Below are 110,419 nucleotides of genomic sequence, written 5' to 3' on the forward strand. Positions count from 1 at the left end.
GTTATGAATAATTTCTCAGTGACGAACATCACGGCATCCCTCTTGGGTCTTAGTTGTTGCTTCAACATGTGACCCATTTTGCCTTTTAAACATACCAAAAACGTTGTTAATTTTGACAGCTCAATTCACGAGTACCCAACCCTTAACAAGTCTGCCACCTTCTGCAGCAATATTAAAAATGGTGACAGACAAAGATGGATATTGGCATGTTGGTGCCCTGATGGTGCCCAGGTGGTGCTCATAATAATGCATGTTGCCACATGCCCATAATGGATGGAGGCATCTTGCCTCGTGTGGTAGTTTTGCAAACTGTCTCTGGCTTTCATATGAACTTTCATAAGAAATATTCAGATCCTTCACTTTAGTAAAAGTAGCAGTACCACACTGTAGAAATACTTCAGTATAAGTAAAAGACCTGCATCTAAAATGTTACTCAAGTAAAAGTACTGTACGTAAGTATTATCAACAAAATGTGCTTAAAAGTTCTCATTTGGCAGGAGAATAGCTCCTGTCAGTGTTATACTGCTGTATCATATATTATATTAGTAGATTATCATTGCTGGTAACACATAAGCAGCATTTTAATGTGGTAGCCAGTCAAGGTGGGGCTAGTTTTAACCGCTACATATACTGTTAGGTGGTTTAATCCTTAACAATGTATCATTTTACAAAGCCATCATAGATTGCCTGAGTGTATGTATAATATCTTAATCTGAAAAGTAACTAGCAACAACGGCTATCAGAAAAAATTAGTGGGGTAAAAAGAACCATATTTTCCTGTGTAATATAGAGGAGTAGAAGTATAAAGTACGAGTGCTTCAAAATTGTACTTAAGTAGTGTACTGACATTATCGCTAATCTTTCATGTATGTGTGTGGCAATATCATATAACTCATTAATTAATTTCACAGTATCCTATGTCTTCTATCATCACAGACTAACCTAAACCAAGTCCAGATTAACATAACATGTTGAAGATTTGCTGAATTGTTTTTATATATTTTCTATACTTTTATTCTATGACATGTGTGCTGTCACAGAGTTCACCATACAGTAATCTTAATTTTTGTTACAGCGGAGTGGTATTTTGTGTGTGAAGTAATTCGTCATAAAATGTAATTTAAGACAGTGGAGTCTTTGGTCTCTTTCCTTATATTATTATATAAGTGGAAATATTCCTGCACCAGGATTTTGAGCTCTAAAACCTGCTCAGTTGGTTTGACTTCATCTTTATGAAGGTCAAAGTATTCTGTTGAATTACTTTACGTCGGTTTGTTTAAATCAGCAGGTCTGCAGTATAATAGAATAGACTAACCTAAGTACACTCGGGACGTATCATTGAGCTGTATGAATTCAAACTGCTGAGTGAGGCAGTATTTGCAACCTGAGGCCACATTAAGAACCAAATCAACGTGGCTGCTGGGCTTGAAAGAATAATAATAATCTGAAGAAAAAATTACTTATCACCAAAATGAAATTGGCAAAGAATGCAGGCTGTGCACGTGGCAGTGGACTGCTCTATAAAGACATCTGCTGATTACACAGTTTGGGGAGGCCTGGTATAGAGGAGCCTGGCAGTGAAACGTGTAAAGAGATTGAGACCACGCGACGACTGCTGAAAGAACACAGCACTCAGGCCCTCACAGCCAGTCACTCTGAGCAGAAGCCATAAAGACATGAAGCGGAAAGTTGCCTTCACTCTGTTTTACACAACAAGAGAACCTGGGCTGCCCATGGTGGCAGAATAGTATTAGGCCCCTGAAATCCAGTCAAGGGCTTTCTCATTTTCTCCAGGCCCTCTACTCAGCAGGCACACAAAATACCCAACATAGGCTGTATTGAATTTTTCACTGCTATTGTGAAGTGTTAGCAGACAAGAAAAAAAATCCTCTGTTTTGATGGTGCAGTTCTGAACATGCTTTCTGCATACATCAGCTGTGCTGTGTTCACCTCCCCAAGACGGTGGCAAATTGGTGTCTGTCTCAGCTGACAGTGACATGCCTGTAGACAGGTCTGCCTACATGCATCCCTGCATGACGTTGTTTCAGCACTCCATGTGGCAGGTGGAGACAGGGACCTGCCTCAGGTGGCCCATGTGCTGCAGTGTGGCTGCACGCCATGGTGCTGTACTGCAGATGTCTTCCTACATATGGCAGCAGGACCGGCCCTGAGAGCCACAGCATAGCACCCAGAGCCGTCCACCTAACAGGGCCAGATCACTGCACATAGACAACGCCCACACCCTTCTGCCACACTCATTTTAGATTCGATGTTGAATCAGTACTGCAACTGCCACCTATGTGATTGTGCTCGTCAACCCTGTCATGCCGTCATAGATCTACAGATATAACTTCTACAAAATAAACAGGAAAACATTTTAGTTCAGAGCATGTTGACGAAAATGTGGTGGAAATGGTTCATAATAAAACATAAGACTGTAGCTTTTTACATACAGTAGAAGCATGTAGATTTGACTCATGTTTAGGGAAGAAATGTGGGTTAGGTTGAAATTATTTTCAACTATGTGATATTATTTTGTCTGTCATGTTAATGCTGCAACTGGATGTGAGCAAAAGTTTTATAAGAGATTTATTGGATCTGTCTCTCTACTTAGTTACACACAGGCTCTACAACTGCAGTTTCAGAAGAAACAGACGGACTGGAGAGAGTCAACAACTATCTGTTCTTTTATCTTTTTTTCTTTTATCACATGTCTATAAATATTGGCTGGAACAACCTTTCCTCAGTGGGCTTCAGGTACTTTTGTTCAGTGAAACTGCTCATTACGACTGAGCTCAGTGTTATTTTGAGAGATGGCAATCTGAAACAGTTGCTTAATTTGTAGCTGTGCAAATGTAAGTATTTTTTATCTTGAGATAACTAGATAAACAGAGTGTTATTCACTCTTAATTGAAGCTTATCACTAAATTTCGAATAACACAAGCACAATCCGCACTGTGGCGATGTGTTTACATTGAGCTTATGTTTCATCGGGACATCTGAGGGCATCTGGTTCTACCTCAGCTGAGCCATATGTGTCCCTCTGATCATGTTTAGCCAATGCGTCCTATGTGTGTTTTCCCTAAGCCTCCCCTCTCTTCCTGACCTCTCACCCAGGCTCTCTCTTTCCCTTTGTTGTGCAGGTCAGAGTCCACGCACTTGCACCCACATAGCTGCATGGCCACATTTTGGTATGCAGATATACAGACACAGGTAAGTCTGGTCCAGGTGCACCCCACAGTGATCCTGACCCACTCTGGTTCACCCCGCAGCTCTCAGGTCAGGCCTAGGGCCCAGCAGGCTCCAAGCACAGGTCACAGAGGGCCTCAACATCCCAGAGATGAGACTCCAGACTGGCATGAGGAGGAGTGTTTGATGTGGCCCTGAGCTGGGCTATGTTACCATGTTTCTATGCCTTTAATTAGCTCCAGCAGCTGCTACTTCCTGGTTGACAGGCCCTGGCAAACTCCACTGTCTCTGTAATCTCTTACAGGTGACAGTCAGATGCATGTCAGCTCGCTGTATAGCACCAAGCTCTGTGTTCTTCTTTAAGTCAGGTGTTACAGCTTTAGAAACGTGAAAGCAACATTGCTGTTTACCAAGCTAATTAACTGTGAAGTGACTGTATCCGAGATCTGACTGGAGAAAACAAAAGCTTGCAGTGCTATAATGTCCACAGCGTGTTTCCAAATATGTTATGCAAATATGTCTCCAAGCGCCAATACCCTGCCCATTACTCTTCTTTTTTTTACAAGTTTCGTGTCTGTTTCCTAGGGAAGCAATCATGATAAGGAGACAGCAAAGTTCTCTTGGTGACAGTAAATGTGCCACTCTGCATTCTTTATCTGGATTTCCAGCTCGCACAAAGACATCCTAACCACTGGAAATTGCCCTCTGAGGACTGACAGCTAGAAATTGATCTCAGATTAGATGAGCGCACCTCGTTCCCTGCTCTCCTTTGTCACTCCCAAGTTGGTGGATCTTTCCTTAAAACTCCACCAGAGATGAAAAAAGGGAGACTTCACAGCTGGCTATGGCATACTAATACCCTGGACTCATTAAATTAATGGGGGCCAGATTCCTCTTACTGAATGTGCACTGATGCCCTTTGAGTTTGCCGGGGCTAGAGGGTGTGCAGCACTTTGAAAGCCCTGACCGGCATATTGAACATGTTTTAATAGAACCCTTTTGAGACTCCTGGTAGGATGCACAGTAACTCTTTGCCTTTAAGTTCCCGCACCTCTCTGTGTGATCTCGTCAGATAGCCACTCTATCCTCAGATTCAGGCCTGGAGAGGGGGAGGGGACCATGCACAGTAAATGAGGCCAGAGGTGTCCATATCTCAGCAGAGGCCATTCTTTCCTGGAGATGTGAATCTTTGAGACATGGTGCTGAGCAAGCTTTGATGTAGAAAGGTGCTCGGCGTAAGACTCTGAAACAGGAGGCTTATAGGCCAACATTCAGTGGGATTCCCTTCAGGGAAGAGAGTCTGGACTCTCATTGGACAGTCGTCCATACAGTGTTGATTTAATTACTCCATTCTGCCATTTGCTCAACCACTGAGGCTGCACTACAAAATAAAGTCAGTCCCTCACACGGCCATTATAAATGTCATTGCCCATTCAATGTGAAGACGCCATTGCGAATCATTCCATAATATAGGCAAGCCGCAGGAATGCGGGGAATCCAATGAAGAGGCTTTCATTGCCAAAAGGTAGCAATAGCAGAATTTCAAGGTGTAGAGGGCAAAGAAAAAGATAGTGTTTTAATGGCATTATATTACAATGAATACTTCTTAATATAATGGAAGGAATAAAATATTAATATATGAATTTTGCATATTTGCCCAACAGCAAAAAGATGAATTGATAAGAAAAGAAAGCTGGTGAACTCTCATTTGCATGACAAAAAAGTCCCTTTAGAGAACTAATACATCACCCTTATGGTTATCAGAACCACAAGTACCAGATATGACGATAAGCAGAATTTATCCTCAAATTAAAATATTAAGCCAAGAATCTTTTCAACGTTTAGTGATTTTCATATTGATATAGTAGTTCAGTAGCAGCGAGCCAAAAACATATTGTATCTTTTTCTTGCCCTGAACTGAGAGGACATTATGATATAATGATAATCCTTCTCTCAGTCATCTTGACTTTTTGCTTTGAAAACACCATTAAACAGAAAAACATCACTGAAAATGATGAGATTACACACAGTAAGGTATGAGGTAGCAGGACTCATCCTGGCGGGCTGAAATACCCTTTAAACTGAATAAGACAAGTGGCTGGAATCTACAGTAGGATACTGACAGGAAGATGTAGCGTCTGAGCCAGACAATGAGGCTCTAGCTGTTGAATGTAGTGAATAAACAGAAATCCAGTCGAGCAAAAAATGGCTGACTCAGGTGCACAGCAGAGGAAGCATCAAATCATGCGACTACAACTCTCTCTCCCTCTCCCTCTCTATCTTAGCCTTTGCACGTGACAAAACAGCACCATATACCTCTTACAGAAATCCATGTTGGGCAATCATTTGATTTTCATAGCTAGCTTTGACAGTAATGATTTCATAAAGCCTTTGATTTTAGCCATGGCTGCAACATCGCTGGATATCGCTCCTCATTAGTGATTCCATAAGCAGAGTGCAATGCACTGCTGTAGCGGCTGATACTTACATGCCTCCCACTCTAGAGTGTGGCGGTAATTTATTCTCTCCCTGGTGCTCATCATCCTGATGCAACTCACACAGTGAGAATCCATCTCTGTGGTACCTGGCAACAAAGTGGGAGGAGGGGTAAAGGAAAGGGGGGGGGGGTCACACATTTTGTGATCACAATCAGAAGGGAGAGGACAGTTACTAGGCATGTTTAGAAGATCCTAATGCCATATTATTTCTCACTAGTGCATTCAGTGAACATTGAAACTGAGGTGGTTTTATCAGGCATACTTGCAAATAATCCAAGCATTCAGCAACTCTATTTGAGTTTGAATAATTTCAAAACGGAAGGTAAAAACAATTCACGGGCTGAGATTTGATCCTATATAAGCCAACTTCTCCTTCCAAAAGTTTTTCTCAGAGTATGGCTTAAGCACTTCAAAGTTAAGTACTATATAGAGAGTATGATTCATTTGGCAGCTCATATTGTCCAGCTTCAAAAAACCTAAAGCTAGCCAGAGACACACTGTGGGCTGTTTTCAGCTTCAGAGAAGAGAAAGAATTTGGCTTGAGATTAGGCCGCCCATCCCCATCCAGAGATGGACTCTTTTTCATCTTATCGTAGTCTTAGCGCATTGGTGTGGTGACTATGTGCTTCACAGGTGGGAGTCTGCCTCTGTCAAATAAGCCAGTTCACTAAGGACGGGATTTGCCGCTGTTATTTTTCTATTAGGGAAGAATTATGCTAAGCCTTCAGAGGCCATCTTTGTGTTGCTATGGCAGCCCATATTTCCTACCGGGTTGCGACCTTGAATGACTACAGTGCAAAGCCAAGTAGCCCCAAAATCCTTTGAGGATTAGAAGCAGGGTCTCATAGTTATGCAAAACACCTCTGATATGATTGAACCTTGAATGGTTGAATGACAAAGTTTATTGAGATTGCCTCTCTTTTCATCTGATTATTGTCATTTGATTATTTCCAATCACTTGGCATGGCTTCAAAGGCCACTTTTCAAATGGCTGTTGTTTAGGACAACACTAAGCTTTTCTTTCTAACATGTCCACAAACCTCATATCTTCAGCTATTATATCAGTGAAAACAACAAGGCAGGATTCTTGGTGGTAGGAATCTGAGGCACTCATCTCAAACAGAAATACAGTGTCATACTTTACTATTGAGGGTATGAGCTGCAAATAATCATTATCTTTATTTTACTTGTTGATAGTTTTTTTTTGGAAGAATTGATTGTTGAATCCACAGAAGGTCAGAAAATTGTAAAAAATATCCATTTCAAGTTTGTAGAGCCAAGGTTCATATCTTTATATTGCTTGTTTTGTCTGACAAACAGTCCAAATCGTAAAGGCATTTGATTTTAAATGACACAAACAAAGAAAAGCATCAAAATACTCACATCATATAAGCAACAGGACTCAGTGAATGCCTGGTGTTTTTGCTCAATTAAACATTTGGTTCTTTATCAGAATTGTTAATTGACTACATTATGAATCTTATCAGCACAAATTGAGGCAAATCAGTAGGATGATTACAAACATACTGCATACTCTGAGTGGCTTAATGTGCGGGTTGGGCCAAAATGTAATGTTGCTATTCATGGATTTAGAGCTTCCCTTTTGCAGTCACCTTATATTACAGATGTTCTGGGGTCTGGTTATGATGTGTAATTATACAGCCGATTGGGAATTTCCCTTCTATATCTCCCACAATGCTTTTCAGCCTTCTAACTAATGTTTTCGTGTTGTTGCAACCTTCAAACACATTTTTTGCTTATGAAAGCTATTTCACGAATCACAGGTCAACTTTCCATGTGCAGCCAAATCAATAGGAATTGTTTTTCCTCTTTAGATTTTTGTCATAATCTTTCCAACTGTTTTCAGACCAGCCATCAAAGCCTCAACTCTATTCGGAGACATGTATAGACAGCTACTCAAAGCTGACATAGAGATGAAGCTTTGAAAGTATGAGATTGACACTATTGTGGTCACAAAGCACAACAGGAGACTACTTTGAAGAGGAAAATGCTTTCAGTATTGTATTTCACTTTAGAAATAGTGGCCGAAGACGAGCTCAAGTATTAGACATGTTGAATTGGTGTACATTAAACAACAAAACCAGACATGAGCGCTGTATGCCACTTCCGCGAGGAAGAAATGTGGGAAGGTCAAAACTCCGCTGTTTAAGTTTTGAAACCCCGGATAAACATGACACTCTGCTTTTGCTGCGCACTCTCTCTCACTTCTGCATCTTGGGATGGCGCTGGCTTGTGATGCAAATAGAGTTGACAATATATCCAAGCAAACAGCACTTTTTTTACTTCAGAAAATAAAGTGCCGCTATCAGAGCGATGTCTTGTTGGCAGTTTGGGAATTGATCATGCTCAATCCCAAGCTGCATCCTTGTCAACTGGCAGGTCTGCGGAAGATGACACATTTTCTGACAGTGCCTTGTCAATGACTGTGCTTGAGTGAAATCCCCAGCCGTGTTTGCTCACTGCCAAAGTGATATCTATCATCTTATTTTTGACAAATTCGTCACACCCATCTCTCAATCTAATTGGTCTTTGAGGTTCCTGCAAGACAAAGACTGCTAATCTTCGTGTGTGTGTGTGTATGTGCACGTGTGTGTGTGTAAGGTGTGTGTGTTTGAACAGTGCTTACCATTGAGCAGTTCTCAAGTCTTTGAGCCTGTGTTCAGCTAAGTTTGGAAAACATGACAGTCACATTTTAGGTGCTCTGATGTCACACAGTCTTTCTGGCTTAAAAGTTCACTCAATATGAGGTTTGGTCTTCTTTGATGTGGGGTCCCTAGTGATGCGATTTTAGCATGCTATCTGCCTCTGCTGTTCTCTGTCACCTACTCCTGCAAAGACTGACATGGGAGCTGCCAGAGCTGAGACTCAGCCTTTTATTCCTGGTGACTACAAATTAAAGATACAGGGAAGGTAAAAAAAATCAGGCAGCACCTTGACAAGCAAAATGCACAAACTTCTGCCAGCATCTACCACTCATGCAGGAGATACTATATTTACATACGTGGAATCTGGACCCCAGTTGTGATGAGTCATATACATTTTTTGTTTATAAGAAGAAAAATATGTTATTAATGTCTGGTAAATGTTAGAAGCCTCCACGTCTTCAAACAGCATGTCCTGAACTCTGCAAAACAAACAAATCAAGCACAGGATTGCTAATGCATGCTCCTGATTCATTTACATAAAGAAACTGCTTTTTTTTTTTTGTTAAAGGAATGAAACCCCTGGAAAACATGCAGGGACGTTTTATTTATGACTTAATCATTTAACTTTTAAATACCCCCCCCCCCCCCCCCCCGCCCCCCCCCCCCCCCCCCCAAAACAACTTGCAATTGAATTTCTGCTCATTATGCAACATTTCAAACCTGAGATTGTGAAGTTGTATTTCTGTGAGGGGGGAAAACGCTGGGTGATAAAGATCTACTAATCTTGTTTTATGCTTATGACGGCGAGAGGAGACCCCCCCCCCCCACCCCTACCCCCCACCCCCCCGCGATGCGAAGCTCACCTGAAGAAGCAACCGCAGCTCCACATGACTCCTCCGCTGCTCACATCTCCGTGTCCTGAGAATTGGGATTTAGGGAGGATTAAAGCAGAATATTTCAATTTACCGCCGGAATTTACCTGGCTGTGCCAAAGTAATTACCTACCCCTTCTGGAAAAATGCAATTACGGGAACAAAACACACCTACAGCCGGGGAAGATATAAAGGGCTCTAAGTCGAATAAACAGGAAATCTAGGACTGTAATGAAAGTAATTAAAAAAAACCGCCGCAGCTGCCAGAAGTCTTAAATTATTGCCTAAATTGTCAGTGGTGATTGAGCCGAAAAGACATAAAATGAGACAATACTCCTTTCAATATTACTCCTTGATCGCTAAACTGTCCTGTTAACCCTTTAGTGTCTAGATTTCGGTATGTTAAATAGGTTGACGAACTCATTTTGTTTGATTTTTCGGAATTAAGTCGTTGAAGATGATTAATCCAAAACGGAAAGGAGAGAAACTTATATTTGGAAACATTTGGCATTTTTTAGTACATATTTTGGCTAAACAGATTGTAATTCGTCTGTGTTCAAGGAAAACAAAAAGGAATCTTAATCAAAAATATCCATCTGGAGTATGGAATTATAATCGTGGAAAAATTATGTCCATGTCCAACACAATATATTGATATCATAAAATCCTCTATAATCTCATAAGGTCGGCCCACACACATTGATACGCGACGCCCTCACAGAAAAAAATAGACAATGTATTTTAATATATTTTTTCCTCGTGTCAAATCCTGTAGAATACATTATGGACACGTGCAGAATTATTGCGGCCTGACCTGGTTGTATTGTGGGAATCAATGACAGAGATGAAGAAAAAAGTGTCTATAGCACGAAAAAAACAAAACAAAAAAAACCCCCTGTCAAAAACAATCATTTTAATATCACATCAACACCCTGCAACTAACATCTGAACAGGCTGGTTATGGTTGGGGTTAAAATTGATTACTGATGTATTTAAAGTCCAGAATAGGTCCACTGTAGATGAAATTTGCTTTCTGTAATTTCAATTCATTTTGACTTGTAAAACAGCTTTGATTGAATCTGCGTACGTAAACAATAAGTGTACCTTATATGCTGGTTATGTCATAATCCTTTCGGTTAAATCTGATTTTGTTCGTCTGTGTGGTGCGTTCAATTGTTTTATCGAGAGTTGTGTTTTTGTAAAAGGAAAAAAAAATGCCTGAACACAATAATTTGGTGGTCCTGCTTTTGACATTCGTTACAATCCGGTCTTGTTCTCATAATAAGTATAAATAAATGGACAGAACATAGACATAGACATGAACAGTCTAATAAATGTATTGAGGTAAACTTTACACGTTCAGCGGAGTTCCAATCTGACAAATAAAATTGTAATTATTCATCTTAGAAAGTAAAAGCTTTATAAAAGGTATGTAAACAGATGTAAATAAGTAAAATAAATCATAATTATAAGAAATAATGTTTGTGTACTTTTTGTATATGGCCACATTACTTGTTTTGGTTTTGTTGCAGATTGCACTAATGATCATTCACGTGGCCCTTCATTCGCACGTGAGAGGGAAACAAAAATGAGTACCTCTGTCTGGTCTGACGTGCAGGGATGAGATGAGACAGAGGCCCTCTGTGGGTATATCCCATGTAAACAGGGCCCTGTGCATTGTGTAAATTAGGTGGATTAGCCCCTGCTTTTGTTGGACATGGTGTGTACACACGGACACTGATTCAGCTCTCTTAAAGCCATTTTGGCCCTCACAACTTTAAGGAAGTCTTACATTCCCAAAACCTTCAGCCGGAGATGATCTAAAGGGGGACTCCTTTTGAAGCATCACGGCATTCAATCTTTGTGTTAGTTCAGGGTTTGTTTGACGAAATGCAAAAACTGTTAATTCAGTCGGAACCTCCATTGAAGGAGAAGAAGAAAAACATCCTGTTGATGACTTAAACGTAACACATGAAGCCTTGAATATAATAAACTACTGAACCACAGTGACTATAGTCTATTATCGAATCAAAAATCATTTAAAGACGCCTGAACGATTGATTTGAGTGATACGTAATTTGTGTGGAAACGTGACGACGAGTTGAACACACCCCAATAAACACACACACACACACACTCACACACAGACTTCCAGTCTTATTGGCCCACCCGCTGCGTATGCACACGAGTGCACGCATGCAGGTGTAAACATAAACACTTCCACATATTTCTTAATAATTCCAGTATTTGGACCAATTAAGCCAAATAACTTTAAAAGCTGGTTTATTGGCTCCTGCTAATTAAAGCGTCCCCAGACAGTATTATATGTGTCTATCATTCATTCTAACAGATTCATCCAAATAATTGAAATAAATAAATAAATATACGTGTGACTCAATTGTCTGTGATACCCTTCAGGTGGTTTTGAGAGTATTGTCTTTTGAAGTTATCACGTATTTTGTATTTTCAATTTGTGCAAACTTTGCGGATGGGAGAGAAATGCACTTCCATCTTTTTTATCTACCTGTTTCTTCCCCCCACTTCCCCCAGATAACCCTTTTATTTACTCTCTACAGCCTTTTTTGAGAATATGAAATGCAGCAGCAGACCTCTGAGAAGAAAGAGGTAACTTTATTTCATCTGACACCAATTAATGTCGAATAGGCTCATATCTAATATCGCGACGCTTTTTATTATTAGTGGCTAAAATAAAGCTGATTGGAAACTAGTTTCAATGCGGATATTTTTAATGAGAAGCTAAATAAGCGGAGTATACATCAGAAGGCCTACAGGCCCGCACTCTGCTCATGTCTTCATCGTTATTCATCCACCTGTGGCATCGGAGCTGCTGTGGACTTTACACCCGCTGAAAGTTTTTTTCATAATATCAAAGTGGTTTTGTAAAAAAAAAAAAAGAAAATAAATGAAAATAAAAAATAAAAAAGCAATTTCGTTTGAGTTTATTGATTGTTTTGATATTAGTTTACTGTTTATTAGTAAAACTGGGCTGTTCTTCTCCCGTCATGACTGACGCCATTCTTCAAAGTATATTAAGACTGTCAATTTTGACATGAAATCCCGTCACATATCTGCCTGTAATGTGCCTTATGGTTTGGCAGATGACTCATTGTAACACACAAGAAAAAGCTCATTTATGTGATTAAATGATTCTCTCATCATTCAAACTGTAATTTTCAAATTACAGTTGGCAAATAATAGTCCAGCTGACCGAGCTGAGTAACTATATTATATTATAAATATGATAAAACAAACTTTTATTATCACTGGCGCTTGGATGGGTCTTGATTTTCTATCATTGAAATATTGTCGTATTAAAAAAAAAAAAAAAAAAAAAACTTTTTAAAATTAGATTTCAGATCGTCTAGCAGCCCGCAGTGACTGACTTTGATTCTGCTGAATATGAAATGAATTTGCGTCTTTGTGTCTGTTTGTGAGTAAGCGGATTAGACTTGGAAAGAGTCGTTGCAACATGTGGTGATAACCTCTTCAAAGAAAGAGAACATTTCAAGGGGTCATCACGATTTCTTATATTCCATTAAAATGATTTTTTTAAAAAAACAAAACAGACACATAAAAATATAAAGTCACGCTCCTTATCACCTCAGTGAGGTCTGAACTGAATGGAGGGCTAATTGTCTCCAACATAGAAATTAGTTTTTCAGAAGAAATAAAGCATCACAGTGGAGTTCGTCTTTCTCAAAAGAAAAAAAAGCAACACAATGGTTTTTATTTTATAAAAACTTTAAAAATGTATTTGTATATGTCTATTGTCCATGCTTATTAAAAGTAAATCTGCCCTCTGCCTTTGCATGCAGTAGAAAGTTTTAATAACACATTTCCTCTGTTTTGTAAAAGGGTGAATGTCTCACTATCTAATCCTCTGAGATATAGACACACTCCTGTCCAACAATCAGGGGAAATCATAGAATTTCAGTAACTACTTCAAAGTAGTATGAGTCACTGGTGCAAAAAAAAAAAAAGAATAATCTGCTTAAATAGTCTAAATCTCACATGTGATTCACAAAGGTAACATCAGTGTGGGAATATTTTTGTTTTTATCTCATCAGGGTCCAGTTAAGATGTCTATGTCCATCTATCTGTGAACACATCTGACAAGAAGAAGACCAGCAATATGAAGCAGAACTGAAAGACGAAACTCTGCCTGTCCCCTCAAAAATGACAGTAAGAGTGGAACAGATTTAACATTTTTAACTCCTCAGCTACATCTGGGAAATTGGATGAACGCTTTACATTAGATTGATGAGGAGGGATGACAAGAAATAACATTGAAAAAGTTTGATAAATAAAGGTGAGTTTCCTGGAATACATATTGTTCCAAAATCATTTTTATCACTGAGCCGAGAGAAAGCTCATTTCCTGTTTCTTTATTTAAAGACTGCAGGGTCATTTAATTAGCTAGTGTGGGGAGTAATTATGTTACATGTCTAATTTTACAGTATACAGTATGTCTATGGACTTAATTGCGCCTAATTGTGTGTGTCCTGGAATGTGCATGTGCTCCTCATAGTTGTCTTTTTGTCTGTGCCTCCATGTACCCTATGTGCCAATGCAAGTGTGTGCCCATATGTGGGTGTATGAGAGCTCCACTGTTACTCTGTGCCTGCGTGTGTGCCCATGTGTGTTGTATGCAGCCTATTAGTGGAGTTTAACCCCTGTGTTCAGGGAGTCACATCCCCTCAACACACCAGGCTCCATTCTTACTGCAGCACGTTAACATTTTACTCTCTTCCCTCCCCACCCACCCCCTTCACTTTTGTCCTAAGAGGGCAATTAAGGAAACAAACGTTTTCCCCAAGATAAGCTGGCTGCCAGCTTTGCATACTAATGCAATGCCAAGTGGTTACAAATAGTGAGTGCTCTAATTACCGGCACTGTTTTCAATCAGAAATTGCTCAATTTCCCAGGATGAGGTCTCCATGGCTTGAGAAAAAAACACAACCTGACACAGGCAAGAGACAATCATCTCTATGTGGAGTGTAGTGTATGTGGATTTTGTCTATGTGTGTGTATTTCACGTGCTCACATGTGTGCACGCGTGTTGGTGAAAATAAGCTGATCTGCCTCTCTGTGTATAGACCCCGGTGCGACCCTCTCTATCACTGCTGCCCTTGACAAGTCCAGAAATGGATCCTGTCAGCCTCTACAGCATTTAGCACCACAATTATCCCCTTTCACAGCCTGGCTGCATTAATGTAAACCACACCAGGCAGTAGTTGCCACTCAGTGATGTGCACGATGTGGTGCACCATCTCTGGGTGAGCAATTTGGCGCAATTGTGTTGCTGTGTGATCATCAGTGCAAATCAGGGCCTGCTCATTTATTAAACAATTTCCTTTGGAGAAAATTAGAAGGAAGGCTCTTTTAATTTGGCAGGGGATAGTAATATCTCTAAAAGCAACAATAATGCATAATATGACTGACATAAAAAAAAAAGGGGGAAATTCAACATTTGAAAGAGTTCAGCCCACAGGATGCATCAACCCATCAGTGAGGGGGTAACTATTATGAGAGGAATGGCCATCCTCATGTGGCCACCAGGAGTAGGGGGCGGCACAGACCAAAAGTGACAAGGACTCACTCCCTGGGTGTGAGAACGAGTCACTCCATAGGATGCGCACACAGGACGCATCCGTTGGCCTTAGCTGACCTTTAGCTCTAATGGCGGCTAATGGAGGGCTGGCCCTCGATCAATGCACTGAGAGACTGGGCTCCCCATCCCTGCCCTTTCACCGGGCCAGGAAGGGAGGGATGCTGCCAGAAGCCACGCCGCGGAGCCATCGACCCTGCCACTCTCCCATCCTGTGGGTGACAGCTGCAGTGCCAATGAGCCTGGGGACGCCACGCTGCCCTGCCACGTTGGAAGGACAGCCAGCAACTCTATCTCTGCGGTGGTGGGAGGAAAAGTCACTGATGATCTGCTTGTGAATGTCAGATCCATGTAAACAACCCCAGCAAACACTTTGGTGTTGAGTAGATGTTGATATGACAACCCATACTTATGTTTGTGTAGCAAAATGAAACAAAATTAATAACCAAGTGCATTATTTTGTGGAAAAAGGATTAAATGTCTACCTAATGTCACTTTAAAACTTATTCTAAAGCTGTTTCAATATGAATTTTTTTTTACATAGACATTATATCAGGCTTGTTAGGGTTGTTGTTGAACCTACACGTCATGTAAACATAAGAACAATTATCATCCAACAAATGCGTTCTTTGACTGCAAATGGATCCCACTCAGTTGCTTCAATATAAGTTGAATACAATTTGTCCAAACTCCTGCAACCTATTTTCTGTGCAAAGTTGAAGCCACATCAATAAAGCACAACTCCTGCATAACCCATGTCAATTGTTAGGAGTTGCGTTTGCTTTTTGAGTGTTCTTGGCATTTGTTGTGCACTTAAAATGTTACCATAGGGAATATATTTTCTTGTGCAGCACCATGTTGTTAAGATGTGCCTGATGTTGTGCTTGGTGGTGTACTTTGTAACCCAGATGGCACACCACTGTAAACCTTTCATCACAGCAGCCTTTTTTGTCAATAGGCAATGTTTGCAAAAAAAAAAAGGAAAAAAAAATACTAAAACAGCATAATATTTATTGTGCATTTTAATTGCATAGACTTCAATTCAAACATGTAAAGATATTCAGAACAATAGCAGATAAAACATTCATTCCATATGGGGAGAGAAGGAAAAACATCCAAGAGGTTTAGCACAGATTGTTCTTTTTATTATCATTAACAGTAATGTGATTCTGAAGCCCCCTGTGACCTCCTCACAGCAGCACCTCATCTCAGAAGTCATTCATTAGAACAAACAGAAGGCAGGCAGAAAGACGGCGAGGAAGAGACATGGGGAGAGAGCATAGTATAAAACAAATTAGATTGTTCTTATGAGATGAACCACTTTGAGATTGTAAAAGAGAGAATGTTCCAAAAATTCAAAGGATAGCCAGTAGTGCAACGTTTCAGAGATGAAGATGTCATGTGCAGCCCGTGATCCAGTTGTTGGGTCTTGTGCTATGTGTGTAATCACAGTTACACTTACTGTCCACTTTGGATTTGAAGGCCCAAAGGGAGACTTGGAATATGGGTCTGAGCGGTGTATGTTAGGATTGAGATTGGGCTGCAGTGTCTCTGTTCAAGACCATGGGCTGATGCAGGCTGTGGTGAAACTAATCAAAAAGCTTCTTATGTCTTCCTCGTCTGATATAAATGGATTGTACAGTCTTTCCCCCATGATTTTGCCCAGTGTTTACTGAATGAGATTTTTTACACTAGAGTCACAGTAAAGGCCACCTCTCTCAATTAAGCCCCCCTGGTTCCTTTTCCATAAGAGCAGTCAGACATATCTGCACCCCCCTGGTGCGTCTTATCTTACCAGCGTTGTAAAGGTCCAAATGACCCACCACTATACATGTTAATGTGTGAATGTATACATATGTAAGGATAAAATAGAAGGAAAGCAATGCAGAGTGGTCAGAGGCTCGGCTGGAGGGGGGGGAGGACAGAGGAGAAGGGGGAGAGGGGAGGGTGAAGCGAGCCGTGTGGATCCTTGGAGTGGTGTGACAGACTCCCCAGCCTCCTGGTAGGATTTGTTGGAATGTGAGAGAGGAGGATTTTAGCACCAGACGAGCCACGCCAGAGTGCTGCAGACTTCATGCCATCTGTCTCAGCCTCCATCCTCTCTTTGCCAAACTCATCAGACCTTTATTTCCTCTCCCTCTATCTCCTTCTCATCCCTGTTCACAAGAGTAGCAGACATACTGAGATCTGCTAATGTATTGGAGGGAAGAAAAAAAATGGCTGGGCTTAATAAACAGATTCAAAAATCTCGATTGATTAATATGTATTCTTGGAGCTAATTGTCCAACAGCCCTCATGGAGATAAAATGTGTGTTCGATAGCCCTGCCATTTGTTACTTGACCAACAGGGAAAGAGAGAGATTCATACCATAGATCTGTTGATCAGTTAATAATGAAACATGTTTCAAGTGAGAGCCAAAAAGTGGAATTGAATTTAAACCATTATAAACAAGCTATTACCTTAATTAACTTCATTTGTGAAGCTGTGAGAAAGATGTAGATCCTTTGCATCATACTATGTTATGATATATATATATATATATATATATATATATATATATATATATATATATATATATATATATATATATATATATATATATATATAAGTAGATGTCTTGATTAAAGATTTAAGTCTTCTTGACACCTGTCCATGAAAACCAAAACTGATCAAATTACTCTCATGTTGAGTAATATGCATTCTAAGTTCGTAGTTCAATCAAGAGAAGATTTTCACATCAAATGGGTTTGTGACTGTGCAGCGTTTGGATGGGACTGATCTCTCACCCTCTCTCCCCGTGTGGGCGACTGGGGAGGAGGCTGAAGGAGATCACAGGGAGGAGCTGTACTCACTCCATGTCCTTAACCTGTTTGCAGAAGGGCAATGGAGGGTGGAGGGAATGGAAAGCAAGTATACCCCTCATCCAAAATGGAACACCAGGTGGCAGGAAGTGGGCAGGAGGCCTTTGAAGCTGACCCCTGGTCTCAGCACTGGGATGGCCCCGGCTATCGATCCAGCCAGAGATGGCAGGGAGGGGAGCCAGGTGCCCCCAGAGGGCCTGCAGACCACGCAGATCTATTATGGGTGAGGAGGAGAGTGGAGTCGGCCCCACTGCTCCCAGTCATATCACTGTTCAGACAGCCAGAATCAACTGGCTGCATCCTAACAAGCAGGCAAATACTGACAACAGTCTGGTGCACAACAAGCTCAACAGGCACATTCTTCATATGAAAACTTTAGGAAGGGCCTCAACTGCAGAATGCTGTCATATCTGTGTATAAAACATTGTATAACACTGAATAATTAGTGTTAGCGTGCGTACATGCTGGTTTTTCTATGTTTGTGACAAATGGAATAGCTACAGGTCAATGAGCAGCTTTTGGAAACTGACAGCACGGAGCAGATTTTCAAATCAAACAGAAATGAGTTACTTTAGTTCTTTAATTTATTTTTTCACAAAATACAACCGCAGTTGCAGTTGAATGACTTGTGAAACTGTGCTGCAGAAGTTGAAATTATAAGATTCAATAACGCTACATAACAGAAAAAAATGGGGGAAAAAACATCAAAAAGGAACACAAACAAAAAGAAAACACAAAAGCAGAAAATTAAATCAGCAGATGTTGTGTGTGTGTGTGTGTGTCTGTGCGTGCATGCGTGCGTGCACATGTATGTGTTTTTATGCACATGCACACACGTGAATGTCGGAAGCCGCTAAGTGATCCAGTAAATTGCCAACATCGCTCTGGAATTGTCAGAAAGAAAACATCAGAGCAAATACTAAGCAGCCATTATGTGTTTTGGGATACTTTTGTATGTAATACTAATGCAAAATATCTGGTGATACAGCTGAAATAATGAGAGAAATCTGTATTCTAAGTAGGTTTTACGTGTCTGTGAATCAGGCGTTCCAACTAGAACGACAGTGGAAATCTGTAGACTGCTCCAGCATTAGTATTTTGGGCAGCTTTTGGAGGAAATGAGTGCTACCAGTGTCTCATCCTTCTGTATCTCTAAGATGTTTACTGCACACAATGTGCAAGCAAACACACATGTGCACACACACTTAAATGCACAAACAGAAACTCAAATCCTGACCCGCCCCCCCCAAACACACACACCTCTCCTCTCCTGCTTCTCTCCTCGGGTGTGGAAATGAAAGCCGGGCACTCAGAGAAGATGGCTGGAAGAAATGAAGACATGTCTGATTTCCACAGCAACCAATGGCGATGCAGCGCTCCGTACAATCTTCTCTCTGATAGGTCTTTGTCACCCCTCTTCATCTCGAGGCCCATGTCATTCCCTCTAATCCCCCTCCCAAACACAAACAGGCCAATCCCAAGACAAGGCTCAGGGGCTGGGGAGGCATGCAGGGACTGAGACATGGAAGGAGTGAGGGATGTAGTTCAGGGAGAAGAGAAAGGAGCACCAGAAGCTGATGTGGTGTGAGAAGAAGTCAGTGTGTTATTATTAATAAAGCATTAAAAAAAAGTGAGCACATCAAAGCATACAGGGGCTATGCTATCATACATGAAAGTAACGCACTATGGCTTAATGTTTCCTAAGGCGTGTTATGGTGACGCTGCTTTGATTTGAAATGCATTGTGTGGAAAATGGATTTACAGGAGTGAGGAGAGAAAGCCTGGTGTGGGTGCAGACCATAATTTAAAACCTGACCTCATATGCTCTTCAAAGTCTCCGTGAGTGTGGATATTTAGGACTTATTTACAGTATGTGTGAGGGACCTAAACCCCAGCTACATAAACAACAAATAAATACATACATACATGCAGGCAAGGGACGTGGAGGACACCTGCAAAAACAGAGGATACGCAATCAATGTCACAACATAATCAAGAATTAATAATTCAACATTTTGATCATTAGAGATGATTGGAACTAATTTTTTTCATTTTTCTTTATTCCTCCATGAACAAAGGGTGTCGCACCTGATTATATTGCACTTGCTCCTTCGCCGATTGAGGCCTGGAGGAAGTGAGACATCTTTCACGTCGAGCCCCCACAGCCAGGTAATTATCCTAATCTACCTTCCTCCTGTGCTCCAGCTCGATGCGCCACACCACTTGGCCACACTGGCTCAGACCACCTCTGTGGCTTCATTATCAGTGCCGGGACTCAGTAATGGCTTGACGGCATCACTGTGCAAGCTGCTGGCAAAGAGAGACCAGGGGAAATGGAAAAGGAAAAGAAGAAGAAGAAGAAGCAGGGAGGAGGAGAATGGGGAGGAAGAGGGGAGAAAAAAATGACACTAAAGAGCAAGGGCTGCCCTGAAGGTTAACATCTCAATCATGAGGGACAATACTCTCAATGCGATGGCTTTGGCTCCTTAAAAAGTTGTCGTTCGCTGATGGAGGATGAGGCTATAGGGCATCACAGTGTCAAAGAGGCAGTCATGAGATTGGCCAAAGTGCTCTCTGCAGGGTGAGATGACCATGGGGATGAGTGTGTTTGAGGTGACAGGTCACCGTGTTGCTGTGTGCTTCCCATACACACCCCCCACCTTGTGTGTTTGAAACAGCTATAACCTCACAACATACAGAAGGACTGGGGGTGGGAATTCAGTTTCACTTTTTTTTTTCTGACAAATGACACCCTGACAGTTGGAAAAAATGTTGGGGTCCCTGAACAGATTTCTCAGTTACAAAAATAAAAGGTGTTGGATTAGACAAAGACAGACATTTTACATTCTACTTTTGAACCCCAATGAGAGCACTGACAAATGCCACCCCACCCCCACTCCGTCTGTGCCATGATTGTTTTTTCTCTCCAGAAATGTCATATAGTTAAGAGGTGATAATTCTATATGGCACAAACAGACACCAACTTCTTCCAAGTGTACATAGCATATAGGCTGACACAGATTGAGATGGTGCAATGTGTCTTTGCTTCACTCTAAATAGCCACGCAAGCTTTACACATTCTTTATATACTCAGAGATTCCAGTGGAAACCTTTTGAAATGGATGAGGAGCTAAAACACGGTGCCCTAGAAGTGAAAAAACAAATATTTTTAGGTTAAAAATACTGCAGACCTTAGTGATGTGTGAAAATCTATAGTTTCTGTGTGTAGCAGTCCACATTCCTGAAAACTCCAGAAATGCAGAAAACTGCATCAATAAACAGCATACTAAATCCCCTGAGAGTTAACATATTCAGTTTGGTAAGAGCAACAGCCAACAGATCATATGTTAAATGCATATTTAAAAAATGCTGATTGATGTCAGTTTCAGTGAATCCACTGATACATTTTTTCTGCTTTCAACAGTTAGAAGAGAAGTTCTTTTCAGATTTATATATATTCCCAACTTAAATTTAGCACATTTGAGTGTTCTTGTAGGCTTTAAGTGTAAAACAAACCATCTGAAAGGCTAAATCTGAGATACAGAACTTAACTAGAGCTGCCACTACAAAGGTGTACACTTCTATCATAATGAATGGTATGTGTCGGTGCACTGGTAAAATGAGAAAAATTCTTTTTTTTAAACACTTCCAGATTAAAACATCTTCTTTCACAGACAAAAATTTAATTGTGCTCTTTTGCAGTCTGGTGGTAGTACGACTGGGACCAAATCATCATCAGAAACATTAAAGTAACTCAGCAGACTGCAGGAAGCCAACAAAATGGTCATTCAAAGTTGGATTAAAATTAATAAATTTGCTCAGGGGACAATTAAATTCATTGTACCTTCCCAGGAGAAAGTAAGCTTAATTGGAGCTATAAACAGAATACAACAAGTTACAGTGCGAGTGGCTTTTGTGTTAAAGTTGGATTGGTTTATCCAGATAAACAAAAACACATTTTCTCCCCTACCTCTAGATAGTTTTGAGATATTGATCTCTGCAACTTCTGCCTCTTCCTTTTACTGGACTATTTCTCTGGTATAAAGTAGTTGAAAGTGTTCACAGAGAGGTCTGTGGATGATCCAGGATAACGGACACTGTTCCTGGAAAGACACATTGCTGCTTAAAAATATGATTCAATTAATTCATTTCACCTCCATTATATTGGCATGGAAACACAAATTTCAGTGATTGATATCTAAAAACCTGGGCAACTAAAACCAAACCCCACTGTATGGCCACATACCACTAGAGGAAAGTAAGGGCAAAAAACAAGGGTCAAATGACCTTTTGAGACTGTCATTCTGTCATTATGGGGGGATGTTAATGCCACCAGAGCTCAAGAGGTGTCTTATCCTAAAACAGAAAAAATCTTAAGTAATGGCAATGCAACTTTAAAAGATGGCGTGACAGTGTATTTAATGGAATTATAGCAAAATCTGAGATTTTAAAACATCTTTGCTCACTGCCAGAGTGCTGTTCTGCAGAATTTTCCTTAATGCTGCCACAGGTGGCTGAAGGTTATCCTGAGACAGAAGAGTTTAAAATATGAGGATGTAGTGAGAGGAAAATATGTTACAGATGATGATTTATTTCAAAATAGCACATGCAAATAACATGCTCTTGTACAGCACCCTTACATGATTGTGTTCTTTCATAATTGTGTTCTTATGTAGCACTTGCTCACAATGGCAGCAGTAAGGGAAATGTTACGCTCTTACACTCTTAATAATAACTATGTGCTAGTAACTATCTCACATCTCAGACATCAAGGACCCCCTTTTTTATTTTTCTGTTACATAGGTACACCACACATCACCACCACTCACCTTACAGTGTCATAACAGAGTTCTAGTTTTATGAAAAGCCTTTGTATTTTTTAAGATTTGTCAGATAAGGAAGTTCTGAGCTCTGGTAACATTTACATCCTCCTAAAGGTAGGACTTGAATGGAAGCCCACTATGAATAAGCTCTGCTTTTAAGAAATGTATGAAAGCAAATTAGCAAAAAATTAAATCATTTTCATTTGCATAACAATGTTGAAACAATACTTTCAGCAAAAAACACCAAACACCATTTTCACTATAGCAAGACTAAATATCAAAATGGTACCAGTATGAACTACTTTGTTGGACACCTATATTTGGTGAGCATGTAAGTGGAAGAATTAGGGTGACAGTAAATGTGTATGCTTAGGGCTCAGGAGGATATTAATGTATTCTCCACCTGAATATTGTTGTCAGAGTCAGATGGCACACACAGTGATCAGGAGGGCACAGCTCTGTGTGGGGTTTGGTGCAGACAAGCATGAAGTAATGTCTTATTTTTTTGTCAAGGGTAATGAGATGATACTTGATGCTATAACAGTCTTTTTATGCAGGATTCTTAATCAGAAACATGCTATAAATAAATATGCTAAAATGAGTTCTGATGGGTTTTTTTTGGGGAAAAAATGGCTTCAAATGTTTCTTTTTTCTTCCCAGAAAAACCCGTTTAGTGAGAAAAGAGTTCTTGAAGGTGAGAGGTACAAGCAAAACCTTTTTCTGGCCTTTCCAGGTCAGAAGACTGCTTGAAAGGTAAGGGTCTGCTTATCTAGGTTGCTTCAATTTCTCTGGAGGAGATCGGAACCTTTTGTTTATCATCCTGTGTCATGCGGGTAACAGTGTTGGTTTCTGCTTCAGATCTAGCGCTGAGCAATGTGACCACATACCATGAAACACTGCGGGGTAATGAATCTAGGAAAGATTTTGCAGTGTGTAAAGTGTATGCGAGGGAGGATACAAGCAGTTGAAGGCAGAGGTGGGGCAGTTTTTTCACAGTTCTTTTACATATAACAACCAAAACCTTAGTCGCTTACATAAAAGGATGATGAAGGAATGTAAAACCTGCTCTTCTGCAGCTCTGCTTTGACAAACCAAAATAGGATCCGGCTAGGACGAGCATTCCTCACAAACAAGCATTACTACAACAGATGAAATATGGGTTTTCTGCTCTTTAAAGGAGTGCTGGAAACACATAAATAGCACTGATACAGAATACAGTGAACAAAACACTGTCATATAAAATGTTTTGCAGTATTTTGATTAATTGTAGTGTGTGTTTTCACATGCAGCTTTACAAAAATGTGATTTACCGGCAGTTGCTGAAATATGGAGCAATAAAGCCATCTAGCTCTGAGCAACCCCATCGCCTCAAAATGGATATGTTAAGGTAATTTTAAGGAGATAAGGTTGCTCTGAGAGAGCACAGTATGTAGAAAAATATAATATGTTTATCACTAACATATTTTGAAAGTGAAAGTTTGTTCTTGAACAATAGTTTTGCAAAGTAATCTTAACTTAAGGTCCACTTACTGGCTTTTCCCTGAGCTTTTAAAGGCATCTGAGCTTCCACCTGCAATATTTCACCACATGCAATATTCAATTATAATTTCTCATGATTTCTCTTATGTTGCATGAGATTCCCTTAAAGGATAGGTTCAATTTTTCAAGTCTGTCCTAAGGTACCCAAATGAACATTGAAAGAGGTTTTGCCTGCTGTAATCATTCCTCCTGTTCATACTGACAGTCAGAAGATCCCCTGAAATCCACACAGTCCTCGTTTTGAGCAAAAATGTATTTAAAAGTTCAACATTTTTGTATGGAAGGAGGACTGTGGATTTTGTCCCCCATCACTTACATTGGAAGTGCATTATGAAAGGATTTCTTAATGGTCAGTATGAACAGGAGGAATGATTACAGCAAGAAAAACACATTCCAATGTTGAATTGGGCACCTGACTATTGTTCTAGGACAGACTTGAAAAAGTTTGAACCTATCCTCTTTCCTAAAAGGTAACATGTGGTGAAGGAAACTTGTCTTTTTCTGTTACTATATGACCACTGATTTAAATGTCTCACATGTTGTATATACACCTGTCACCATCCTTACAGCAGAACCTTTTCATACACTAATCTCGTGTATGAATCCCATATATGATACAAAATCAATTTACGCAGGAACATTCATATCACGCTACTCTCAAAAGGTAAATATTGGGTCGTTGACACAGGAACTGGGTCTGTCACCGCAGCTCTGTATGTTGACAAAGTTTTTGACAATGTTCTTTTCTAATGAAAAGTACAATCATCACCGAGATCTAGATTAGGTGTGTAAAGCCCATACCATGAACAGGATTAGAGCACCGGTTTAGACAATCCATGTTGACCCAAGGAAAACTTGTTTATGTCTGAGTCGTTCAGTGTGGAAAAAAGTATAAAACATACTCTGATCCCCATCTTCCACAGTGTGCTGAAGGTGCGCATTTAACTGTACAGAGGAGTCTGTTAGTCAAACAATGGGAGAGCATTAAAACATGCCAATAGAGCAGTATTAGTCAACAGCCTGAGTCAATACACCCCACTGGGCTGCATGTCTTCCTACAAACACAAGCAATTGCTTTAGAAGGCCTCGGCACTAGATAGAAACATCAATTACAGTAAATTACACCAAAACAGTGTGTAACACTTCAATTTGTTTAATCTCCTGAGCTGTCTGAGCTGTTTTGGATGAAAGCAGAGCAGAGCACTGGAGTAAGATAACATTCAATAGCCCTAAGATACATAGCCCTATCTATCCTTGGTCGTGTTTATGCATGGAATGGGGGGTTTATTTATATTTTGATTCCTGAGACTTACTTCGAAAGCATTATTAAACACTGAGAATGGAATATTCTTTTCCTGTGTTCAGCCAACTTTTTTCTTATTAATGTAGACTATTATGAGCACTCTGTGGCAGCCTCATGACTTTTAAAATCCAAATCAGCTCCACTGTGTGCCTAGTGTGCTCTTGGCATTGGAGCCATTATAGAATACAAGTAGTACTCTCAGTTCGGTCCAAGTTTATAAAGCTGAAAACACTTGCAAAGGCAGGGTTAAAGACGTTTTATGTGTTTATTAAAAGGCTTTCATGTCAGCATCCTGAGACACAGGTTGATAAATTCTGCAGTAAGGCAACTCTGAGGATGAAAACAAATGATATAACACCATCTTGGTTTTTCCTGAACAGAGCAACCACAAATGATGGCCTAGTAAAGGTAGCGACTATGCACCAAAACAAAAACCTCTAGTTTCAGCTAAACTTTGTAGTTCTTCAATGACTTCTCTTGCTATGGTTGATTATCCAGGAGGGGTATTGGTTGCTGGGGACAGATGAAGATTTGGCTGTTTCAGGGAACATTTTGGAGGGGGGCGGGGGGGACTGGAGTAAATGAAAGACAAATGCGAGTAGTGCCCACTCAGCTATTTTCCCAGTCAAGATCAAAGGCACGCCGGACTGGCCGCTCCACGGGAAACTTGAGATGGGTCCTGCCTTTGTTTGCTGTTGCTAGGAGACCTGCAGAAGGCTGAAAGTGTTTGCAGTGGGGTACAACATCAAAACCATTTCCAATATAAATTTTTAAGACAGCCATGTATTTGTGTCCTAGGCTTTCAATTTACTGAGTACACTGAACAACACTAACATAATTATGATTCATCTGTCTGTGTTAGTCATGGAATTATTTTCTTGGTGTTTGTTTAAAAATGAAAAGTAGTTACAGACTATCCTACATGTGCAGGCTTTTCAAGGGCGGTCGTCAGTAGTGTGCATACTATATATAGCATCTGTGCTCTGATAGTATGTAAGCATCGCCAAGTTGATGTACACTCTAAATTCGCCAAAGAATCGTAAAACAAGATTAACACACTTTTTTTTGGCCCAACGCAGTAGCACGCAGCATGTGAAACTGCACACCGTGTACAAACACAACTTAAATATAGTTAGATATATTTGTAAGCTTAGGTTTGGCTTCCCAGTGAAGCTAATTACGATGCTTTTATCTATTAATGGGCCCCATGATAGTAAGGGTGGCTAGACATGTGTCACACAGAGCTCATTACATATCATTAGTTTAACACTCCAATAATGTCCACACCTGCTGAGCAGAAGATAATGACTTGGCCCCTGATATTTGCAGAACTATTGTCTACCAAGAAAAGCACCACCAAGAGGATAGGTCCACAGGATGGAGAGCTGCATGAAAACTGATAAAGCTATACAATAACTTAAGGTACAGTGGGTTTTATTGGTTGTAAGATGCTACAGTGAAGGCAGCAGGGCAAAGAAGCAGACAGTTTTTGTCTGGGTTTTAACAATAAAAGAATAGTTCTTACTCACTAAACAATCATGATGAGCCTCCTATGAGCCAGCTTTCCATGTGTACATGTGGTTCTGTTATATAAGTCTTAACAACTGAGAAATGTACAAGAAAAATATGACAAATAAGATATGTGATTTGATGGTGGCTTACATCCTAATAAATGGCTTGATCACTGTGGTTATACAGTAACTCACCCAGTGTTACATAACCTCATCTAAAGAATTTGACCTCAATCTATTTTCTCTTAATTTCAGAGGAAAATCAACACAGGCACAATGGCAAAATATTGTCTTCAACTCGGTTAAATATGGACGTTATGAAGATCAACGAGTTATGGCCTGCTGTAGGTTATGTGTAGATGCATACATAGTATATGGAAAATGTCTCGTAGCTAATGGAACACATGAAAACTGCAATCGCCACAAAAGTGACCTTCGTGTCTGGAACGATGAAGATTAGAATCGTGCTGTGTCTGCCTTGTGTTTTCACTACTCGAGCCAATTGGCACAGCGCTGGCGTCCTCTCCCCGGCTACCAGTCTGCCATGATGACAATGGCAACCAGATACCGCATGGCATGTAAAAATGACAAAAAAAATACAACCAAGCCAAGGGATTTTTGGAAGATCTGAAGATAATACAGCACAACTGGTCAATAGCTCTGTGAAGAAAATGTATTCCTGTATTCCATTGGCATTACCTTGAAGTCCATGTTTAGAATACAGTGTGTTTTTAATGGCTTACAAAAAAAGCTGCAATTTCTAGCTGGAAATAAGGAATTAGGTTCCTTAAGGATTCTAAGTTTGTATCCTCTAAAGAGTTGTATTTCCTCTAACTAGCAAGAATTAAAAATGGCCTATATTCAAGAACGCCACAAGCTTATCTGTTGTGTCCTGCTTTAACCTGCTTGATTTGGTAATAGCATGTGAGCTAGTGAAGCTTCAACAGAGAACAGGCAGCATACAGCAGGCACACACTGACAAGACAAAACAGATTCAAGATAAAAAAAAAAAAAACATCAAGGCTAATCCCAGGCTTCTATTGTCTTCAGCTGAGGAAGACAGAGTTGTCTTCTCCTGTCACTGCAACGAGGCATCCACCCCTGGGTGACATCACTGTGTACACACTGCTGCCAAATCCCGCATCCCACACCAATTAAATACACTTTAATTGGTGTGTAAAAAGCTGCTGCATTAACTGAACATCATGTAGATTTATGAATGCTGAGTACAAGTCTGCACTGTGCTTGAATTAGTTTTTGACTGAGAACGACTTTGTTCATTTGGCTGCCAACTGCCCCTCAGTAAAACAAATACGTCACTATGGTTAACAACACAGACTCGTAGCGGGTAGAATATATTTGCCAAAAACTCTGGATACATTCATGATTTCACCACCAGCAGGCTGCTATTCTGAAGTTGTTTTTTTTTTCTGTTTTAAAACATAATAAAAATTTGAAACCTCTTGTTCTTTGGGTGTTCTTCTCCGCAAAGTGCAATATCATAATCAATAAGTCATCTAGAACAGATTTTATTAATAATGTAGACTTATAGCCATCAGATGTTTGCATATATAATAACCATGAAAACACAATAAGCGAGCTTTGAGTAGAGTCATAAAAAAAGTATGAATAGCAAAAATATGGCTCATAAGTTCTTAATTTATGGTTCAATTAGATTTGATTGATAATTGATGATAACATTTCCATTCCAATGATCATCTTAACTCTGGTTGGTGTTTCAAGTTGCAGAATATTTCTTTCCAGTTTGAGATAAAGAGGTTGTTTATTGTGCACTAAAAGCAAGAACTAGTTCACAATGACAAATCCACTTTGTGTTTGTTGAGCGTCTTCCTCTCAAAGCCTCGACAGGTCTAAATGATAAGTTAGCACAGTAGCCATGACGCTTTTCTAAACAGTTCACCTCTGTTTTGGGGATGACTGCTGCCTGAACTCTGTACCCCCACTGAGACAATAAAACGGTTGGATGACTATAGGACTAGCAGAAAGGCCGACAGTTTACAACTCAGAGAGGCAAAGCTATACAGCCTGTGTGAAGATAAAGATTTAGTAACGGTAAGAGATTGGAATTCTCTCAGTCTGAGGTCAGGCAGCCAAAGTTACCTTTTTCAATTCCCTGAGGGCGTATGAGGAGACAAGCTGGAGCACACAGTAACATCCCTTCAGCTTTAGACAAAAGAAGTCGTCGCAGTGAATCAGAGGCCTCATCATTCCAGCAAATAATTGCTAACTTGGTATGTAAATGACATGCACTATCTTTAGTTGGACACAAAAAGGAACATTATAGTCAGTCTCATGTATTCACTTTGCTGCAACTTTTTACAACCTAATAGAACTAGTAATATATAGTATATACGAATGAGTACAGATGATGTTTTCTTTAAAAAGGAGCAGCTCACCTTATTCATCGTAAATGACTCACAATGAGTTGATTCATTTTTTTTCTCCACAGATGTTATTTAGACCTATATCATTTAGTTGACGCTCAGTGTACAAAGCATGCAAATGTGAAGAGGTGATTAATTTTCTTCTCTTTTAGGTCATTTTTTGATTTAATCTTAATTGAAAGAGGTAAATCACACCAAGATAAGAATGAGCGTCCTTTACACTATCAACCATTTCAAGTCCATTAATGTCAGAAAAAAATAGAAACAACACAAGAATTCAGATCCTCATTTGCATGAAGTAAGTAACTGATACAACTACAAGAACGTTTAAAAATACAGAGAGATTCACTAGTTCTTATTTTCAGTAGATAAACGTGAATAAACAGACATGCTCTCTGTACATTCATATATAGACAACTAATGGTAGCATTAATTGTGCCATTTCAAGATTTTCCAATTAAAAAAAGAAACAGACTATTTGACTATTTAGACTGTTATCCTATAACATAATGTTCACAATAAAAAACAAATTAGCGTATTCTAAAATGTGAAATGTTTTGGCACTGTTTTAATTTGACTATTGTTTAAGTGCTGCTTTAGTTTTCAAGTTAACAGAAATATGTACATTGTACATACATAAAACCTAATTTTGTTCAAATCAATCAAAACATTAAACATTAGACCAGTATTATCTTAAGAGTGACTGGTACATTATGATATAGGACTAGTTTAAAAGTCTTGATCTTTTCACACTCTTAGAAAGAACTGTTATTGGAGAGGATTTGCTGTGAGATTCTCTTTTCATTCTAACGGTATTAAAAAGCGTAAAGACCGGGAGACAGAGGAGTGAGGCTGACGTCACAGTCCAAGAGTCACCCGCCGTGTGTTCGGCGTCTCCAAGTAAAGACTTATCTGCAAAGAAGTTTGGACGGACAATATGGGTGGACAGGGCGTGAAACTACTATCATCATCAGTTCTGAATGAAAAAAAGAAAACATATCTTCCACAAAAAAGAAGGCTCATTCCAATTCAGCTGCGTTGTTAGGACAACGAGAACCATCCCTCAGATGATTAGTTCCACTTCAAAAGAATTTACTTTCCGCAGTGGAAATGTCCCCCTTTTGTGTCCTTACACAGGGTTTTCTCAGCCCAAAAGAAGAATCGTCTGTCTAGTCAGCCTGTTTATTATTCCTTCTGTTCACACTACAATTGTATTAAATAAATAGAGTACTACCAACAAAGGCCTATTAGCCCATAAACATGTCCTAGTACACACAAAAAAGGCTAAATCACAGCCTCTGCAAAAGAATTAAGATACCCTAAATGCTGGTAAAGACAAAAACTACATTGCTTGGGACATGGCGCCAACTCAGAATATCTTGTCATTGACATTATGAAACATGCATGTTATGTGGCACATATTTTGTCTAACTGGGGATTTGTTATGTGGCTCCATCTCAATTTTGACAGACGCCGCCCCTTGGAAAACAGCGCTAGTCACTGGTGATGCTGTGAAGCAGCAGTATGCACTGCAGAACGTTTTCAAAAGGATGAATGGATTTTGCTTGTTCACTTCTGATAAGCCTTGATAGGTAGCCTCATTGTAAGAGCTAAAAGTAGATAAGTTTGAAAAAAAAATTTACTGAACATGCCATGCACACTTTAAATTTGCAAAATATTTAATTAAGTGTTACAGTGTGTTAAACATTTTTACATCGAATACTTTAACTTACTCCAGAATTGACTAAAATTACAAATATTGAAGAACCCCTCAAAAGTCTGCAAAAAGGTTATTTGCAGGTAAAATATTCTAATGTTTGGTGCAAATTACATTCAACTTAATGTGATTATTAATGTTTGGTTAAAACAGCAGATCAAAGAGAGCTTCGGCAGTTAGCTTGATTATTAACTCTGACTTGCTTGAGATTTTAAAAAGACACAATTTGAATGCAAAAAGGCAGAGTTGAAGCTCTGCTGGTTGCTCAGATAAATAGACATCTTGCCTGAGTCAAAATCCCAAAAGGGGCGGAGAAAAACATGTAGAACACACCTAAATGCAGATAAGTGGAATCAGGATGAAAAATAAAAATTTACACAGCCTGTGACTGGCAGCTGTGACATCTTGGTTACTTTTATTGGATTTGTCATTTTTTGAACATTTATTTTTTTTCTCTGAAGCTGAAAGCCCAATTCAGCCTGGAATAAAAATATGTCTACGGGCCTTTAGGCAACATGCACACAGTAGCAACAATAAGTAAACCTTTACTTTTGAAACACCAAACCTGTGTGTACCAAGGTTTCCCATATGGGCAGTCCAAAGGGAACTTAACAACAACAAATATAATTATATATTTATCTTTTTAATTGGATGAATCTCACAATTTAGGGTTATACCATCTACTTTTTCCTATCCATGTCTTGTTTTCATAAAATTCTACAACTGGAAATTCCCAGTTGATTTTTTTTTTTTTTTTAAGTGTCTTACTAATTCAGTCATGTCAGTGGTTGACTGCAGCACTGTCTTTGATGACTGTATATTCCAGTATGAATATTGACTGGAACTGTGCCTGGTGTGGCTCAGGAGTATCCATCCTTCCCTTCATGATCAGGCGATGAGCCTCTTTGTGACCTACAGTATATTAATATGCTCAGCAGAAAGAGGCCTCTTGGCATAAGACACACCAGCAGCAGCCCTTTAATGTTGGCAACTGTCAAAGCTTTGATTTCTGATTGATGAGTAAGGTCGGTGCAATAACAGAATGACACAACCGGTCATCTCACCCACGTCCCACAACAGGAAACATATCTTTTGACACAGCAATGCTGCCTTACCCCATTCAGACTGTAACAACTGCCATATCACCCGTTTTAAACTGTATATATACATGAGTGCCTCACAGCTACAAATGCACAGAATAAACAGGGTATATCTAACACAGGTAGGGATGCTGTGACCGAGCAAATATGGCCAACAAATAGAAATAAGGTTTCTTTTTCTATATGCCAGCCACGATGAAAGAGAGATTGAAAAGTGGTAGCCAGTCTATCTATTAACATGGCACAAGCCCTCCTGAGAGCTAAGGACTTCTTACTAAACCCATATTTTTTGTTATTTCAAAAGACCATTAACGGAGCAAAGTATGTAGTAAATTTATTATATCAGGAAGTATATACTCAGTTGTCAGTGTATTATGTCCGCCTAGCTAAAATGAATGCAGTCCAATACATCAGCCTTGCAATAAATTCTACCTTCATGAAGGTTATAATGTTCAGCTTTAAAGAGGTGTTGATTCAACTTTATAGTCATTTTTGAGGCTAGTTTGTGGTGCTGTTGAGTTATATTGCATGATACTGAGAAGTGTATAATAGTAATATTCTGCCCACTACATATATATCAAGGTAAACTAAATATTTGAAACACCTCTTATTATACCACAACATGATTCAACAGCACCACAAACAAAAGCCTCCAACATGACCATAAAGTTGTATTAAACTGCATTAGTGCTAGCTAGATGTACCTAATAAACTGGTAACTGAGTGGTGTGTGTATGTCACTTTAAAATGTAAAAAAGTGCGCCTACATATTATTGCCCATACAGCACTCTACACTACATGTACTAGCATAAACCACAGGGAGAACCATCACCAGAATATGTAGAAATAAATAAAGTCTTTTAACCCAAAATATGCTAAAACTGAAGAAGGAAACTGAAATATGGTTAAAATGCTTTTTTTTTTCCTTTTTTCGAATAAATGAGGACGAGCTGACTTGAAAAAAGGACTTTAACTCAACTGCAACTAATTGCTTCTTTCATCTATCCAATTAAAAGCAGAATTTTAATCCGAGTAGTTTATTTCTTGTTTTGATAGCTCATCGTGTGCCACAGCCTTTTAATCAGCACAAAAAATGTGAGTATTGCATATTAATTCAGCACTGTGGGATGAGGCGTTATTTACACTACTGATTTCCATCATTCTCTCCAAGCGCAGGACTCCTCTGGGCAGATCCCACGATGACTGGGCCTAATTGACAACTACACTAAAGGATGTGCTGGCATAGCTAGCCGCTAACTGCTAACATTTTCAATCCATACCCACTCAGGTGTGTATGTGTGAGAGGGTGTGAGGAGGTTGTTAAAATGGTGCTGAGGATCAATAGGATGTTGTTGTTAGTGAGAGACCTTTCAAGGGAAACATCAGTAAGGTGGCATCACAAGTTGTCATGTGTGATGTTTGTGAAATGTATCTGGAATGTCTCCACCTCCAGCTGCCTGTATAAACAGTCAGTACCGACAAGCTCAGCTCCCCTGCATTTTCTGTGATGAAACAGCTCGGCTGCATGAGGTAATCTCACCCTTACCCAAATGAGATGGTAATGCCTTCACTCAGGGAATTCAGCAACACACAGCAGCACCTAGAAGGAGGGTATGCACCTCAAATGGGACTAATAATAGAGCCTCCATTCTCTTAACTTGGAATCTATATTATATGCTTCAAAAATGAGATCAACTATATGGGTCAGTGGGATTTCTGTGAGAAGAAAAAAAATTAGAAAGGAGCAACCAAAAGAAAATATGCTCTGCTGACAACAGATCTAAGGAACGCAGTAACTAATAAGAAAATTATTTGGGCAGAGTAACAGCTCAGAACTTTAATTAACAGAGCTGGTTTTAACTGATTGAAAGGGAATACATGTCCACGCTCGTGTGCATGGGAGCCTAATTATTTTCAACTCCTTGATTGTCTAAATAGGCTTTATAAATAAAAGCACAAGTGACTTGAAATGTTCAAAGGAAATTATTTTAGAAATGGAAATGATCAAAGAGCAGTCTTTCATAACTTCTGTGGTCTGTGGAGCTAGAATACACGGGGACTTCAGACCTCCATGCTGCAGCCTTGGTTTCATTTTAACTTTGGAGAAACACACACACACACACACACACACACACACACACACACACACACACACACACACACACACACACACACACACACACACACACACACACACACACACACACACACACACACACACACACACACACACACACACACACACACACACACACCAATACTCCACCCCCAACATCTGGCTTCCTCAGGGGACAATAAAAGACATTTATTAGCCTCCATCTTTGCTCAGGCTGTCCACAAATTAATCTGAACTAATAGAAAAAACAGGAGTAATTAATATCAGATGATATGATGTATGATATGATATGAGATATACTGTATGATATGTGATATATGATATGATATGATTTCATCACCTCTATGCTTCTTAAGCATCATGGGTGATGGATTTACAGCATGCAACAACAGTGAAGCCTGTTTTATTATGGAGATGAATAATAAAACGTGTTTAGATAATTATGTCAGTGACTTCACGTTGCCTCTGGCATCTTGTTCACATGTGTGTATTAGCAACAGCCCACGCTGGGTCCTGATCCGTTTACTCAGTTTTTTATGTAACTGGCTCTTTACTCTATGTGCTGATAAAAGGAACTAAATGTACAACATTAAAAAAACAAAACAAAAAAAAGCACAGTTTGGGACTTACAGCTCTGTGGTAACAAGCCGGAGAGGGAGTGGCATCTTCTGTTTTCTCTTTGGGTTCCTTGGCATTATTCATGGCCCTTCTGACGCGGTATATTCTGAATTAAATCAATGTACAGAGCATAGTTAATGATGTGTTTGATCAAGTGGTAATAATACCAGTCAAATACAGTTCATGCACAGTTTTTAGTGATTAATTTATATCTGGGCTAGCTATGTTGATGCTCTTAAAAGTTTCAAATATTTTAAAATTTCAAACAAGAATGTCACTGTTTCTACAGTAAACACAACTTTCTTTTCCTTTGTTTTTTTTTAAGTCAGACTTTGTTTTAGTATTGACCTGATATCTGTCAAAGCAAGTTGGGGATTTTTAATGTTTTATATTTCATTGTGTTTTCATGAGAATATCTTCTTCTTTTGCAGATTAATATCTCTGAGATACACTCCTACTACACAAAAAGATTGCATAATTCTGTAAATTGCACAACTGAAGGAATATTATGACAGTACAGATAATGTAACAGATACTGGAGTGGAGCTGAGGACAAGTGCTAATTACCTCAGCTATATCCCCCTTTAATAATGGACCTGAAGGAACTATATGAAACACTCTGTTGTTGCATAGGAGATGGATTTTTGATCCCCTGCCTCTTCCAGATACACAGAACACAGGATTATTCCCTGTGGACTGAAATAGATGCAGTCAGTTCTGCCTTGTTCTTTTTGAAAGTCATCTGTAGAAGGGTGCAAACTTCACAGGTTTAAGTCAGCAGTGATACTGACATAATACTGATCCTGGGACAAAATCACTGCAGCTGTTTTTGATGGTAAATGTGCACACCTACGCAGAGCACACGTACACACGCTCACACATCGCATATCCCATTAGCATATCATAGTATGTGTCCAATACAAGGTTAGGCTGCCTCATTGATCATCAAAAAGATGAAGGGACAGTCCATCACTTTCCCTTTGCCACTCTTAAATCCGTTACCTGGGCTCCTCAAAGCTGCACTAGTGGCTAATTACTCTCTCTCATGCCCCTTGTGCTCCCTTTAGCCTGTGGCTAATGATAAACTATTTCCATCAATACTTCTTAAACTTCAGAAGGATCTAGATGTCACAGTGGTCTGTCTGGATTATTCATTCGATGACTGTAAATAATAAAGCAACAATAGGATACCTTGCATTTCTTACTATTGCTTTCGTGCCATTAGTGTGTCTGTCTGTGTCTGTGTCATGCTCTTTAGGGTCAACAACACACCAAATCACATTTGTCCCTTCCATTAATGTCACAGCCCTAAAGCAACATATCATCACAGCGCAAAGCTTGGTCTAACTGTAATTGAAAAGGCCCAAGGGGAATTCCTGAGTTCTGTGTGGGGGCCCCCTAACCCCCGCCACCCTACATCCATCATTGTAGAGTTAGGCCCTGGGGTGTTCTTGTAACGCTGAAGGTTAACAGCGAGATCGCCATGAGTTCCTCACTTACAGCCTCCTAAAATGTGGCCCCGTGGGGCCACAGTACTGCTATAAACACTAGACATCAGCTGAAAACCACATACAGAATCATGTCAAGTACACATTAATCTGGCGGCCACATACCAAGGAGTGCAAGCCTGAGCACATCAACACATCTATGTTCAGCGAATGGATGGACTTCAGTGGGGATGTGATCAGAAACAGAATCCTTCCTTCAGATGTCGAGTTCACAGGCTTGATTACACAGCCGCCTTGCAATGCATACTGCAACAGATAAAATTAAACACTTGCGATTACTCACTGCTTTGAAACAGCCTGGACCGTGATCAATGTGATCCTTTTTTTTTTTAAGTTCAACCTCAAACAGCAGAGATTTGAGAAATCATACAACATGTATTCAAATGCTGTATCTCACAACACAACCAAATTGTTGCTAATGAAATGTGATAGTTTTGAGAGACAGCAAAGACAACAGGCACTTAGGATCTCTTTGCGATATTTTTGTCAAATCTAAGGCATTGTGCTCTTTAGGCGTGATGATCAAAGCCTTTTTAATATTTTCTAACAAACACTTCAAATCCATTCTGTAAAATGCGAATAATTAAGCAGAGACATTAAAATGTAACTGATAATTTCTCAAAGATCATATACTGTTGAACAGTTAAGAGGCACAGATGAAGATAAAGGCATCAATTTTTGCTCCAATGTGCAGATTTAAGCATATTCATCTGGCTCTTCACATACATGAAAGCAACCAGCTGCCCTTGCCAGAGAGTGGAGGACATTAAGGCTCAACCTGGTTGATCTCTGATGACAAGGGTCTACAGGAGGGATTAGAAGCAAGGGGACCAAAGTTATGGTCATTCCCTTAAAAGGATGGCATTGCATCTCATAGGCCTGGAGCTTGCAGGAGCTGAAAGATCTTCAAAGGTCTGTTCACCTCATACAACCTACTCCCAACTCAGAAAAAACCTTGGAAGTATCAATTTTGAAAGATGAAGAACTTTTAAAATATTATCTATTTTTCTTTTGCCTTGCGACAGGCCACAACAAATATCGCCATATCTAAAAACTTTTGCTTTCAGTTTGTTGTTTATTCTATATATGAAATAATCATTGCCAGTCATATGGACACCTCCTGCGCAGATGAGCTCCATTAAAGTCTTTATGATTTCTCAGGAACTGGCTCATCAGAAACTGTCAAAATATCCGTTATGTAAGGCATGGATAATAAATGAAAAAAAGGGGAAAAAAGACATCTTTTAAGAACCATCCACAAGGGTAAATTGCAATGCATCAAAAGACAAATATGCATTAGATATGAGGATAGGCGGGGCCTATGTCCTTGTCCCACTGCATATCGGCTGTTCTGCAATACTTAGTTTTTGGAGAATTCTGCAACAATAGTCGGAGATCTGAGTGTTCGAGGGGTTTCAGCTTAAGTTGACAGTGGAGTGACCGTTGGAAAGAGTGAATAGGAGCCTAGTTTAATAAGCCCTGGTACAGGCTGGACTACACAGGGGGCTGGCACCGCTGAAATCAGAAAACTGCAGTGCAGATGAAAATGAGAAAGAAATCTGAAGGATCAGTCTGGTTAAATCATAAGAGCACAGCGCTGGGACTCACCATTACTACTCACCATTTTATGGTTTGTAAACACACTTTACACGTGCATATAGCTGTAATAATTACATTGTAATGATTGCACAAGAGCCCCGCTTCTGACGGTGCGTTTTTAAAAGCGTATTAATTGTCAAACTGTCATATTAAGACAGATGAAACAGATTACCGTACTAATGTTGTCAGAAAAGAACAAGTGAGCTATATATTCATTTCCCTTCACTGTTTCATCTTATTGATTGAGCTGTATTATATACTATTCAATATTTTATTTACCTTAGAATCAATCCTTTGTTACAGTTGTTACAATTGCCCTCATTATGCATTGTTAGCATCAGAGTTGCCTGGATGCAAAACCCTTCAGAAACCACCATGCTCCAAATTAAAGCAGTGGTGCAGCTGCATCCAGTTTGCCATGCGGGGTTGCAATTTTCCATGGAGAGAGGGACAGTATACTGAGAAAAGCAGATATATGAGTCAAGTTCCATGCATGTTTGGGGGAGAATCTGGCGGAGGACACCTACTTACCATGGAACCACAATGGCAGAGATTAGGGGGCCATCATAAAGGAGCCATAGAGGGTGAAGATAGCCAGGAGCTGCAGGGATAGAGATAGATGAGACAGAGGAACAAGAGGACCTGGCAAAGAAGGGGAGGGAGCACAGAGGGGTGGATGAAAAGAAAGCAAGTTGGGGAGCAACAGCACCGCTGGCTTGACCTGGGGAGGATGGGGGGAAAAGCCAGAGATCCAATTAAAATAACACTTGGTCAGTCTCGTCACTAATGCCAGTCAGAGTCAATGCTGACGCAGCCTCTCCAGCCCGAGCCGAGTGCTTAAACCATACTTGGAAAAGGTAAGGAACTCGCACAGTGTAAGTTATGCAAGATGTCATGGTTATGATGATGCATAAAACCAAAGACCTGGAGTGACAAAGCAGCCCTCCTCCTGGTACGCAGCTGGGGCTCAACCCAAGTATGGCATAACAGCAACCCAGGGGTGCAAAATGGCAATTCAATGGATCCCCAGGTGAAATGGATTTATTTACATTAAATTGATGTATACCCTGTACACCCTGTCCAAAATGGCGCCTGCCGCTTGTTGCTAGGCAGAGAGCGCAAGAGTAAAGATGGCGGTCGACAAGTGGCAAACTGGGAAGCGAAGGTCTAATCAGTTGTGATTACTGGGGGGAAGGGTGTGGCAGGGTTCAATGATTATGGAATATTACCACAGCTTGATCAAAAGGCTACATACTGTAGTCAGAGAAAATCACGGTTTCGTTTTCTGCCTTTCGGCTTTACACGTCCTCACAAAACAAACAACAGTTTTCCTCATACAAATACAAAGGCTTTTTTGAACACAAAATAATGTTTGATAACCTATATTGTGTTTTCTGTGGAGAGATTTACTGGAGAATTACTATGAGGTGAACTAAGCAGCATGTGGCAACTTCTGGGGTTTATAAAATGAGCTTAAAAATAGAAATACAAAATATCTTGAGATTACTCAAAAAAACTGAGCAGTGTATCACCAAAAGCATTTAACGCAAGCTATTGATAAAGTTACAACATAAGAGAATGTGAGCTCATAAATTTCTGTCATCATATCATTTAAGAACACTGATCAAAGCCAACCCAGTTTACCTCAATTTACTTGAAGAAAGAAGCATTTTGCAATTTATCAGCAACTTTAAAAGATCTATCTCGCACCGTATCATCACAAAACCTTTAACTACATTAAAAATGATTCTCCTTGTCAGCTTCGGTAGTATTGATGCGGCAGTACTTACCCAGGTGCACATTCAATAATCATTAGCTGAATAAACACTTAAAAAAAAGCTGTGTTTTGCAGGTCAAACAAACTTCAAAATTGAAATACAGATACGGAAACTTGTAGATGATTTTCAGAAAGATGCCTCACGAAAAGCTAGAAACAAAAATTAACTGCAGTCAAACTCATGGGGGATTTGCAAAACACATCATCAAAAATATCTGACTCTCCCTAAAGATGTATCCCCATGAGTATCATCATGTGCAACATACACTTTTAACCAGCACACAGCAACTTCGAACGCGTAAACAAGTTCATGATATCTTTGTAGCATCTCGAGAACAATTATAGCGCGAGCACCTAAAAATTTAGGTACTTACTTTGCATGTTGCTCGTAGAAATATGAAAACAGTTTTGTGTACTTTACATATCTTACATTTTTATATAGAATGGCAAATCTTGCAACAAAAATAATGAGTGGCCTATATGCCACTTTCGTCTTACAAAGAGTTGTAATGTAGATGGTCATAATAGGCACCCAAATTACAACGTTGTAACAAGTCCTCTGAACTTTTAATGAACCTAAAGTGCCTTAATATAGACACTGCAAGGAAAACATATTCTAATACAGTTTTGGTGCATTCACCCCATGTATTTTTGTGGCAACCCTGACAACTACCCCTCTACTAAATCCTCTCACTTGAAAAAAATCTTTTTTTACAGCTAGTTTGCTGTCAGATCACTGTAAGCATATATTTCAAAGAAATGTAAAATTATTGCACTTTTGACCTGATTTCCTTTTGATATGTGTGAAGCAAATGAGTGTATATAATGACAGTCATCAATCGCATGTTTAATGGTATAAAATGCTGACATCCAGACATACAGGTACAAAGTATAAAGCTTTGCTACTGGCAGTGGAGCAGAGGTTTGATTTTCATTACCTTATTCATCATAATTGTGACCTATCTGACCTCCACGATAATCAAGCTGTTGCAGTACTTTGCTAAGCAGGGCAAGGACAGACACTTACTGTGTACATCATTTTTACACACCATTAAATGTCCTAACTGTACTTCAACCTCGTCCCTCGGTTTCCAACCACTCTCCATTTGAAGTAGGAATGCTTTTTACTGGGAAGTGTAATGTTTAACAGAGGAAACAAGGTAAACTAAGAATGAGCTATATGACAAAAATAACTATTCTGAGATGAATTTAGATTCTGCACCAGTACTAGCAGTGGCACTGAATTCAAGCTTTGCCGAGAAAGCTTCAAACAGAAATCTTCTCAGCATATTTTTCTAAAATAATGAGGCGGGGTTTTTTTGTTTTGTTTTGTTTTAGGTTTTTTTTGTTTTTGTTTTTTTTTTGGTTGTTGAAATTTACATTCCAAAACGTACAAAAAACAAGCAGACATTAACAAATATGTCAGGAAAATCATAACTTGGATGAAGTGAAGCAAACATTTTACTACCACCAGTGTGTGCATAAAAAAAGAAAACTTGCTCCTCTTGCTTTTTTCCCCAACTTTTTCAACTTTTATCACAAGCCAAATGAAACAGAACAACACATATCTGAGAGATATTGTGATTTTGAATAGTAAAATCCAGTAAAGTTATTAATTCAGACTCAAAGTGAGGAACACAAATTTTATGAATGTAAAAACCTTAATGGACTCAATTTTATGAATAAATAATGATGAATGGACAGTTTAGTTATTAGTACTTGGACAATATAATATTGTAGGGCTACAGGGTTATATTTGTGTGTGTGTGTGTGTGTGTGTGTGTGTGTAGTGTATGTGTGTATATATATGTGTGTGTGTAGTGTGTGTGTGTGTGTGTGTGTGTCAAAGAGAGAGAGAAAGAGGGATACGGAAAGAGGGAGAGACAGAAATCGAAAATAAAATTGATTAATTGGATATAAAATCAGCAAAGTGGCCTTGAAGTGGAAGCCAAAGGCAATATGGAGGACGTGCCTTCTTGAAAGAAACACATTTGTGCGTGACCTCGGCCATTATTGCGGTAAATACACCTGGACTCCAAAAACGCACGCATCCATGGCGCAGTAAACTGAACTTAAATTTGATTGAAAAGCTAGCGCTATTTGGCAGAAAATATGCTGACTGATAAACATAACCACTAGATTTTAGCCGGTCTGCAATGTCACTGTACACTCACAGGATATTTACCTCAGTCAAGTCAGTTCTATGCATTAAGGCCTGGCTAATAACTGACACAGGACTAAAAACACAGGAAATACTGTAGGCCGCTGGATGTGAGGATGTCCTGCGTATCCAGGCCACTGCACAAACCTGCAAATATGGCTTGGGCTACTGGAAATTATAAAAAGGAAAAAAAAAGTTTATGAGTTCACTATGAAAATGCATTGATTGGGTTTAACCACACACGCCTGATCAAAGAGAATATAGACACTTTAATAAAATATAGAATACATAATTAATTATACAGTAGCCTTATGTACAGAACTGTAGGCCTATGCTAATTAAACGTTTTTAATAGTATCACGAACACTGTGGTTTATGCTCACACTGGTCTTACTTTGCACAGAAATGTGAAATATACATATAATACAAACAGGAATACGAATGTGTAATGAAAAGGGGGCGAAAAGTGGAACTTAGGGGAAAAAAACCTACTGAGCCTCGCAGTATTTTAATTACAGACAAATCGTGCTTCAGGCCCATCACGCAGGCTTGTTAGGGCTCAAAATTAAACTTGAGAAAAGATATTTCAGATATTTATTTCATCTTGCGAAATACATAAAGACATGAATAATGTTTCTATACTTCCCCGACATACATTACACCTAATTTACATTCAACAAAGACCCCTATACGTAGGGCTACATTCAGCAAGACTTACTTTCCAGTAATAGCCTATAAGTTCAGAGGACCAAACACGCAGATTTCCATAAAATCCTTTGTCATTTTTTGTCTCTTAAGATAGATATCTTTAATAGTTATGCAACACGGCGAACAATTAGGCATATACACTTTGTAAAAAGTTCCTATAACCCACTGTGGGGAGATGCAGCTACGAGCCAAACCCGACCGAACAGGCCTCACGACAACAGATAAAGCTCGCCACATTTCGCAATGCAAAATTTCAATAGGATGACTCAGGACGTGTTACTAAATATTTCATACAACATTCACAAACATACAGATAGTAATAGAGATACAGCTTAGGCTATAACATGAAAATATAGGCCCAAAAAAATTGGGTCCCAACAGGAACTCAGAGAGACGGAATGTTATTACACTGCTTTGGTGGGAAAGAGTCCACGCCGCTGTGGCATGTGTACCATCCATTCACAATACTTTTCTGAAACGGAGAGGTGGAGGGGAAAGTCCTCGAGCTCTGGGCAAAAGTGTGACCTGTCTGGCCACAGGGGTACTGGGAGGACTGGGACCTGTAGCTGCCTCTCTGTAGTAACAAAGGGTCCAAGAGGGGCTGTGACCTGTGTGGGGAGTAGTCCAAACTGCTGTCAAACGTGTGATGGAAACGTGACCTCGGGGTCGACTCGTCTCGACTCTCTGGGGACAGGGGGACTTCTTGGGTTGAGGTGGGGGGTTGAGGGGGGCTGATCGGGCCTCCATCCGGGACTCGGGTTGACCTGGTCTCCGCAATGTGACCCCCGTCACCAGGACGCGCGTCGCCGCTTTTGGCTACGTGGGCCTTGTTGCAGTGGAGCTTCATATGCTTTCGCAGGGAGCTTGGGTGGGTGTAACACTTGTCGCAGCCCCTGACCTTGCACATGTAGGGTTTATCACTGGAGTGCACGTGAGAATGCTTCTTTCTGTCGCTGCTGTTCGCAAACCTCCGGTTGCAGCCCTCGAACTCACATTTAAAAGGTTTTTCACCTAAACGTGCAGAAAAAAAGAAATGACGGCGAGTTACGAATATGCTTTAAAGCCCGTGCATGCTATCCTTTGCCACATAAGTTACAACTTATGGCATATGTCAACTGAGTGCACTCCATATCTAACCATTTTATTTAAAAGGTGACCTTTAAAATCAAATATATGCACATCCAGACTCTACTGTCCACACTGTGAAATCACTATCAGATCTTCAGATCACCTTGATCAGTGAGCCGCTTTCCAGGCCACATCAGCCTTCATTAATGATGCCACAATTCTGTAATGATTTGCAATAAATTATTTAAAATGTGCAAAAACTGGCTACGACTTCTTAAAATACAGAGTCCAAACTAGTTGAGAAAACTTTAGTGCGGTCCTGATCGCAACAAGTGAGGCTGTGAGGCTGCGGACTAAATCAACAAGGCTGGAGTTGTAAGTAGCTTATAAACCTGCTAGGCCAAATGCAAAGATATGTTTAACTGCAGTGCATAGAATGAATCATTGCTATCAAGACGCTAATTGACCATTTTGCACAAAATTGCCTACAGCTGCGAGCTGTCCTTCCTGCACACATAGTGATGGGGCAGACAATCAGGAGCTGGACTCATAAATAAAAGTTTAATAGTGTCTGTTAAATTATCATTTTATAGGTCTGAGTTAATAGATGTCTGGGTTTTTGATTTAAAAAATACCTAATATATTTTCTGACATAAAATGTCTAATTAACAATTCACTGCGCATGTGCAGTTGTGTAATAACATATCATTAAGCGTCCCTTTTCTGTCTCTTTGCTTTCATTATATTCACACCAGAAGTAAAAGGAGATGCTTAATAAAAAGCCTATTTTCCCCCTCAAGCCTCTCTTTTTTCTGATGGCTATTCACTTTATTTGTTAATTATATTTGCAATTTGAAATTCCACATATCAGTAAAAATACACCTTGTGAGATCACGTTTCTACCACAATCACTGATGTCAGTGAGAATAAGAATGAAATCATATTGCGCAGTAAATCTTTATAAATAATATAGATGATGTGCTCATGTCAGGGACGCAGTAGGGAAAGCCCAAAGAAACTGAAAATGAAATACAATTTCATGACATAATTTCACACCACTCCATGACAAGTGACAGGCCGATCAAAGTGATAGATATTTAACGAGGAGAAGGCCATAAATGAATTGTCTTTTCCAAATAGGCCTCATCATGTTTACATTGATAATTATTTCCTTGTATTGACTGAGGTCATCCGTTTACCCACCATTAAATTTCCTCCTACACCACTGTGTGCTGTGCTGTACTACTGTTCCTGTGCACATGATATGAGTCCCTGGGAGGTAGAGACAGCGTAACGGCTACGTCACAGCTCTCCGGTGTCCCGGCATTTATTTAATAATTTCACTGAATGAAGTGGGAGAGGCACCCAAACCACTAGGCCCGCAGACTACACTCTTTTGCAGCGGTCTTACTACTACTCGTCTGTGTTTCCTGCAAGGAGCCTTTATATCCTTTTTTTCTTGTAAAACCAGGCAGCAGCACTAAAAGAAAGGGCAAGAAGCAGCGCGAGAAGCTTTGCATTACAACATTTTTTTTTAAAAATGGAGGCCTAAATAATACCAGCACCAAAAACCAACGACAACAACAACAACAATAAGAATAACAAAAATAAAAAGAATAATGCAGAATTTAGAAACACCCATAATCAATTAAATAATGAAAAATAAAAAATATGATCACACAAACAAACAGTGCAAAACTGATAAATATGAATGAAAGTTTTTGTGAAGTTGAAAAAACTGACCACATTTTAATTAAAATGTCACCGATCAAAATGTGTTGTTGATGTTATTATTATGGTATTTTTAAATTGTACATTTTGTTAGGGTTATTAACTAACCTGTGTGAGTCCTCTTGTGGATCTTTAGATTTTCTGATCTTGCAAAAACTTTCTCACAGCCGTGAAAGGGGCAGGGAAAGGGCTTTTCCCCTGTGTGGACTCTGACGTGGTTCACCAGCTTGTATTTGGCTTTGAAAGGCTTCCTGTCCCTCGCACAATTCTCCCAGTGACACACATATTCAGAGTGCTCTGGTCCTCCGACATGCTCCACTGTCACATGGGTGACAAGTTCATACATGGTCCCGAAGGCTCTGGAGCAAGGCAGCTTCCCAGCCCCCTCTTGGCCGTCACTCCACTTGCACACCAACTCATGCTTCACTGTTTGTTTTGAGCACCTGAGGAAAGCGTCGCCTCCTCCACGCTGAATTGCCATGTTCAGGGGCTTGTACAGACCCAGGAATTGGGTGACAAGTTGCTGGCTGTTTCCCTTGGGGCTGATAGTTTGGCCATAAGGGTGAGTCCGGGTGAGGAGGTCGCCAGGTAGACCCAGCATCATCTGGCTGCCGAGATCTCGAGTAGCGTCGCTGGAGCCATGGGCCTGCTCCTGATAACTTGTGAAAAAAGCATGGCTTCTGTTATCTCTGCAGCCGGGAAAGTCACGATACCTTCCAATCCCGCCATGTTGGTTAGCTCTTGATGCCAGTTGATCAGTGACGGGTGGCATGCCGGCTCCAGTAAGATTGGCTCCAATGATAATGCCCCTTGGGCTGTGCTCTAACCGGTGGCTGCTGGGGTATCCAGAGTCTGAAAAATTGGGAACCGAATGGTCAACATATGCACTGGACCTCGTCTCGGGGTAGTCTCGCAAATTGTGCGAGGGGCAGAGTTTTAAGGAACTGCCAGTGGGGTGTCCCATGTGCTCTCCTGCCAAAGGTGGCAGCACCACGCTGGGTTCAGTATTGCTCTCCCCGGGGTTGACGCAAGAGAGAGGGCAGCCACTAAACCTCGAAAGGCTTGTCATGTTTTGTTGTGAGTTTGGCTATGCGTTTGCAAAATAAACCAATTCGGCACTCAGGATGCACCTAGAAATTCTGTTTCCATTTTCCGTGTTGTATATCATCTGCATGTGAAATTCTTGGCCGTAAACTTCGCAGAAGTAGGAACCAGACTCAATTTCGTTAAAGTTGGTGTGAGTCCCATGCCGTTCACTTTGCCCTCTTGATTTGTGGCAATAACCGTGGTAGTAAAAATGCTTCGAAACAGGCCATGGTGCAATATAAAAGCACAGCAGGCAAACCTGCTTTTAAAAAGGGAGCTTTGGGATTGGTTGGAATGCGCTGTGATTGACAGGCGCTGGGTTTGTTTTAAAAGGGACACGCAGGCGTTCACTGCACGACTCCGTTTTCAAATATCGCAGAGAAAATGCTTTGAAATGTGCCGCGATACTCCCAAATATTGCTGCCTCTTTAACTTCAGGCTCCTTATAAGACCCCTTCTCTAAATCTCTACGTGTGGAAAAAAAAAACTACAGGTTAACGTTTAATACTAATCATCTGATAAAAGTCAAGTGATTAAATGCAGACATGAGCAAAACACAAGGCATTCACAGCCCGATCCCACATCTTTTATTTCACTGGAAATCTTGCCAGAGCAAATGTCCCACTCCTGCCCTGCAAGAATAACAGAGAGGCTGACCACTGCGTGTCCAGACCAATTACTGTCAAGACTCGCGTTTTGAGTGGAGTGCCAGTTTTGAAAACATTGAAAGTTACAGAAAACTCATTCTAACAATTAAACCAGCTATTTGAAATTATTAAAAACATCAGTAATGACCTTGTGAGCCACAAGCTTTTATGATCACAGAGTTGAAGGCAGCATGTTTTATTTAATAAAACATATGCTCTGGTGGAGGTAGGAGTATCTCTACATTACATTTTTACTTTAATACATTTTCATGAAGGCACATAAATGACTTTGTTGTCCTCATGTTATAGAAAAATACAACTTTGCTAAACTAAAGCAACAAGTACTACAGTAGTTCTACACGATGCACCGGGCCGCTCAAATATCTTTAATGTAAAAAAAAAAAAAAAAAAAAAAAAAAAAAAAAAAAAAAAAGTTATTTCATGAGGACATTTTCCAGCAGTGTAACTGGGGAATACTACAGAACAGGGTGCACTATTGTACGTTTAAGTCCAAAGTCGGATTGTGCAGACCATGTAAACTATTCTGTACACAAAACCCTTCTCATTAAAATAATTTAATAATCATTCATCTTGCAGCTAGCGCAGTTAGGCAGAGGTTAAGCTGCACTGTTGATAAACTTTCTTACTTTGGGGTACTGTGAGGACAGCAGCTCCAAGCTCTCCATGCTCCTCTGTGCACCACATATTTCTGCACGTTTCCTCGCTTTGACGTACGTGGCCCTGATTCTATCAACGCTACCTAGACCACTTTAGCCAAATTCCTTTATCTGTTGCTTTTAATTTAAATCTAAGTGAAGTGGCATGGGCTCCGGGCTGCAGCTTATAGGTTTAAGGTGAAAACCCTTTAAGATTGTAGCTAATGGCGGAATTTTCAACTTTTTCTGTAAAAAAAAAAAAAAAAAGAAAGAAAAGAAAAAAAACCCTTTCTACATTGTTATGCTGACGTCACCTGCAGTAGATCCTAGTCAGAGACAAAGCAAGGGGGCCCACTTGATATTAAGTGCCGCAAAATAGTAGACAGGCCCAGGACTGGCCTAATTCAGTCATGATTGTAATGGACGCTCATGTTTGTCAACCTTTAACCCGATGCATTTCCGAAAATGATTGAGGGTTGAAGGCCAATAAACCGAAAGTCTCCAATCTGTCATTCAGATAGCATAAAAGGGCTGACAGACCTGCGCCCTAAATCAATCCAGGTCTTCATTTGAAGCAAAAAAGAAAAAAGAAAGAAAAAAAAAAAGGCTAAACAAGACCTATCTAGAAAAACTCCACATTTGTGATTTATTACAATACGATTATATGAGTCTGTTTAGGCTCATCTTTCAATAAATGAGGCTAATAGCCAGTGAAGTGTGCGTTATATGGGCCTTTCATTGTAATATACTGTTTTAAGAATAACATTATTTAAATACTCATAACATCTAAATTTGCCTAAATGTTCAAATTACTTCTAAAGTGTTCATAACTTAATTAGAGTTTAGCCTAATAAGCACTTTTCCATAAATTACAAGTCTATTAATTTCTCTGTAATACAGTTTGTAAGTCTAGTAATGTGAGGGTAAGAATTTAATGAGTAAATCAGTGTGTTTAAAATTTGCCAGATAAGTTTAACAAAACTTTAATTTTATTGAATTTCACTTGGAGTGATAAGTTTAGCTTCACAGCAACATACAATATGATTACTGTATCACAGTAATGGAAAAGACGTGTGTACTGCAATTATTTGCTATTTTGTTTGGGACTTTGTCATGTTACTTTAACATCTTTCCAGATTTATTCTTTGAATTGGACAAAGTATCAGAAATCTGTAGCAACGTAGCATTTTAACTTTAACTACACATGAATGTATACACGGTTCCAGTCTAAATATCTCCATCATAACAAATTTTTGTTTTTTGACATCTACAATCCCCCCCCCCCAACCCTCCAGCTTTATACATCCATTTGTGTTGGTTTGGTTGACAGGCCAGACAAAATCCTAGTGACTGTTGCATTCAAAATATCACTCCCAACCATCAAAACATTCATGTCAGGGAATACTCTTTACATCCATAAGGTCCAAGTCACTCCCAATACAGTAAATATGGACCAAATGAAAGACAAAGATGCTACGCAGAAATGAAATGAATCAGCTCCCAGCACAAAAACCACAGTTTTAACGCCATTTTATAGACTGGACTGAAAATTCTGCAAATTTTCAATATTTAGCCGGCGATGGCGATGAGAAAAAATTCTTTTAAAATAACGTTAAAGAACTTGTTGGGAAAATATTCACAGAAAGGCGATAAACAAATGTGTACACATAAATAAGAATCGACATGTAAATATGTATATATGAATAAGAATCACTAACTATACTCCTCGGTGATTCAAGTGAATGTAACAAAAAATATTGTGGGAAAATAAAGATAAATAAAAAAGATAATAAAATAATTTCATCATGTATCCAAATGCGTGTGTGGCAGACAAACATAAAGTAACTGTGTTCATCTACAGTATGTGGTACTAACAAGGATGCCTCATGTGTGTGTGTGTATTTAAACAACTGCATGCATCAGTGTGGTGTGTGCTGCAATATTACTGATGAGGGATGGCAGTGCACAGTCTTGCCATGACTTTATGAAATTTAGATGAATTAACAGGTTTGGGATGAGTCCATTTGCAGACAGATGCTCCAGTAAATCACAGCAAGAAGTCAATTAGTCCTCTCCATCAGCCATATGAAGGCAAACACCAAATAGCAGTCACTCAAGAGCCAGCTGACCATATAATCTATGAAATATAGATAATGATTTGTGCAGCTCTTGTGCTATATGCAAGTGTTAACTTGTGTTGAATACCATGAAGCAAATGCAGAATAACGAAACACTTCTGAATCTGTGTTTCTCCAATGACTGACAAAAGAAAACAAACACATCCGCAGCACAAAAATATACCCGATAGCGATGTAATACAGTGAAGCATTACATTGTGAAATTACAAATTACAAACACAGTGAAATTGTCATTCGTCATGTAAAGCTCTAGTATCTATGGTGACAAAACCTGAGTAATCATCAGCTGCTACACTTGCACAAAAATATAAAACAACATTTGACACTTGCAGGCTACATATATTTGAAAATACAATGCATGATGTAAATATTTGCTTTGGCAAAACACTGAGCATTGTGAAAAATGGGAGGATGTGAATGTTGATTGTATTTAGTAAACAGTCGTACTGTAACTGAGACCAATGTGAGTCAAAATGGTAACTTATATTATTCAGATGATGTATGAAATCTGCTGTGTCTGCTGGATTCAAATATGAATGCAAACCAGAACCTGAACCTTATCCTGTTGAAGGCTCCAAAGAAAATGTTGTGGAAAATGCACCCCATGCAGCATACAGAAAACAACAATTAAGTCTCAGTTTTAAAAATTTGTGTAAAAGCACGGTCTGAGAGTTGGGATATACCACATTAAACCACAGCAAAAACCTGCAAGTTCATTCAACACAATGTACATTTCAGCAAAACAGTAAATGACTGTAGCATTCATTTATTCATTTGCACCGCTGGGATACATTTACCATTTTTCTGTCTGTTCAGAAGGTAAATATGGAAAACACATTCAAACACAGTGATATTTACTAAATAGAGGTAATACTGGGTTATGATTTTGCAGAATTTCACTTTTGTTTGGTCACTATTGAGTTAACTGCAAGTCCACAAACTTGTCTATACCACTAGCAGCCTGAGCCAGCCAAGTATAGTTGTAGGCTACAGGCCAGACAACATGGATTTAAAAAAGAAAAAAAAAAAAAAAAAATCACTCAACTTTGCTTTAAAAAAAAAAAAAAATCCTGAAATTTGGACTGCTACAGGCCAATTTGTTGAGATAAGAAAATAATTATCATGCATCTAGATCATTTATTCAAAAAGATGCAGTGAAATAAGCTTTAGTGTTACAGCTGCTGACTCTAACAAGTCTTGTTATAATAAATGTATAAATGTCAGTTGTTTACTATTAGGGCTGATGATTATTTTCTGCTCTTCAGCATAGGCCTACTGTCACAGAGGTATGCACACTACAATATTGTAATATTTTAAAAGGTAACGCGCATGCTCAGTTAGGAGAAGATTATGTTATAACCAATGGGGTATCCCAACGCCCAATGAGGTAATCCCAGCAGAGATAACTAAATAATCAAATTATACATATTGCACTCCTACAGAATAACCTGCTATATTTCAGACGTTACATTACGCCTACGTTGAATTACTCATAAAATTTTTCAAACTGTGTTGGACATTCGAGCTAAAGAAAATATGAAAATATTACCCAGCAGTTTTCTACAATTAAAATGAACATCTCTAGAGATTAAACTAAACACAACACATTGTATTTAAATATAAAAAAAGAAAATTCAACTAATCAAAAATTTTCAGAATTAAATAAAATAGGAATGTCAAAAAAAGAGGTGGTGAAAATGTCATAGCGGAGGGCGGCACGCTCGAGCACTGGTGTAAAATATTTTCTGGGGGAAAATGGCTGGTTTGAGTGAGCCAAACGGTTAACAAAAGTGCAGCTTTACAGGAGGTCTATAAAAGCTGTCTTTCCCTCTGTTTCTTAAGTTTCCCCATTTTCTATTGTCCAGTAAAAATACTATTAAAGCTCTAAAGCAGTCTGCTCCTTTCATAAAAGGCAAAGGCAGATTTTTTTTAAAAAAACAACAAAAAAAACCCAAGAATTGTATTAAACTAATATTCTTGCAATTCTAAGTATATCCTAGCTTTGTCACGTCACAAATAATTAGAAAATGTGTGTTTGAAGCCTTCACAGTCTCATTTCACATTTGAGGAATTAATTAAATAAATAAATATTCAATAAATATCACTATACCAGAAGAGACCTGCAGTAGTTTAAGATTGTTCATCATGCAACAGTTGCTTTACATTAGGCCTAACTGATGACAGCCCCCCCGCCCTCCACCCCCCCTTTTTCTCAGCAAGAGCTCAGTGCCTACGCTGCTCTGTCGCTCACAAACCTTTGTGACTCATTTAAACCATGTTACTTAATTATTTCACAGTGATAATATGGCTGCAAATACACGGCACACATAACCTTAAGGGGCTTATTGAGCCTTCACGTTTCAACGAGCCAATAAAATATGGAGGGAATATAGGAAAACCTTAACAGGCTGCTTGTCACTTGTGGAGGTTCACAAAGGTCGCCATAAATCTCATACTGCAAAACTGCAAAGGAAAACTCCGTTAACGGTGTGTGCGTGCGTGTGTGTGCGTGAGTGAGTGTGTGCTTGTGTGCGTGCGCGCGCTTGTGTGAGATGTGTGTGAAGACGAGTGTGTGTGAGAGTGAAGGGGGGAGTAAACTGTTAGAGGTTATGCCTTGGTGGTGAGAGAGAGAGAGAGAGAGAGAGAGAGAGAGAGAGAGGGTGGGGGAGAGAGAGAGAGAGAGAGAGAGAGAGAGAGAGAGCAGCATACGGAGGAAAGGGGGAGATGGAAGGAATCTCATTCGTCGTTTTGCTTCTAGATAAGTTGTTGAGGTTATGTACAAAAAGCGCAAGTGTACTAATGTGCACGACGACCATAAAAAAGAGAGGTATGCAGGTCCTCACAACAATTAAATTACCATATGAGTAACAGGCCTAAACAGGCTATCTTCACTTCAAGAAAACTAAATCCCACGCAACCTCCAGAGCCCAAATATAATAAACTGTAGATTTACACATTTCCACAACATGCACTTCACACTGGCATACCTCATATCAGCTTCTTAGTCACACTGAAAGACGACAGATAAGTAAGAAAACTCACCTTTTCAATCTACAACTCTTTCTCGAGGAAATGTTCTGGGAGTGAATGCGGTAGGATGAGGGCGAAAGCAGAATGAAGGACTGATTTGAAGATTTTTTTTTTTTAGTCCAGATCCCCTAAAATAAAGAATGTGAGCTCCTTCCTGGGACAGATTGAGGGGGGGGGGGGGGGGGCGGGGGGGGGAGAAGGATGTGAAAGGCTTGGAGTTAAAAAGCGCCGCTTGAAGCACTCAGCGCGTCTCTGAACTTGATCAGATTTTATGTGTCCTGCAGCGAGTCAGCGGCAGCCCTGTGAAACTTGCTCAATGGCACGAATTTTTTGGCTGAGCGAAAAAATCTCAGGATATTACAATTACTGCCATCTTTCTTTCTGTCTTTTATTCCTCCGTCTTACACCCTATAGAGCTTTGCAAAAAAAAAAAAAAAAAAAAAAATACCCCCTCCCCTTTCAAGCGGCTTCAAGAAAGCCACATTTTGGAACTGTGCCAAGTACATTCAAGTTTTCAGTTAATAAGAGCCAAACTGGTGACATGAAAGAGAAAAAGAACGCAGATAAGTCAATATCTGTAGATATATCAATATATAGATAGATATATTGATATATATAGATAGATAGATAGATAGATAGATAGATAGATAGATAGATAGATAGATAGATAGATAGATAGATAGATTAGTAACGTGCAGGCCCTCTAACAAGTTATATTTTCTTTCCAAATGTATTGAAAAGTTTTTTTAACCCACTAAAAATGACAAAATAAACGTATTTCACGCTGTAGATTAAGTTCAGAAATATTGTTTCTGTAAAATTTTATAAGTTCCTCTAAGTTTTGGACGGAATCTGGTTATTAAAAACCTGCAGCAAGTTTTACAGCCTGTACGTATTCTATTTATTTATTTTATTTATACAACTGTTGTGGAGTTTCTTGTGGAGTAAATCGCGTATAGCTTCATGAGACATGCGCCGCACGTATAACACATAAGATCTGCGCTAGAGTGCTCTGTATACCTGCAAAATAATGCCTGTAAGAGCCAATCAAATGAACCCAATCGAGACGACCTGCCATCTTCAATACCAAACTGTGCCAATCACCAGAAATCTAGCCAATTAACACCCTCCTTCGAAGTCACGTGTCAGAGGGGTAGCTGAGCGCTGATTGGCTGTCGTAGCACTGCCTCCCGAGTTCATTTATGTTCTGGGAGTGAGTGATTGACTTTATCAGTCCAAGGACATCATCCGCCTGGAAAGGGGGGGAAGTTTGATCCTCTTTCTCACGGATCGCAGTCAACGGGAGTTTTTTTTCTCCCAACTCTTTACGCATAGGATTTTTCCCCGTTTTGGCTTGGTTTGTTTTTTTTATTTCAGGATTTTTTTTTTGCAAAAACGTGGTAAATCTCCGCGCGGCGTCTGCAGCTTGCGCGCTCCGCTAAACTGGATTTTAAATTTATTTTCTGTTTTCTTCACGTCTCCTAAGTTTGCTTCAAGCTCATGACTATGCTTCTTGATAGCGGTCCGCAGTTTGCATCGTTAGGAATGGGGGGTTTCGGGACACCACGGCACCACGAAATCGGTAACAGAGACCCTAGTCTGGGACTGAATCCATTCACCGATTCCTCCCACTCCGCAGCATTCAAAATCAGCCCTGTGGCTCACGATATTGCCTCCAGCCAGACATCAGCTTTCACCCCGCAAGCCACTGGATATGCAGCTGCGCTGGGACACTCTCACGGCGGGCAGGTGGGCTCGTACGGTGGGGGAGCGTTCAATTCAACACGGGACTTTCTCTTCCGGAACCGGAGTGTTGGAGAGTCCACAGCGCCGAGCGCCCAGCATGGGATCTTTGCAGCTTCGGCGGGGAGCCTCCACGGGCCGCCCGGGATCACCGATAACCCCGGACATCTGTTGTTTCCAGGACTTCACGACCAGGGGGTGAGCCACACTTCACCGAGTGGACATGTAGTTAACAGCCAAATGCATCTTGGCTTACGCGGGGACATTTTCGGAAGACCTGATCCGTACCGTCCGGTCGCAAGCCCTCGGACGGACCCCTACGGGGCTCAGCTCCACAACTACAACCATCCTATCAATATGAACATGGGGATGAATGTGCCGACACACCACGGTCCAGGGGCCTTCTTTAGATACATGAGGCAGCCGATAAAACAAGAATTATCCTGCAAATGGATAGACGAAAACCAGATGAACAGACCCAAAAAGACTTGTGATAGGACTTTCAGCACCATGCACGAGATGGTCACTCATGTGTCCATGGAGCACGTCGGCGGCCCCGAGCAGAGCAACCACATCTGTTACTGGGAGGACTGCCCGAGAGAAGGGAAATCTTTTAAGGCCAAGTACAAACTCGTCAACCACATCCGTGTGCACACGGGCGAGAAACCGTTCCCATGCCCGTTCCCCGGATGTGGGAAAATATTCGCCAGATCGGAAAATTTGAAAATCCACAAAAGAACACATACAGGTAGGCATCAACAATACGGTGTAGCCTAATGGTGTGCGTAAAATAACATTTAGAGCGCGTAGCTATTCAGAATAGAAGTGCTGTGCCTTAGATATTGTTTCAGAGTGCTCCAAAAATGTGGGTGCATGTTTTTGTTGTTTACAAGAACCATTTGAGAACTTGGTCCCACATTTAACACGCTGAATAGTTCTTAGTGTTGCTCTCAAATTGTTGTTTGTGCTGTTTTTTCTTTTTCTTTTTCTAAGCACTCTGATAAATCAGCTGTGGCTCAATAATGCACAAAAATGTGATGTAGTTCCCTCGAACAACTTTGGTGTGTTGTTAAGTCTCATTAATACGTGTAGCTTTTGTGCAGAGGAGTTGTGTGTATTCACTCCTTATACTGTGTATAACGATAGACACTTTACTCACTTGTCAAAGTTTAAGTGTGGTTCTATTAGCTGTGTTAGGCTATTTAGGCAGACTAAGCACTCTATGCTTTATGTGCGTCATGTACAATTGCTATTAATCATTTTCTGCCCGTGTTTATATTTCTCGCCCTTGTTCACCCATTACATAGTGCAGAAAATGCCCTGTTGATTCAGTGTTTACTATATAAGAGCAGACGCACAGTGCAGGCTAGTAGTAGCATGAAGGAGCAGGCCTCTTGAATAAATAAAGCCTGACAGAGCAGCGTGTAGTAGTGGAGCTGTATCCATGTCTCCCCGAAAATGTAGGTTACTCTGTTATATAATAGGCTGCAGTCTGCAGACAATTTACATCTCCGGGCTTCTGGGTTTACAGGTGGTGTTACAATGGGAGTTTGTTTGTGGACTATTGGAGTAATTCACGGTTGTGTGTGTGCGTATGTGTGTGTGTGTTTAATCCTGCAGGTGAGAAGCCGTTTAAGTGTGAATTTGATGGCTGTGACAGACGTTTCGCCAACAGCAGCGACAGGAAAAAGCACATGCATGTGCACACATCAGACAAGCCATACATCTGCAAAGTGTGCGACAAGTCATACACACACCCCAGCTCTCTCAGGAAACACATGAAGGTAATTAACGTCTTCATTACTCCTTAAACACATTAACACACACATACACACACATACACACACACACACGCACATACACGCACAGACACTCCACCACCCCCCACAGACAGGGACTATCACAACTTCAGGCACTTTTTAAGTTGCAATATCACTGTCACACTGCAAAAAAACACAATTTGAGATGCATTTAATCTATTAAGGGAACTTAAAATCTTAGTTTAACTTAACTGAAATATAGTAACACGTGGGTTGTGCGTATTCCACTTGTAGTCATTCTTTGATACTACACTCACATTTTCCTCTTTGTTTTGTTTAATAAAGTAGCGTCTTTCAAAGAAAAAAAATAGTTATGCATCCACTGATATTTTTTTAAAAACCCATTTACTTTTAAGGAAAACTACATTTTTAGATAAACACAAACTGCATGTTGATGTGGGTACTTTTTTTTGCAGTGCAAAAGATGCCGTACCTGTTTGAAGTTTGCTGTGCTGTTAAAGTTGCCCTAAATCCAGACTTAATCTCCTCTATCAAGCCACTTTAAATGCACATTGAGGATTAATGAATAGTATGATTCAGTGTCAGCGACTGACTGTTCATGTCGCCCTTGCTTTTTTTTTTTTTTTTTTTGCAGGTACATGAGTCTCAAGGATCTGAATCGTCTCCAGCAGCAAGCTCCGGTTACGAGTCGTCCACACCGCCAGTGCTGGTTTCAGCCACCACCGAGGACCCGACAAAAACACCGCCGTCAGCCGTGCAAAACACGTCTGGTCACAGCGAAGGACTGGCACCCAACTTTAATGAATGGTACGTTTGAAGTCAGAAGAACAAACTCTCTTCTCAATGTGGACTACGGGGTTGAGGATAAATGAGGATTAAAAAAAAAAAAACCTTAAAAACTATTCCTGTTCACACTTCACACACACACACAAACACATACACACACGCTCTCTCCAACACACACACACACACACTCTCTCTCTCTCACACACACACACACACAAACACTGTCAGACACACACAAATGGGATTTTGGGACAACAACAACAGGAGATGAGAGCAAAAGCCAGCACCAAGCAGGCCACGTCCGTTCTCAGGATCACGAAATTTGACTTTTATTCCGCAGTTTTGAGGAAATCAAATCAATCACGAATAAAACAAAAACGTAATACTTTCTCAGTATAAATAAATGTTTTTTTTATCTTTTAGTTTACAGATTTCAGGAAAAAATTGTTTTATTTTTCATTTTATGTATTTTCTCAAATTTTTATTTAAAAAAAAGAATAAAAAGGAAGATTATTTCACGCTGTTTTATATGAAGGTGACGCGCTGTTGTCGCCTCTTCAATTGATTGTTGGAACTTCAAACAGTCTTAAGAAACGTGCCAAAGTCTTTGTCATGAACTTGAACACAGAAAAAAAAAAATCATAAATAAATATTATACTCGTGAATGTATTTCCTTGTTTGATGGGGTCGAATCTGTTGTCAACGTCCGTTTTCAGGTGGAGAAATGTGGTATTAGGTTACGATTGTTACCGTTGAATATAACGTTGCCTTTTGTTAATACCGTTGTAAATACATATCCATGATGCCATATTTATCAATTTGTAATTTAATTATGGGTATAAGTTCTGAAACTTAAATGATATTTATGGAAATGTTTTCTAACAAGAACTGTACAGTTTTGGTCATAACCAGCTTAACATTGAACAAATGATAAACTCTAAAGCTCCAACATCGCGATTGTATCCTTCTGTTTTTTTGTTTGTTTGTTTTTTTTTCTTTTCTTTTCTTTTTAACCAATAGGCCTACATGTGTCTTATTTGGATCGAAGAAATCATCTATATGAATATTATGGATTTGTCTATAGTATATAATGCAGATATTTCCGTCACTTTTATTTTGTTTATGAGACCATTGACATGTAAATCATTGACTTTGTAGAACTGAGTTCAGTTGAGCTGAGAAGCTATAAAACGGTTCTGTTGATATCTTTATTTTTGGTTAAATTTCAACTTTTTTGTGTATTTTACTTTTATAGAATCAGAAATAGATGTCAATTCGTAGCATAAACTCAGTATTGAAAAAAATAAACCCATCAGCCTATTGCACTCTTCCTATAGACGAGTGTAAAGTTCATGATTTCCAAATCAAGGTGACAGTATTTTGAGTCTTTCAAATTCGGGTCAAGCGCCCAAATATATGCGCCTGTATGGCAATCTTTATAGTTCCAGCAATGTCTTTGTGCAAGTATGTTTAAATGTGTGCATCGGCAACAATGGAACTGTCACAACACAGTATCTTCAAAAATAAAAAAAGTTTTTTGTCTGTCAGCTTGCATTGTTTTAAATGTAATTCTTCTGTGAAACTAAGCGTGTTATTTGTTGTGGTGTTGCATATAGAGCAGTTTGATTACACATTTGCTTGTTTTGTGTGAATAACTTGTCAAGATGGCATTTTTTGTGTTAACAAAATTTAGTGGAAGGAATTCTAGATCTATGTGGGTTGGGGGGAGAATACGTTCAGTGGCAAAAAGAGTTACAGCATTGCATTGTAACCTATTCTCAAGAATTAAATATTATGCATACACAAAGTATATTGTACTCATATGAGAACAATTTCAGACCACCAGCACTACTTTTAAAATAAAATGTAAAAAAACAGTACCTCGTGACAGTGATATATGAAATAAGTTTATTTAAATAATTTAAGGAATATATGTTTTATATGCTATTTTCTATACCTTAATTTAAAAGAAGTACTTTTTCTTATTCCCGCCACCTTTCTGCCCCATGTCCAGAGGTCAGAGAAAAATATCTGATGTATAAACACAGCTAGAATGTGATGTTGTAACACTTTCTGGGAGAAATGGGTCACACTCCAAGTTATTCCTGAAGAGCAAAAATGTTTTACTGATGAACTGTGTCACTGTGCCACATTGAGGCAAACCATGTTACAACAGCAGGCCTATGCGTTAGCCTTTGTAGCTACCAGAGGCAAAAGGTTCCTTGTACTTTTTAGGCTACTGTATGTTGGTTGATTTGTTTTACCAACTATTTATGAAGAAATGTGAACGGAAATTTTGATTGAAATTAAAAAAACATTATGAAAAGAGACTTTCAGACTGCGACGTTGATTATTATCACCATGATGTTGTTCTGCTCCCTGCATCTATGCGCATAAAGCCGACACTCTGTTTGCCATGCTGTTTGTATCAGACTAGTAGGAGTCACTTGAACTTGACACTGATTAAGGCGCCATCTTAGTATCTTGGCTGTGTGTGTGTGTGTGTGTGTGTGTGTGTGTGTGTGTGTGTGTGTGTGTGTGTGTGTGTGTGTGAATACTGGGAAGTGGAAGTTAGAGAATCACTTTTCGTGGCAGAGAGTAGGGGCTTAGACTGGGAGGGGGTCTTTCGTGTATGGCTACAAAAGTTGCACATGCAAAGTTTTTTTTTTTGTTTTGTTTTTTTTTAATGAGCGCTTACACATTATAATAATCCTAACGTGCAGACTGGAAGACGGGCAACTGAGGACACTGTGTGACCGTGAAAGTGGAGTGGGATACGTTGCCAAAAGTGGCGCTGCCTCAGCGTCTCCCACTACCCGATTAACAAGGAACCGCTTCATAAAAACAACCAAAGGAGTTAACTCACATCAATGGACGCCATAATAAGCATTTAAACGGCGAAAATAATCAGTCTGAATCACAACAAGAGCTCATGCACAGGCCTGAAATCTCTAATATTATACAGTGTCATTTATCCAGTGTTTTAGTGAACAAAATCCGTTTAAATGAAAGAGAAAAAACAACAAATGAACGTTGTGCTATTTGAAACACTAATTTAAAGCGGAGACTTTACTGTTTTACTTGCCATTGGAGTTAATCTCAGCTAAAACAGAAGAGTGTTACCCTCACAAGGTGTTTCAACCCCCCATCCCCTCACACACACACACACAACACACGTATACATACACAACCCCCAAATATCCTTCAACTATATCCTATTTATTTAACTCAATATTTAGGAATATTGACTCACATCTGTTTCTAACTTTTGCGCAAGCGCACCCATTGCAGTCCGTTTGATTTCATTTCTTTTCACCCCCTTCCCTCAACGCCCCTCTTCCCCATCCCATCCTCCCTCCCTCCCATGCCCGGCTAGTCTAGTCGCACATTTCAAGTTCCTCCTCTCAGACACCGTGACGTCAAATAACCGAGACCCGGCTTTCTCCGAAACACGACGGGCTCACATGGAGGCTGCATTTTTACGCATGCATCAGTGATGTGCTTGTTGCCGCTATACAGAAAGGTGTCTGCGCTCTGACCTGCAGTAGGTGATCATCATAAGAGCAGAAGCAAAATAGGTTAAATGAATACATAAAAAAGATTTATTTTTTTAAAACACCGGAACATGGATTAGGCTATATCTGTTCTACATTGCCATTACACCGATTTGATATGGATGCGGGTCATTGCTGTCATATTAAACTGGGTGTAATTCTGCAAATAAAACGGCGGGTGGCTTTTAGGTGTGTTTACCTTCACTAGCCAGTGTTATTGACTATGCACGTGCTTTATGCTGACGCCCAATAGGCTGCAAGTCATCGTTGCCAGATTAGGCTATATGAGAAACTGGAGCAGGCGATGCAATCCAGAGAGGAAGAGAAAAAACATGAAAGGCTCCTTTCTGGTGGATTCTCAATGGATTAGAAAGCAGTGACGGTCACGTGGATGCAGTTGTGTGAAGACTAGCGGCTGTGGGCTATCACAACAATGAATCCGCTGCAGCAGACTACAACTGGCTCTGAATTACGTTAGCGCTCATTCATCTCAAGTTATCTTATGGATTGCTATACTGGGCTGCAGTCTGTGGACCCGGAGGATGGCAGCTGAGTGTTGGCAGCGTGCAGTAGCCTATAATCTCTATCTGCCTATAGGGTCTGCCTGTAGTATCCGGAGGAAGAAGGGAGAGGAGGCTGCTGGGGGAGAGTGAGGGTTTATTCTCTTTGAAAAAAAAATAGGGATGACTTGTAGACTACTCCTGGCTCGCGCCTGTCGCTGAAGTTTGATATCGGATTGATTGGTCCACCCCGTCTCCCTTCCTCCGTCTCTTCAGTCGCAGAGTATTTGCTGGCTAAGCAGGAGAGCGCGCTCTAAGAGGATAAACCGACTCAAGCAGGTCCCCAACGCCTTTTGTCACGCAACGGAGGCTGTGATCTTAATAAGCCCAGTGGCTAATTTATCACTCATTCATAATTTAGCAATTATTAGACGCAACATGCATAGACTTTATCTCAATGAATTTAAAAGTTACCCACATTTGTAAAAAGCTATAGCTGTGCATGGAGGACTGCTTATTTGATGCTTTTAGTTGGCGCTGTTAATGCTTTTACAGTGAGTGAGGTTGTGCAGGCTGCAGAATCTTGCTCAAGGGCACTTAAGCAGGGCACTTGATGGCTTATTGGCTGATTAGGTTTGCTGAGACATTCGGGATCGCAGTTAACCCATGCACATCATGACTAAACTCCCGTCTGTCACACCCCAGGATGTTGAGATTTCCTCCCATTACTGCTCTAAATAGACAAGATGCCGCCAAAATTGAATCATCGTGAATTAATTCAGTAATCTGAGCGTTTGTGTGTGTGTGTGTGTGTGTGTGTGTGTGTGTGTGTGTGTGTGTGTGTGTGTGTGTGTGTGTTTGAAATGCAGGGTTTATCTTTCCACATATAGCAACGGAACAAGTTAACATAGTGGATTACTGAGTATTTCTGGCAGTGGTTTCTTTAATCAAGGCATTAAGCCTGCACGGGTAACCTCAATATTTTGTCACTAAACGCACCGTGACAATTAGATTGAAGTGAGATGGATTTATAACATCATAAGGAGGAAAATATGTCTTGATAAAACAAATAATTGCAAAAAAAAAAAAAAAAGCTATAACATACATCTGATAATTGCTAAACCGAGGGCTTCCATTAGCGCGGAAGTTGATGTGCTCGCCAATTATCGATGCTTATTTCACCTCCAGCAGGGCGTTGAATATGCATTCACAAAGTACCTTAATCCACGGTGTGTCTTTATATTTTAACGTGTTTCATGGTTTTTGTGATGCAAACTGGTTAACACAATGGCTTTGTCTTTGAGTTCAATTATTCGTCAAATGACTCTTAAGAGACATTTACATACATCCCACCATACTGTATAGTTTAGCCTGCAGGCATTTCTCCTGATGAGGAAATGAGTGAAAGTGTTCGGCCTGCCATTTCTGAAACATTAAGTGATATGAAGCTACTCAATGAGTGCAGTTCCTAAAGCACGTGTACTGTACTTGGATATAAGTAAGCCTAAAAAATGCCTAACAGATCAGTCAAACTCATTGTTTCAGTGGCTAAATGTGCACAAAAACAGCCCACAGCACACATAAAACATCCACCTCTCAACTAATATTTCTATTATGCTATGAGTTGAAAGACACTATTAGTAGGATGTCCAACAGGAGACAGCCCTAATTCCCCAACATCTGGCGGGGTGTCAGAAACTTGATGAATTCCTTATCAGAGCAGGCGCAGAAATCAACGCTAATAGGTCCCCGGAGTGGAGGCTCCGGCAAATGCTCATTCAGCAAAGCAGATGTTCAGCAATTGTGCTTTGCGTTTGTCTTTTGACAGATATATTTTCAACACTTTTGAGAGGTGGTAAATGGATAAATGAGCAATTGACATCATTTTAATAACCCGTTGCTCTGCCCTGCACGCTGCGGTTTCCCTCAAAACCAGCGCAATAACAAGAAGTCCCCCAGAGGAGTGCAGGCTACAGTTTTATGAATCATTGAACAGCAGGTTATTGGAGAAGGTGTGATGATGAGTTTTTAATTGTTCAGCAGACCAAAGTGTCATCGTCTGTGATTCAATTTTAATTAAAAGTAAAACAAAACAATGCGTTTGGCCGTCAAGTAGTCTGCAAAGTCAGCTAAAAAGCTGGATTTGTTTCTGCTTGCGTGGATGGCGTGAGTCAACACTTTGAACGAACCTTTCACCTGAGAGCCTCCCCTCTGTCCCGGGACAACCTCCAACTCGCAGGACGGCTCTCCCCTGAGGGGACGGACAGCAGCGCTCACATATTCATCACCCGCTCAAAATAAAGAGGACAATGCTCGTTAATGTCCCCCTTTCTTGAGATAATGAATTAGAATTGGATAGTGCCTTTCCATTATTTAAAGACTTCATTCATCGCCTCTCGTAGTAATTTTCCTGCGCTTGCGCGATAGATAGATAGATAGATAGATAGATAGATAGATAGATAGATAGATAGATAGATAGATAGATAGATAGATAGATAGATAGATAGATAGATAGATAGATAGATAGAAGTTCCATCACAAAAATGTGTATCACTACTACAACACATTGAGAAACAAAAGTAGCCCTTATCTCTTGCACAATCCCGATTTGTGCCCCAGAAATGCCAATCAATGCAGTAAAAGGCGAGCTCTGGTTGCATAATGTTTGCGCAATCTTTAATCCGTTATGGATATGCATGAGGCAGGGATAGCACCGTGAATAACAATCCGCTTGATCCCGCCACAGCCTCAGCACGTGTGTGCGCGATTCCTGGCATCGTCACACAATGAGAGGTTGACACACTTTTTATTTTAGGAATAGAGTTCACTCACCTTTATAGAATGACACTAATCTTTGTGATGTAAACTCATGAAACACAACATGGTAAATATCGCCACACCGATAGTAGAGGCTCATTCCGCCAGAGGGAATACACCAATATGCTACTGGGAATATATATTTTTTTGATTTGTTTGTTTTATGATAAGTTCATGTCAGTCTTTATCCACCTGTTTATTTACCTCTACATCACTGTCTCCATCAGGGGCGGCCCGTGGCATAGGCCACATAGGCCCAAGGCACGGATATGCTTGCTTTGGAAATACGCACTCGCATGTTTTCATCTGGTTTGATTTTCAAAGCCTTACTGGTCCGTCAGCTTTTCCGTCCGACAGCCACAAAACTTCATGTGCTACCTCAGGCCACGCCAGCAAACACACATTGACTGGCACCTTGACCCCCACTTGTCTTTTGTCTGGAGGACTTGGGGGTGCTTGTCTGGGCTGTAGGTACCATTGTTGCACTTCATTTTAGTGCGAGTTCATTTTGAAGTTCATGGACTGCAGGAACTACTGTTGCACTTTTTTGGGGGCTCCAATTTAAATCTCACCTAGGGCATCAACATAGTCAGGACCGGCCCTGGTCTCCAATTTCTATTAATAACACCCGCTTCCAGCATAATAAAGTACATAGAGTCAACATTGGCGACTGTTACTCCAAGAACATTGAAGTCATTATTTCCCAAAAGATGAAGAGATCTGATGTGATTTAGATTATATTGGTGCCTTCAGTGAATCTTAATATTCTACACAATGCATGCATGATAAACCTTTTCAAGTGCTGTAGACTCACTGAAATGCAGTTGATCATCAGAGTATAAAAGTAAAAATATGTAAGTGAGTAAAATGAGTCCCAAATTTGTCCTCACACTTTTAATTGTGAGCCAGTGTTAGTTTTCACCACTTATAAACTTTGAATTTCAAATTTGACTTAATTTTGACCTTGAAATTACATGTGAATTTTAAGCAAAGTACTCAGAAGGAGCACATTATAAGATATCTACTAAATAAATAAATTTTGTTTCAAAGGTAAATATCCTAATTCCTTGCCAAAATCTCTACAAGTTCCATCATAATTTAGAGAATCACTAAACTGCTGTAACAAATAATTTCTTTACAAATAAACAAGAAGTATCTTTGTGTGCATTTTCAGCTGCTTTCTAAGTGATTACCAGGACTAGAAGCCACTACAAAAAAATATTACTGTGTTTTTTAACATCTGTGGCTACAGGCAGTGTGGGAAGATGACTGTGAAGAAAGAGGAAATGAGAGACATAATAGCAAACAGAAGCCGGAATCCATAACAACAACAACAACAACAACAACAACAATACAGGCTTGATTTTCCATATGTAGTGCTCAGGCCCTTGTTGTTCTCTTGTAAGCCCATAATCAGAGGCGATCTTACTGTAATAAGATGAGTTTGGGTAGCTGGGCCTTGCAGGAAAGCACCAGGTTTGTGGGTGTGTGGGTGGGTGGCAGGGGTTCTACTGCTAAAGGAGAGTGATATTCAACAGCTGTGTTATACAGGTTTTCAACAGCCATAATAAAAAGTGTTAGACATAGCACCAGTTATTTTCTCCCTACTTTTCCACTAATCTAGACTCAACTCTCCCACTGTGCCTTTTGGCCCACAGTACACCAACTGCCTCATATTTTCACAGCATTAGATATACTATTATTCTGTGTTTTGGGTTGGGGTTTTTTTTTTGGTCTTTGGATATTTTCACGGATCTGTGTTGAACTAACCAACAAAGCAGTCAAAGACATTTTCTCCCCTTGAAGTATCAGCAATCAGTCCCATCATGATGGGAAACAATACAGTGTGATTGAACACCTTCAACTTCTGCCATACTTGCTGGACAGTACAGATTTTTTATTTTTTTTTCTATAAAACGGTCCCCATCCTGGGACAATAACAGGCAAGCCGTATTTGGAAAGGGAGGAGGAGGTGTAGGAGAAGAAAAAGGGAACCAGGTAGGAGGGCCTGGTGAAGGGAGGGGGGGGGGGAGGGAAAGCCAGGTGCTGGTGGAAATTGGCAGGCGATTGCCAAAGCGACCTCATGCCAGGATAATGCATGGGGCCATAGGTGTCCCCCAAGCCAATCCCAACCCTCATGCTGATAGCTTTTCAATGCCTGTGGGACAATCTCTCCAATAATTGCTTTTCCTGTTTCAATTCTGGTCTCAGGGCCAGTAACAAAAGAGAAGGGACTTTGTTTCTCACAACCATGGCAAAAGTGAGTATTGTATTTGGAGCCATTTGTATTCACCATATAGTTATGAAAGGAGCTACAATTTATCTTAGCATGTTATGCAAAACACCAACCAGTGGGTTTAAATTTTGATTAAAAGATCACCTCAAAAATCACACCCAGAATGATTGAGAGTATGCTTTCAATAGTCTGTATGATTGGCAGATCCCTCCTTAATATATCACACATTTTCCTACAGGGAACCCTTGGAGGTTGCAAACTAATCTCCTGTTTGTTAAAAAGTAACATAGCCAAATATTTTCATATGTATCTCTGAGACACCCTATCCATCCTCAGCTATGATGACCGATGACATATTTCTCTCCTGATGGAGGGAGAGAACCTCAGCGGGCCGCAGTGAAACCTGAAACCTCTCTCCACCGTTCCCCCCCAAAAAAGTCCCAAAGTTAATGGAAAGTTTGACTTGTTGCTCTAATAACAATAATAGTAATTTCAAAAACTTTTTTCCCCCTTAAAATAAGTTATTCCCACTTAATATTTTTTTTCAATTCAATGTAACTTTGAATATTTAATATTTTAAAAATCCTTAAATCTCTAAAAAGTAAGTATATTCAAAGCACAATTTGTTAATATTAATACTGCTATTATTAAGTAGATAGATTGGGATTTTTTAAATTATTATTATTATCATTATTTATTATTATTAGTTTATTTATATTATTAAACTCGATGCTCAAATCAGATTATGTGAAAACTGCTGCAGACTTCAACTTTATTTTTCATGTTTGTTCATTTGATGTCTGCATGTAGCGCATTCAGAGTTAAAAGAAAGCAACAAGGCCCGTTTCTTTCAGCAGTAATAACCTTCCTTTTGCCGCTTTGCACAGATCAGAATAATAGGAAAAAGAAAATGTGCGCATTTGTAATTATTAACGACTCACTTGTCTTGTCTTTGAAAGGTTTGGCCGCAATGAAGTCAAGGAAACCGATTCCAATCAAAGCAGGGACACTTTCTATAGAAGCAACTCTTTCAAGCATCGGTGCAACAGTGAGGAAACCCCTTTTATTTAAAGAAACCGTTCAGTAAGTTTAAGTAATTACCACGTTGCGTCGGCAGAAAGGAAATATACTCGACTTTTGTTTTGCACAAAAAAGGGTCAGCATTTTAAAATTCAACCACTATCAACTCTTAAAATTGTAGAAATGCGCTTATTTTTATTTTCTATTTTAGCGCGATACTTTTATTCATAATAAAGATAACGTAATTTAGATAGATTTCTTCTCTAAATAAAACAAAAGGGTGGGGGGTTTTGACTCAAGCTGTGTGCGGGTCAGGGTACAGTTTAAGACTGAGAAACGTTACCACGTAGGCAGTTTGTTTTCATTCTTGCGCAGCATAAATAATGTAGAAGCTCTCCTGTCTGTCAGTTACATTGAATATGCCGTCGTTCATGCATTAGAAATGAAGGTGGTGGAAGCTGTTGTAAAAGGTGATATTATAAGACGTGACACTGGGAACTGGCTCAACCTTCATGGACCAAGTTCACACCTTGAGAAGAGATAAAGAACTTGGCCTTTTTTTCTTTTTTTTAATTACTACAATATGGATAAATAAGTGAACAAACTTACATGGCAGTTTCCAAAGGGAGTTGATTTTATCAGAGAATCGTTTCAGCTGTAAAATAACTGGGGAAAGAAAAATGCAGGTTTATGAAGTGGAATAAAGTCTGTGTAGAGCTCAATTTCATTCCCAGCGTTTTACAGTCAAGTTTATGTGGTGAAAAAAAAACCCCAGCTCTCCCCTCACTGTGTTTTCTTTTGATATTCTGTTGAAATTGGCAACAGTGTGCCAGTCCAGTACCCAGTTTAATTTACCTTGTCTTGGGAATGATTTTTCTCTATTACCTAAATAAGGTGAAATCTGGGGCATGCAGACTCTCTACTGCTTGTCGGAATCAGTGGAGTGTGAAATTGCAACACCAGACAGCCAGGATAATAGCTCAGAAGGGGGCTAATGTCCCTGCTACATTCACAGAACATTTTTATAATGACTGAATTAAAAGGGAAAAAAGTATAGATTTATGCTATAGTCCTTTTTTTTTCTTTTTCACTTTATTCCTGTCTTGATCTGTGTTTTATCTTTCTGTAGGTGCATTTATCCTGTTAGGATTAAGGAGTGTAAATAGATTTAGATCCAAAATGTTGTTTGTAAAATGGAAATAACCAATGCAATGCAGAGCAGTGTGGCCTTTCCTGGCTCTCATTTGCACCCTTTAAGACCCTCCTTACTCAGCCTGCCTTGTCAGAGGAGGAACAGTTGGACCAATTATTATTACTGAGTGCTATTTTTGCTCACTCAGTCTCACATACATGACCACAGATAAGGCACACATGCACTTTCAAACTCTTACAAACGTCTTTTTTCTCAGTCTGTCCTTGAAACATATGCACACACACACACTTATACTCCAACACACACTTAAATTACATGGGGATTATTGAGACTAGTTCTGTTCTGTTAGCGATGTCACCAGCAGGGCCTGATTTGTCAGGCTTTACTGTTCCCAAATTTGGTTGGTAATACGTCTGCTTTTAGATCACTCCAAATAGCCCCCCAAATCCCTGAAACTCACCATTTAACACTCCCACTGGTGCTAAACCTAATCTTTCCTCTGACTGGGGTCACCATTCTGGTGGTCTTAGTTTTCCAGCCACTGGACCAACTCCTACCAACTCAGTCCACAGTCTGTCCCCCATCAAATCACACAGCTGACACAATGGGAGGTACTCATGTTTTTTTTTTCCTTCGTGTATTGACAAGGCAGGGTGGAGCAGTGTCAATAGGTGCTGGAAATGCAGCCATCAGGTAGATTTATCAGAGTTTACGGTTGTGTTTCACCACAAACTGTTTGTAGTTAATAATGAATGATAAAGACTTATCCAGCATTTGCTTCATTACAATCATAAAAAAGAAGTGGAAAATTAATTTAAAAAGTTGATCAATCATTGTGTAGAGAGAACACTTACTCAAAAAAACACACTCAAAGTAAAGTCAAAGTCATGTTTTTTTCTGAAGATATTCTGGTGACGTAAAAATGTCAGTGATAATCCTAGCTTGTTCTCAGTCCCAGAACCTCATGAAATGTGTCAAAATAAGCATGTTTTCATGTTCTCTGGAGCCCATAGACTAAACCCAACCCTCTTCATTAGGAAGATATAGTGTTTTTAGATTGTTTTGATGTAGTCGGGTAGCAGACGGACCATTGGCTAAGCATTGGAAAGAGCAGACAGACAGACAGTCCAAGCGGTTTAGCCTTGTTTAAAATTATTAATCCACTTCTAATTCCAGCTGGCCCCCTGACAGCATAGAACCCTATCAAAAAAATCAGCGCCTCCATTGTGAGGCCTGGCAGAAGGGGACTGGGCGTATTTTTTCTGCTCCAATCAGTTTCTAGAGGTTGGGCGATTAAAAAAAGAATCCCGAACCCCCCTTCCTTGCACAGCGGGGGAATAACGGAATCATTAATTCCCCATTAATTTCAGAAAAAAAAAAACAAAATGTCAACTCCATGTAGTGCCTTAGACAAAATAATAAGACAGGAGTGACGGACAGGAGCGACAAGTGCTTTTGGTTGCCCGAAAAGTGTTGAAGGGTGACATTCCAAAACTCGACATAGCCTAACTTTAACATGATATTTAAATTCAGGGTGTCAAATATACAGAAAATATAGATTATTATATTCTTATTGACGCACAGGAACACATCTGTTTACAATTTCATCAAAGCTGATGTCTTTCGGAGTTTTTGTGTACTTTTTGTTTCCGGTTTTGCAACGATTTTTTTGGAAAATAATTTTTTTTGAAGTACTTGGTACGGGAGCATTCAGGGAGGTGTAGTGTCTGTTTGGGGCAGATACATGAAGATACTTTGGGGGTTATGATGTGCAGTAAGACAGAGTTGTTTATAACTAACACTATTAGTCTTGAAAACAGTGACACCTCAGTCTTCAGGCGTCAAACGTTAAGTGCACAAAGACAAGTACATAAACATATCTATATATTCATACATAAACTCATAAACATGTCAGATTTTAATTGATATATGTTTACTTAATGAAAAGTGTCCCCAAGTTTGAAGTAACTAAATGACAATAGCAAAAACAATGGTGGACCATATTCGGCTGTTTGCCAATTCTCAGTATGTGGCACTGAAACTCATACATCTATTATGTTTGTTGGAACTAACCTGTTGATTACTTTGAGCTTGTTAAATCTGTTTCTCCTCTTGTATCTCATGCTGTTTTAAAGTCTCACATAAAATGTGGATGGTCAGACTCCTTATTTAGCAGGTTAAATTATGGTAATGCGACAAACAATATGAAAGTCAACCAGTTGTGAGCCACCTTGAGGCAGTCTTTGTGATTAAGTCACTTCAGTGTTCAAGTCCTTTTTCCATGATGGGTTTATATCATTCTTTGTAGCCCCCGTACAAGCTGTTCATAAATACAAGGATGTTCCAGGCTGCTAACCTCACATACAGCAGGGTGGCAGGAAGGGAGGGTGGAGACGGCAATGTCAAATCTCTAGAGGGGACAAAGAGGTGGTTCTGCTCCATCTCTCCCAATGTAAACCCCATACCACAAGCACACTGATGCACACCCAGCCAGTGGATGGGTTTTGATTAGGAAGCATGGTTGGGCCCCAAGTGTGGGCCCCTATCATCACCCTTTCATGAATACACACACGTACACACACACACATACACACACGCTCGCTCATGGGGCCATTATAGCTGTCTCTGTTTAGAGTGACAGCCTTTCATATTTGTCTGTCTCCAAGCCAAGTGGTTATCATCTATGCACCCCAACCATTAGGAAATGTCACAAACACACAAGCTGACACAGTCATGCGCACACATACATGCGCGCACATGAACACACACACACACACTTTTTTTTCAGGAAATGAGGTCCAATTAGACATAATCAATGGCAGATAAGTAAAAAGCATTTCAAAAAACTCAATGCTTTTAATTTTTTTAAATTGATTTTTCCACTAATTTCTATCTCTCTCTCTTTCTCTCTCTCTCTCTCACTTGTTCATCCGCTTTCTCCCCATCTCTCAGGGTGACTTTTGAGCATTCAGAGATTGACAGAACAAAAGAGATTGTTGTGGAGATACTAATTATTTAATGAATTCTTTCTTTATTTTAAAAGTTCCCTGGGTGGCGATGTGCCCAGACTGTTACAGTAGATGGAAAATTACAGGCTGGAAGACAGTGAGTGACACATGAACAGAGACAGAGGGGCAGGCCGTGCCATCCAAACATGCCCATGCCCTTAAAGCCATGGAAACACCCCCCCCCCCTCCATCCTGCCAGACCCCCCCACCCCCAACCCCCTTCAACCACCCCCACCACTCCTCCCCACCTCCATTTGCCACATTCCATTTCAACAAAACTGCCATATTAATCATGTGTGCTCGCTTCAATCCAGCTTCTGTTTTTTTTTTTCTTTTTTGATTTTTGTTTTTTGTTGTAATGCTCCGTTCAAAGTTCCAATTTTCCAGAAACAATCCTTAAAATGACAACAAATGACAGCCAATTTACCTCAGCGAGGGGCCGTATGTCCACTACAATGAATGCAAACCGCTAAAATATCTTTTCTACACATAACAAGCTTTTGTCAAAATGATGTGTCCTCATCCCCCCAAAACCGATAAGTAGGGCATGGGGAGAGTAGGCCACTAAAGACCGGGTCATTATTGATTTGACAAGTGAGTGAATAATTCATCTCTAGTGGCAGGCATCAGCTGGGACAACCGTTTACCGCTACTACTGTTACTATAAGAGACATATCCCAAATCTGACCTCTCCTGCGTCTCCCCCACCAGTCTGTTATGTAGTCTAGCACTCTGATACTGCTCATCCCATGCTCTACCTCTGTTGGCCTTCCACACTTTATGGGAGCTCCTCTTATGGTCTCTAGTAATCTTTCCAAATGTTCCTTTCAATCCCAGATTTTGTATGATTTCTTCAGCCAAGCGCTGCTTAATTTACGATCATTTCCAGCTTCCCTGTAGCTCTTGGCCAGTGGGACACAAGGACAGCTTTATGCATGGGTGTAATTCACACACTCGTTGGCACTGGCCTTAGCAACTGCCTTCTATACAGAAATACTGATTTACACACTACCTCAATAGAAGATATTAGAAAACAAACAGTTTTGATTGGCTGAGTCATGTTCAAAGCTGTTGCCTGATAAACACAGATGTGATTGCTGAGCTGTTAATATAAATCAGACTGCACTTACTCCAGTGCAGACTACTATACTGCTTGGTGGATGAATAACTGCTAGTTAGTCTGTGGTTACGACATGCACAGTAGTGCAAATCTGCTGTAAGTCAGTCTTGTTAGTGCTAACAAAAACACAAGGGAGATTCAAAACAGCCCTTGTAGTGGTAACCTCACGAAAAGGTCATAGGCTGATTCCAGGATTTAACTAGCTAATGCCCAGTGACCATCTGAGACTAACAAATCAATCGCAAAGCCATGACTCCAATCCTCCTTCTTGATTTCTTTAAACAAGTATTACTTAAACACAGGTATTTCTTGATCATAAAGTTGCAGTCTCACAGGTCATTCCAGTAAAATCTGAATTACATCAAGTCTTTGACACACACGCACCTTGTGAGAAAATGACTGGGATCTGAGCAACCCTGAACCTATCCCATCTGTACACAATAAAAAATGAACTCCTGCAATTTATTTTACAATAAAGGAACGGTTGTGTTCTTGAATAGAGCTCTCGGGGTGTGTTGAGCGCAGAAAGGCAGAGTTAGTTTCAATCTGTACTCAGACTACCTGCTGAGTTACCAGATCCCTAGCGAGTGTGAAGTCAAGCAGACTGCTTCTCTGACTCACTCTGCTTGCCACCACCTCCACCACGCTGCATCACGACCATGACAGCAAGACGTTGCAACTGTAAGATTAAGACACATTCTGCCAGATCGCCTGACACTGATCACCTGGAGGAGAAAAACATGTAGACATGTGTTTAAGCATATCATACAGTCTCTACATCCACTACCTATACATATTCAGATTTAGTTACATTTTTCCATATACGGTACACACAGTATATGCAGACACCAGCACACACCAGCCCACACGAACACACACACACACACACACACACACACACACACTGCTTGCCTGTCAGCAGGTCAAGGCACCATAAAGAGTGTCAGAGCGGGCTGAAAAATGAAGAGTTATGTGCTTGAGCTGTCTGTGACCTTTGCTGTTTGTTCATATGATATGATCACTCATAGAGGAGGGAGCTGTGTTACGCCTCAGTCTTAATCCTGCCACTTTTAACATGCATAACAGTTTCAGACTATCTACACTTAGGGAGAACATTTCTCTACATTTGGAGTATACATTAATTCTCTAGTCATCTCAATTTCTTTTTCCTTGAAAGCAGCCGTGAGGTTTGAAAAATCGCTTTTCTTTCTTGCTCGCTCGCTTCCTTTCTTCCTTCATCTACATCTCCCCACTCATTCAAACACACATACACACACACACACCACACCACACAGGGGCTACAGGGAACTCCAAGTTTCCATTCATGCTTCTCATTATCGGGACATGTCGGTATTTTATGAGGCCGTGTAAACCACTGAATAACTGCACTTTAAAATGCATCCTGACACTATTACGTGACCATGTTGATGGAAAGGCCTTTCATTGCTGGGGCGAGGACCTAAAATGGTGGACGACAAAAGAGCATGACTTGTTAATTATTTTTAACTGCCGGATAAAAATGATTATGAAGTAAGGCAGGATACACAAATGGCTGAAGCCACATCATAAAATGACCCCCTGTCTATGGAGAAGAAATAACTTTAGTTTTAGAGGGGAAATGTGAATACACACCAAGCAGAACAACACACCATCGTGCCCACTTATAAAATACACTTTATTTCATCTAATTGAAACAATTAAATAACACTATTTACAAATGAGTCACAATTTCCTGTTTGATTAGAAAAAAGATAAACAAATTTGGCTTCAATAATGCACAATAGATTTTCAAGCTTGTTTCTGTTATTTACAGATCAAAAATAAATCACATCAATAAAAAACGGATCAACCTAAAATTCATGATGGCATATTAAATGGTGATGAAAAATGCATTGCAGTGAATTCATTCAATTTATTCTGACATGCTATATTAATTACAGTAGTAAGTGAAATAATTCATCACAACTGTCTTTCCAATTTAATAAACAAGCACTTAATTAAGCAAATTTCTCATACTGACATACACAAAGTACTTCTGAGAAATATCAGTGGATTGTGTGTGCGTGCGTGTGTATGTGTGTCTGTGTGTGTGTGTGTGTGCACCAATCCTGCCTGTACAGTTTTTGTGCTGCTGATTTTTTCTTGCATAAATGCATTGATTAAAAATAAATTTCTACAAGTAATTGTCAGCACAAGTCCAAAAACAATAACTCAAACCATATCTGCCTCATTAAAAATGCAGATATGAATTTACATCTACTATTTATCATAGCTGCTGTTCACTAAAAGATCGTTGAATGCTTCAGATTTGTGTACAGTTATCTTAGACATTTAATTTTGCTGATAAATCTCACTGCTGAGGGATATTATGTCAAATCCTCCAAATTGTAGGAGAAATAATTATTATAGGGACTTTTTTTTTTTAGGATACTCAGAGTTCACGCTGCAGTCTTTTGATGATCTATGAACCTGTGATTCTTTTATTTGTTACATCACATATATAATGTAACAAGTGAGTCTCACTCTCTCTCTTTCTACACCTTCCAGTACATCTATACTGCTCATATGCTTTACTTGACCAGTGCTATCATCAAAGCCGATTCCAATCTTTCCAATCTCTTCAGCATGCCCTGGGGTTTTCAAGTGTGTGTGAGTGTGTGTGTTGCTTTGCTGCGAGTGTATGTGGGAGTGCATATGCCCATATGCATGTGTGCACGCACATTTGCATTCCTGCTTGCATGCCTGTGTTTGTGCACAAGCCTGCGCACATATGTTTCGTGAGCGTATCTCTCGGAGAGCCACAGTGGCGGTATAGCCAAGGCAGGAGCAAGCTGTTGATCGGCAGAGTGGTGACAATAAAAGGTGGCAGACCAGTCAAAACAAGCCCTGTTCTTCCAGGCTGGGCCAAAGTGCTGTTGAAGAGGTTCTTTTGAGGCACCCTTAATGTGGTAAAGTGATCTCCTCCACAATTGGGACACTCCAAGAGGCCATCCCTGACAGCCAGACCAAAGCAAACTCCCTCCCCTCTCCCCCAGCCTTGTCAGTTTCCATCTTACCCTCTTGGCCCGGATCCTGTGAGTCGATATCCACCAACATGGGAGACTTATCCATCCACAGAGTAAAATGATTATATTAACACATAATATTCAACAGGTGCTATATATAATAACATAATCCTGGTTGCTTGTGCATTCAATTGCTCATTACACCTAAATATTTTCTGAATAAAGAGTACTTTGAACGCTTTGAACTAAATCAGCTGAATCAACTTTTGGCTTACTGACAACATGCATTTTTCACCTCTATTTCTGTCATTACCCTCAACATCTTAGTAGCAATTTCCGCTGTGTTATTTATTATCTGTATGTGGATGTGATGGTGACTTTGTGACTGAGCCAGTTTACCAGGGTAACCTCAGTTGGCCCACATGAAAAGCTTCTGACTTTGTGGAAAAGCTGTCTGAATTAAACAGAGGCCTAGGTTGAGAAAAAGCCAGACAGTGCCCAGAACAAGAGAGCAGAGCCCAGTTGGCCTCCTGACAATTTGGCCGACAATACCAGCAGACTTAGCACTCACTTTTTACAAGGGCTGCCTCAAATTGCTTCTCTCTTTCTCTCTCTGCGGCACTCACAAAAGAGAGAGTGGCAAATTGAAACCGAACTTTATTAGAGGCTGTAGCCAGACATAGTCCGTAATAAGTATGGTTGCCCTGATCCAAATAAATAATCACCATCAAAGGAAGCTGTCTGAAACACAGATCTGACCGTTCTGCCTAACTCTCCGTAAAGCTTCCAAAGTGGAATGGAACTTTGGGCTCAACTTAAATGAAAAGGGGATTTCTTTTCTTCTTCTCACCCTATTCTAACTCTTCCTCTTTTCTCTCTTTACTTCTTCTTCTTGTCTGTTGAAACATGTGGTCAGCTGTTATGCTTCCATGTGGTCAGATGATCAAAGCTGGGGAGCAGCAGTAATTGTCCCCCGCTGAAGCCCTGCCCCGGCTGGGATCAGGATCCCAGCAGGTGGGGGGGACAGCCATGAGAACGGAGGGAGAGGGTGGAGGAACGCAAGAGGCCCTGCCTGGCAGAAATAAAGACTTCCTAAGGGCTGCTCTCTGACAACAGAGCCCCAGAGGGAGAGTGAAAAATGAAGCCTCCACACATTCGGAGGGGTTTTCACTTGGGGAAAGGGGCCGCCATTGGGGTGAACATTTGGGAGAGAGGGCAAGATGGAAAGCATAAGAGAATAGGATTATAATATTTGCTCAGAGCGAAGAGGAACAATTGTGCGCCCATTTCACAGTGTCCTTAGAACTGAGCCTGTGTCGAATCCAAGAAGGGTTTTTTTGATGGTTCATGAAATATGGATGCTGTTTATTTCACCTGCTAACCCTGACTTCTCTGGTCAAACACCTTCCACTGGCAAACACTGTTGCTGGCAAAAAAAGAAGAAAAACTACAGAAATAAACTTGGCAGCCTTTCTTGTGGAACACACAAATACACGAGCCACTGACATGGACGTAAACACAAGAAAGTCAACTCATTCCTCTCACAAGCGCGCCAACAAACACATTATTACCATACACAAACAAAAATACACACACACACACTGAGGTGGGGAAAGACCACGCATACCTCGACTGGTCAGTGTTTACCTGAAAACCGGAGGGAGCTGTGAAAGCTCACAAGTCGGGCTACTTTGCATGTACGTGGGAGCCCGCAAAACACTTCTCACTGCTGTCCGTCATTTTGATTGCCCAGCACGACTCCTCCGCCCCAAACCTCCCAACACCCCCACCTCACTATGACCCCCCCCCACTCCACCCCACCCCACCCCAGCCAGATGGCTTTTTTTTTTTTTTTTTTTTTTAACTGTCTGTGGTTCTCTTGCACCTCTGCTTTACCACACTAAATCCCTGAGATGGCTGGGTGGAGTGGAGGGTTTGGGAGCTCTGCGTGGACAAATGGTTCGGAGGTAGCAGAGCAAATAAAACGGATTAAGAGGAGTCTTTTCACAGATACTTCAAAACTATTTTGGCGCTGAGCCATGGATCCCCCCCACTTCCCCCCCAATACTCCCCCCTCGATAGGAGGAAAAATCAGACACCCACAAAGAAATTTTCAGAGCATACAGACCTTGTCTTTGGGTGATTCGGCCGTGGGCAGATTGTGCATGTGTTGCATTAAAGTGAGATCAAAATACTATTACACAAGACTCAGACATACAGTGATCCACAAATGAGTATATGGAAAGTATTTACATCCTTTCTGAATTGTTGCTCCATCTCTTTAAAACAGATGGTTTCTAAATATTGTGATATTAATCTAACACAGAGTCAAAGTATACAGACTTACAGTGGCTACTGTTGCACTACTAAGTGCTCAACAATCTCATATAATAGAATGATCATGTCATAAGACAACAACAGAAGTTTCTCAGCTTCATAACTCAGCCCTGAGTCCTCTTCCATTTTGCATTATGGGTATAATCATGATGTTTTTCATTTTTCTGACTAGCCAAGTATCTTATGTCCTATGAGTAGCAACATAAAGCCACTGATAAGTAAATGCACATTTATACAGAGCAGAATGACTCATACACGTCCATATGTAAGGACTGCATAACAGCATTGTGCTGCCTGACATTCATTAAATGTTTTAAATTTTCTCACTGCAGTTTAAAATGTTTTTCTTACAAAACATGCAAAAATACAGTCACTTTAAAGCACACTTTATACCATTTGAACTCTTAAGTGCAATACAGCCATAGTAAGAGCAGTGCATCAAAAACGGTTGATATGAAGGAAATCCAAATGTCACCTCTTGGCTCTATCCAGCCAAAGGTTAGATTCTTGACTCCCCGCTGTCTCCTGTCATTAGGTTGCTTAGCAACGGACTACAAGCTATAATTAGCTTAGCAAAATTAAGATTTCCATTTTGTTAACACAAAAACACTTTTCTGAAAAGTGTCACATGTTCACTGAAAGAGATTCCAAAGGCATGCATTGAAATATGAGTGATTTTTTTTCTTTTTTTTTTTTTCTTTTTTGAAGACTTGGCATGCTCTGACTGTCACCACTGAGTGAGATGTACACGTGCAGCTGTTACTTAATGAAAAATCATAAGATGGAGCATGATATCACCCTGTGAGCATCTGTCAAATATTATTCTCATATGTTCATAGCATACTAATTTCGAAACAGTGCCTCCATCCCTTCATCTTCTTCATTATGGTATACCTGCAGAGAGGAAAATTCCTAAAGGAACAATAAACCGTTTACTTCTCCCTACAACACTTGCATTCATCCACCCACGCTCTCATAAAGTCATAGGCCAGTAGTTGGATATTTCAATGATTCAATGTGCCTTAAAGCACAGTGATTTCAATCAATGTTAGCTCTATCAGCCCTGCAAAGAAACAAAATTGGTGACAGCATCAATGCAGAGCCCTGTCCATCGAACCACATTCACCTTGCTTCCTGACCAGAGTATATCCACTGCATCCACCACTTGTCTATCTATCCTCCCATCATTTCATCCAACCATTTACCAGTATATCCTACAGCCCTCGTGGAGCCAGACGCCTAGTTATGACTTTAAGTGGAGGGCAGCAACACCAGCTCCTGCTGACGTGTTACCAGTCAGCGACGTCAGGGTCACCAGGATCACTCAATTAGCAGGGGTGACAAAAGACCCAGCAGGATCCAGCCCAGCATCCCCCAACCCTAACAGAACATCAGCAACCACAAGCAGGGGCCCGCCTGCCGCCACCAACCTGTGTGTATGTGCTGTTAGCTATCATAGACGTTACTAAAAACCAATGCCTTTTTATTGAAGCTGCTGAATGTTGATGTTTTGTGCCAATATTCAATATGTTCACATTTTCATGCCAAACAATGTAGGGTTTCAATGCGTCCTTCGTGAGTGGTCTTGGCAACTCTCTACACAGCATTTATATCATCATGGCGGGTAAAAAGGCTCCATTTATCTTAAACAATACAACTCAGTCCAGAGATGGAGATGGTAAAGTAGGGCAACTGTGTCTCCTATTTGTTTTACCACATATGATTTTCAGGGAAGCGTAATTGCTGCCAGGATTATGTTCAGTGGCAACAGTTTTTCCCAATGAAAGAAGTGCTACGTACTTGAAACCGGAGAGCGGGTACACATCCTGAGTCCTGCATGTGGTTTAAACAACAAAAGTACTTGGTTGAGGTTAATTAAAGATTGTAGTTTCTGTTAAACCTTAATAAAGTAAGCACCAGAATCTTTCCTGTCTTTCCTTTCTGTCTCAACATAACCATAAAAACATTGATCATGCTTAGTTGGTATTGTGGATATTGTAGGGAAAGGAATTATATTGACTGTAAACATTTTGCACATATGTTCAGTATGAGCATTTTGCATCTTGGCAGATATATACATTAAAAATGTTTCCATATTCTGTTGATAAAAACTTAATCCAGGCAACATGACATATCTTTTCAGAAGTATTTGCTGTTGCAAATTAACAGTATATATATATATTTCTAGGAGACACGGTTGAGTAAGTTCTAGATGGAACTTAGAGGAACTAGGACTGTAAATAATGCTTATTTTCATTTTAAATTAATCTACCAAGTATTTGTTTAATTGGTTTATTAACCATTTAGTGCATAAAATATCAATAAAAAGTTTTATTTTAAAAATCCATCACAATTTACATGCACCCAAGGTGACATCTGCAAATTTGATTTGAAGATTTGTCTGAGCAAAAGTCCAAAAACCAAAGATATTCACTTTACAATGACATAAAAACAGAGAAAAGTAGCAAACCCTTGCATTTACAAGCTGGAACCAGAAAATGTTTGGGATTTTTTTTTTTTATTAACTCAGAGAGGCTGTAATTGAAAAATTCATAGAAAAGAAAAGAGCATATAACTGCAGGCTCTTCTGACTGTACAGGTCATGACCAGGGCATCATATCGAAATTGGGTGACAGTGATAGGCAGGGATTTAATAGATAGCCAGTAGTGGTCATATATATACTGATTTATTCCTCGAGTGCATACAGTACGTGTGAATGTGTAATCCTGTGAGGATTCATTACAACACACCACTGTGCTCACACGCTCGTGCAGGTATTTACATGCATATACATCCTGTGCGTGTGTGTGTCTTTGTGTCTGCCTCTTCATTAGTCTACTTTTTTCTCATCCTCTGTCTGTCAGTCTGTCAAGGCCATCTGTGTGTATTTCCCCTTTGTGGCAACCTGCCTGCCTGTATTTCTCCCCCCCCCCCCTTACTGTCCTATTTGCAGCAAAATGACTCCTGTCTAGATCAGTGCTCGGTATTTTCCTCACAACAAAGAGTACACATAACCCTAAGTGTGTTTTGTGCATTCCCTGTTGAACGGATACTTTAGTGTTGAGGATATGGAAAGTTGAAGAGATATTGCTGGAGATAGAGGTGTCAGCGAGAATGGCAGCATTGTTAATTAGAACATTCCCCTTGATGGGTCTCCACTTCAGCTCCGATATGTAGGGCAGTAGTAACATAAAACAGACGCCTTTGATTATAGAATAATACAAACATGCATGCACACACACACACACACACACAAGAGCGCTATACTGAAACAGCGATGGAAATAAAAAGATTCAGAAAAAGAAAACAACTCTCCTGAGTCTTTCAAAGGCTTCATCTATGAGAGTGTGTATGTCTGTGTGTATGTATGCGCGTGAGGAGTTTTATGAAATCACGTGACCACTTGTATATTGTGTGTGTGTGTGTATAGCGCTCTAGGCAGGTCCTGAATCCTTGGAGGGGTTTTGGGAGGATGAGTAAGACTCTTTAAGCTTCCAGCTACCTTGAAGTTCCTGTATTCAGTGCTTTCCCTGCGTGATCACTGGATCCCACTGTCACTCACAGAGAAGACTCACTTCCATCCAGTCAGACAAAATTGATTTTTTTCTAGAACATTCAACCTGCAATAACAACAACCACAACAACCACAACGACTCTGTTATCACACAGGAGGGCAAAGATTAAGGAATGGCTGCTGCCTGTTGCTAGGGAAAACAAATTGTTGAAGTCCATCATTTCACCTATTTTCTGTCAGCCTTTTTTTCAAGATGGGAGAAGTAAGAGTTAAATCTGTGAACATATGAGTTAGCTGACTGATTGACTGAATAATGAGACTGGGATGTTATTAGAAAGCATAAGAAAGCAAGTGAGCAGCAAGAAAGCTGATGGAAAGGAGAGGCTTCCACATTAAAACACTGTGTGCAAGCAGATATTGTGTTTCATAGTTACTGTATTTTGTTCTTCATTTTAATGCATTTACTTTAGCAAATTTCAAGGACCAACATGCAAGATAAATAGTGGTGTAGCAGTGCAACAGCTGGCACCACGATCTGAACAAGAAGACTTGTACAGCTGCTCTCATCCGGCAGATAAATACAGTCATCAAAATAAACACGCCTCAGAGACCAATGTACTTTATGTCTCAATTCATTGCATTTGCATGGCGCAATTTAAATTCCAAGTTTGTTTTTCCAGCGAGTTAACCTTCTGGGTTCTCCTCCTCCAAGCTCCCATCACACACCATGCAGGTATCACAAGTTTACACGTCACTAATGGTTCCCTTTTGGTGCTCATTAATTGCCCAATGATTATCCTCACACTCAAACAGTCACACGTCACCTTGTGTCACCACAGAGCTGACAAACTGGCCAATGTAGGGTTGGTTTGGGAGGACGGGACTGGGAATAGTAGGGGCAGGTTGATTAAAAAAATAAGTGGTTCCTAGGAGAGGTTCAATGTGTAGAACAGCTGTACTGTAAATGCTAACCTACTAAACCTCCGCCAACAATGAACAATCAACTGTTACACAAAGACATATTGCCTGTCATGGTAATGTAGAGTAAAATTATTTCATGACCCTGCTACACCTTCAGATGAGGTTACAACATTGTATCTTATTTAAGGCTAAAAACAGTTTAATCTTTGTCAAAACTGTCCTTAAATCTTTATAGAAATCAGAGAAAAATAAGAGATATGATGATATAGCCTCCTTGGCAGAGATAAATCTAGTGAAAGTCAGAATATGTTTAACAATTAATAATACTCTAGGCAAATGTTTAAGTTAAGAAGTTTAGAAAACAACTCAAAGTAGAGCTTTAACTAGTGTCTCTGCTCCTGTGGATGAGTGGTAAGACAACAGCAGGGGAAGGTGGGTGTATGACACCTCTGTCCGTTGACTCTACACGTGTGTAGTATTTAATTAGCTGTAATCCAATTGAGGGATACAGCTTCCTGTTAAGAAAGGTGCAAAGGGTTGAAATAAACAGCTTACAAGACTATTAAACCCTAAAGATGCAGCCTATAGGAAGACAACCCCTGACCTTACTGACACACTTAGTATCAGTCCACTCTTCAGGTGTGACCTGACCTCCGGGAATGTTTGTTCTGCTTTCGCTTTGTCAGATCGATGAAAGAGATTTTTCTTGTTACTAAAGCGAGAAAATAGGAAGAGAGACACAGAGACAGAGGGGAAAATTGGAAGGATGAAAGAATTAAATAGAAAGGACATGGGGGATCAGAGTAGAGACAATTTGGGTTGTTAAAAAAAAAACTGTCTTATCTTATCTCACTTTTATCATATCTTGCCCAGGAGGTGTCATTAAGGTAAGTTTTTGGAAAATGTCATTTTCAAGGGAGATCAAAAAGTAAGGCTAGCATGTGTTTCTAACTAGAACCCCAGCTCACTCACAGAACACGGTGTTATTAGGTTACTATGATAGATATGATCTCTTTCTCTCATCAAAGCCTCTGTTTCAAAACCACCCATGAGCCAAAGGTGTCAGCTTGTAAAGACTATCTCTCCGACGCTCATCCAAGCACACTCAAATCTTCATCCAAACCTCCTACCCTCCAGATAAATGAAATTCAGTATATAGATGATTTAGAACAATTGGTCTGAGTGGTACAACAGTTGGTTGATGCAGACGGCATGGGCTTTTTTGAGGAATAAATAAAGCTGAGTGGTCAAAAAAAAAAAAAAAAAAGACTGATTGGAACATGGGTGAAAACCATGGTAACAGACTCCTTAGTAAACAGTTTATGGAAGCCCAGTAGGAAACCCGGCAGTTGGGTAAAGACAGCCTTGCGCTAATCAGTGCATACCAACACCTCCAGTGCCCAAACCTCATGAATTTCTCAGGAACAGATGTGTCAACTGTGCCGGCCCCTACGCTGTGCCGCTGCAGGGCCTAAGCCAATCAGAGCTGTATTAATCAAAGGTTGCATTAATTATTGTGTGTGTGTTGATGCATGTGTAATAATGGTACTTTAAGAATATTTCAATGTATTTTGAAAATCTTTCAGATTTAAATGATACTCTCTTTCTCTGGCACCTGAGACAAAAGGACTATTCCTGCATTTTTTGCAGTCACTAAAGCAGGCAAACTCTACAAGAGAATCAACACAAGTCCTCTCTTGTTTCTGTGCAGGTGCCAGTTCAAGAGGTCAAACTTGCACAAAACTTCAAAGAGCTGTACAATGTGCTCTAGCATACATACGCAGCTGCAATAAAAACACTAAATATTACATTAGGTTCTTGTGGAAAATCGAACATCAAGCAGCATCCTTTACATCTGACTAGAGGAGCAAATGGATAGGAAAATGTTGGAGATACTTAAAACTATATGTTCAAAGAGAAATGGAAGAAGAAAAAAAACATCTTGACCCATCTGCCTATAGTGAGGAGCCATGTTGTTAAATATAATGTTGTGACTCGCTGCGCTGTGATCAATAAGCCAGCAGCAGAAATAACGAAGCAATCTTACAGGGTACACTACAAACACCACTCATCTAATCATCTTCAAAAGTTTCACAGGCCACACAAAACCCACAAACCCTGAGACCAGCTCCGAATCACAGACAGTCACTCGCCGACAACCACGCAGATACAACCAACCACATGTGCATCCATGTACATACACATATATGCAGATGTGCACAAACACAGAGACATCCCCCTCTGAGCAACTTTCAGCTGTACTCTTCCCAGTCACAGTCTGCTCTTCTCCCAACATAACTATAATGTATAATTCACCCCTATCATTTATCAAAATAATCATCCGCTGGAGCAAACTGAGAAGCTTGGCGGCGAAGTGACACATCTGAGGTCAAGGGGAATCATCTTTCACAGACTGCTCTGCACGCTGGGTTGTTGCCAAGCTGCGGCACTGGATGGTGAGGTGGCCGTGGCGATGGTGGACAGGGAAAGGAGGGAGGCGTGGGGGGGCTGCCAGTACAGATGCCCGCAGACAGACTGCCTTGCCTGAGAGACAAGAGCTGCCGGAGCCTCAGACAGCTCTCTCCATCACCCCCTCCAACTCTCCCCTCCCTCCCATCACCATCTGTGAAGCACACACACACCCACACACACACACACACACACACATATAAAGAAACACGGCACCCACTAACTAAGAGGCCCAGGGACACTTAGCCACGTTAGCAGCCTTACTAAGACCGCTGCGCTGGGTAACTGCTGACATGCTTTAAAAAGACTAAGAGAGAGTGAGAGTTAGTAAAGAGGGGAGGAAAGCAGAGCTGCTGAGCCAGATGGTTGGTCTAAGCTAAGCTAAGCACTGAAGAAGATTGAGATACCAGCCAGGTGAATTTTCCTCTCGATTTTTATGACAGGTGGGCAGAGGAGAGCCGTCTGGGGTTGACAACGCTGCCATGTTTTCAATAAGCAGCGCTTTGTATGTGTGTGTGTGTGTGTCCTACCGTGTGGCATGTGCAGCCATGCTGATGGTGCAACTGTTTTTGTGTGTGAATATGTATGTGTGTCTGTTAATCTGTTTCCACGTGTCCATATGGGCAGCATGTTTGCATGTATGGTCACATTGTGTTTATTTTTTTAATGTATGTGTGTGTGTGTGTGTGTGTGTGTGTGTGTGTGTGTCATGTACGGTAAGCCTTGGTGGTTTAGCCCTGCACTTGCATCAATTACGTTGGATGGTGTTGACAAGTGTAATGACAGAGTTAGGACCTCTAATAAGGCAGACTGTCACGGAGAGGAGTAAGTGACTGTTTTCAGCACTCTTCATGTCTCCGCTCTTCTCTCCTCTCTCTGTGCTATTCTTACTTTTCTCTCTTGTTTTTTTCCCACTCTTAGCCTTTTCTTCCTCTCCTCACCTCTCATCTCTGTTTATTTTCCTTGAAGGTGGAACCAGAAAAGAAATTGGTAACTCATGACGCCACTAAACTGTACAGCACGATTCTGATGGTTATATTAGAATCAAGGGGTTGAATATGTAGTTATTGAACTACAGTGTAGTTCATCTTTTGTATCTGTGAGTAGCAATTCCATATTTTGCTCCTGTCAAGATTTTTGTTGAGGAGAAGTGGGATTCGAGGCTTGATGAGCCCCCAAGTTATTACCACAACTTGATTTTGTACCCATAGATTTTTTTTTGTCCCACTGACACCAAACTTTCTTCTAGAGCCTTGATCTGGATTCATAGACTCATAAACAACTGGTCCGGTGAGGAGGCACTGGATATACAAATTGTGATTGAGGTTTTAAAAGGCACTTCATGTTTCACACTAATTTTACATCTCTTTGATGCTGATGAAGGTAAAAATGACGTTTTGGTAAAAGTATGAAATATTCACACACTTCGATATATACTTCAATCATGACAAAAAAAACAAGACACAAAGAGCAGTAAATATGATTTCACCTTTATCAAAATTTTCTGGGTTTGAGACATCCAAGCTGGACGAAACTCCCGACCAGAGACCTCTTATAACAGTTTCAAGCTGGCTGATAATTCTGTATCAGTGCATATTTTCTCCTCTGTACAATTATGTTGAAAATTTGTGTTAAGGCAGCTCACTTTGAGCTAGATAAGCTCACAAATCCTGCAATAAATCATGTTCTAATTGTCTACCGTTATCATAAAGACTCAATAAATTCTCAGATTTTGATTGATAACGTGTCCTAAAATGTATTTAAGAGCAATCATAATCATCTAACAGTGGGTAGCTACTGCATCGATCGGGGATGCCAAGTCCAATCTGCCGTTAATAATTAATGATTAGTCTGGGAGAGGCAAATGTATTTCGTGATCACGCCAGTGAAAGGAGACAGCGCTTATTTGTTCATAGAGGATAAAAGTGCTCCTGCACAGATGAGCAGTGCAGACACACAGACTCACACAAAGACACACACAGTCATGCGTACACAGTTGCATTGGCTCTAATCTGTAATGCATCCAATATGTGGAGCTATCGGCCAGCGCTCTGGGAGGCAAAACTACATGGCACACAGAAACCTGCACGCCAGGCTCCATACATCTATCCAATCAGCATCTTGCCTGGCTCCCGTGCCAGTGGGCCAATCAGATGCAGCCCACTAACCCCCTCACGGAAACACACACATACACACAACAATCCAGCTGTGATTCTTGGACATAATCCAAGTTGCCTGTCAGGCCAGTGTATGTAGTGCGAGGTGGTGTCTGTGTGTGTGTCAAAGAGATAATGTTATAACATAAAAAGAGAGCAACATCATATCAGCAATCTTTGTTGCCCATACAAGGAAAAACAGAGAGGAGGTGAACACAGAAAGAGGTAACTCTAAAGAAGCAACAGAACAACAGACATATAAGTGAGAATTACAGAACAAGAGAGACAGTACATGAGGAAGAGAAAACATGACTGACAGCTAAAGAAAAGCAGCCAGTCACTGAATCATTCTCACACACAGGGCTTTGGCCCAGATCAGCCAGAGAGATAAAGGAAGAGGATTATACTCTGGCTGAAAGACTTGGAAGTATTGTGAGTCTCCTCTGACTCTCGGCCACTTCTACAAAGTCACCTTTGACAATGAAACTATCTGTTAGCAGAGGGATAGATCAACAACACGAAACACAAGAACATTTGTGAAGTACACTGTTATGATGTGGAGGTCATTTAGACATCCCAAATCAAAAATATATTATACTGAATGGGTAGATAAGCAATGCCTGGTGGGTTAAGGGGTCCACGGCGAGGGAGATGTGGAAAATAGAATCATTGCTCCATGAAGCTGTGTTCTGTTTAAATTGTTCTCAAAGTGGATGGGACTCACCAGAGGTACAGACAGCTGGTTTGATGCCATCCAGAACAACAGGTGTCAGACAGCTCCAATCAAAGCAGGGAGGCCATCAGGAAGACAAATGTTCTGTTAGGGTTAAGAATGAAAAACAGCATTAGTTCCACCTAAAAGGCTTTAATTTAAACATCGGGTATTGCCATCATCTCTTTCTCTTGTGATAACACTGTTCTTGCCTAAGTGATTGCTGAAGGCCCAGTAAAATCAAACAATAAAGTCCTACAAGGAAAGAAAAATGAGTGATCAGATAATTAGACTGGTTGTAAACAAGTCAACAGTTTATCCAGATAATTTAAACCCCCCTAACCAGAAAATGAGCGAACCTGAAATGTTGCTAATAATCCCATATTGTACTGGAAAACTGTGTGTGCACACAATTTCTTTAAGTACATAGAGTATACAGGTCCAAGTTGAACAGGGAAGTCTGTCTGTAAACTGCACTAGATGTTTACAATAGTTTGGACAGTTTCACCTTTGTTTTGTCTTCCACATAAGTTTGGCTAACCTGGTGGTTTGTTTAAAACATGTATGACTGTCTGGGGGTGGTGGGGGAGGGGGTTACCAAATGCCCTCTAATCTGAGTTAAACACCTGCCCACCACAGCCACCTAGCTAGCTTGTACTAAAGTGTCTGTGTTGTTTGATAACAGGTGCTGAGTGACTGAGGCCTGTTGACAGTGATTCCATTCATGTTTGTTGTTCATTGTTTGCTCAAACTCACACATTGGATTGCTTCTTAGTCCGCAAACATCACACAAATTTGGTATATTTCAATATTTTAATGGAAACTTAGTGTTTGATTTGCTTACCTCTCCCCTATGCTGCACTTTGCTATCCTCTGTTTTAGACCCAGGAAGTGCCAAACCTAGGCCAGCCCATTTGGACACCCTTTATGGGGATGTGGTGGAATGCACCAAACGTGGGATAGGTGGAGGGGAGGTTCTGATGTGTTTTGAGAAGATGCTGATTTTTGATTCGATTGAATGTTTTTGACATGTTTAGTGATCTGTTTGTTATTAACTTATATTTATGTTATTAGAAACAGATAAATCACAGTTTATGACTTCATTCATTTGTTAATTGGTACAGATTACGTGGTACAGCTATGACTTATATATGCAGAGGTTGGAGCTTTTTTCTTAAAAACAGATTGGACTTTGCTGGCAGATATAGGCCAGAGTTTGTGTCTTGAAGAGGACCAGCTGACTTAAACCATAGCTTAGTGCACAATTGTTTTTGTTTGTTTGTTTGTCTGCAATTCATTTTTGTCTTTTGGGAAGTTGGCTCAGTTTTGTTTTGTTTCGTTAGCCTAGGCAAAACAATTTGCACTAGATATAAGCCGCACATACTTCACTGCAGGAAAAATTCAAAGCACTGACACTGATAGTTTCAAGACCAACTATACACTAACCTTCTTTGAAAAAAAGGCTTTATTCCATCTATAGTTCTGTCATTCAAAATAGATTGGGAATATTGAAATAGAAATATTTTGCCCCTTTTCTGTTTTGGTTGGTATGTTTTCACTTTCCATAGCAACTGTACCTCAGAAAGGTTTGTTAACTTGTTGTGAACTATTGGACAAACTGAAACTTTGACTTGATGATAGCTTTAAATGAAAAGTCAAGGAATCACCCTCCTTTTCCAGTATGCCAAAAGTTATTAATATTCAGCCTGTGGGGAGTATTAATGTCTGTGCAAAATTGCATAACAATCCGTCCAATATTTGTCAAGATTTTTCAGTCTGGACACAAGTTTTGGACCAACTGACTGACCAAACATCCAACTGACCATCACTGCTATCCCTAGAGCTCCTTCATTAGCGTAGCCAAAGACTGTTTCCCACAATGTGAATCTGTGAGAAAATTTGTTGGTCACAGACTGTATGTGCCATTCTGCATAGCAATCCCAATTTCACAGTTAAAGTACTTAGAAGCACATGTTCAGTGTGTTTTGTAATATCCTGAATAAATGAGTTGTGAATAATGGCGTGCACCTTTTCCAGGGTGGCAGTGAGAGTTAGTATGCTTTTACTTCCCGTAAAAGCTGGGCGACGGTGGTGATGCTCTCTGATGACCTTAAATAGCTTATTGATTTCTGTAAAAGCAGGATTGGACAGATTGCAGTTTTTTTTTCCCTGCCCATCTCCTTTTGTGTTTTTCCTCTTTCAAACCACTGGAATTATCAGGGTCAGGCTTATTGTAGTATAAAAAATAGTTGTTTACTCGCTCTGGCTTCTGCTGAAAAGAAAAACAAGAACATACGCAAACACATAAACAACCCTTGCTATGGTGTGTGTTAGAGTCTAAGGGCAGCCGTGGAGTTATTTAAAAGGGTCAAAGGCATAATGGGTTATAATCTCCTTGTGGACAACCTTCCCACCCAACAACACTGCTACTTCTAACAAAGACCTTGGCCTCAGCCCTCAGCTGTCGCTCCGATGACTGGTCCATTGTCGTCCTGCCTATCGACTTGTTAGATGAATTCAAATTTCACATGTCAATTAAATGAGTGTTGCCCTGGTGATTAGCAGATCCCACTCTCCCTCGCTGCCTCCCCCTCTTTCCTCCACTTTTTTTTTTGCCTCCCTCCCCTCCTCCTCTTGCTCTCCTACCATTTTCCACATGGAGGAGCAGGGAATGGGGCTTTGTGCCGTCGGGCCCCATGCCCCATGTCAAAGATGGCTCCTCAGTCTCTTCCCTCAGCCATGCTCCTCCTCTGAGACTCCCAGATTCTCAACTCTGGGGTGTAAACGAAAAATGGACATAAAGGCTGTGTGTGTGTGTACGTATGTCTCTGTGTGTTCGGAGGGCACATATAGATCACAGAAGCGTGAAGAAATATATAGGGTTGAGTGGATATGCATTTCATCCTGTTTGGGCCACAGCACCAGGATACAAGACTGAATGCTTGGAAGCATCCAGCACCGCAATCCCATGTGCACCTCACAGACATGGGCACAGAAACACTCTCGTTCTGATACACACTCCCACACGTGCACCCTGGCAGATAATTACCCCAACAGCCTCTGGAGAGCAGAACGCCCATGTGGGCCCCATAACCGCTTTAGACAAGGGCCATGGCACACCCAAGACCCTCCTTCTTTGTCTGTCTCCCAAGCCATGTGTTTGTTTTGCTTGACTCAATGAACTTGATCTGCGGATCTTCGCAACATTTTGCTCCCTGTGCATCCCAGTGGTGTTGAAAAATGCGAAATCACGTCATGGAAAAAGTCTGAAAATATTATGTGCAAAGGCTGCAACCCTAAAAATTACATGATTTTCTAAATGTTTGATTTAGACATTTTTTTTCTCTGTTGCAACCCCCTTTTGTTTTCAGCTCCAAGAAAATGTTAAACCTTCAGTTTTATTTATTCTAAAAGAGAATTTCACACTTCACCAAAGTAAAAGTAAAAATAATGGAAAAGTTAAGTAGTATATTTATAATATTATTTGGTAATATTACCAGACTTCACAACTTGGCAGCGTTTCAATCTTTGATCCATAAACTCTTAAGATCACGTTCAAGTGTTTGCTTCAAGCTTGGCTTGCTGAAATGTAAAATCTTCACGAAATGACTGCGTATTTTGTGAGTCACCCAACCTAAACAGTTACTACAGGTGTTGAATGAATGCATTGAAGTAAAACTGGGATATTTCCCACACGCACATCAATACACCCACACACATATGCCCTGCTCTGATCACTTTGACAAGTGTGTCATGTTGGCGCTATCTGAGAACTCTACAATATTGGGATTTTGAAACCTTTGAAAGCAAGCAAGACAGAAAACTCTCCTCCAGTCTTAAGCAGAGCTCTAATCATCCCTCATCACAATTAAACACAGTGGACAGCAGCTCCAAACACTGGGTGACATCTTAAAACTGTGTGAATGGTCCCTACCCTCAGTAGCCCCCGCCCACCACCACCCCCCCTAATGTTCAACACTACCCAAGCATCACACAGACCTACATTCATAGGCCGGGCTACAATGGAAAACACTGCAGCAGGCCGGTGCAGCACAGACGGTTTCGTTTGCACTTTATCAGACCATACAAAATAGCAACGCCTCATTGAGCCACAATTTGCTGCTAGTTTCCTACAAGAAGCAAAACAAAGAATGGGGCGGCCTGGACTTCCTTTTTGTGCCAAAGCAGCGGACCAGAGAGAACACACACACACACACACACATATACACATAGCCAGAGTAGAGGCAGTACAGGCAAGGAGAGAAAAAAGTAAGAGCAGCAGAAAAAGCCACTCCAGCACATGTCTTTCACATCCTTCAAAGTACGACATGAGCATACTGCTGAGCTGTACAGCCTTAAACCCGCCACGAAAAACACACCTAAGAAGCTATTAACAAACTTCTAATTTTACTTTTAGTTCAAAAAGTATGTGTAAAATATACTTTGTGGCAAAAAATACAAGTTTTCACATGAAATAAGTAAGTACTGCAACTTTAATTCTTTACATAGGCTTTGCTACAACAGCTAGAGGAAAGAACAATGGCTTGTCCTCATGACTGGGTCACGGACATGGCAGTGTTTAAAAACCGCTTGGGGATAAAATACTTGTGTTGGGACAATCGCTCTTCTTTTCCCTCCCTCTGCTTCCCCTGTCTCAGTGCCTCTTTCTCTCTCATCTCCCTCACTCTTCCTCTCTAGTTGTACTACCACGATAATTCCTGAGTGAGTAAGCGAGTGTGTTTTGTGTGCGTGAGCCAGTCAAGGCTGAAGTCCTGTTTGTGCATTTGTGTAGTCATGCGAAAGCGCGTGTGAATGAGTGTGTTGCTCGAGGATGAGTGCTGAGGCAGCGAGTGTGCTGAGGGAGACAGAAGTCTGCAAAGCAAGAGGGGCTTACTTACTGTACAATCAGGCTATCAAACAGACAAAAAGCCAGTTAGAAGTTCAGCTGTGGCTGCCCCTGTGCGCACAACACAGGCAAATAAAAAGAAACCCTGCAACCGCTGCAATTATCTTTGGAATGAGGGTAATGCAAATGACACAATAATGTCTGAATGATAAAGGCTCCACATAAAACCATCTAAATAAACAAAGGCAAAGAGTTGCTTTACAGTGCATACATAAGACCAGATTCATTAGCATACAAACTGAGATCAAAAGACTTTCTCAAGTTCAGTACATCATAGCCTTCTCCTCAAAGAATTCCTTATCAGAGTACAGTCAAGTGCACCCTCCACCTTCCCAACCACCACCAATATTACAGTGCAATTTGAAACGGAGAAGAACAGCCCCTTTGGAGGAGTAAATTACGTCGCCATGACAACGCTGAAGAAGTTCAACTCCTGACAAGAAGGTGCAGATGATCTACTGATTGTGCCTTGTGAGTGAAAATGTCTGTCGTTTGAAATGGTTCCTCCCTTTTCTACTTTACCACACCCTAACTCTGCTATACCCTCTTCTAGCTGGCAGCTGTTGGTCCTAGTACAGGATGGGTGTGTGTTGTTTTGTCTGCCTGTGTGTGGATAAATAAATGATGAGAGCGTTAGACCTTTGGGACAGGGCTAGGCCATGGGTCTGGCCCGCTGCTGCTCCTCTGTCCTGCCAGCATGGCGAAAAGGGGTCCGAGATGACCACTAATTGAAAGTGGCGAGGTGATCTGATGACACTGCAGGGATACTCTGGTTTGTCACAACGTGTAAAGGCCCTCACATTTCAAGGGTGGCTGCCTTCAAGGAGGAGTTAATCATTGCACAGCTTAACACAGACTACTCAGGACAGAACACAGTTGCTGGTCCCTGGGTAACTGAGGTTAGCGAGACAAAATCATCAAGACATTTCAGGAAGACACTTACTTCCACCGCTGACTTTGAAGCTATTACAACATAGTTTACAGAAACGGTGCCTTAAGCAATACATCACACAAAAAACTGTACCAATATATTATGTCATCACTGTCATCTAAAAGAGACAGACAAGCAGACAGGATTCAATGATTCAAGGACCTTTATTGTCATCTCACCACAGTTACATTTATGCTTTTCAGTATTCGATGCTGCCTATGAAGAAATGAAATTGCGTTCCCTGGGATTGGTGAAGAGGTAGCATGAATGCACAGGTATTGAGACTATATAAGAATTAAAATTTAAGGTTTGAAAAAGAAAGAAATGGAAAAAACAGATTTCGGCTCATGATTCTGGTATCCTACCTCAGCCATAACTGGATAGCAGACAGCACCACATTCTGCGGACGGCCATCATAGAGAGCCTGTAAAAGAGAAGATAAAAATGCATAAGCTTGGAGCCTCAATCATGGTCAGAAAATAGTGATTCCATACACAATCAATTTCCATGGTGTGTTCACTCCCTACAGCACATATGATACTATTTCCCAACTACTTCCTTCACACTCACGGAAACATTTGATATGGGCCACAGGGAGATGGAGGGGGAAAAAAGATGAGTGCCTATGTACGTGCGTGTGCCGAAACGTGTCATGTGTACTCATCTAATTCTCTTCTAGAGTGATGAGCATCAGACATAATACACCTCTCGTGTCTAAACCCACTCCTCTCCTTTTTCACTTACTCTCTCAGTCACACACACACATGCACATTAACAGCCACCCTTTACGGTGCGCTACACTGACTTGTAAAGTTGTGATTTACACTTGTGTACTAAAAACAGCTTGAGACAAACAAACACATTAAAATCACAAATACTGAGGTCTTCAAAGCGTGCCAGCGGTTGGGCTAATTTATTGAGGTGTCTTTAATGTAATACTGAGACAAACACTAGTTGTTAAAAGCTTGTGCACCAAGCATTTTTTTTTTCACATAATGAACTTAAGCTACAAGGAAAGTTAGAAATCTGACAGTTATCTAAAAGTTTCTCCATATTTTTTCTAGAACCCTCTATTACACATGAAACCTGGTTCTAATGTATGCTCCAAGACCACCTTTGGTGCTACCCTAAGTGAAATTAAGACCTTTAGAAACCAATTTACATTGTAAACACACCATGCAAATCTTGTTTGGCATGTTGGGGGTCTGCAGGCGCAGAGATTGCAGGACTGAGGATGGAGATCTAGGGAATCTCCCTAGGCCACCATACATACATAAACACACACAGTACTCACCCTGCACCCACTGACTGCATGCCCCCCTTGGAGAGAGTGCCCACCTCCTGACCTCCTCCAACAGGGGGGTCAAAGGGAATTTAACACAAGGATCCCACATTCCTCCAAGGTGATAATTGCCGTAGCTGCTGGCAGGGGGCCATCAGGCGCAGGGTAAACAAGCATTGGCTCTCTATGCACCCTCCCACCCCCATTCTCACCCCGCTAAACAGTATGCATGGCTGTGACCTGGGTAAATTATGCCATCAAGCCTGGTGTGACAGCGTGTCACCCATCACAGTGAGCTGGGTCTATTTGGTGTCTGAGTGCCCAGGTGTCAGTTAACTCTTACTAAACTAGACAAGCCACTTCACACATACTGTCAACTACAAGCTAAAGGCTAGAGGCTAGCTGCTTTAAATAGACTGTTAGCTAAGAGATAAGTGGAATATCCACTCAGAACAACAGCTCCGTAACAATAAGATTTGCGCAGCCTAATCACACCTCTCCATCTACTTTGTAGCTTTACAAACCTGGGAGCAGGTAAAGAGAAGGTGATGGATGGAAGCAGGGAAACAGAAAGGTCAACTGTGCTCCATCTCCCACACTGGGTCTGCTTCTTTCATCTGCTCTCTATTGAAAGGGGCCTCGCCCGCATCACATTATCCACAGACCAATATTTTACTGTCTTATCAAGAAAAACCAGCTTTCTTAGAGGAGCTATTCCTTAAAACAGAAGTCTGCTGCTATGTGACAGTTCAGTTTAAACAACAGTCACACCCTTTGTGCCCAGAAAATCAAAAAACTCTTATAAGGGTGGTGATGTTATGTATTGATCCTACTAACAAGTACTGTCTGTATAGCCAAAGCCTGATCTTATTTCTCTGTGGCGTACAGATCCATTGTTTTTTACAAACATGTCAGTGAGTCACATACTACATACAGTATAATATCCTGCTGCTGTAAATACTCACCAGTGAATCAAATGTTTATTCATCAGTGTCTGAAAAAGGAAATAAGGAAATTACTATGTCATTTTAAAAAATGAAACTATATGTTTTTTTTTCCACTAAGAACCAATGTGCTCGGGGGCTGACAGCTACAGACAGGGTAACGGGAAGTACTGAGAGATTTACTAAGGCATTGTTTGTCTTTTGTCATGGTTGGTTGATTAAAAAAATATAGAATGACGGCAAGCTTCAGAAATTTTATTATTCATTTAGCATACTAAAGAAGACAGTATGCATGCGCTGGTGTCCTGTGCATTGTTAGTGGTGGTTAGTTTAGATAAGGGGAGGGCCTGGCAGTGCTGTTATTTCCTCGTCTCTGCCCACATGTGGTTCCCCCCCCCCCCCCCCCCCCCCCCCAGCCACACACTAAGGCTTGGGAAGGTTATAAAAGCCGAGGGGGTGATTAAGAAGCAGGAATAATGGCCTCCACAAAACTAGGAATGCGTTTAACTGCTACAACGGCTCCGGAATCATTCTAAATCGGACTGCCGCCGTTAATATCGGGAATTATTCTGCTGTTCTTGAGCAGGGAACCTTACAGGGGTTTTAACATGATTTTCAAAGGAACTGGCCCTGGGAAAACATGAGAAGCATAGGCAGGATGTACTGTAGGTTTATGATTTATGTCTGAGGGTGACCCGGGAGGATTTAGGTTGGGTATATCTAGAGCTGTGCTGACCTACCAACCAGTTCTTCATTGTTGGAGTTTGGTGGATCCTTCTAAATCCAGGATTAGAAAAGTCAAATATACAAACACCTTCACCTCTTTTCTCTTTCCAACTCTCTTTCTCACATACAGACATACCAAGAGGAGGGAAAGGTAGAAAGTGTTACCGTTGGCTGCTGCCTGCCTGCTAAGCATGCTCAAACCCAAAACCCCATCACTTTCCTCATTACTGGAGCTTCATGGCTTTTTAGGGCTCTGTGCTTTATCTGGGATTTCACATTTCCCAGCCTGCCACTTGACATGGCTCACCCAGCTGCCAGCAATCAAGTAGCAGAGGGCAGCAGTGGGGCCGGCTGAGTCTTCAGGCTGCACCTTGATTTGAGAATTGCACATCACAGCCACTGGCCCCGCTAAGCTTCGGTAATTACAGGCCACACATCCCATCGTGCCTCCAACCCTATTTCTACCCCACATCATACACTGACCTGGCATAATGGGTGGAGGGGAGGGGGAAGGAGGTGTGCATACAGAGAGATAAAGATGGTCACGGGTCAGGGGTGGATTCTAGGGATGTGGATCTGTGCCTCAAAAGGCGTAAAGTGTGTGACAGAGTTGGAGAAAGAAGTGAGAATATGCTCCACTAAGCATCCATACTGTCAATCTTAGATGGTAGCATGTATGAAACATCCTTGTTTGTCTTTTCATGCATGTGTGAGTGTGCCCTTGCATCTACAGTACACACATTATATGTGTGTGTGCCTAATTGAGAGGTAAGCAAAAAAGTTGCCTTTAAAGTTGCCAATAAATATCCTGCCAGTAATGTTAAACACCTGCCCGTAAAGCCCAGAGGAATGCTAAATGAAACCAAGTTGCAGAGCCTGTCTCCTGTCTGGGGTCTCAAGTCAAGACAGCAGGATTTGTAATGGCTGTAACCAGGATTATTGAGTTCAAGCAGAACAGCCAGGAAGCAAGAAAAAAACATGACATGGTCGGCAACACTGCTTTTCGTCCCTTTAACGGCCAGTACAATGACTCATGTGTGTCCTTTTTACAGTAATCCAGATTATTCCTCAGTGTAATTGCACAGCAGAATCAATGCTAGAACTTTTGGCATCAGAAACATGTCAAAACACATCATGGCAAGATTTCTTCACCACTGCTGTTACAGCTGAGTGATCAAAGCTCCTCATGGAGTCTTGTATAATAGTAGTGGACACATGGGTGTTTAAACAAAAAGTGTTCCCAATGTTCTTTGTGTGGTTGTGAGCTAGATATAGTACGACAGATGATTACTGCAGCTCAAAACATGTCCCCCTGATCTTCTGACCCCAATATTACACACCCCTAAACCACCCAACACACACACACATACAACCCCCCACCCCCCTCCGCACACACACACACATTTAAGAACACATGCCTGTACACGCACAAAGATAACTGTAGACACATGCACATACATTCACAAAGATACAGTGTCAGGGCAGGAAGAGGCTCTCGCTGGGCTTTGGAGCCTCCTGGGGTGAAAGAGAGCATCTGACCCCAAAAGCCAGAGACGCTGTCGTTTGGCCTCATCTCTGGTTTCGATTCCCTACACTCCTGACGCCTTCCTCCCACTGCACCTGTCGAGCGCCAATAGACCCCCTGCCCAGGCCCTTTCACCACAGAGAATATATGGCCCTGCTCCCTGGTCCAGTCTGGCTAATTACTATTGGCCTCAAACTGGCCCCAAACGCCACAACGGGCTGGGGCGTTTAGCTGCTGTTGCCACCCTGAGGCCCAGCTCAGCAGTCATCCTTCTCTTTGGTCCCCCTCCATTCCTCAACAAGGGCCAGATAAGGCTGACCGAGCAGGGGCATTTACTTCCAGAGTCACAGACTGCCCCATTCAGCCCGGAGATTAAGCACTGCTGTCTACACGCAACCATGAATAATGAAGCTATCACTCCAGACAGGCAGGCAACAGCAGTGTGAGTTATATACACCAGTAATCCCATAGGCTGCTGCACACACGTGCCAAACATATACAGTAGCAGCACCACTGTATGTATGGCTCATGCATTATTTCACACTGCAGAGGACTCACTTATAACCAATTAAATATCTTCAATAATCTTCATTTTGAGTACAAAGGTCCTATATTATAGGACAATTAATTGATGTGAAAACAAGTCGAGGGGCCAAGGTGCAAAGAATTGCTACGTGGCCCCACTATGCACAAATTTTGCACAAGTATCTTTAGGAACTACTTCAAGTAAGTCACAGCCTACACAAACAGATTATTTGCCACATTTGTCTAAGTCAGCAAAATGCAGCATGGCTGTTTTGTAAGGCATCAGCACAAGATATGTGGAAATATTTATTTAATGGATGCACATTAAAATTATCAATGTTAATATATCAATTTGTGTTTACATTTCAGTTCAACTGTTACATTTAAGCTGGTTACCGGGAGGAGAAAAGTAAAATCTGTCACTTTAACAGCTAGCAGTAGCAATGATATTAATTTGACAGGAATTTATTGCTAGGTGTAGTCGGAGCTGTGTTTCTATAATATCACAAATAATTATCACCTGTAAGACAAAATATGACCTCTCTAAGTTGTGTCAGGCTAAGTGCTGGCCGTCAGTACAGCAGATGGTGAGGTTCATCTTCAAAAATAATATCCATCTGTCCATCTTTTTTTGACAGGTGATGAGGCATCTAAACTGGGATTATTGTATCAGAATATGAAGGTGTAACACACTTTGAGTCGTAGAGTGTAGTGTAGTGTGAGTTTATTTCAATACAAATAATTTATTTTTGTACTGCAATTAGATTATTGGAATTATTGTTTTATTTTTTCACATTTAGACTGAAATACAAATGGATCAGTATAATATTCTATCCATTAACAATGTTATACTTTTTAATTCTATCTATCTTATTTTTAGTTTACAAACTTACTAAAGTCCCAATTCTCTTATTCCTACATCTTTCTCCTCTTTAATTGTGGAACAAAACACTCCCTCACACACGCAGCAGTAGGCTGTACTACCTGACGTTAGGGTGGATAATAGCAGACTTCACGTGACTGCAGCACTTTCCGTCTGGACGCACAGCAGGGTCTGTCAGAGCCTCCCTGGTGAGGACGACACACACACGCACTGGACGGATAAAAATAGACGCCATTCATGCGTTGAGAGGACGCTTACAAAGCTACATGATATACATTCAACTTGGTAAACTTCACAAGACCCGCTTGTTTTTAATCACTGGTAGTATTACAAATCGGTATAGAAATATTCTGTCCAGTTTATTATATCAAAATGCGCAAAATCCCAGCGACCAACCCGCAATGATTCCACTCCTCCACTCCCAAGTCAAAACAGAGGTGTTCTCTGTTCCACCGCACCACACAGCTCAACCCCTGTCTGACAAGAGCGACACCGACACAATTCGTTAATTCACACAATATCGCCTCTACTATGCGCTGCGTCACCGGCTTGAGAGAGGGGCAAAGTATGGCACCATATCTGAACTTGCATGAATGAAAGTGACGGCATTAAAGCACTCAGTCAGCAGGCGACTCACTCAGCCTCCAGTGCGTCTTTCTGTCGCGCCTGTGAGGCGCTCTCCTGCATCCTTCAATGAGCATCACTTTGTGGAGAAGGTGCGAGGCATCCTCCTTTACAAATACCGGTCCTGGACATCCTAGACAGCCCGTCCTGCGACATATTTTTAGTTCGGACCCGTTGATGTCACTTCCTGCCTGGGTAATAGCCTGTACAAGTGAGCACAGGGATGTGGAGGGGTGTTCGGGGAGCCTTTAGAGGGAATTTTCGAGGTCACGCGGCAGGCAAGTTCACAAGGTCAAGCAGGAGCGAAATTTCCAGAGGTAGACGAGAAGCATGTCAGTCTTTAAAATGACAACCATCATCCCATCTGGCTCATTCCCACTGTGCCCTATACTTTTATATAACCAGTCACATCTACATCATCCTACCCCCCTGTGATGCGCCGGCGAGTTTCATTTCCTGGTATGCTGTGCGCATTTACGGCCATTATGCAACGATGAAGGCGGCTGTTTTGACAAATACTGTGCATTACAGCAGGTGAAGATATACTAAAGCATACAAGCTGGGGCGTAATTTCCACAGTCTTTTCAAAATCCCGTTTGATTGGAAGGCAATTCAATAATTTAGCCCAGAATAATCATATTTTTTTGTCTATACCTGCTGATGTAAGGCCTTGCTGGGTAAAATTGTCACTAAACAATAAAGTAAGAGCTTTTTCTAATGCATATTTAGTACTTTTCTGGCAGAATTTAGCATGATGATCAACTTAATTATTTCTTGGATTTTGTATTGGTTACTGTAGTCCCTAAATGTATGTAGAAATGCAGGAAATAGGATTCAAATCTCTTTTTTTTCTGGGACCCCCCATTTTATTGTGTCCCCCCCACCTCTTCTCAAACTAAAGTTACGTCTGCACACAAGGCAGCCTGAAAGCTACGGTTATCACACTGTACTGACACCTGTTGATGTCAAATTTAAGTAATGGCAAAAAAAATTCCTATAGGTCTCCTGTTCTTTATTGTGTTTTTTGGACTTTTTAGTCATTGCTGTGTTTAAGCTCCAAGCTACTCACTGCTTTAAGAAATCTGCATGTCCTTTGACACACAGTCAAGATAAGAGCAATAATAAGGACACATATTTCTCTTTAAGGTGTCTGGAGGGGAATGATTTATCTGTCTGATGAGGAGTTGTGGTAGGCACACTGAGGTGATCTGGGAGATGACTGTTGGAAGCCTGTCGCAGAGTCGACTCCTGCCAAGAGCGCTATCCTCTTACCTCACACAGGTCTCTGGTCCTTTACCTTTGAACCCAGGCCCAGCAGCCCATCTCTGATCTACAGAAGGTCTCCTCTTACCCCCATCCCCTTTGCAGGCCCCCATGATAGATGACCATCAACATGCCAATACTGCACAATATTTCAATTTCCTGCCCAGGAAGAGGAATTTTAGGGGTTGAGTGAAGTTCAGAAGCACAGTGTGGTGCCTCCAGCTCGCAACCAGCCCCCATCCTTGTGCCGAAGACCAGAGACCCAAATATTCAGCTGAGAACATTCCAGAAACCAGGTCCTCTCTGTGTCAACAAAACAACCCCTGTCGCCATCGTCCTGCTTGACAGACAGCAGCGCAGAGGACACTGACAGGAGACCTATCAGCCTCAGTGAGTTCAACTTTACAAAGACAAAAGATTTTTTTATTCAACAGTGAGTTTTCTGTCTGCAGGGACAGGTTGATGTTAGCTTGGAACGGGCCAGCTGTGCCACCCACTGCTGATATGACAGCTATCGCCTTCTCCTCAGATAAGGATACAATTTGCAGCCAAAAACAGTATTTCTGGTAGATGGCAAAATTTCTACAGTTACTGAATATTATAACAAAATATTTTGTCTGTCACTGTCATAAAAAACCTTTGTTGCTTTCAAATTCAAATAATTGTCACTTTCGAGTTACTGAAACACAAAATGACTAGTTGTAATTGTTGAGCATGAGAGGTCATTCTTGATCTGACAAAAAAAAATCTCGATTCAAGGTCCTCTTACAAGCCTTTGCCAGCACTTTTCTTTTTGTCTATTTGACTATTTTTTCAATTAACTTCTCAAAAAGCCATAGCAAATACATATATTATAAATCCTTACAAATATTTAGAGGAGATGTAAAGGCTAAACTTTTATGTGGGAATATGGGAATTACATTCCTTTCTTTATTTTAACATTTTTTTCATTAACTGTAACACATGTACACAGACTGTATTACAAACACAAGGATAATGAAGCTGTTTACTTTGTTATGTGGATTAGTTATATTTATATGCCACGGTGATACAAACAAACAGGATTATGTATATTGTATCAATGTGAGTAAGGCGGGCAGATATCCAGTATGTGTAGGACTGTGCGTAAGTATACATGCGTGTACAAGTGTGTAGTGTAGTATTTTTTGATTGGATGCAGCTCTCATGTGGCTCTGTTGTAAAGGCCTACGATTGGCGGGATCAGTCAGAGGGTTGTGGCAAGCAGGAGGAGAGGCTGGGAGGCAGGCAGTGCGACCTAGTGGTGGAAGAGGAGTGTGTGGTGCAGAGGGGAGTGCACTATGGATCACACAGATGCACTCACACACACAAATACACATCTTCTATCACACAAACACATACTCAGAGTCAAACCCACATGCTTTGTTGACTCGCTGTATAGTAATTTATCTCCTTGAAACACATGCTCTTAACCTCTAACCCATGTGTTTGATCTAGTGTCCTCAATACATGACATAGTGTTCCAGGTTTAAAAATAACACATAATTCCCTACAACCCACCCACATACATGACTTAACGCTCTCTAACTAGGTTTGTATGCATTTGTTATGTCAGCCCACCCTCCAAGCCCCTCCACCTCACACCCCCCACTCCTACTTCCGTCCTCCCACAGCCAGGCCCTGCTCTTGAACCAAACTGCACTGATGGCAACTTCAAAGTCAGGAGCTCTGTTACTACCCAACCTTCAAAAAGGAACATCCCTTTGCCTCTGCTATGGAATATTAGGATAGTATAACTAGGCCAGCTGAGGTGTCCACTTTTTTCCAATCAACCAGCTAACACTCAGCCTAGCTGTATTTGGAGATGATCAGTGTAGGATCACAATTTACCCACTCCCCTTCCCCCCCTCCCAAAATTACAGATTACCCCACCCTTCCAGATGTGTTTTAGAAGAGATTGAGTGGACAGAAGGAGGAGCTTTGATAAAGAGGGGGCTGGGTGTAGCTGGGTGGGTGGTGCTGGTCACCAATTTTGGGAGAGAGAGGAGTGCAGCATAGACAAGTGGAGTCCCAAAAGCAGGTTTTAGTTGGGGCCCAGCTCTACCAGAGCCACGGCCCATTTTGCCTTGAAGGGGATTAATAATGAATTAAGGCGCTCCCACCCCCCCTTCTAAAAAGATATTCATGCATGCTAATGCATCCATTATTTATATTGTGCATAGAGGCTGGCTAGTGGTGGCCACATGCAAGTGGGAGGGATGTAAGGATGAAGTGAGGAGGTGGGGGTCTCTTCCCCCCGAATGAAGCTTCGAGGCTCTGGAAGCAACATCCGCCCATTGTGGCTGGGCTGGAGCTGAGTGGGGATGGGATGGGATGGGATGGGATGGGATGGGGACTAGATATGGACAAGTAGGAGGAGGTGGGGGCTGAGGGGACCTCGCTGCCAGACAGGCAGCTCGTGCATCAGGAGAGGGCCGCCAAGTGTTGTGGGGGGAGGGGTGGATTAAACAAATAAATACATGATAAGAAATAATCATGCCAGGGAGGGAGGGCGCAATGGAGACAAAGAGGCTAAAAGGGATGTGTGGGGTTGAAGTGGGGGGGTGGTGACAGTAAGTCAGACAGGATTTACTGTCTGGACGGGCCCGTTCTTGACCAAAAATTGTTGTGAGGACATAACTTTTTTGGCTCTCCTTTTGATTTAACTGTTTGGTTTGTTAATTTGTACTTGTGATACTTTTAAAGAGGAGCTAACTAAAGCTTTTCTACAATGTCAAGATGATCAGTAGCTGAAATATTCTGAATCTGATTGAGCTCTTTATATAATTTCAATGCCAAGTCTACACACATAATATTAGGCAGCAGTGAAGGATAATTTAATAACGCATTACAGAAGTTAATGCATTGACAGCAAGAGATGAAATGTAGTGATGTGAAATAGATGAATAGGTGAGGGTGAGAGACGGAGGTAGACTGGGAAGAGGCTGCAATCTTTTCATGTGCGCAGCATGCCAGGTATGTGATGATGCAATGCAGAAAGGAGTGGGGCGAGTAGAGTGATAAGATAAAGAGAAAGCGTGAGCCAGATGAGTTTTCTACCCTACTGATCCCCATATTAGCATAGATACAGAGTCATCAGCATGGTGACACCAGGGGCATGACACCCCATCTCATCTCCATAGATATCACTGGGGCCATGCAGGCAAATCAGGTTCAATCAGGCTTATCTTTGCTACGTCTGTAGTGCATGCCATTCTGCCAACAAGCTGCCACCTTAAATTTCAGTAATCTTTTCAAGTGATTGATCCTTAATACTGCTTTGGTTGTCCCCAAATTTAAGAAATGAAACACTATTGAAATGATTCTTAAAAATGATTTGCCGCCAGAGTGATTGTTTTGGTTGCACGCTCAGCATTATGACAAACTGCATGATTTATAGATAATCCTGGAGAGGCTACTTAGAGTTCAGTGTTTATGTCCTTGCATCTTGCGTGCATGAACACACATCTGCTTGAGATGTGGGAATATCTGGGGTAAGAGGTTATCAGTGTGGCTTTGCAAAACCTGTTTCAGTGGGATTGTCCACCCATTTCAAAGTGATGGCGTGGTATTATACCCATGACATGCTAGTGAAGCAAATCCCCTATGATGGAGTTATGAATGGTTGTACCATAAATGGATCAAATATTGTTACAAGAACTGTATGATTCGAGAACAATGCAGGTAACAGCCAGACACCCATTAATGGCAGACATGCAACATGTTTCTCAACAAGTAGTACCGGAGGCAAGACCTCCCAGAAGGGAGAATCTGCATTGTGCAAACATTGCAACCTTTGTTCCCTGACAAACGCAAGGTGAGGCACTTAAGTGTTTTTTAATACCAAAACCTCAACCACACACAGGAAAATCCATAAACATTGGAATGATGTCAAAACAACATTGTAAGGTTTGACGGTTTTAATTTTCCACTGCTCAAGTAAAAATGTCTCCTGCAACATTTCCTGCACCCCTGGTGATTTTTATGACAAATACAACATCAGCTTAATTATACATGCGACCACCGCCATAAAAGCAAACCATTAACTACCATCTTGTTAACACAGAGGACCTGCCTTGAAAGTGCTAGAGTCGCATTTTAAAATTTTTTCACTCAGCGCCTGTCTGCTGTGGCAGATTGGCACCATTTAGAGGAAATATAAAAATTAACGTGGCAGTGTGTACATGCCTCATGTATGGATATGTGCTTTGACAACCCACTCTCACCTCAAAATCTGTAATAGCTACGTTGGTCCACAGCACAAAACGTATTCGTTTCACAGTAACGGCTCTAAAATTGTGAGATGGCTATGTTTTTTTTTGGCCTATTGTTTTCTATTTGCCTGCATCCATGTCACATGTCTGTCAAGTTTCTGTCTGCAAAAACAAAACAAAAAATGGATGACGTTACAAAGATATTTTTAGGCTTTCTATCGATGCTGTAGTGGTTGCTATTGACGCTGTTATCGCTGAAACCACGTACTTGCATGTTGTTTGAATCATTGCCTTTGCGTTGTGTATGATTCGGCAACAATGCAATTACATTATGGTATAAGTGTTATTTTATGTAACTGTTTGAAGATGTTCTGTCAATAAATAAACAGATCTTAGAGTGCCCCAGGGATAAATTTAATTTGAAATCTAGAATTTGAAGCTTTGTGTTTGGCTGATAGGATGACCCGCCGCCCGGAAGTATTTTCTTCACTGTCACCATATTAAGTTTTTCTTTCAATGATATCTTTAACATTTCTTAACACAAAAACACGAAAGTGTCCTCGATAACTCAACAATACGATAGGTTAATGTTAAGGCCATCTGTTTTAATTATTTCTCCTTTGAGTCTGAGAAATAAAGTTTTTTTTCAGTTTTGGATAGTGGTAGGCTACGGAAGAGCATTGTGTTGTGGGCGGATGTGGCGCATTCGACTACTGTTTTGGGTTGTGTGCCATGGGTGGGCTTCATTCCATTTCAAATTGCCGCCGGGCAACTGCAACCTGAATCCAAATGCCACTATCTCTGATAAGAAAAGACCTTTTATAGCCAGTGATTGTAAATTGTGAAGTTGCTCATTTAATTTTATATTTCCAATAATATGTGGCTGAAGATATTTAATATGAAATCATCTTTCTTAAAAAATAGTCTTCCTCAATTAATATTGAGCCACGTCATCCAATAAAGTACTCCAATGTGTGTGTGTGTGTGTGTGTGTGTGTGTGTGTGTGTGTGTGTGTGTGTGTGTGTGTGTGTGTGTTCATCAAATCTTGTATCATGGCCATATAAATGGGATGAAGACGGGGTTATCAAACTGGACTTTACATTTCACGTCCCTGCACTTGTCACTTTCATATATTTCATGAATCTGGACTTAATTTCTTTGTCCATAGCACAGTCCATATTTCCTTTGTTCAGTCAATATTTCATTTATTTTAATATTACTTTGTTTATTTCATTATTATTACCTTATCTTTGTCCATTTTATTCTTCTGCATTTTTGGGAGCAAACGCCAAGACATATTCTTTGTATGCTTGCATTGGCTAATAAAACAGATTTTGACTGAATGGACTATGTCATGCTGACATTAAATCCCAAAACCAAGAATGATAAAGATACAAAAAAATCTCCAGGGTATGGTCCAGCCTATGTATGCGTCAGTATTTGATGACCTGGGAATGAGAACAGGTTGGTCTTTTCAGCCCTAACCCTAACCCAAGCACTTCAGGCCTTCCCCTTCCTCCAAGCATGTAGTAATGTCCCAGATTGTCAGCAGTATTGTAATCTCTGAAAAGTGACCCATTTTGGTCACTATTTCCACTAAAAAAGAAAGAACAAAATAAACAAAAAGCTTCATTTTATATATTGGGCCTTCAAAGTGCTCTCTGAAACTAGGCCTGGTATGGGTTGTGTCCATGAAATGAGAAAATTAAAAATTTGTTGTGACGATAAACCAAATACATCGTTGGACAGGTCTTGGCTTGGAGAGTAATATGTGTCAGTATGAAGATCCTACATGGCTCCTGCTTTGAAATACTGACCTTTGAACCTTGACCTTGGTGTGTGTTTGAGGGCTTATAATTCAGCAACTAGAGGGTCTACAGAAATGGCACCAACTGTTATAGAGAGCTTTTGACCTCAGCTACCATGTGAGTATAGTCAAAAACTGGGGGCATTGTCAAGTATGGGCAAAATATGGTTAAAATTCATTTTCACCAATTTAACTATTAGATATTTAAAATCTGATTACACAAATATGTTTACCATCCCCTTAAATTCCTTAGTGTACTCTCAATTCAGTATTTACAACTTCTAATTCTAGGAAAAGCACTAATATTTTTTAAAAACAACAATTCCCTAGAGCCGCACCATGCAGCCTAATAAAAATCAGCACCACAGTAGTTCTTCCGGTTTGCAAAGCAGGGTTGTAAATATGGTCGTAAAAAGATATAACTACTGAATATATGAAATATGTAGTACAGTTGAACTAGTAATTACATTTAGATGATCCATGTTAAGAAAAAGTAAAGATGTTGGTTTATTTCGATATAACTTTATTTCTCAGAATCAAAGGAGAACTAATTAAAACTGATAGCTTTAACATTAACCTACCATATTGTTGAGTTATCAAGGACACTTTCATGTTTTTGTGTTGAGAAACATGACATGGACGCAGGCCAACAGAAAAGAATAGGCCAAAAAGAAAAAAAAAACAAAAACAAGGTTTCAGCAATAGCAGCATCTACAGCAACCACTATAGCAATGATAGAAAGTGTGAAAAAACTTTATAACTGACAAACTAAACATCATATACATTCACTGAACAAAGATTATGAAAATAAAATGCACATTTCTCACTAGAGATGTTATCAAAATGCATTTTAATGCCAAAACAATCTTAAAATATTGCATTTTCCACTGAGAATGAAAGGAATGTCAGCCTTTTTTTTTGTTTGTTTTCAGTTTTCAGACAGAAACGTGACAGTCATGTAATGTGTGCACAGGCCAATAGAAAAGAAAAGGCCAAAAAACACATAGTCATCTCACAATTTTAGAGCTGTTATTGTGAAACTAATGTGTTTTGCACTGTGGACCAACGTAGCTATTACACATTTTGATGTGAGACTGGATTGGCTTTGAATGAACAGGATATTGACCACTGATGGTAATTATGGCCTATTCCTGATACACTGTCTAAAACACAATGAAAAAGATATGGCTAATCCACAAACACAAAACTTGGGCACAGACACTTTCCCTGACTATGAGTTCATCCTACAACTGCTTGGATGCAGGAAGAAAGGTGGCTTCTGGTGTCCCTGACCTGCCCCAGTGTGTCCAAGGAGAAAGCTTTGGAGTCTCCAAATAAGAGTCAACTTCCAACCTCTTCCTGAAGAGACTTTGGTTAGGTTTCAAAGGCTTCCTGGTTTTACGTTACTGGCCAAACACGCCCCAGCTGTACACAAAGTGGCCACTCTCAATGAGACCCTATGGAGGCAGAGGGAGATCAGGCACCCCTTGACGTAACCAAACATCCAGTTAAAAGCAAAGTGAACAGAGGGGATGCCATTGATGTTATTGCTTGCTTGAACAGGTCAGCGTTCACTCATGGCAAGTGTGATATTACAGAAAGTAATAACATACTTGAGAGCAATGGTTCAAACCCAGGGGCCTCTACAAAGAGAATTCAAAGTTTGTCACTGTCATGAAGTAGAGCAGCCATGTGAATATTTCATAGTCTGTCCTTCAGTCAACCTTATCCTTAAGACGTCCATATGGACTTCATAGAATGTGTCAATCGCTTGAGTGATAGAATGTAAAACCCACAAAACACCCCCCAAAGGCAATCCCATCAAGCACTATTCAGTAGGAGATGTATAGCCCTATGTTAAGCAAATGGGCAGAGAAATGGCGACCTACTGAATCCATTATTTCTCCTCCTATATCTATTGTCTTACAGCCTGGCTGATGTGCCCAAAGTGCCTTTAAAAGACATGTTGAGAGAAAAGAGCTCTCTGCCTTGGAATGAGCTAACTTAATTATCATAGCAACTGGCAGTGCTCTTTAACATGTCAATGGTACTTGGCCTGCATGCATAATTTTGCTGTGTTATTGTGGTGGCCTCTGCATTTCTCACTGACAAAAAAAAAACCAAACCACAGGCACGGGGGCCTATTGTCATTGTCGCATCCATCTGGATCAAGGCCATTAGAGGATATTTGCACTTCCTCTGTGGCTCCTGGCTCTTTTTGACATGCGGCAGAAGGAGCAGGCATCACCCACCAGTACAGGGCCAATTGAGGTGCAGATTGACCAGAGGGACAGTGGAGAAGGGCAGCCAGCAGGGCAGCACTCCTGTCAAATCCAGTGATGGACACCCACGTGGGGGCTGGTAGTTGGCCTGTGGTTTCTGAGGTCCTATAGCAATTGATGGGACATGACGAGGCAGGCGCCCTGGTTTTATTCTTTTGTCCCTAGGGATGTTGGAGGGTGTATCAGAATGTCAGAGGCTCTTGGCTACAGCACACTTCTGGTGTCAACTGCCAACTATATACAACTGCCCCTTGCCTGCCCAAACATGCACCAACAAGGAAACAGATATTCAGGTGGCTGTGATGTAAGAGTACACTGTGCATTTGAAAAGAAAAAATGGTTATTTTCTCTTTTTTTGTTCAAACTCAATACATGAATGAATAAAACATGAACGTATGGAACTTATGTGCTATGAACACAGCGTGCATGTAGCTGAGAGCGCAAACAATCTGAACACAAATATATAAATGGTGCCCTTTGAAGCAGTGGAAACATGCTGATAAGGTACACAGATAGGCCTGATGTGGTTAACACCACAGCATTCACAGGGGCCTTGAATGTTCCTTCATATATACACTGTATGTATGGGCATGTATGTATATGTGCACAGGTGAGAAAGATGATTAACAGTAAAGATCTCTATACACATATGGCAAAACAGCTCACTGAGACATATCAAATAGAACCAATTCAGCTCC

At 40.6% G+C, this 110,419-nt stretch overlaps 2 protein-coding genes and 1 long non-coding RNA gene across 13 annotated transcripts; 1 reads left to right on the plus strand and 2 right to left on the minus strand.

Annotated features, from left to right (window-relative positions):
- Positions 1 to 20,035: 20,035 nt before the first annotated feature.
- On the minus strand, positions 20,036 to 88,722 carry LOC122990380. 11 transcript variants are annotated; one of them, XR_006405343.1, is made up of 8 exons: positions 88,635 to 88,722; positions 87,803 to 87,895; positions 38,487 to 38,556; positions 38,235 to 38,413; positions 36,462 to 36,602; positions 34,861 to 34,954; positions 22,183 to 22,242; positions 20,036 to 22,072 (listed from the first exon to the last, which is right to left on the minus strand). It is a non-coding gene; the product is annotated as an uncharacterized LOC122990380 (long non-coding RNA). The 11 variants fall into 11 exon arrangements; XR_006405339.1 differs by lacking the exon at positions 38,235 to 38,413 and having other exon boundaries at positions 38,487 to 38,597; XR_006405335.1 differs by lacking the exon at positions 38,235 to 38,413 and having other exon boundaries at positions 20,037 to 22,072.
- Positions 42,474 to 46,705, minus strand: zic6 (zic family member 6). The gene is made up of 2 exons (XM_044363725.1): positions 45,509 to 46,705; positions 42,474 to 43,612 (listed from the first exon to the last, which is right to left on the minus strand). The coding sequence occupies exons 1-2, from the start codon at positions 46,467 to 46,469 to the stop codon at positions 42,987 to 42,989; spliced, it is 1,587 nt and encodes a 528-aa protein (XP_044219660.1). The 5' UTR covers positions 46,470 to 46,705; the 3' UTR covers positions 42,474 to 42,986.
- zic3 (zic family member 3 heterotaxy 1 (odd-paired homolog, Drosophila)) lies at positions 54,141 to 57,427 on the plus strand. Its single transcript, XM_044363726.1, has 3 exons — positions 54,141 to 55,448; positions 56,321 to 56,484; positions 57,116 to 57,427. Exons 1-3 carry the CDS (start codon positions 54,458 to 54,460, stop codon positions 57,296 to 57,298), a joined length of 1,338 nt encoding a protein of 445 aa, XP_044219661.1. The 5' UTR covers positions 54,141 to 54,457; the 3' UTR covers positions 57,299 to 57,427.
- Positions 88,723 to 110,419: the final 21,697 nt, after the last annotated feature.

The sequence above is a fragment of the Thunnus albacares genome, chromosome 10 (genome assembly GCF_914725855.1).
Source record: "Thunnus albacares chromosome 10, fThuAlb1.1, whole genome shotgun sequence".
Classification (NCBI taxonomy): domain Eukaryota; kingdom Metazoa; phylum Chordata; class Actinopteri; order Scombriformes; family Scombridae; genus Thunnus; species Thunnus albacares.

Bases quoted from the DNA above. Each gene is read 5' to 3' on its own strand.
- zic6 (XM_044363725.1), bottom strand. From the start codon at position 46,469: ATGACAAGCCTTTCGAGGTTTAGTGGCTGCCCTCTCTCTTGCGTCAAC. The intron at 43,613-45,508 runs GTTAGTTAATAA...CTGCACGTTTAG, and splicing joins CCACAAGAGGACTCACACAG to GTGAAAAACCTTTTAAATGT.
- zic3 (XM_044363726.1), top strand. From the start codon at position 54,458: ATGACTATGCTTCTTGATAGCGGTCCGCAGTTTGCATCGTTAGGAATG. The intron at 55,449-56,320 runs GTAGGCATCAAC...TTAATCCTGCAG, and splicing joins CCACAAAAGAACACATACAG to GTGAGAAGCCGTTTAAGTGT. The intron at 56,485-57,115 runs GTAATTAACGTC...TTTTTTTTGCAG, and splicing joins CTCTCAGGAAACACATGAAG to GTACATGAGTCTCAAGGATC.